We start from the raw sequence: 144,179 nt of genomic DNA on the forward strand, positions 1-144,179 counted from the left end.
AAATCGACCTATTGCCTTCTAAAAGATGCGAGTATAGACTTGCTCTCATATTTGTCTAAGAAATACCAGTGACTATGCTACACCAAGACGAAGGATTTAATCTATATGAACATAAGATTAAGCTAAATTGATGCAAGATTAAGCTAGATATGCAAGATTGAGCTAAATGAATGAATAATAAGCTAGATGAATTCAAGCAATCATGATTAAACTATATATGCAAAAAGCTAAACTAAGATGCAACAATCTCAAAGCACAATATCTTCAATGACTCTAGAGCAAAAACTGCATAATAACAATAAATCTCCAAGGTGTTTTTGAATGAGAGATGAAAGTTGAATTTATAGAGACTCAAAAGAGAGACCAATGGTCAAGATCGATTAACAATGAGCGGTTGAGATTCCTCAAGAGAAAGCACAATTCAAGATAATTGAAATAATTGAGAGATCAGATTAAGTTAACCTTGAGATAGATTCCAATTATAGCTTGATTGAATGCATTCAGATTATAAGTCTGAGTTTGCATTGGAGATAAAAGTAGTTGATTCCATCCACTTGAGATAAAAATAGTCAATTTCATGCACATTTCTTTAATTTGCTCAAGATTTTTATTTAGAAAAAGCCTTTTCAATGCAACTTAACCTCTTTCCTCAACAAAAGCTTTGAGTTTTAATTTTAGAGAAAATGATTAATTCAATTTAATTGTGTTTCTAATTTCTCAAGTTATCTCAATTTTAGAAAAAGAAATATCTTAAGTTCGATTTCTTCTCTCAATTTAATTCTTTTGTTTTGTTTTCAATTTAACTCTTTCTTTTGCAGATTAATTCCTCTTTTTGTGATAAATCTCTTTTTGTAAATTAATTCTTCTTCTTTTTTAAATTAATTCCTTTTTTTTTGTGATTTAAATGGCAAATTATATATTAATTAAACATGCTAGGATATTTAATTAAATAAATATGATAACTGATTAAAATGATTTCCTTGGAATGATTAATAAAAATAAATAAATATTTAATTAATATAGAGTGATTTATTGCCATGTAATATTAATGATTGAAGAATTAATTAATTAGGTGCTCAAGGTTGATTTAATTGTCTTTGGTTAGGACCTTGGTGATGTTGTCGAGAATAGGGGCTCATGGTTTAGGTGACCATTTTTAGGGTATTACATTTACCCCTCTTTGAATTAATGTGCGGGCAACGCGTTGGTCCAAAGAATAGTTAATGTCAAATAGATATCAGTTCTAAACTTGATGGATCACAAACTGATGAAGAGCGAGATGTTTAGCTTGATTTGAAGTGATGAAACTGAACAGATTGATTAAAGAGATATCGATCCTGAACTTGATTGAACAAGAATCGACAAAGAGCGAGATATCGTTCTTGAACTTGATTGATCAAGAAGCAAGCACCGATATAGAACTTGATTGAACTAGATTGAGCGAGAGACACAACCGATTCCAAACTTGATTGAACAAGAATCGACTGAGCAAAGCAATAAAACCAATTCCGAACTTGATTGAACAAGAATCAACTAGCAAGAGAAAATGTCCAGCTTGATTTGATGTGATGAAACTGAACACCGATCTAAAGATTGATTTAGATAAGGACAAAATTTGATATGGCCTTAGAGATTGCTTTATTTGACATCGAAGAATCTCAACTTGATATGACGTGATTTAGTTAAGATGCCCCTAGTAACTCTGTGTGTGAAAAGTGGATAAGTATTTGCAAGTTGTAAAACACAACACTTCAATTAAGTCATTGCATGCATGGTTAGATAGATATAATCATGAATATGAAAACCATAACAAATCGACCTATTTCCTTCTTAAAGATGCGAGTATAGACTTGCTCTTGGATTTGTATAAGCAATACCGGTGACTAGACTACACCAAGATGAAGGATTTAATCTATATGAGCACAAGAATAAGCTAAATGTATGCAATATTAAGCTAGATATGAAAAATTAAGCTAGATGAATGAATATTAAGCTATATGAATTCAAGCAATAATGATTAAACTAAGTATGCAAAGAGCTAAACTAAGATGCAATAATCTCAAAGCACAATATCTTCAATGACTCCAGAGCAAAAACTGCATAATAACAATAAATCTCCAGGGTGTTTTGAATGAGGGATGAAGGCTAAATTTATAGAGATTCAAAAGAGAGACTAACGATCAAGATTGATTAGCAATGAGCGGTTAAGATTCCTCAAGAAAAAGCACAATTCAGGATAATTGAAATAATCGAGAGATCAGATTAAGTTAATCTTGAGATAGATTCCAATTATAGCTTGATTGAATGCATTCAAATTATAAGTCTGAGTTTGCATTGGAGATAAAATTTAGTTGATTCCATGCACTTGAGATAAAAATAGGTGATTCCATGCACTTTCCTTTAATTTGCTCAAGATTTTTTTTTAAAAAAGGGTCTTTTCAATGCAACTAGACCTCTTTCCTCAAAAGCTTTGAGTTTTAATTTTAGAGAAAATGATTAATTCAATTTAATTTCTTTTCTTATTTTTCAGGTCATCTCAATTTTTAAAAAAAAGAAATATCTTAAGTTTGATTTCTTCTCTCAATTTAATTATTTTCTTTTGTTTTCAATTTAACTCTTTCTTTCGCAGATTAATTCCTCTTTTTGTGATAAATCTCTTTTTGTAAAATAATTCCTTTTTTATGATTAAATGGCAAATTTATTTATTAATTAAATATGCTAGGATATTTAATTAAATAAATAGGATAATTGATCAAAATTATTTACTTGGAATGATTTAATTGGTTAAATAAAAATTTAATTAATATAGAGTGATTAACTTGCCATGTAACATTAATGATTGAGAATTAATTAATTAAGTGCTCGAGGTTGATTTAATTGCCTTTGGTTAGGACCTTGGTGATGTTGTCAAGATTAGGGGCACATGGTTTAGGTGACCATTTTTAGGGTACTACATTTGCCCCTTCTTTGAATTAATATGCGAGCAACACATTGGTTCAAAGAATAGTTGATGTCAAATAGAAATCAGTTCTGAACTTGATGGATCACAAACTGATGAAGAGCGAGATGTTCAGCTTGATTTGAAGTGATGAAACTGAATAGATTGATTAAAGTGATACCGATCCTAAACTTGATTGAACTAGGACCGATAAAGAGAGAGATACCGTTCTTGAACTTGATTGATCAAGAAACGAGCATTGATCTAGAACTTGATTGAACTAGATTGAGCGAGAGAAGCATCTAATTCTGAACTTGATTGAATAAGATTTGATTGAGCGAAAGATAAAACCGATTCCAAACTTGATTGAACAAGAACCGATTAGCAAGAGAAAGTGTCAAGATTGATTTTGATGTGATGAAACTGAACATCGATTTAAAGATCGATTCAGATAAGGAAAAAAAATTAATATGCCCCTGGAGATTGCTTTATTTGACATCGAAGAATCTCAACTTGATACGACGTGATTTAGTTAAGATGCCCCTAGTAACAAAGTTTAATTGATTTTCTTTGTTTGAAAATATTTTTTGCTCGACTTTAGATGATGATTTGAAAAAATTTCTCAACTTTTGATGATGATAATCACTGAAAAGGTGTATGAGTATGCCCCCTCGGGAGGAAATTCGAAAGATATCGAGGGTACAACGATTTTAGGCAATTTTTAGTGATGATAATTATTTGAGCACAAAGATTCATGTTGAAGATTAAAAAGAGAATCGGAAATGAATTGAGAATTTTGAGATTTAAAATTGAGTGCAAAATGATTTGAAATTGACTTGAGGATGAAAGTGCTAAGAGGTCAACGTCGTGAAATTTTGACTAGAGAATTGATGTCAAATTTCGATTTCGATCCCGAAAATGGACTTAGGACAGTTGATGTAGCTTAGGGTACAAGTTTTACGTCCATCAAAGCAAGTTTAAAAATTAGGGTTTGGGTTATATAAGGGGTTCAATGTGTCATTTTCAATTCATTGTTACCTCTCAAAGTTAAAATTTGAAAAACCCTCCTGTGAAGAAAAATGACAATTCTGATTCAGGAGCATCGATTCGAGCACCAAAGATGACATAATCGACCACAGAACTACGACCCAGCAATAAGTGATCAATCTTTAGCTTGTGCGTTTCTTAATTTTTTAATTTTTTTGTTGAATTTTTGCATTTTTTATTTCATTCAAAGTTGTTGTCATCGTTTTATCATGTGATTCGTGACCATTTATCGTACGAGTATCTGTCATTTTTTGTTTAGTTGTATGGACATATAGGGTTTGTCATCTGGTGTTATCCCATGAATCATTTGATAGTGTTCTTATAAGACCATTTAGTCATGCTAGAGGATATAGTTTGTCATATGAGAATGTTTACTCATGCGGGGTGTAATATTTGCTTGTATGAGTTTCTGCTTGTCAATGGAAACTCGTATTAAAAAACAAGCATTTTTTAGAATATAAACAACAATTTTTTATTTTGAATGTTGTATATTTGGATTCGTGAGCATGTTTAACATATTTTTAGAGGAAATTTGATCACGTGCTGATAATTTGTATGTTCAATTTTGCAGATTCGGTTGCCGGATATTCAGTTTTAGTGTACATTCTTGTGGACGATGAGGCTTGTTCATGAGTTATCAGATGTAGAGAGAGCTCATATTGGTTGTGTGGATTAGGATACCTATTACAAATGCTTGATATCCGTGTGAATCACGGTATGCTAACTGCTTTAGTCGAGCGTTTTCATTTGGAGCATAACACCTTTCATTTACCAGTTGGAGAGATGACCATCACGTTGGAGGATATATATAGGATTTTGAGGATTTTGTTCACTGGAGACAAGGTTGATTATGATTCTACTCAACGACCAGGTGTTTTGGCATTGAGATGGATATTCCATGACGAGACTATTCTCGAACACGCTATTACGTGGGATGATTTGATGAGCAGATATGGCGCACAGTACCCTCTGGCTTGCATTTTGGCAGGTATGATTGGTTGTTTTGTGATGCATGATAGAGGACAACGTGGATTTCTATGTGGTTGGGGCAGAATGCTTGAGAGGTTGCTGACTCATCCCATGAGATTAGGGTGGGGATCATGTTTACTTGCTCATATGTATCATGAGATGCACGAGATTGTGTATTGGGAGGGGAAGAGCATGGCAGCAAGTGTTTTAGTTTTATAGATATGGGCATGGGAGCACATCCCAGTATGCAGACCTATTGTAGATGATTCGCGGGAGGCGCACTAGCCTATTGTATGTCGTTATTCAGGTTATGTTACTCAGCACCACCTGGGCAAGATTGACTATTGGAGGAGGCAGTTGGATGACTTGATTGTTGTAGTATGGAGACCGTATAGGGGTCTAGAGCTATGGTACGATTGGAGAGCTCAGACGAAGGACATGTTCATGAATCAACCTCTCATTCGTAGATTAGTATCTATCATTGAGCAATTTGTAGTATCTAGGGTGATGAGACAATATGGGAGACCGCAAAGTATATCCCAGGAGTTCACAACCTATGCTCGATATGGGGAGGAGGAGAGACGAGGATGGGCACTGAGACTGTCATATGCGCTGAGCATGCAGGAGTTAGCGGGTTTATAGCCGCAGAGATAGGATTACTTAGAGGATGTAGCAGACACAGGAGCATTGCCCTAGTATAGAGATTGGTTTCAGAGATATCCTTTTCCTCGATTTACAGATTCGGGAGAGCATGCACCTCTTATAGAGGAGGTTGAGGATGATGCACCAGCACAGGCACAGGTACCAGGTCAGGTACAGGGATGAGGGCAGGTACAGGGACATAGAGCAGATGTACCTAGGCGGGCAGGAGGTGATCCTAGTGCTAGTAGCAGCAGGGTACCAACGGGACTTAGACAGCGACGGAGAGGGGAGGGTGGATCCTTAGGACCTGTTGGGGTTGAGGCTAGTAGTGCTAGGGCAGCAAAGGTTGGAGATGAGGAGGAGAGAGTGGCTCCTAGGTAGGTTAGGTAGCAAAGAGATGAGCAGGGAGGTGGAGAGGGAGATGTTGGGAGAGAGCAGGGAGTACCAAATGTAGTACGATCTTTGAGATCGAGGTTGACAGGTTTGCAGTCACAGTTGATAGTGGCGCAGACATAGCTTGCAGAGTGAGACCGACATCTTGCAGAGGTCAGAGCAGAGTGTGATGCTCTTCAGCGAGAGGTTTTGCATCAGACGAGTCAATCAGCCTATTATATCGTAGCTTATAGTGTAGCGGTCCCAGTAGTGCAACAGGTTGTTCTATATTCTCAGTATATGGTTCAATCTGAGGGAGCTATGGCACCCAGACATGACGTCAGTCAGTAGGCAGCACCTCCTCCACCTAGCGATCAGGGAGAGGCAAAGAGCTAGACTTGTTATATCTCCTAGATTTTGTTATATATCTCATTTTTGTAGCCCATACGATTCTTGCTCTGATGAGATTTTGTATATGACAGTTGATATCATTTGTACTCTGAGACACTGAGATTATGATGATATATACAAGCTCTTGATTTGATTTCATTGTATTTGTGTTGATTGATTATGAGATGTCTTTCTATATCATTTATTCTATATGTATGCATATCTTTTCAATATGGATGTATGTAATGCAGATGAATATTAATGTTTTTTTTATATATATCTTTTCTATATGCAAATAAATGATGAAAATGAGTAACTAATAATGCAAACGTTTATTTTTCATGCAATAATATGAATGTAAATAAGTATATAATGAAATGTATGGATCTATGTAAGATGCTCATGTATGCAGATAACATCTCAATACACAAGTACTCGATCGGAGAAATGATGATAAAAAAGATACCACTTAGTTGAGAAATCACAACTGCTTCAGACTCTCATTCAATAGATAAAGAGCTCATTGTTATCATGCCGAAATCACTCAAAATCCATAAAATTTAGAATGAATGCAACCTAAACGTAGTCACTAGATTTGGTATGCTTAATTTTCATCACTGAGTGTTTTACAAATACAACAAGCAAAACAGAGTCCCTTCTTTTTCGTATGCAATATTAATTAGCTTGTCCGCAATGACCCTTTTTTCATTCATATCCTTGGACAAATTACGCATGCATCTGTATTGCACATTAAAGAAATTCCCTCAAAATAGACAAAGAAGTGACTCCAACCTCCTCGTAGCATACAAATAAGGCGAGGCGAGGTATGTGTGGCGATTTCACTTTGATGTGAAGGCACTTATCACAAACACCCAGTTGATTAGATGTTTCTAGATCATCGGATTCATTCCTACAAGCAGAAAACAAAGAAAAGTATTATGCCCCCAATCCTTGCTCCTTTCAGTCAAGATAGACTTCCTCGAGTTACTCAAAGGGAATAATAATCAAAAACCAATTTAAAAAGATAACATGCAAATAAAATTTCAATCATATATCAAATAGTTTAAAGATTGTTTTCAGTAGTCTTGTTTTGCCTGTTTACTCAGTGATAAAACTCTTCAGTAGTTTGGAGACAGGTGATTGACTCAGATTGGATGACCTGATACTACTGACACAAAGATGACTTGGTTGATATTGCTTAGGACATATAAATTGATCAGTCGATTACCCTAAGACTAGGACATTGATCGGTTTCAAGCCATGAGGGTTCCAAAAGAACCAGGATGTCACAAAAGTGACTAAAAGATATGTACAAGTGAAGAAAAAGATGCAGGAAAGCGGGAATGAAAAACGGGAAATGCCAAGTTTGCGTTGATAGATGGAGCGCTTGAGTACAAGAGGTGCCTGTTTACCAGGTTTTCACCTGCTTGGCAAAGATCCTTTCTCTTTTTTTACCAAGGTGCCTATTTACCAGGTTTTCACCAAGGCATTTGATTTTTTATTTTTTTTATTTTTTATTTTTTTTATTTTTTTGAACTTTGTGATTTTTTAGCTATATAGTTTGCTCAAGTAGAGAATACTAAGTGAAGAATTTCTTCAAGTGGATGGTTTTGATCGGTTCGCGAAGTTGTTCTCCTTTTGGTGTTGAGAGTTGATAGGCATTAGAGCCAAAGACTGTAGTAATGATGTAGGGACCCAACTAGTTGGGTTCAAGCTTCCCTTTGTTGTCTCGAAACTATTGATTTTTAGGATTTTCTCTCAAAACAAGGTCACAAGCCTGAAATTCTCTTTGTCGAGCTTTATTGTTATAACATCTAGACATTCTCTTTTGGTAGGCTCTCAAATGATCAAACGCCATTTGTCGTCGTTCATCCAACAACTCAAGTTCTTGCAGTCTAGATATTTTGTAGTCTTCTTCAGTAACAAGACCTTGAAAAGAAACTCTTAAAGAAGATATTTCCACCTCAACAGGCAAGACTGCTTCAGACCCATACACCAAAGAAAAAGGTGTAGCCCCAATAGGTGTTCTGACACTTGTTCTATAAGTCCATAGTGCGGGATTGAGCTGCAGATGCTAATCCTTTCCAGATTTATTTACTGTTTTGTGTAAGATAGTTAGCAATTTTTTGTTAGATGCTTCAGCTTGTCCATTACCTTGAGGGTAGTATATGGATGACCAGTGCTATTTGATTTTGAACTTTTCATAGAGCTCATCTAGATCTTTGTTTTTGAACTGCCCTCCATTGTTAGTCACAATCGAAGAAGGTATCCCATATCTGCAAATGATATAGTTAAGGATGAATAGAGCTACTTGTTTACCGGTTGCTTTGATTAGCGGAACCGCTTCAACCCACTTAGTGAAGTACTCAATGGCAGTTATAATAAACTTGTTTAAATTAGATGATGCAGGATATATTTGGCCAATGAGGTCAAATGCCCATTATTGAAAAGGTCAATGTGTGATGAAAGGTATGAGATCCCTTGCTGGAGCATGTATGAGGTTCCCATGTAGCTGACATTTCTCACAAGTTTTAGCAATTTTTATAGCATCTATCTCCATGTTTGGCTAGTAGTAGCCAACCCTTAGCAGTTTTTGAGCTAAAGTAAGATCGTTTGAATGAGAACCACAAATACCTTCATGGACTTCGGATAATGCACGTTGGGACTCTTCAGTTTCTAGACACCTAAGCAAAGTACTATCCAAACTTCACCTATATAAATCGTTAGCGATGATGACATACCATGAAGCATTTCGAATAAGGTTTATTTTCTCATTATGGGTAAGATTAATAGGAATAATTTGGTCATGCAAGTAAGAGTAAATGTGGCTATAGCGAGATGAATCATGTCCAATAATATAACAGACCATCTGGGACTCATGAGAATCATAAGCAGGATAATGTAACTCTTTCACCAGGAATTCAAAGCGGAACTCGAATTCTTGTAGCTGTGGTATAGACGCCAAGGTAGCCATAGCATCAGCTGCTCTGTTTGCTGATCTGGGAATCTGTTGAAATGATACAAATGTAAAGTATTTCTTGAGATCATCAACCATTCTCTTATAAGGCATCATTTTCTCATCCCGAGTTTGATATATATCATTGATTTGGTTGATAATCAGCTGAGAGTCTTCATAGATGTATAACTCAACAACCTTCCATTCGATAGCCAGTTTGATACCATTTACCAAAGCTTCATATTCTGCAATATTGTTTATGCATGGAAAGATAATTTTGTAAGCCTTTGGGATTGAATATCTTTTGAGGAGTGATAAAAAGTATTCCAGCACCAGAACCATGTTGAGTGAAAGACCCATCAAAGAACATTTTCCATGATCGCCGAGCAAGGTGCATGACGGATTCATCCAGAAATTCTATGTGCAAAGGTTGATTGTCTTCAAGTGGAGCATCAACAAGTTGATCTGCAATGACCTGTCCCTTGATAACTTTGCATTTTATATATTCAATATCAAATTCTGTAAGAACAATGACCCATTTAGCCAATCTTCCTATAAGTGTTGCTTTGCTGAGAAGGTATTTGAGCAGATCAATCTTAGCCACTAGCTTAATAGAATGTGCTAGCATGTAGTTTCTTAATTTTTGTGATGAAAAGACCAATGCCAAACAAAATTTCTCTATGATAGTATAGTTCATCTCATAGGACACCAAGGTCCTGCTGATATAATATATAGCTCTTTCCTTTTTATTCTCATCCTGTTGTGCCAAGAGTGCCCCCCATGATGTATTTGTAGCTAATATGTAGAGAATCAAGGGCTTGCCTTGAATTGGTGGCATCAATATAGGTGGATTAGAAAGATATTCCTTGTTTTGTTTTAGATGTTGTTCACAACCTTCATTCCAGTTGTATTTGACTCCTTTTCGTAATGCCTTTATGAATGGTTGAGCCTTATCTGCTAACTGAGAAATAAAGCATCTTATTGATTGGAGGCATCCTTGTAAAATTCTCAATTGATTGACATTCTTTGGAGGTGGCATTTCCATGATAGCCTTAAATTTTATGGATCCACTTCAATTCCTTTCGTTGAAACAATATATCCTAGGAGCTTACCAGATGTAACCCCAAATGCACATTTCTTGGGATTTAATCTGAGTTTGAATTTTTCCATCCTGTCTAATATTGGACCTAGTTTTGATAGATGTGTTGATCTTTTGGGTACCTGCAAGAAGTTGTGTCCACTTTTTGGCCAAAAAGTGGAAGTTTTTTCCCATTTTTTCAATTTAATCCTGTTTGACCTAAAGATTTGAGGCACCTAAAGAATGAATCTTGAAAAAAAAATTGTACTAGAAAATGTAGTGCTCGAAGTCTACTTTCCAATTATGTAATTTTTTTTAATACCCAGATCTTAAAAATGAAGTTTGAATAGGCATTACTAAAACCTATAGTTTAAAAGTCACTTTTCAGGACCATACCATGGCCATTTACGACAAGCATAATTTGACCTAAATGAAATTATTTTTATAAATCCTTTTGGGAAAAGATCTATAACTTACTCACCTTTGATGAGAATATTTTTTAATAATTTTTTTCTGCATATTTTTTTTTTGTTAATTTTTTATTGGGCATAATCATTGTTTTGAAAAATTCTTGTGTATGGCAAGCATAATTTGACCTAAACTTAACATTTTTTTATTTTTTTTAAACTCTATAGAATTGTCTGTAGTTTGATGCCGAATAATTTTTTCTTCAAAAAACTTAGAGACAAAAAAGTTATCAAAAAACTAAAAAACCATGTTATTTCGCATTTATGGACCTCTTTCATTAGTAATTATTTTTAAAATAAAAATATTGATCCATTTTTTTAAAAATTACATATTTTGAATCTAGACAGTCTAAACTATAATGGGTTTTCATTGTTTCTGAAATTTTGGTGTTCAAATATATTTTTGAAGTCATTATTTTATATGAAGATTGATTTGACCTTCAAGTTGCAGGTCAAACCAGGTCCAAGCCAAAGGGTCGTCTCTCCAAGCCATTTCCCAAGCCAAAATTGAAGCTACAACCGAACCAAAGTTTCAAATTTTTAGAAACGAGATCTCGTTTACGAAACGGGATCCCGTTTCATTTTTTAAAATAATTAAAAACACATTTAGCAAATGGGATCCTGTTTCAAAAACAAAATGGGATCCCATTTCCTTTTTTTTTTTTTTTTTTTTTTTAAATAAACTATATATACATTTATTTTTTCTTTTTTTTTAAATTTTTTTTTAAAAACAAACTATATATACATGAAATATAACATTTAAGTTTAAGTCACATTTCCCTTTGCCTTTTTCCTTTCTTATACTTTAAGTTATATTTCATGTATATATTGGCAGGATGTTTGAGAGTGGTTTCAGATCTCTAGGAGTTATAATACAGGTTCTAGATTTTAAAAGATCTTATAATTGTGACGTAATAGGACCTATAATGTCATAATACAACCTATTATGTCATAATAGGTCCCATTATGACATTATAGGTCCTATTGTGTCATAATAGGTCCTATTGTGACATAATACAACCTATTAAGTCATAATAGGTCCTATTGTGACATAATACGACATATTAAGTCATAATAGGTCCTATTGTGACATAATACGATCTATTAAGTCAGAATAGGTCCTATTGTGACATAATACGACCTATTAAGTCATAATTGGTCCTATTATGTCATACGACCCCTCAAAAGAACCTATTATGACATTATACCTCTTACTAGGATCTATTGTGACTTAAGACCCCTTAGTAGGACCTATTATGTCATAATAGGTCCTATAATGTCATAAGACCCCTTAAGAGGACATGTCATGTCATAATAGGTCCTATTATGTCATAAGACCCCTTAAGAGAGCGTATTATGACATTATACCCCTTAGTAGGATCTATTGAAAGATATTATGTCATAATAGGACTGATTGTGACATAATAGGACCTATGATGACATAATAGGTCATATTATGTCATCATAGATCCTATTATGACATCATAGGTCATATTATGTCATAAAAGCCCTTAAGAGGACCTATTATGACTTTATACCCCTTCGTAGGACTTGTTAAGGGGTATTATGTCATTAAAGGACCTTTTGTGACATAATAGGACCTATAATGTCATAATGTGACTTATTATGTCATAATAGGTCTCATTGTGACATAATAGGACCTATAATGTCATAATGTGACTTATTATGTCATAATAGGTCTCATTGTGACATAATAGGTCCTTTTGAGTCATAATAGGTCCTATTATGTCATAAGACCCCTTAAGGGGACCTATTATGACACTATACCTCTTACTAGGACCCATTATGACATAAGACCCCATAGTAGGACCTATTATGACATAATATAATCGATTATCACATAATAGGACTTATTATGTCATACATGTCCTATAATGTCATAAGACCCCTTAAGAGAACCCGTCATGTCATAATTGGTCCTATTATGTCATAAGACCCCTTAAGAGGACCCATTATAACATTATGCCCCTTAGTAGGACCTGTTAAAGGGTATATGTCATAAAAGGAATAGGATCTATGATGATGTAATAGGTCTTATTATGTCATCGTAGGTCCTATTATGACATCATAAGTCATATTATGTCATAAAACCCCTTAAGAGGACCTATTATGACTTTATACCCCTTACTAGGACATTTGAAGGGGTATTATGTCACAATAGGACCTATTGCGACATAATATGACCTATTATGTCATAATAGGTCTCATTGTGACATAATAGGTCTTTTTGTGTCATAATAGGTCATTTTGTGTCATAATAGGTCCTATTATGTCATAAGACCCCTTAAGAGGACCTATTATGACACTATACCTCTTACTAGGACCTATTATGACATAAGACCCTTGCGTAGGACCTATTATGACATAATAGGATCAATTATCACATAATAGGACCTATTATGTCATATAGGTCCTATAATGTCATAAGACCCCTTAAGAGAACCTGTCATGTCATAATTGGTCCTATTATGTCATAAGACCCCTTAAGAGGACCTATTATGACACTATACCTCTTACTAGGACCTATTATGACATAAGACCCTTGCGTAGGACCTATTATGACATAATAGGATCGATTATCACATAATAGGACGTATTATGTCATATAGGTCCTATAATGTCATAAGACCCCTTAAGAGAACCTGTCATGTCATAATTGGTCCTATTATGTCATAAGACCCCTTAAGAGGACCTATTATAACATTATGCCCCTTAGTAGGACCTGTTAAAGGGTATTATGTCATAAAAAGACCAATAATGACATAATAGGATCTATGTTGATGTAATAGGTCCTATTATGTCATCGTAGGTCCTATTATGACATCATAGGTCATATTATGTCATAAAACCCCTTAAGAAGACCTATTATGACTTTATACGTCTTACTAGGACATGTTAAGGGGTATAATGTCATAATAGGACCTATAATGTCATAATACGACCTATTATGTCATAAGACCCCTTAAGAGGATCTATTATGACATAAGACCCCTTAGTAGGACCTATTATCACACATGTAGAGAAAGATAAGTTGGTTGGAAGAGAGAGATGGTACGTTTAGAGAGAATTGAGGGGTATTATGTCATAACAGGACGTATTGTGACATAATAGGACCTATAATGTCATAATACGATCTATTATATCATAATAGGTCCTGTTGTGACATGATAGGTCTTGTTGTGACATAATAGGTCATGTTATGTCATAATAGGTCCTATTGTGACATAATACGACCTATTATGTCATAATAGGTCCTATTGTGTCATAATAGGTCCTATTATGTCATAAGACCCCTCAAGAAGACCTATTATTGCATTATACCTCTTACTAGGACCTATTATAACATAAGACCCCTTAGTAGGACCTATTATGACATAATAAGATCGATTATCACATAATATGACCTATTATGTCATAATAGGTCCTATTATGTCATAATGGGTCCTATTATGTCATAATTGGACCTATTGTGTCATAATAGGTCCTATTATGTCATAATAGGACCTATTATGTCATAAGACCCCTTAAGAGGACCTATTATGACATTATACCTCTTACTAGGACCTATTATGACATAAGTCGGGCCTTAGTAGAACATATTATGACATAATAGGTCATATAATGTCATAAGACCCCTTAAGAGAACCTGTCATGTCATAATAGGTCCTATTATGTCACAAGACCCCTTAAGAGGACCTATTATGACATTATACCCTTTAGTATGACCCGTTGAAGGGTATTATGTCATAATAAGACTAATAATGACATAATAGGGTCTATGATGATGTAATAGGTCCTATTATGTCATAATAGGTCCTATTATGTCATCATATGTCATATTATGTCATAAAACCCCTTAAGAGGACCTATTATGACTTTATACCCCTTACCAGGACTTGTTAAAGGGTATTATGCCATAACAAGACCTATTGTGACATAATAGAACCTATAATGTCATAATATGACCTATTATGTCTTAATGGGTCCCATTGTGACATAATAGGTTCTATTATGACATAATACAATCTATTATGTCATAATACGACCTATTATGTCATAAGACCCTTTGAGAGGACCTATTATGATATTATAACTCTTACTAGAACCTATTATGACATAAGACCCCTTATTAGGGCTTATTATGACATATGTAGAGAAAGATAAGTTGGTTGGGAGAGAGAGATAGTACTTTTAGAGAGAGTTAAGGGGTATTATGTCATAACAGAACCTATTGTAACATAATAGGACCTATAATGTCATAATACGACCTATAATGTCATAATATGACATATTATGTCATAATAAGTCACATTGTGACATAATAGGTCCTATTGTGACATAATACGACCTATTATGTCATAATAGGTCCTATTATGTCATAATAGGTCCTATTATGTCATAATAGGTCCTGTTATGTCATAATACCTCTTAAGAGGACCTATTATGACATAAGACCCCTTAGTAGGATCTATTATGACATAATAGGTTCGATTATCACATAATAGGTTCGATTATCACATAATAGGACCTATTATGACATAATAGGTCCTATATTGTCATAAGACCCCTTAAGAGGACCTACTATAACATTATACCCCTTAGTAGGACATGTTAAAGGGTATTATGTCATAATAAGACTATAGTGACATAATAAGATTACGATGATGTAATAGGTCCTATTATGACATCATAGGTCATATTATGTCATAAAACCCCTTAAGAGGACCTATTATAACTTTATACCCCTTACTAGGACTTGTTAAGGGGTATTATGTCATAATAGGACCTATAATGTCACAATGCGACCTATTATGCCATAATAGGTCCTATTGTGACATAATAGGTCCCATTGTGACATAATAGGTCCTTAAGAGGACCTATCAAGACATTATACCTCTTACCAAAACCTATTATGACATAAGACCCCTTAGTAGGACCTATTATGACATATGTAGAGAAAGATACGTTGGTTGGGAGAAAGAGATGGTACGTTAAGAGAGAGTTATATATGTATATATAGAGAAATATAGGTAGGTAGGGGGTAAGGAGAGGTGTATAGAGAGAGCAAAGATAAAGAGTAAAGGGTTAAGGATGCGAGAGAGATGTAGAGACATAGTTTTAGATTTTGGGAGAGAGGGGACAAAGTGAGATAGTAAGGGAAAAAAAAGACAAAGAGAAATGTGACTTATATATAAATTTTATATTTCATGTATATATAGTGTGTATTTTAAAAAAAAAAAATTAAAAAAATAATAATAAAAAAAAGGAAACGGGATCCCGTTTCTTAGATCTAGGCTCAAGATCCCGAAGCTAAACGAGATCTCGTTTCAAATTTTATCTCGGGTTCCCGACATGAAACAAGATCCCATTTCATTTCTCATGCGCTCTGTGAGAGTTGCCATTTTTGTCTAAGTGTAAAACTTCCACACTAAGTGGACACAACTTTGTGCACTTACCCTTTTCATGGATTTAACTAGAGTGTCATCAACATAATCCTCCATGTTTTTGTGCATCATATCATGAAAAATTGTTGTTATAGCTCTTTGATAAGTAGCGTGTGCATTCTTTAAACCAAAGGGCATTACATTCCAGTAGAACGTTTCCCATGCACAGAGAAAATGTTGTTTTCTCTTGATCCTCAGATGCAATCTTGATCTGATTGTACCTAGAAAATCCATCCATTAAAGAGTACATTTCATAGCCAACAATCATGTCCATGATCATGTCTATGTTGGGTAGTGGAAAATCATCTTTCAGACAGGCTTTGTTTAAATATCTGAAATCAGTGCAAACACGTATTGACTTGTCAGGTTTAGAAACAGGCACAATATTAGATATCCATTCGGCATAATCAATTGCTCTGATGAATCCAACTTTCAGCAATTTTTCTAGCTCAACCTTAACAAGTAATGCAACATGAGGATGCATTTTTGGAGTTTTTGCTTAACAGGTTTAACTCCAAGAGTGATAGAAAGATGATGCATTATGAGGTTAGGATCCAAACCTGGCATATCAACATATGTCCATGCAAAATTGATCTTCTTTTCTGTGAAGAAATCAACAAATTCTTTTAGTTCTTCGGCTGACAAGGATTGAGCTACATGTATGGTGTGCTGAGCTTCTTCTGTTCCAATGTTTACTGTTCGTGTAGGTTCAATTAGCACTGATGATCGCTCTTAAAAGTGATCAGGCAAAATGTCAAGTATCTCTCCTTCAGGCGCCTCAGAGAGGTTTTCACCGTTAGGTACGTCCTTTATTTTTACTATTTTTTATTCTGATACCACCACAGTGTGGTTTTCACCATCAGAACTCTTATTTTTCTTTTTTTGATTTTTGCGACTAAAATACTTGACATTTGTTGTTGTCATATTCTCACTTTATTCACTGAAGAGTCCATTGGTTCAACTGCATTAAGATAATAGGCTAATGTATAGTCATTGGAAAAGGTAGGTATATTCAAAGGTTGATCTTGGAGAGTACAATCAATAAGCTCAGGATGTACCAGGGATATAGATTTAACAGGTTCAAGGGAATTCATAGTATTATCATCACAACTTCGGACTAACAAGTCGAGTTCTAGAAGACTACCTTGCGTAAGCGTCTCGAGACCAGGAAGAGTTAGAACATGATTATTGAAGTTTACGTTAGTATTTAGGGAACCTAACCCAACAGACTTACCACTAGCACCATCTTTTACTTCGGACTAGACTACATATCGTGGTTTGACAATAACAGGGTCAGCAAACAGAATGTCAAAATTCATGACTGAGTAGTCATAGTTGGGTGTCGAATATGTATTGTCATAAATAGAGCTTATGTCAGAGTGATCAAAGTCATAAGATGAAATTTTTGACTCTTCTTCAAGTGGCTTAGTGAAAGTATGTATAGTATCAATATGTACATATTTGATGTTGCAAGTTCCTTCATGATTTGGTTCAATGATCACTTGTATTTGACATACCTGTTGACATAACCTTGATGTTTTTGTTAGTCTTTGTTGTCTTTTCCATGCAACTTCCTTTGGACTAATGACTGGCCCTTTTCTTGTAGCCTCCAATTCTTCTTTTGTAGTTCCATACCTGATTGGATCTATCTCGTTAGAGGGAGATATAGCAGGTGAAGAATTTTCTTATGTTCTTTCTTCTTTTAGCTGTTGTTCATAGTCTTCTTGTCTTTTTAGTCTGATTTCCTCTATTTGCTTTTGTAGCTTCAAGTGTATTATCTCTTGTGCTTCATCTATGATATCACTAGGTTCCTCAGGAGTTTCTTTAGTAGATGTATCTTAGAGAGGATCTGGACCCCATTCATACTCATTCGAGCCAGTTTCTGACTTATCTATTTGGATTCTACCTGTGTACATGACCAGAATGTTCAGTTGTGCAAACAACTCTTTAATTCCTTCGATCTCTCCTCTCATATCTTATGGGATTTCTACTCCTTGTAGTGTTATTGCTGATACAATTGAAACTTGATTACCACATGCTTCTTCTCTCTTGTTTGCCAATTCTTCTTGTTCATTTTCATACTCTTCCTGAGTTTGCTGAGTATTTACTTCCTATGATGTTGAAGGTGGTATCTTTTTCCTCTACTTAGATTGACGATGAGAAGTATGTTTCTGATCTGATGACTCCTTCAAATGGTATCCAAGTCTAGCTTTATCATTTTTAGACTTAGTTTGTAGTTGAATAGGCTCAACAATACCTTCTTGATGCACTTGAATATCCGATGTGGTGATTCATCTTATAGCCTGGACCATATTGTGCAGGGGAGATTTCACAGTGTTGTACTTCTTTGTTTTCACTATCTTCTTTGAAAAGTCATTTGAGAACAACATCCTCTTCTATTTTATCTACAAGTGAAGCAGAGGATTGTACAAAAATACCATCAAATGACATTTGGAGTTGAAGTTTGTGGCTTCACAGCCTATGATGGCTTTCCAGACTATCTTGGTGATGGAGGAAGAGACATTAATGAAAATACAGGTTCTATCTTGTATCTATCCATGCCAATGTCTATGATTTTCAATTTATTTTCTAGGTCTTTCATCAAAGTTTCTGAACTTTCAGCTGTAGAGGCTGCTCTGTTATAAGGAACAAAGGTATCAATACACTATTTTAATGCACTACAAGTGTAACTTGTATCAGCAGGAATACTGAATTCAACTCCATTATAAGGAAATTTCAAACACTGATGATAGGTAGACGATATTGCTTGTATTTCGTGAATCCATGGCCTGCCCAACAAGATGATGTATGAAAGAGGAAGGTCAAGCACATGAAAAATTACATCTCTCTCCATAGGTCCTACCCTGATCGAAAATAGCACTAGACCTTTAGAGGTTCTTTCTTCTTCATCATAAGCTTTGATTGTTATTTTCTTTGTTGGATCAATGACATCTTTAGAAAATCCCAACTATGTTAGTAGATTGTAGGTACAAATATTCAACCCAACGCCTCCATCTATCAAAACATGTTCGACTTGGTGTTTATGGATCATAGCTTTGATGTGCAATGGCTGGTTATGTGGGTGATTTAGTGAATTGTCACCTTCTTTAGAGAAGGTGATGTAATGAGGCGAAGTCAGGTGACCCACCATAGATTGAAACTGATCTACATCTAAATCTTTCGGGACATTAGTAGTTATCAAAGCTTTGTCCAGGATCTCTTTATGAACAAGAGAGATCTTAAGTAGTTCAAAAATGGAGATTTGAGTAGTAGTTCATTTCAATTGTTTGACAATGCTATAACCAGGAGAGGATGATGAAGTCAGCTGCTTAGATTTAGCCGTGATCATATCTGGTTGTCTGTTTGAAGAAGTCAGTAGGTTTGATGTTTTTTGATCAAGAGTTGAGGAACTATCTCCTTTGAGAGTAACCTTTTTTTGAGCGTGGGTTACATCATTTGCAGTTTGTGTTTTATTTTGTTTATCTTTGATTATGATCACGTTACAATACTTAGATTGGGAAGATGCAATCATGTTGATCATATTGTCATTGTTAGTGTAGGTGTAATTGACTTTGGCACTTCCCTTGCATTTTGAGGAATCACCTTGTCCATAAGCAGGTAAGGGATCTTTAAAATATTTGTGCTCAACATTAGTCATGTGATTTCAAACAACAATTTTGCTAGCATCGATGAGGTATTGAATCTCATGTTTGAGTTTCATGCAGTTGTTTGTTGTATGACCCTTGTTTCGATGGTATTCATAGTATTCATTTTCCCTCCACCATTTGGATTTAACTTCTGGATCATATGGTCTAGAGTTGTTCGGCAATGTTATCAGATCATTTGACAATAAGTTTTAAGAGATGATTCATATGATTCTTCCAAAGGAGTGAAATCATGTTTAGGCTTTGTAAGCCAAGGTTTCTCCTCAAACCACTCTTTTGATTTCTTCAGAGGGTTTTCCACTGCAGTTTCAGCTGCTTTGAGTGCTTGTATGCCGCTAGCCATATTAAATATTGTGGGTTTTGATTTTGTTTTAACTGTGCCTACCACTCCATCATTAACAACGTTTTTGTTATTATCTTTGTCATATTTCTAGTATTTGTTCTTTTCTTTGGAGCTAGAGCCTTGTTGTGTTTCTTTCCAAGGTGATATATCTCCTTTCTTTATAAGCACATCTTCCACTCTGAGGGCAGTATCTACCATTTTGTTAAATGAAGGGTATACTTGCATTTGGATATTGTATTTCAATTCAGGGATCAAGTTATTGACAAAAATGTCCATCTTCTCAGAATCTGGAATAGGCCATGAATATCTAGAGAACATCTTTCTCCAATGTTGAAGAAAAGTGAGAAAAGGTTCTCCTATTTTCTGTTTGGTATTACAAAGCTCGATCATAGTGACTGGATGACGAATGTTATAGGAGTATTGTTGGAGAATTAATTCGACTAATTCCTCAAAAAATTTAATTCCTATAGGTAGGCTCGAAAACCATTCCATAGCTTGTCCTCCTAAACTCCTTAGGAAAAGGCGCATAAGATATGTTTGTTCGTGCAAGAACTCCATATATAAAGCACAAAATTCTCTGACATGGTCTTGAGGATCTGCATTACCATCATATTTGTCAAACTTAGGAATCTCCACTCTTGAAGGAAATGGAGTCATGTAAATATTTTTGGCAAATGGGAATGGACAGATTATGTCTAAAGAATATTGCTTTGATGATTTATCCTTGTTTTTCATTTCTATAATTTCAGTATGTAGTGCTTGTAATTGTTTGTTTACCAACGCTAAGGGTGTTTCTTCCTCTTTGGTGACAAGGGTTTCAATGTTATAATCAGTAGGAAGTTTAGCGCCTTGTTTTGCTAGTTCTAGAAAATAATCCTCTTTTTCTCTAGCCATGATAATCTTCATCATTTTTCGGAAATCTTTATCCTTTTGACAACTATTTATAACAACTTCTATAGGTTCACAAGCTTTAGACTCACTAGATGAGGAATCACTGTCATTAGCATGGGTGTTGATATTGTCATAAGTATCGTGTTTAGTAGCTTGTCTTTCTTGCCTTTCTTCAGACATGATGGAAGATAAAGGTTGATCAAATATTGGTAAATTTGACAATGAAGGCTTATTAAAGACAAGGTCTCCTACGAAGAATGAATTATCTTGTAATGAAAAGGATGATCATTTACCTTTGGTATCTTTCTTGTGAGAACTTCTGGTTTGAATAGGCATTTATAACTGATGTGACCGAGAGCTAGATGTGATGCAGAAGTCAAGATCAAATTAAAGCTAGTTGTTCATTTAATGTAGTGATTGTGAGAAGTAACTAAGATTTAGTTTGATTTCAGGAATGATCTATCCTGTTTAAGACGTGATCTAAGTAACTTAGTTTGATTTGAGAGAAGTGACTAAGACTCAGTCTGGTTTCAGGAACGATCTATCCCGTATAAGACGCAATCTAAGTAACTTAAGTTTGATAAGTAGTTGATTGAACTAGCTGAAAGATGATCGACAAAATCGTGCAGCACAATGACAGGGGTACACTATCAAGATTGTTTATGCTCAGAATTATGATGACCAAATTGTTCGTTGTAGACTGATTTGTTGGCATTCTACACTCTTATGAGAATAGTTGATGTTGTCATTGATGGAAACCAACTGGCAATCATCTGGCAACCCACCGATAGTTACCGACACTGACAATAGACTTCTGCATACACTGGTAGACACTTCACCGGCAACGGCAACAATGCATACCGACACTCAAGCCGACATGGAATAAACTTTTATTTATTGTTTTGTAATGTAATTATCTCTTGTAAAAGTCGACATGGCATATTATAAAAGACTCGTATATGTATGAGATCTTATAGGTCATTTTGATATGAGAGAGAGAGAGAGAGGATAGATGATATTTTGTATAAGGTGATATAGTTGACAGCGAAGGTTTTGGTTATAGACCGAGCTTAAACCGGTACTGAACTTGGCATAGCTGATGCTGATTTGAAGCATACATTGTATTGGATTTTGATAATCCATTTTGTAAGTCAGTGAGACTTCTATTTTGTAGTTGAGCAGTGAGCTCTAGGCTACTAGCCTTCCTGCATGTGTAGGCCCCTCATTGTAAGTAATATTTATTCATTGGCCAATGAGTGAATATTGTGCGTCACAAATCCCACTGAGGTTTTTCCCATACCGGGTTTCCTTGTTGAATATCTTGTGTTATGGCGTGTTCTCTATGTTGTTTCTGTTATTCTTATTTGTTGCATTAATTCTTATTTATCGGTATACTGTTTTGGGATACAAAGTTCTTAATAAGTTTAAATATTCTGTGAACCGGTTAGACACTGATTCACCCCCCCTCTCAGTGTCTTTGGGACTATCATTGATTCTAACATGATTAGGCAATTGGACTGTTTAGATAAGTATGACGATTCTGGAAAAGTGTGTAGACATACAAGTTTCTATACTGACAAAATCGGGAATCCGTATGATAGAGTTTTCAGACCCAAATGATAATTTAACAGTTCCCAGACGATAAATACAGTTTCTCGTATGAGTTGCTGCCTAAACTCGTACGACGATTTAATGACCTCTAGATGACAATTTGATGAGTATGATAATTATTCGTACGCCAATATATTAAAGGCCAAATGATAATTTTCCAGTAACAAAATGACAATTTTGTATACTCGAATGACAATTCTGACAGGGCCAGACGATAAACTGACATGACCAATTAAGACTCATATGACAATAGGTATATAGCCAGATGATAATTCAGTAGAATCGTACGACAATATATTAGATAGAGATGAGATTCTGGCACAGACAGAGTTTTGACGATTGACAGAGACCAGTTTTTTGCTAGGACTGAGTTTTGACGTCTGACAGAAACTAGTATTTGACACGGACAAAGTTTTGATCACTGAGTTGTTGACGTTGTTGATTTGTTTTCTCCAGTTTCAATATTTCAGTTTTAGTTTCAAGGATGAAAACACAGAAAATATGCAAGATGTATAATGACTTCAACACAACATGCTAACCCTACGAAAGTTGGCTTGGAGAAGAAAACCTTTGTTTGTAGACTCAGGTACACACCCAATAGCTAATCAGAATATAGTCATTGAGTCTCACGCAATAGATTCTCAATGCCGTATTAACTGACTCCAAATGCTAATGGGGGCACGAAATGGAAAGTATCTTGGGAGAGTTACTATCTCTCTTGCACAAAGATTATCCCCCTTTCAGAGGTGAATCGAGTAGCCTCTATCTTATAGTTCTTAGTCATAAATTTCGTTCAAAATTACCCCTTGAAGTCACACAAGCATAATTGAGGCCTATAGCCTGACTAGGTACTGAAATAAGTTGTAGTCATGTAAACGTGATTGAGACCACGAGGCCCTACACAATGTTCGATATGAGAGATCTCAAAGAGAAAACTCAAATAATCCCATCCTCTAAGACTTTAATCACCTGAGGCCTATTTATTATAGTGAGTTGGAATGCTCAGGTCCAACTGTACTCACTTGGGTTGTTCTCACAGGGTGATTACTTTTTCCCACAGTGACAGGCCCGCTAAAGGTACACAAATCTCAAATTTAAAAAAAGCTTCAAGGGTCTAGATTTTTGATTGTCTGTGCAGACAAGAGCATACTCTCCTACCTCTTAGATTTTTCTTAAAACATAAATGACAGATTTGTTCATTAACTAGATAGCAATTTAAGTGCATAAAAATGAATTTAAATAATACAAGATGTTCACTTGAATCTCCCCAGGCAACCTGCAAAAACAATGAATCAGTAGTCATATTATTTTTGTGCAACAGGTGTGTTCTTCAACAAGCGATATGCAAAAACTGATTAGGCTGTCAAAATCTCTCAGACAACAGGCCAGGGTTAGCATTAGTATCATCAAAATTCAATAAGAAAAACCCTAAGAATGCAGTCTGTTTTTAATACAAAAATCTAAAATACCGTACGAGTATTCTCACTGTGTCGTACGATAATTCACAATGGACCATACAATACCTGCAATTTGTCATTCGGGCCTCTGTGAAAACTCGTACAGGTTTTTGTAGAAACTGTACAGAAAAAAAAAAAAAAAACCATTTTTTTTTTTTGAATAAAAAAAGTAAGCTAATTTGCGAGGCCAAAAGATGTAGTCTTCGAGCCCCATGGTGGGTGCCAAAAATGTGTGTGTAAAAAGTGGATAAGTATCTGGAAGCTGTAAGACACAACACTTCAATTAAGTCATTGCATGCATGGTTAGACAGATATAATCATGAATATGAAAACCATAATAAACCGACCTATTGCCTTCTAAAAGATGCGAGTATAGACTTGCTCTCAGATTTGTACAAGCAATAACAATGACTAGACTACACCAAGACGAAGGATTTAATCTATATGAACACAAGAATAAGCTAAATGTATGCAAGATTAAGCTAGATATGCAAAATTAAGCTAGATAAATGAATATTAAGCTATATGAATTCAAGCAATAATGATTAAACTAAGTATGCAAAAAGCTAAACTAAGATGCAATAATCTCAAAGCACAATATCTTCAATGACTCCAGAGCAAAAACTGCATAATAACAATAAATCTCCAGGATGTTTTGAATGAGAGATGAAGGCTAAATTTATAGAGATTCAAAAGAGAGACCAACGGTCAAGATTGATTAGCAATGAGCAGTTAAGATTCCTCAAGAAAAAGCACAATTCAGGATAATTGAAATAATTGAGAGATCAAATTAAGTTAATCTTGAGATAGATTCCAATTATAGCTTGATTGAATGCATTCAAATTATAAGTCCGAGTTTTCATTGGAGATAAAATTTAGTTGATTCCATGCACTTGAGATAAAAATAGGTGATTCCATGCACTTTCCTTTAATTTTCTCAAGATTTTTATTTAGAAAAGGGCCTTTTCAATGCAACTAGACCTCTTTCCTCAAAAGCTTTGAGTTTTAATTTTAGAGAAAATGATTAATTCAATTTAATTGTTTTTCTGATTTTCAGGTCATCTCAATTTAAAAAAAAGAAATATCTTAAGTTTGATTTCTTCTCTCGATTTAATTATTTTCTTTTGTTTTCAATTTAACTCTTTCTTTTGTAGATTAATTCCTCTTTTGTGATAAATCTCTTTTTGTAAATTAATTCCTTTTTTTATGATTAAATGGCAAATTTATTTATTAATTAAATATGCTAGGATATTTAATTAAATAAATAGGATAAACGATCAAAATGATTTACTTGAAATGATTTAATTAATTAAATAAATATTTAATTAATATAGAGTGATTAACTTTCCATGTAACATTAATGATTGAGAATTAATTAATTAAGTGCTCAAGGTTGATTTAATTGCCTTTGGTTAGGACCTTGGTGATGTTGTCGAGATTAGGGGCCCATGGTTTAGGTGACCATTTTTAGGGTATTATAGTAACAAGGTTTAGTTGATTTAATTTGATAGAAAACATTTTTGCTTGACTTTAGATGAAGATTTGAAAAAAATTCTCGACTTTGAATAATGATAATCACTGAAAAGATGTCATGAGTATGCCCCCTAAGGGGGAAATCGAAAGATAGCGAGGGTACAACGATTGTAGGCAATTTTGAAAAGATAAAATAGATGTAGTGATGATAATTTGAGCACGAAGATTGATCTTGAATATTTAAAATCAGAATTGATTTGAAATTAGAGTTGAATTAAGCGCAAAATGATTCAAAAATTGATTTGAGGATGAAAGTGCTTAGTGGTCAATGTTGTGAAATTTTGACTGGATAATTGATGTCAGATTTTGATTTCGATCCTAAAAATGGACTCAGGACAGTCGATTTAGTCAAGGGTACAAATTTTATGTCCATCGGAGCAAGTTTGAAAATTAGGGTTTGGGCTATATAAGGGGTTCAATGTGTCATTGTCAATTCATTTTTACCTCTCAAAGTGAAAATTTGAAAAACCTCATGCGAAGAAAAATGACAATTCCGATTCAAGAGCATCGATTCGAGCGCCAGAGACGTCATAATCGACTACAAAACTATGCCCCAATAGTAAGTGATCGATCTTTAGCCTTTGCATTTCTCATTTTATGAATTTTTGTTGAATTTTTGCATTTTTAATTTCATTTGAAGTCGTTTATGTCATTTTATCGTGTGGTTTATTACTATTTGTCGTATGAGTTTTTGTCGCTTTGTATTTCATTGTATGGGCATATTGGGTTTGTCATTTGGTAGTCACCCTTCTTTCGTACGAGAATGTGTTTAAGTGACCATTTAGTCATGTGACATGTTATAAATTTTCGTTTGGGTTTGTTCACTCGTTCGGCTCGTCGTGTTTGCTCATACGAGTTGTTGCTTGTCTGTGGAAACTCGTATGAAAAACAACTAGTTTTTAAGGTTCAAATAGCAATTTTTGATTTTGAATGTTGCATATTTGGATTCTTTAGCATGTTTATCACATTCTTCGCACAAATTTGATCACGTACTCGCGATTTGTATGTTCAATTTTGTAGATTCAGTTGCTAGATATTCAATTTCAGTGTACATACCCGCCGACAATGAGGCTAGTGCGTGATTTATCAGACGCACAAAGAGGTCATATTGGGTTGTGCGGATTCAGATACTTGTTGCAGATACTTGATATTCATGTGAATCATGGTAAGTTGACCACTTTAGTTGAGTATTTTCATTCTGAGCATAACACCTTTCATTTACCGGTTGGAGAGATGACCATCACGCCAGAGGATATATATAGGATTTTGAGGATTTTGTTTGCTGGATATAAGGTGGATTATGATTCTACTCCATGACCGGGTATTTTGGCTCTAAGACAAATATTCCATGACGAGACTATCCTTGATCGCTCTATCACTTGGGATGATTTGATGAGTAGATATGGTGCACAGTACCCTCTGGCTTGTGTGTTGGCTGGTATGATTGGTTGTTTTGTGATGCCTGATAGAGGACAACATGGATTTCTATGTGATTGGGGCAGAATGCCTAAGAGGTTGTTGACTCATCTAGTGACATTAGGGTGGGGATCATGCTTACTTGCTCATATGTACCATGAGATGCATAAGATTGTCTATTGGGAGGGGAAGAGCACGGTTGCAAGTGTCTTAGTTTTGTAGATATGGGCGTGGGAGCATATCCCAGTATGCAGACCTATTGTAGATGATTCGTGGGAGGCGCACCAGCCTATTGTATGTTGTTACTCAGATTATGTTACACAGTCCCACCTAGGAAAGACTGACTATTGGAGGCAGTTGGATGATTTGATTGTTGTAATATGGAGACCGTATAAGGGTCTAGAGCTATGGGATGATTGGAGAGCACAGAGGAAGCATATATTTATGACTCAATCTCTCATTGGCAGATTAGCGTCTATTATTGAGCGATTTGTAGTATCTAGGGTGATGAGATAGTATGGGAGACCACATAGTATATCCCAGGAGTTCACAACTTTTGCTAGATACATGGAGGAGGAGAGACGAGGATGGGCACCAAGACTGTCATATACATTGAGCATGTAGGAGTTAATGGGTGTATAGCCATAGAGATGGGATTATTTAGAGGATGTGCCAGACGTGGGGGTATTACCCCAGTATAGAGATTGGTTTCAGAGACATCCTCTTCCTCGGTTTATAGATCTGGGAGAGCATGCACCTCTTATAGAGGAGATTGAGGAGGATGCACCAGCACAGGCACAGGTACTAGGTCAAGTACAGGGATGAGGGCAGGTACATGGATAGAGAGTGGATGTACCTAGATGGACAAGAGGTGATCCTAGTGCTAGTAGCAGTAGGGTAGCAGTGGGAGGCCGACAACAACAGAGAGGGGAGGGTGGATCCTTAGGAGTTGTTGGGGTTGAGGCTGGAGGTTCTAAGGTAGCATAGGTTGGTGGTGAGGAGGAGAGAGCTGCTCCTAGGAAGGTTATGCAATGGAGGGATGAGCAGAGAAGCGGAGAGGGGGATGTTGGGAGAGAGCAAGCAGTACCAGACGTAGTACGGTCTTTGAGGGAGAGGTTGATAGGTTTGCATTCATAGTTGACAGTGGCACACACGCAACTTGCAAAGAAAGATTGACAACTTGTAGGAGTGAGAGCAGAGCGAGATGCTCTTCAATGAGAGGTTTTGCATCAGACGATCCGTGCAACTTATTACGTTGCAGCTTATAGTGTAGCAGTCCTAGTAGCGCAACAAGTTGTTATGTATTCTTAGTATATGGCTCAATTTGAGGGAGCTAGGGCACCCAGATAGGATATAGGTCAACAAGCACCACCTTCTCCAAGAGATAGACTTCTACTGCTGCATTAAAAGCATTGGCATGTTCTTCATTTATTGACGTAAACTCTCTGTGATGCCACCATAACCAACAAAGGTGTAAAAAGTTGTTTGCAATGCATGGATTTTTAGGATTGTCCTTTGAGAAAACATAATTAAAGTATGGAAGCAGGATCTACCAGCTCCTGAGGGAATCTTGATGAAAAATAACTGTAAAATATTTGGGCAAGATTATATGCAAAAACTCATGCTTCCTGATGGGTTTATGTACAAAAATAAGCACGAATTAAGTGGTAAAGGGGCTTCTAGAAACAAGAGGGACAGAGAGGCAGTGGAAGTGAAAACTTTTGGTGTTGTGTCTGCTCCATCTCAGAATGGGAATGGTGAAGGTGTTGTAAGAGGAGCTGAGAAGGGTGTTGGAAGAAGTGGGGGTGTTTACATTCCCCCATTTAAGCTGGCTCAAATGATGAAAGATGTGGAAGACAAGAGCAGTGTGGAATACCAACGCATGACATGGGATGCCCTTCAGAAGAGTATCAATGGGTTAGTAAACAAGGTAAATGCATCTAACATCAAGAACATCATTCCAAAGTTGTTTGCAGAGAATCTCATCCGTGGGAGGGGTCTATTTTGTATATCTTGTATGAAATCCCAAATGGCATCCCCTGGATTTACAGATGTTTTTGCTGTGTTGGTTATTGTGGTAAATACAAAATTTCCTAAAGTTGGCAATCTTCTTTTGCGAAGAATTATTTTGCAGCTTAAGAGGGCATACAAACGCAATGACAAGCACATGTTGATAGCAGCAGCTAAATTCATAGCTCATTTAGGGAATCAACAAGTTGCACATGAGATCATTGCCTTGGAACTTCTCACCCTTTTACTAGAGAACCCCACAGATGATAGTGTAGAGGTTGCTGTTGGGTTCATGAAAGAATGTGGTTCTTTGTTGCAAGACCTTTCACCCAAAGGTCTCTATGGGATTTTTGAAAGATTTAGAGGTATTCTCCATGAGGGGGAAATTGACAAACGAGTACAGTTTTTAATTGAAGGCCTTTTTGCAATTCGCAAAGCTAAGTTCGAGGGTCATCTAGCTGTGCGTCCAAATCAACTAACACATGAAGTTTTCCTAGAAGATGAACTTGATCAAGAAGTTAATTTGGATGTTTTCAAGCCAGATCCTGATTTCTTAGAGCATGAGGCAACCTATGAAAAATTGAAGAAAGATATCCTTGGAGATGCTTCTTCAGATGAAGCAGAAGGGGAGAATGATTCAGGTGATGATTTAGATGATGATGATGATGATGAAGAAGAAGGTGAGGAAGCACTGAGAATATCGGATGAGACAGAGACAAACTTGGTCAATTTAAGACGTTCAACTTATTTGACAATCATGTCAAGTGTTGATTTTGAGGAAGCTGGTCATAAGCTACTAAAGATCAAGCTTGAACCTGGTCAAGAGAGAACATACCTTCGTTATTATGGTCTTCTTGGGCAAAGATTTTGTATGATCAATAAAATTTATGAGAAGTTTTTTGATTAGTGTTTTGTACAACAGTATTCTATGATACACAGTCTGGAAACAAATAAACTACGTAATGTTGCAAAGTTTTTGGCCCACTTACTTGGCCAGATGCTCTTCCATGGCATTGTCTTGCTTATATACGTCTGATAGAGGAAGATACTACTTCCTCTTTCCGTATTTTTATAAATATTCTCTTGCAAGAGCTAGCAGAGTAGCTTGGTATATTGTTGCTTAATGAAAGGTTGAATGATCCAACAATGCAGGAGTCTTTTGATTCAATTTCTCCAAAGGACAATCCAAAAAATTCATAGTTTGCTATCAATTTCTTTACTTCTATTGGTCTTGGTGGTATCACTGAGAGTTTACGTGAGTATTTGAAGAATATGCCAAGGCTTGTAATGCAGCAGCAAAAGTCTATTCCTAAGTTAGATGAATCTACCTCTAATGACGATTCTTCTAGTTCATCAGGTTTGTCAGATTCTGATACATTAGACTCAGATTCTGAGAGTGAAACTGACAGTGAGAGCAGTAAGGAGTCACCAAGAAAGAAAAATAATTCAAAGCATGACAATGAGTATGAAAAAACAAGAAGAAAGAAAAGGGCGAGGGCATCTGACTTGGAGGATGGAAGTGACAGTGAAAAAATCAGAAGGAAAAAGAAAAGGAATTAAAAATCTTTCTAGTTAGTTATTCAAGGCTCCAGTAGACACCGTTTTCCTGGACTATGACAAACAAAAGAATCACTCCCAAGTGCTTTGGTTTTATAACAGATGATTATAAGATGCTACAATGTTGTCTTATGTATTTTAATAGCCACGAGTTTTAGAGTTCTGTACTTGACAGGTAATGGATAAACAATGTTAGGAGGAGAAAATATTGAAGGCCAAGTGCAGATTGTGATAATACTAGATCAATGAATCTTGTTATTTATTGAGTATTTTTTGTTTTCCATGTTGTGTGATGTACCATAAGCAAACTAGAAATCTAAATTCAATAATATGCTTTGTTCAATGACTATTTTCTTGCCTGTGAAGAAAGACCATGTCAGACAATATCAACGAACAACAAAATAAGGAGACAATTGCTAGATTGTGGTCTAAATTGAAAAGAAAAGGTGATGGAAAATGTTATTGTCCATGCAAAATTTGTAAGGGGTTAAAGACTAGAAGACTTATAATCAAAACAAAGAAGAAACATTGTAGGCTGCATGGTCACATTGAAGGTGGACATGATTATCATCCATTGGTAATTTTTTCATTATATCGTTTTGACAATTTATATACATAATAAATCACGTGATGATGAGATCATGATTACGGTTTATTTATGTTTATCAATTTTATATAGGTCGAGCACCCCGGAACACATGGTATGGATCAACACAACCCTGAGAATATGGTTTTAGAAGTGGATGAACATGGAGGTGTGAATATCGAAGCTCAAGATAATGATCCCATGGAAGATGATGATCATGAGCTAGAAAACACAATTGAAGATGATGGTACAAATACATTAATCCATGACTCATTTAGTACTCGCGCAACTGATCATGATGATGAAGATGACCTTGATGTTGTTCATGATGTCCCTCTACTTGAGTAGATTATAGCCTCAGGTTTACCACTGTACTATTTTGGTGAATATATATAATATAATCAGTTGTTTTTCCTTTGCATATGTGAACTTTTAGTAGTGGGGAAAGAAGGAGGAAACAAAGACTGTTCCAGATTCTCTTCTATCACAGTCGTGCAAATGTTGCATTTGAGGGTAATTTCCTTCCTCGTTTCCTCTCACATCAGGTATGTATCTATTTCATATCTGACTGAAATGCAGAGGTTAATCGTGTATCACTAATTGACTGTGGAAATATTACTCATTAAAAGAAAAAGTAAAATGAATTGAAAAGAATCTTGCTCTGATAGCTATGAACATACTATCATGCCTAACTGCGATTATTTTGTCTTGCATAGCCGTGTAAATTCTGCCTTGAGTAGCCGCTGTATAACTATTGCATGTTCATGATCTTTCTTGTTAAGATAAATTGTAGAGCCTAAATGATTTACTCATTTATTATCAAGTCTTGAACTTAAGGAAGATAAATTTATTCACAGATATAAATCATGACAATATTCTGTTACTTTTCATCGAATACACTGTCTTACCTTATTCATAAGAAAATTGAATACTGCATTCATATCTTGTGCATAGTATGGTTGAGTAGCAACCTCAGCGCATTCACTATAGAATATGATTGCTAGCCCACGAGGGCATAATAGCCTAGTATTGCAGCTATTCTATGTTTATTTATTTTCCACTCATAACTCATAGTTCAACTGAATATGGTTCATCTTGGAATGAATGCACATCGGTTGTAATCAGATTATAACCAGTCTCCATGGTTGCAAGACCTGAAGAAGGATTATTATCATCAATTAGATGCATACTTTTGGGAATATACAAAGACAAAAAATATATTAGAACTGTATTTTTGTTGATTCATAATATGATGTGTTAATTTAGCTAAATAAGGGAACCAATGTTGTATTAGGTTTAATTCCATGATGACAGTTGAAGCTTGTTAGAGATAGGGGATTTGTAGCAGTTGGCTTATAGGGTTATGTCACAATCCCATGAAGGTCCTTGTAAACCGTTAATGTCAGTAGACATGAGACTGTTATGTAACGAATTGGATCAGCTAAACCTAGAAGTTCTGTAACCAATGAATCAACTAACTCAAGTGTATGTTAATTATCTTATGATGGTCATTTATAACCATTATTCTTAGTAGACATTAAGCAGTTCGCTAGATAGTTGGTTAGTAAACCAGTGAGTTAGTTGGCTCAAGTGTATGCTATTTATCATATGATGGTCATTAATAACCATTATTGTTAGTACACATTAAGTAGATGGCTTGTTTAGATGGTTGGTAACTAGTGAGTTTGTTGAGCTCAAGAATTGGATGTACAAGTCGAGCAAGGGAGGTGAACACTAACAACGCATTGGTGCTTACAATGTTAAAACCTTGGCCAAGATGGTGATGCTTTATCTAAGTGATTGTTCGATCACATGAACTAGATACACCTACTAGTCAGATGGTCATAGTAGTTAGGGGTTACCTATAGTGTGTGACTGACTAGTTGCGTGTAGGTTTTGAACACCAAGATCAGATGGCTAGATGTAAAAGAGATCCAATCCTTAGAATGCACCCTCATGAAGGGTTGGGTCTCTTCCAATTGGAAGGGGCATGGGAGACTGGAAAGTCTACGATTTAATGGAGAAGCCCTTGATGATGCTCTCCCTATTCCAAACTATGTCGAGGATTGATACAAAAATTTTCAGTTGGAAAGTTAAATGAATTGTAACCTCTGAACCTTTATCTCTTCCCTAAAAAATGAAACTTTCCATTTAAATTCCTTTCTCATATTGATTAGCTTAATAATATTTGTTCAATGTTTTTTATCATTAAAAGATTACCTTCCTTTTAGATAAATTAGTTAGATTCTTATTATGTTGAAGAACATTTAGTTAGTTTTCTCCTTCAACTGAAGTAGTTATGTTTTATTTTGAAATGCTCAATTTTTTATCTTAATAGTTCTCACAATTTATTTTCTTTAAGTATAGAATTAAAGGAATATTACATATGGTATCAAAGCAACCAAGTTCGACATTGAACCTTAGGCTTTCCACCTATAAACAAAACTATATACATATGCAGGTGCACCATGGTTGAGATAATATGCAAGCGCACTATATACAAAACTATATTTGCAAGTAAATCTTTTATTCAAATCCACAATATGAAACACAAAGTTTTACTGGAAGAACACAAGTAACCTTATCTCCTTTAGATAATATCACAAGCAACTGCCTACAGAAAGATGCAGTAATCCACAAAATATACACAAAGGAAAGATGACTGATTATATTATGTATGTTCGCAAAATTGTACAATAGTAAGCTTGAGGCTATATTCTACTTCTTCTCTAATGATCCTTATTGTTACAAAAGTTCCCTCATTTATATGAGGGTATACATTGTCACCAAGCATCGTGACTTTTCAGCACATGACTATTAATTAGCACTTTTGTTAACAAACTGGAAGATAAACAAGTTTAGCATTCGTATGTGTTCAACGTACTTATCATCTTTATACATTAGAACGTCATTGTTTAGTGTCCTCATGTCGCTTTCTGTCTGGAAATGATTGGATAGAATATGGTTAACACAAAGTGACAATTCTTTGTCCCGATCCAACTCTGCTACTGCTCGATTCTTCTCATCACTGAACACTTGTTTCCACTGTTCCAACGATACTAACTCACCATTACTGTAAAAAGAGGGCACCCTAGGGGTATTCCCATCGTCCAGCCTCTGAAGCTCTTTCCTTAATTGATTTGCCAATTCATCATGGGACTTCAAGTAAGCCTCGACTTCAATTTTCTCACCTGGATTCATCAGACTGTTGTCATTCATCATGCCTTCCAATTGAGACCTGAGCCTTTCATACTCTTTCAAAGCTTTGACTGTTCCAGTGTATGTCTTCCAATAGATTTCTGAAACCTACACCATACTTTTGAATCTATGCTCAATGACCTCGAGAACTAACTTATCCATCTTTTGTTGTTCCTTTTTTACTTGCCGAGATGTCTTTTTGGCCCTGTTCCTCCAATACATAGCGTCTGTCAAGGCATCCATGGCATCTCCGTCAACACTGTATGTCATCCCTGTTTGACTGGTACCTGTATCAATCTGAAGCAATCTTGCTTGCAACCTCTATTTTTCTTCATCGGTTTTCTCATATAGGCTTTTGTATGTAGAATTTTCTCAGAACAGAAATTCTATTTGATCTTGGTTCAGTTTAGCGACATCCAAATTTAGTTTGGCAGTTGTTCTAGGGTCAGTCTTTCCAACCTGCTGCACCATTAAATGTCCAAAAGCTTCTTCTGTATCAACCAATATAGGTCTTTTATCTTTGGGATAGATAGCCCACTGTAGAAGAGCCTTCTGATCTGGATCATATCCTGATCCTCTAAAGAGTTTATCAATCTCTTTTGGCATCATTTGCTTACTTGGGTCCTGTTTCTTGAGGAATCCATCAAACAACAAGGCAGAGTTCATATCCCATCCAGAGTATAATAGCACACCAGCTTCCTAAAGCAACTGTCTTCCCTTCTCATGTGTCATTTCTCTCATCACAAGATCCATCTCCTGTTGTAACTTTTGAAGTTGTTGCTCTTCTTCACTATTTCTCATGTTATTCCTAATTTGAGATCCTTTATGTTGATAGAGGAATGCGGTGAACTCCTTGGAAGCAATGAAGTCACTATCAACAATGAAATCCTCATGCTCCAGGAATATGATGTCAGCCACTTCTCGGACATTCAGTTGTCCTATTGCCAAGTCTATCGGTGTATCCTCTACATAACCAGGGGGTAATCCTCTCGAGGAGTGAATGGAATGATGCCAGATGTGGAAGCATGAGACATATGAGCCAAAGGCTCTGTATTCCTAATAGTATCAATGTAATCCCTAAAAACATGAGGCGGGACTCCCTCAAGTATTTCCAATTCATGCTCCATAAGTTTGTTGGCCAGCTCCAAGGGGTCTTCAATCTTTTGTAGCACGTTCTCATCCATTTTCCTTCTAAAAAGCTTCCATTTATAAGCCTGCATTGCTTTCTCAAACTTTATTCGCTTCACTCTGGCCTCTTCTCTGCCAATGTTCTTAATGAGGTCATCCAGTAGGTAGGATTTATGCTCTCCAGCCTTCAGCTTTTGTGATGACTGGGCTATCCTTATGTATCCTTCATGATCAAAATTGGGTCTTGGATCCCCCATAGCCATGCCATAATAATCCAATTTTGTCTGCAGCAGGCCATAACTCTTTGAACTTTTCACAATAAAATATGAAAATACTAACAACCCAGGTACAATTGATTGTTTCCCATGGCTTGTCAGATGTTCTGTACTCACTATTGACAGTTGCCTCACAATTTCCAGACAAGCCACTCTGTTAGGGACTGTAAGTGGTAATAAGTATGGTCTCCCTTTGAACCCGTATACCCTGACTTGTGTGCAGTCTGAAAAACAATACCAATCTCCCCAATTGTGTTCAATTGAGGGATCTTCAGCAAAATCTTTTGGTCTTAGGAATATTTGAACCTCTGGTGCAAGGGCATGATCGCACGGGCATCCCAATAGTCTATATAATGGCTTGACAAAGAACTCCTCAAAATTCCAATATTGATTATTCACATACCTCTGGTGCCATGAAGAAACCCATAGTTGCACTGGTTTTCTCATCCCATCATTGTCATATGTCCTGACACATAACTCTTCTGGCCATAACCCTTCATCTTGGCCCACATACAATAGCATATGCATAAGTAAGGAATAATGCTTGAAATGAACATTGATGACATCCCCCTTTAACTTTTCTAACCCATGATTCAAAACCTCAACCAAATAAGAAAAAAAATCAAAGAAGCGGGGGTCCTTATACTACAAATCAGCACAAATGACCATGGCTGCAATATCCATCAAAGGATGGGCTTTTATCCCTAGCACTTGGGAAAAATAGTAATAGGTATACTTGAAATATGGATGGAAAGAGTTGACATCATAGGGAGCTTTGTCATCCTGACCTAGTGGCACTAAGGACCCTACATTCCTAGGTCTATGTATAGGGAGTCTCCATGTTTTGTAAATGTGCTCTAGGTTAAAATATTCACTTGTTAACTTCTTGAGGTCAATCAATTCTTCAAATCCCCAATCCAACTTGAACACGGTGTCAATAATGTCCTTTGTGATTGCAAGAATTGGCTCACCCATGTAGTTATATATGGTCCTGGTTTTAGGGTCATAATTGTTTGCCAATGCCTTCATGAGCTCCACATTCATGAATACATTAGCCACAACTAACCTTCCTAAGTTCAATCGCCATAAATTGTTGATAGGTTGAGGGGCAAATCTTTTGTTGTACCCATATATGAATAATTAATACCCTCTCAATTTTGTCCATATATCTCCAAGATCCTCGAACCGGTCCTCCAAGCCTTCCTCATCAGCTCTAATAGATTCTTGGACCTCAAACTGGATGATGGCCACTGGTCAATCAGGTCCTAGGCCAAAGAACGTCCTTCCCTTTTCTGTCTTTTAGGTTTTTCTTTTGCAGCGATAGGTTCTTTTCCCTTTCCGGTCTTATTAGTTTTAGATGATGATTCCATTTGAATTTTAAAAAAGAGGTCTGTGTGCAAACATCTTACTTGGAATTACTAAGCTTTATCTATGAATCCGCCCAATTCCTTCTTTCAGTTCGTCGCCTATGAATTCCTTAATGTTGTGTCCTTTGATGTTGATCCACTACTTTGGCATATTTAATCAGTTAGTAATGGCAGTTTGGACAACGGTCACTCGGGCACACGTTTGAATTTAATGGTGATGTGACCTTCCCTGGGATTTGTTTTTGATTTTCGTGGCAATCAATAATCATTTCGATGAGGATATGTCTTTCGATCATTTGTTTCTTTAGTCCATCGATCTCTTTGTTTCTATTGACAATACTTTTGTTTTGAATATTACTTCGATCAAGTATTTTTTCCCTTCATCGAAATACTATATTCGGTCAGTATGGCTGTCTCCTCATCAAAACATATCTGATATCCATCAGGTCTTATGTCGAAGGAACCTTGGGCTTCGGCATTCTCCTTTATTTTTCCATCGAAATACTTCTTTCATCGATATCACTATGCCCCGTCGATGAATGAGTCTATTATCTCATCGAAGCTTTTCTTTATTTTCCCTTATCATTCTTCACCGATAAAGTTACATCGACAAAACCACTCATATCGAGAACATGCCTTTTAACCTCCTCGAAACCTATATCCTCATCGATATCTTTTAGCGATGTAGCTTCCTTTTGTCCGATCGATATTATTCTTTCAATGAAAACGCTCCTTTCAGTGGGTCCTTTTTATGTTGCACCGATAGTATTATTTCCTCGAAAACTTTTCCCGTCGATGAAGACCCTCTCTGCTTTCTTCGATATCTTTTGTTAATGAAGTTATTATCTTTGATGAGTCCTTTCTGGAATTCATCGACGTTTCCTTCCTTCGATGGCTCTTTTATATCGATGAGACATCGTTGGGTCTCATCAATACCTTTTGAATTCGGATCAATATTATTCTTTCGATGAAAACGCTCCTTTCGGTGGGTCCTTTTTATGTTGCACCAATAGTATTATTTCCTCGAGAACTTTTCCCGTCGATGAAGACCCTCTCTGCTTTCTTTGATATCTTTCGTCGATGAAGATATTATCTTCGGTGAGTCCTTTCTGGAATTCACCGGCGTTTCCTTCTTTCGATGGCTCTTTTATATCGATGAGACATCGCTGGGTCTCATCGATACCTTTTGAATTCAGATCGATATTATTCTTTCGATGAAAACGCTCCTTTCAGTGGATCCTTTTTGTGTTGCACTGATAGTATTATTTCCTCAAGAACTTTTCCCGTCGATGAAGACCCTCTTTGCTTTCTTCGATATCTTTTGTTAATGAAGTTATTATCTTCGGTGAGTCCTTTCTGGAATTCATCGTCATTTCCTTCCTTCAATGGCTCTTTTATATCGATGAGACATCACTGGGTCTAATCGATAATAAATTTTTTTTTGATAAAACTTATCATCATCGGAATTACGACGAATACCAAGCTTTCGACTGATGATGTAATCAGCGGACATGGCATCGTCAATAGAGTCCATTGGATTGTCGTATTTCTGACGGGCATGGTATCGTCAACCAATCCAATGCCGAGTTTTCGACGGTTGATTTTGTCGGCACTTCGACGAAAATTCGTCGCAAATCCGACAAACGATCGTCAGAAATCAGCTCTGAATGTACTAGTGATCTTTGTGTAACTGCAGAAGTTCAATACGATATTGTTGTTGATACGAAGTAAGCTTATTGTTGATATTCAAATACCTTCCTGGAAAGACTTTTATTTTCTTGGTTAAGTCCATCATTGAGACCTCATTAATGAAAGGAATTTTTATCTCATGGGGAAACAATGTACGGAGGAGATATGATGTTGTAAGAGATGTACATGCAGTATATTTTGGCAAGAGTGTTTGAAGTATATAGGATGAGCAACTTGCTTCCATATTTTTTAACTCATATTCATTTTGCAAGATTTGAGACAACACTTCTTCATCACCTTAGATTTGCATAATAGGGATTCTATCAATCATCATGAGGGTATACAAAAAGTTCACTTCTTCCTCATATTCTTCTCCTAGTTTGGGCCAAATAAGCTGATCTAATTGTCCATGTCGTTGGGCTGGAGAATACAATATAAGTTTCTTGGTACTATCTCCATTAGAGATAGTCATATCCTCTGACCTACATCCTATATAGTTTTGGCTAGTGGCCAACCAAGGCATCCCTAAGATTATTGGATATCCTCCCAGAGTAGCTATAGGAGATAAGACCATTTAGTCAGCAGGGTACTCCTAGGAGTCCAAAGTAACAACAAGATCTTCTATAATACCATATGGTTTAACAATAGAGATATCACCCAATTGAAGGACAATAGGTGTAGGTCTTATATTGGTGATTTTGAGATGTTGTATATCCTTACTCATGACTGTAGACAACTAAAATTGTCATGTCTAATTAAATAAATATTTTTATTTATTTAATTATTTTAGCCTAATTCATCTATTAATTAAATAAATCTTTATTTATTTAATTAATTCATTTATCCTCTTCTAGCCTTATTTCTCATTTAAATAAATACATTTATTTATTTAAATTATCCTTTTCCTAAATTAAATAAATATCTTATTTATTTAATTGATCTCACTCCTTCTATTAATTAAATAAATCTTTATTTATTTAATTAATTCATTAACCTTTTCTACCCATGACACATGTCATTCATCTCTTAATTCATACACTATCTACCCCTTTCATTATTTTATTATTTCTTTTACCTACCCTCTAATCATAGCCGACCCCCTTTTACACCTCTCAATCTTATCCCTCCATTTCATATAGTGTCTTCTATATAAGGAGATACTTCCTTCATTATCAAACCCTAATCAATCATCCTAAGGACCTGATTATTTGATCAATTGACTACTTGGCATATGCGATCCTACTTGCAACCACATTCCGTTCTTTGTTGAGCTCTTGTGCACATAAAATCTGAGAGAAAATATATCAAGCAAGATCAATGGAGATAGGAAGAATGGAGATCCAAACCCTATTGGACATGTGATGGTATAATCTTTGTGATTTCATTTGATTTGCATTATCTTAGGTAATCTCCATATGTTATGGTGGATCTTTGTTGTTGTTAGGCTAGGGTTTTGTGGTTGAATTCATTTAGTCTTTCAATATCATTATTATTGTTATCCATTTTCACCATAAACAATGACATTAATAGAAATTCCTAGATCAATGAGTGCATTTTGAATTATAATCCCATTAATAGTCACCACTACCACTAGACTACCAGGATCAGAATATTTAGGCACAATTACCTTGCCTAGCATTATATCTACTGGCCAACCCATTATGTGGATTGTTGTTGGATATTTCTTTTTCCCGCTCAGTTTCTTGAGACATGCATCCCTTATTTCCTTTCTATAGATAGGTACATCCTTAATGGCTTGGAATAAGGGTATCTTGATACACACACGTTCTAGTTGATCTAAAAAGTCAAAAGTTGGTTCTATCTTAGGCTCTGTAGTTACCAAACTTTGTGGAAATGGTGGTAGTGGATCTTTTCCTTGGATTGGTTTGGGAGTCCTTGACTGATTTTCTTGAAGAGGGGGATCATTTGAAGTCAAATTGGTATTTGTCTTCTCTCCATCTTCCACAGGAAGCTCGATAATAACAAGAGGGTAGGTGCTGGCAAGGTTTTTCTTGAGTGCAGGTGTATGTTAGTTATGCTTACAAAATATGTAGGATATTGAATATAATATTTGGAATAGGACTATTGTTGTTGTGGCTTGTTATTGGGATTGGGTGCAGGTTGAGCTGGTAATTGAGTATCTTTGGTGCATTGGTATTTGGATTTACAGGGGGCATAATAGCTAGTTGGTTAGGTGGTTCTGGTGGCTATAGTAACCCATTGAATGATTGGACCATTGCTAGCCTCCTCTCCATTTTGGTGGTTGTTGCTAGTTTCTTAATGGTGGTTGCCAATTTCCTGGTGGTGTTTGCCACTGAGGTGGAGGATTAGGATTTTGATAATTTCGCCAAAGATTTTGTTGGTAATTCCATGGTTGTAGTCCATAATTACCAAAATTTGGAGGGTAGGAGGATTTCCATTGATTGTTAGATGCATAATAATTTGAATAAAGACCATTGAAAGATAGAGGATTTGGAGGCATACCTTGTCTCGGAGCCCATGGAATCCTTTGTATAGTGTAGAAGATATGTCCTTCATCATCTTTGATTGGCCTAAATTCTAGTTACACTTGTTTTCTTTCTATACTGGCTACCCTCTTACATTTGCAATATATTTTCTTCTATCTACAATGGGGGCGAAACTCAACCAACATTGCCTCTGAATCATCATGTTTCTATCAGCAAATGCACACTCCAATGAGAAATTGTAGGTGATTGAAGGTATTGTCATTGATGGCAACCTTGCAATCCTATGATACAGGCACCGACACTGGCAGACTCAACATCGACACACAAATCACCGACACCAAAAAGGAAGATTACCGACACCATGGCCGATAGGAATTTTGTTTAAATGTATTTTGTATTTAATTGTAAAATCTTTTGTAAGCCGACTTGGCAGATTGTAACATGACTCATATATGTACGAGATCATTGTAGATCATTTAGAGATGTAGAATATGAAAGGATTAATGCAGACCTAATATGCGAATTGTAAGGCAGATATTGGATAAGGGTTTATGTATGTAGCAGAGCTTAAACTGGTACTGAATCTAGCATAGTAGATGCTAATCTGAAGCAGGACAAGACATTGGATTTGTATAATCCATTTTGTAAGTTAGTGTGACTTCTTTTTGTAATTGAGCAGTGATCTCTAGGCACTTGGGCTTCCTGCATGTGTAGGCCCCTATTGTAAGCAGTAATATTCTCTTATTGGCCAGTAAGCGAATATTGTGGGTCACAAATCCCACCAAGGTTTTTCCCACACCGGGTTTCCTCGTTAAAAATACTGTGTTATGGTGTGTCTCTTATGTTGTGGTTATTGCTCTTATTTACTGCATTATTTTTGGTTTACCGGTACACAGTTTTGATATGCTTTTCATGCTATAAGTTAAGAAAATAATTATACTGGTCAGATACTGATTCACCCCCCCCTCTCAGTATCTTTTGGAATCCTAACAGTTTCTTCTTGGCTTGAAATGTATCCAATTGCGTAAGCATGTTTTTGATGATGTCCTATTTAAAATCCTTTCTAAATGTATTATTTTCATCCTTGAAACTCCATAGGTTGTCTTGTTTATGCCAAGTGTGTAACCTCTAGCCTTTTTTAGAGCATCTCTAGAATAATTTTAACAAGGATGCCTTATATCATTCTAATCAGCTTGGGTAATATCTCATCCTCCCACAAGGTTCAATGCATCCATACAATCATCATTAATCCCCTTTAAGAAGATCAACTTCTAAGATTCTTCACTCAATGCATTATACTTAGATTTATTGAAGCTGAACAAGAATCTTTCAACATAGTCTTCTAATCTCTCATCTTCCCTCTGTGACATCCTGAAATATCATCTCCATACATATCACTACTGTAGCATCATAAATTGTACACCCTTAATTGGTTGGTACAATTCCACGCTTAGGTTAGCACCCACCTTAGTGTGTTTGCATCTTGCATCTCAATTTCCATTTAAGAATTTAATTAATTAATTTAATTAAATGTAATGTCTTCTTTCATCACTCTACACATCATAAAATTGGGCCCTCTACCCTTAGTGTGCCCCTTTTTATTTTACTCTCCCAATTAATCATTTCATCAAATACCCTAATTATGTCTTATTTCGACCTTCAAGGCCCGATTTCACATATTTAGACATCTCAAATTTCCACATACTCCTAGAATTTTCTTTAAAATCACAATCTTACTTTCCCAAAAATTTGATGAAAAGTTGGTTGAACCGTGTGTTCGGATCATGTGGGTACCCGCATGGTCGCGACTTTTTCTCCTTGAATTTTAGGAGCATATTTTGGCAGTATTTTAATATTCAAATACAAGAGATTGGCAAAATATTATTTCTAAGTTGACCTATGACTCAAAACAAAGTTAGGGTCTCCTACATAAAGCCTTCCTTTCCTCACTTGAAGGATCTAAGATCTAGTGATTGAAGGACCCTCTTGTGAAGTGAAAGTGTAGGCTATATGCAATCTAGAACAACAAATCAAGCATTCACCAAGTCTACTGAAATAATTTCAACATGCCTTAGGAGCTTTGAAGACATTGAAGAATAATAGGAGATCACCGACTGATGATTGGCTTGTACCTCTCCTTTATGATTTGGTATGGTTTCGTGTTATTTTCATGTGTTTGTATGAGCTTCATAACATTTAATTTTAAGATTTACATTCATTCTTTAGATTCATTATTGCACTTGTGATTTGAAGCATTTACATTTACATTTACACTCATTTAGGGTTTACTCTCCAAAGCATAGGGTAGAACTCTAGATTTACTTTCTTGTTCATTTAGGATCTTGCATAGACACAAGATTCTTGCAAACACATTTTTAGTACATTATCGGCTATTTGTGGAGGTGGAAATCACCAAAACAAGGGGTTTGACTAAGGCAAAACCTTATATAGCCACCTAGACACCCTTTTTCACGTTGCAGGTGCAGGTACAAGAATTAGGTAGACACACAAATTTTGGGACCAACGGAAGACACATGTACATACATAGCTTTAGAAGCAGATCCTAGTTTCCAGGGACTAGGGCATGTCATCCCAGTCCAGGACTAGGGCATGGTGCCCTAGTCCCCTTCATTTTTTAGTTTCTATGGGTAGTTCATCAGATCAGACCTTCAGGACCTGATTTCCAGAACCATAACAACTTGCAGTATCTGGGACCAAGGCACCCAACACCCTAGTCCTGCATAGTCAGCTTCAAATTTCAGTAATACGTACACATCAAAATTCCCCTCCCTACTCCATACTCAACTTCTCAGTTTTAGTTCTGTTAGTTTCTGTATTTTCAGTTTATACTTGCTTCCTTGTTCATCTCCTAGCATAGTTGATCATTGCATCATATTCTGCACATCTCCTCTTCATTACAACAAAGGAATAGAAACCCTAAGAGATATTCCTTGACCCCCTCTCTCTCTTACAAGAAGTGGTCAAAGTGAAATATCTCCCTAGGCTCTTTCGTATTCCAATGTGTATATGAGAGGGGGATTGGGTCTTAGCTACTTTGTTCCATTTTTATTGTCCACAACTACCTCTACAATGGTCTTTATACTTCTCAAGGAATTTCTCCTTCATTACATCCCAACTAGTTATGGTATCGATACCTAGACTCATTAACCATCTCAAAGAAAATTTCTTTAATATGGAAGGAAATGACTTAAGCTTATGAGCATCAATAGTGTAGTCATAGATTCTACATAGGATATCAAACTCAAACAAGAAGGTGTCTGGGTCTTTTGTAACCAAATCATAGATTTTGGAAAAGATAGAAGTTGTAATATTCTTAAGGTTAGGAAGTTGGTTTTGGTTAGGAATAGGAAACTCAAAAGTGGGTTGATCATTATTGTTAGCTTGGGTAGTGATATTTTCTTAATAGACAATGATAGGCAGAGGATTTTCAAGGGGTTTCTCAACTCGTGGTACTTGAGGAGGTGGTTCAAATTGTCCCAAATCTTATAAAATGTCAACAAAAGGATTTATTTCATATGCATCAAAAGGGTCAAGTTCTTGGTCAACTGAGTGATTTTTAGGATTAGGTTCGTGAGGAAGGAATCTCCCATAAAAATCCCTTCTCCTTCTTCTATGCGTACAATTTTTAACTCAATTCCAGTGTGCCTACCCAAAATTAATATGGTGATATAGCTTATTCCTATCTATTCCTTCAGCTTGTGAAAACAAAGGTTTTACTTCTATGAAAATGCAACAAAATTCTCTAACTCCCCACAAACTCTTAACTTGACACCATCCCCAACAACGATGCTGAAAATGTAGGACTTCAAATAATGAGTAGATAACTGGGCATACCACCTCAACTTAGAGACCAAATTTCTTCACTAAGTAGTCATCAATCCGATTACTAAAGCTCATTTATCAATCAAACCAGGGACGTAAAGCTTGAAATGGGACAACACTGTTTGAGCACTAAGAGTTTCTCAAACTATTCCATCCTAATCCTAGTGAGAGGAGATTTTGAAGAAAATAACAAGAAAGGAAATAACAAAAAGCAAATCAAACTAATAAACATAAACTACCTCCTATTAAGTAAGTGTTGCGAAAACATGTCTTAGAATAATAAAACTCTAACCAGTAGAAGAATCTATTCTATTTTTTCTTATCTATATGAAAAATCATAGAATAGAGTTTCCATTCCTATAGAAATAGTAAATTATTTAAAGCTATACTACAAACAAAATTAGAAACAACTAAAAATTGAAAATGGAATCCTCACCAAGTGGGCCCCTGGTGCAGGAGCACCTAGTTTTGAGTGCAATTTCTTCATTTTTGTGTGTTTGTTCATAGTTTGGTTTGGGATGGTGAATAAGAGTCTTCTATTAGGTCCTCATATGTTTTTTAAATGCTTTGGTAGGTTGAATGTCCATAGGACAATGCATTTGCTCAATTTTGGCTTGTAAGTCCTTGTAAGCCTAAAATGGCATAATCTTGCATTTTGATGTAAAATGTCTTGAATAGCCTTGTTTGGCATTGGGAAATGTTAAATTAGTGGTTTTTAGTCATCCTAGAGGGTTTGGAGAAGGAAACAAAGCATGTAAAGCAAAAATGTACTTTTTGGCAAAAGTTGTCAAAATTGCTTGACAACTTTTTGCAACTTTGAGCAACTTTTTGCATTTTTGAGCAAAGGGTTGGTTAGGGAAAAAATGATATATAAATTCCCTGAGCATGAATGCAATAAGGTTGGTGAACGACTGGAGCTGATTGGAATACAAATTGGAGACCATTTTTGAGTTTTTACCTTGTGTTTTCTAAGAATTAAAGCAACAGTTTGTACTTAATGGATTGATTGCTTTGCTATTATTTTCTTATTTATTTGTACATGTTTTTTTAGTTCCCAGGAAGAATCTTGATTAGTTTTTGTGCAGGTTTTAATTGAGTTGTTAATTTTGTAAGCTCTCGGCCTGAGTAGGGGTTTGAGAGGCCCAAACATGGTTCCAACTTGAAGTCCTTTGAGTTCTTCTCAATAACCCTTGGGAATCAAGCCATGGAACCTTTTTATAGTTTATATAGTCTTTATTTTCCTTTGGAGGTCATTGAAAGGCCAATGAGAATCATTTCCTAGGCGAGCTCAATCATAGCCCGATTAGGAAATGAGTGAAATTATGCAAGTGCTTGCAGGGATGAGAAGGGTTGGATGTGCAGAGTGTTTGGCATGATTAAGTGGGGTGTGGTAGAGCATATGTGTGAGTTTTGAGGGGTGGCAGATCAAGGAACACACCAAGCCCTTGGAAAAAGACCAAAATAAGCCTAAAACCACCTAAAACAAGCATTTCTCGAGTTCCGTACCTATATGGTCAGACTGAGATCTCTCATTTCACAAATTGGAAATTAATTCCAAAAGGGTAATCAGATCACCAAAGAGTTTGTGTGGGTCTTTGGGGAAATTGTGAGAAAATCCACAAAAACCGGTTAGGTAGGTCTAATTGGGGCTCTAGGTCTACTAGGCCTAGAAAATAGGGAAAGGAAGGAGCAATGGGGAAATGAATCAAACCCATACTCAAAACTAGTTGATTACCCTTGGAAAACATTATGAACACTTACTACAACCTCTGCAAGCATTTGTTAGGAGTTTGAGAGTGTAAGGTTGGATTTACCTTGTGAATCTCAACCATGTCTGATCAACCAGTGAGCACATCTTGATTGGGAGCACTCCTAGAGAGTTGAGGTGTCTAAATTCATTAGTAGACTAGATGAACAGTGAACATATCCCACTAGGACACCACTTTACTTCCTTTTGACAAAGGATAGAATCTCTTTGAGTACACCTCCCCATTAGCGCCCTTAGATGATTCTTCCTAGCATTTAACTTGAAACTTGAATACTATGCATTCATAATTCACTCATACAGATAACAGAGATAAAAAAATTGTAAGGAAAGAACAATGCGGAAAAATGCTTCCCTAATGTCAATTTGTAGGGGAAACAAGACTAGTGTGTTTTAAAACTTTACAAAATACTAAGATTAGCATATACGAAATAGAGACAATGTCAGAATTCAAACACACACATAGATAAACACCATGAATTTACGTGGGAAACCCTTTCGGGAAAAAATCCACCACCGACAACAAGAGCACTTTATTCTCAGCAAAGAATCTTTACAATAAAGTCTGTTATCACAACATAGATGTTCACTCTAATCACTTTGGCTACACACCATAGTATACAACTTATAATCAGAACAACCACCTTGTTCGAGTTTCCTCTTGGCTTCATATACATTTCCATGTCGACCGTTCAATTGTCAGTTTGCACCAATCAATTAGACATCTAACTGTCTGCGTCGGTCTATATTTGTGAGAAAACAACTATCCCACATGCATCTAGGAATCGAACCGGTTTGTATTCGAATACACTGGCCTAGACGAGTCAACTCCATCGAGTATCAACGCAACTTCAAAACTACATCTCCAATGGCTGATGAAAGACTCGATCGCTGAAGGTGATTCCATCGGGTCATCGACAAGATGAACTATCCTCAATCCCGATCGTCCGATCTGCTCGATCTCTCTTCATATGCTCCACCACGTGGCACCCTCTGATTTGCTTCGAGGTCCCTGCCCTACCACCTCAACATGGCCTTACTAACCACTCAGAATGAAGATTTTCTTTGTCGGGTCCCACCTTGGTCACCAAGTCACATTGGATAAATCTCGTGCATCTTTCCATGGTGGTATAGCGACAATCGTCCAATCATTCTGGACTTGCTCACCCGTTAAACTATCTGAGTTGCTCTTTATACCAGGCCCCACCATGGTCGCCAAGTCGTAGGAAATAACATATGTGCATATTTCCATAGCAGTAAAACAATGACTATTGGATCAAGATCTAAACTGCACGCCTTTTATCCTTTCGTCCATCCGATAACCGATGCTATCCTAATGACCAAAAAATTACTTCGTCGGGTATCGACATAACACGGAACAAGTCTACCCGATAGCCGATAGCGCTTCGATGACCCAAGGAGGATTCATCGGGTATCGTCATAGCATCGAACAAGTCTATCCGATAGCCGATAGCACTCCCGACGACCGAAGACGACTTCGTTGGGTCATTGGGATGACTTCAAACCTGCTACTCCAAGCTCCGATATGTCGAATTCATCAGGAAAAGTTATATCGATAGAGTTCACAGATTTCCTTCACATTGTTTCATCAGCCAGAGTTAACTCGATCAGTATGAACAAGGGTCAAGTGAATTAGAGGCACATCTCCAACAAAAATCATATTCTTTATTTTCAATACTTAGTTCAACAAAAATGTTGGCAACAAGGAAACAAGCTGAGAGGGGAGGGGTGAATCGGTTTGCTCACAAATTCTACACAACTCAAACTTAAATTCACAATTGATTCAACTCAAACTTAAATTCACAATTTATTATTAACAATGAAAGCATAAACCATCACCACATCAATAACACATATAACACCAAGATTTTTGACGTGGAAAACTTGATTAAGGGAAAAACCACGGTGGGAACCTACCCACAATGAGATAATACCCTGTTAGGAGTAAATGAAGTGTTACAATGGGGAATGCACATGCATTTAGAAACACTGCCTAGAGCTCACTGCTCATCAAATCACAAAACAAGAAGGGTTACAACCCCGAGGAAGACTCACTGTCTTACTGTTGACTCTTAATTTTGCCTTAAATGCTAACAACCTTATGGGAAATTTAGTGATGGGGGACCTTATGCGTGAAATTCATTGAATGTCCTTCAGGTTTGAGAAGTCGGCTCTTCATACAATTGGGGGGAGAAAAGGGGAAGAATAAAACTTAAAACAAACGATCTACACTACTTAGGCGATACACCATAATATTTTGGAAAACCATTAGCAACATATAAAACCCAGATACATGCGGCTTTAAAGCTCATTCAATAATCTACATGCTTAGAACCATTTGAGAGAGTAATTCAACAAAACTCATTCAACATAAAATGACATTCACCAATCATCCAATAGATAACAAGTCTCAAAACATAGTTTAATCCATGGAGTCTCACAATAAATATCATAGAAGTTATCGAATTTGAAAACATCACAGAAGTCAGTATATTAAGCTTCAAATAAAACAATCACAAAGGCCATAGGTACAATCTAACATGTTTATCATTCACCAAATTTAATTAACAGAAAGGCCTCTTTAATGAGTCAAAGTCTAAAAAATCTCTCTAAAGTCTAAACCCCCTAAAAGCAGGAAAAATAAAGCATATATAGAGTCCCCGACTCTTAACCAACAGTACACAACATCAACAACATCCTAGCAACCGCTTCTGATAGGAAACTCACAATGTGGCACTCCATGACATGTTACCCAATGAAACGACCTTCAAAGTTGTTATCCCAACCACATCATGGCGACCCCTGCACCTACCCAACAAGAAAATCACGATGCAAACTGCATTTTGGTTCACGAACCACCAAGGTAGACATGCAGCGACTCGAGGGAGACCCGAAGTCAAGCGTGAAAAGAGAGCCAGATCGTGCAATGAGGGGACACCAAGTGTCACCACCTTTACACGATGGATGGTGGGGCCGAGAAGCATACACCAAGAAAAAGACTTGAGCCACGCGACAGCTCTGTGTTCTCTCAACTTTGAGTCAGAAAGTGAGCGACTTAGGAAAACATCGAGACACCACTTGGCATGCATGCTGACGAATGGGAAAATGAGCCAAAAATCAAAAGAAGTCACTGCCACTTGACCAAAATGCCACCTTCGAGAAATCCCAAAATAATATTAAAATTTCCTAGTGACTAAATTGGGAATTCTGCCTGGGAATGCTAGAAGCCAAAATTGTTGGTTCGGAGACCAGACTTCATGCCAAAATGGGGAAAAGCAGATCGAAGACCTGTTGCAATGGAAACAATTCATCCTCAGAGGGTAGCACCTGTGCTTCCAGATTCTGGTAGTGTTGGTCTAAACAGATTACTTCATTAAATGGCAAGTTCATTGGTTCATCATGGACCATTTTCAAGAGTGTGTAGAGTTGGGCTAGGGTATGTAAGAGACACTCAACTTCCTCCACTGAAATAGGATTGCTCAGGTGCTGCAAGAAGGTCCGATCTTGTTGTAATTGCTCTATTTGGCTCATCACTTGTTCAATCCATATGGTGCAAGGCACCTAACACTCCAAGCATGCAAATTTTTTTTCTTCTAAGTTTTGTGTGTTGTCTTTTATGGCGTAATAATGGACCAACCATTTGGGACTCAGTAGAGCCATGGTTGAGTTGTCCAAGTTTTTGATTGTGTCATTTGTGTTCAGGATGCTATCAACCTAGGAAGTTGTAATGCTAAGGTTGATCACAGGATTAGTACTCTGGATCATTGTCAACATGTAATAGGGGTCTATTGTTTTGAGTTTAGGACTTCTAGGATTCTTGAGGGCCTTCAGGAGCCTTGGAATGCACTAGAATGAAAATTTGCATCTCAGGTGTCAAAAAGATGTAAAAGTTGTTGAGCAACATTTTGCAAAAGTTGCATTTTTGGATGATTGGCATTGCAAAGTTGGTTAAAAAAGCTAAACCATCAGCATATAAGCCAAAATATACTTCATTGTATGGGTTGGAGAATCTGGAATGCAAGAAAAAGTTTGTGTTTTCAAGTAATCTTGGGTTTTCACCATTTTTGACAGTTTTTCCTTATTTTCATTGCTTTGTACAGTCCAGTATGGACTTGTCAGAGAAATATAATTGCCGGGCATGAGTGATTGTTGAGTGTACTTTCCAGCAAGGTAGATTAGTAAGTTTGTTTGTGTTTGGTTGCAGAGATCTCATTCATTCTCTGAAATTAGTTGTAAAACCCTTTCAAGGTAGGGTTGAAATAAAGTGGAATTATAGGTTAGGGTTTGTACATATGATTAGAGTAGGTTTTTTTTTTTCTTGTAGGCCTTTGTGGAGGAGCAACCATGAAGCCCTAGGCTCACTGCTAGGAGTTGGTGAGTTAGGACAACAGAAGATGTGCAATTTTTGAGCACATGTGGATTGATGGAAGAGGAATGGACCCATGGTTATAAATGCTTCTGAGTTCCCTTGAAGAATCCCTAATTAAATTTTGGCAGGTGTTTTGACTGGTGAAGGGCTTTAAGGCCATCTTTCCAAGTCACCCACGTAGGCTTAAACCCTTGAAAATAGTGCAGTATTGGAAACCCCATGTGTACGGATAACCCAGATGCAATTTTCCAATATTGTCTGAAAATTTGAAAAGGGTACTCAAATATACAATTTTTTGTGGCCTTGTGTGGAAATTTTTTAAACGAATCCTTGAAAACTGCCATCGGAGGGCTAATTGAATTAGGCCTATTTGAGCCTGGTGGAGTCAAAGAGAGGCTAGGAAACCTTAACGATGGGTTTGAAGATGCCCAAATACCTTAAAGATCTCAAAGACATAATTTAAATACATTTAGAACACAAAGAACCAAATAGTGTATTGTGATCCTTTGCAGGGGTGGTTGGAGCCTGAGAAGTGGTGTTGGGGATTGATGTGAAAGCCTTAACAGGAGGTGTTGATTGACTAAGATTAGTGGCTATACCTTAGAGGAAATACAAAATGGATCAGACCTTGGAGGTCTAGATAGAAAAACCCCTACCAAGTGCCATTGGATGGGCTTGAGGATTTAGAGGGTTGAGTAGGCAAGTAAACCAAGAAGTTGATTGGAACAAGCTCCAAGACTCTCTGCATCAGAGTGGTATCAGAGCCATTCTTTGAAAGATTTGGTGTATATCAAATTGTGAAGAATCAGAAGCAAGTTCAATGCCTCCAAAGGCAATGACTCTAGAAGCCATCCAACAAATGGTGGCAGAAATGATAGAAGGATGCAGAAGGAAGTAAAGGAACCGTAGATGTTAAGAAGGAGAAGGGGAAGGTTAAGACAAAATGGGGAGATGAGACAGATGAAGAAGTGGAAGATGGAGGAACAAGAAATAGTAGCAATGCCTCAAGACCAAAAGCTATTCTTGGATGCAGTCAAATCCATCTTCAAGGATAATTTGGATGGATTACCCACTTATGGAGGAAATATCAATGGAGAAGAGTTGATAGATTGGATAGAGGCCCTAAATAATCACTTTGAGTATAAGGAGGTAGAAGAGGAGAAAAGAGTAAATGTGGCCAAATCAAGATTGAGAGGATCAACATTAGTTTGGTGGAATATGATGCAAGAAGAAAGGGTACAAGAAGGTAAGAAGAAGATAACTTCATGGGAGCGTATGAAGATAAGGCTTAAGGCTCAACTCCTACTAGGGGATTATGAAGTTCAAATCCACAAGAGACTGCAAAATCTGAAATAAAGGGAACTATATGTCAATGCATACACTGAGGAATTCCAAAAACTCTGTTTGAGGGCTAGGAAGCATGAGAAATGAAGTGGAGAAATTGGCCAGGTACATGAATGGCCTTAGACAAAACATACAAGATGAGATAAGTATCCTCACACTAGACACTATTCACAAGTGTTTTATGTTGGCATTAAGGGCATAGGAGAAGATAAAGAGGAGAAGTACGAAAAATTAGAAACATAGAGGTGGTAATAACTTCAAAGGTAGAGGAACCTTTGGTAGAGGGCACAATACATCAAGAAATGAAGAGTATCAAAGCAAAGAAGGTAGTGGCGATTCACAAAGAGGAACATTTAGAGGATCCTTTAGAGGAAGAAGCAATTTTAGGGGCAAGTTTGGAAGCTCAAGAAGAGGAAATACAGTCTTCACTAGTAGGTGCTATCACTGCAATCAAGTTGGACATACCATGAGTAGGTGCCTGGGGAAAGCCTCAAGTTCAACAAGCTCATACATGGGTGAAAGAAGGACTCAATTGGTGCAAGAGGAGGACACTCAAAGTGAGACCTCTCCAATCAGCAAGGCAGGGCCAGTGACAGATGGGAAAAACTTAATGATGAGGAAAACAATGCTCAAAATACCCCAAGCTCAAGAGCCATCACAAAGGGAAAGTTTGTTTAGGACCACTTGTAAGTCACATGGGAAAATTTATAAGGTGATTGTCGATTTAGGTTCCACAGAGAATATCATCTCAGTAGAAATGGTGGATAAACTCAAACTAAAAAGGTTACCTCATCTCACTCCCTACAAGGTATCATGGCTCAACCGGGGTCAACATGTCTTAGTTGATGAACAAGCATGGGTGGAATTTGAAATTGGTGAGTATAAAGACAAACTACTATGTGACATATTGCCTATGGATGCTTGTCATTTTATGTTGGGCCATCCATGGCAATATGATGTGAGAGCCAATCATGATGGAGAAAAGAACAACTATCTCATCACCAAGAATGACAAGAGATATCAGATGGATCCATTACCTGATCCAAAAGAGGAAAATCAAATAGGATCAAGTGTGATGTTGATGAGAGGTAAATAGTTTCTCAAAGTATTAAGGCAAGAAGGTCATCAGGGCCATGCTATAGTGTTGAAGCCTAAAGATGAAGCTAAAGCAAATCCAATGAGTGAAGTGCCTCAAGAAGTGCAAGGTTTACTAAAATAATATGAAGAAGTTGTAGGAGATGATATGCCTGATTCTTTTCCTCCAATGAGAGATGTGAATCATCAAATAGACTTGATACCAGGGGCAAATATGCCTAACAAAGCGGCTTATAAAATGACACCTAGTCAAAATGAAGAGATCGCCAAACAAGTGCAAGAACTCTTGGACAAGGGGTTCATTAAAAAGAGCTTGACTCCATGTGATGTTCCTACTGTATTAGTGCCTAAAAAAAGGAGGAAAATGGAGGATGTGCACTGACTCAAGAGCAATCAATAAGATTGCTATAAGGTACTGGTTTCCCATGCCAAGGATTGAGGACCTATTGGACAATCTAGGTGGAGCAAGCTACTTCACAAAGGTGGACTTGAAGTCTGGTTATCATCAGATAAGAATTAGACTTGGTGATGAATGGAAGACAAACTTTAGAACTAATGCAGGCCTATATGAGTGGTTGGTGATTCCATTTGGTCTCACCAATGCACCTAGTACCTTCCAAAGGCTCATGAATGAAGTCTTAGTTGAGTTTATTGGTAGATTTGTTATTGTGTATCTTGATGAAATTTTGATCTTTAGCAGGTCCAAGGAGGAACACCTTAAGCATGTGGAGATGGTCTTGAAGAAGTTGAAGGAGGCTCAACTCAAAATCAACCTTGAAAAATGTGAGTTCTTGAAAACAGAGCTAGTTTACCTTGGTTTTGTTATTTCTCAAGGATGTTTAAAGATTGATCCAAGTAAGGTAGAAGCAATACTTAATTGGCCTACACCTATAGGAATAAGTGATGTTAGAAGTTTTCCTAGAATGGAATCTTTTTATTGGAAGTTTGTGAGAAACTTTAGCCATGTTTGTGCTCCTATACTCGACACCATCAAATGAGGGGTTAAATGTCATTTTAAGTGGACAGAGGAAGCCAATAAGGGATTTCAATTGTCAAAGGATAAGATAGCAGAGCTGCCAACCCTTAGATTGCTTGATTTCAATCAGTTGTTTACAATAGAATGTGATGCTAGCCAAAGGGCAATAGGGGTAGTTTTAAGCCAAGAGGGTCATCCCATACCCTTCTTCTCAAAGAAGTTAAATGAAGCTAAGCAAAGGTACTCCACATATGAATTGGATTTGTATGCAATAGTACAAGCATTGAAGAAGTGGCATCATTACTTGCTTCCCAAAGAATCTATAGTTTTCACTAACAACCATGCCCTTAATTTCCTCAATGGGCAAGAGAAGTTGAACCAGAGACACCTAAAGTGGGTTGAATACCTACAATCCTACACCTTCACTATTAAGCACAAAAAGGGCACATCAAACAAGGTAGCTGATGCACTAAGTAGGAGAGTCATGATTATGCAGGAGATACAATTGCAAAGCGTGGGTTTGAGTGAGTTAAAGGACCTCTACAAGGATGATAAGGATTTTGCAGAGATATATAGTGTTTGTTCTGATTTCTCTAACACCTCTCATGTCTTATTCAGAATATATGATACAAGAGGGTTTTATATTCAAAGGACATCTTCTTTGCATACCCCAATGTTCTATGAGATAAAACATTATTCAAGAAAAGCATCAAGGAGGCCTAGGAGGTCATTTTGGCATAGATAAGAGTTTGGAGAAGGTGGGTAGGTTTTAATATTGGCCAAAGTTGCAATCAGAAGTGAGAAGGTTTGTAGAGCAATGTACAATTTTCCAAAGAGCAAAAGGATCATCAAGTAATGCAGGACTATATCAACCCTTGGTCATACCTCAAAGGCCTTGGGAATGTTTGAGCATGGATTTTGTGTTAGGCTTGCCAAGAACTCCAAGGGGATTTAATAGTGTGTATGTGGTGGTAGATAGGTTTAGAAAAATGACACATTTCATACCTTGTAGGCCTCTTCTTCAAAGAGATAGTCAGAATTCATGGTCTTCCAATTAGCATTGTTAGTGACAGAGATGTGAAGTTCCTAAGCCACTTTTGGAGGACACTTTGGAGAAAGTTGGGCACCAAGTTATCCTTTTCATCTACCTATCATCCTCAATCAGATGGTCAGATAGAGGTAGTCAACAGATCATTGGGTAACTTGATAAGATGTCTTACAAAATAACATGGGCAAACTTGGGATTTAGTACTCGGTCAGGCAGAATATGCATACAATGACTTAGTGAACCGAAGCACAGGTAAAAGTCCCTTTGAGATAGTGTATGGATTTCATCCTAGGGGCATATTATAGCTCAGAGATCTTAGTTCTGTGAAACCTAAGAGTGCACAAGGTGAGAAATTTGCATAAGGTATTAAAGAAGTGCATGATAAGGTAAGGCGGTCCTTACAACAAAAATCTAAGCAGTATAAGGTGCATGCTGATAAAACAAGAAGTAATGTGCAATTTAAAGTTGGAGACTTAGTGTTAGCATACCTAAGGAAGGATAGACTTCCAAAAGGGAAGCCTACCAAGCTAATGATGAAGAAGATTGGACCTCTCAAGGTGGTGTACACATATGGACAAAATGCATATAAAGTTGAACTCCCTCCTACCTTGGGTATTTATCCCATCTTTAACGTATGTGATCTCTATCCATACAAGGGAGAGTGGTGCAGGAGCACCTAGGTCTCATTTTCATCTCAGGTTTGATAGCAATTTTGGTTTTTATTAGTTTTAAGTTGGAAAGTTGTCTAAGATGTTTTTGAAGTTGTTCTAGGTTGTTTGGATGAGTTTTGAACTCATTGTGTGGTTTTGGTTTCTTGTTTTCATCATTTTGCTCAAAGTTGCCAGTTTGGAGTTGCCTGGCAAAATGATGGAAAAGTGAGTTTTTAGTGTGGTTTTTATTTTGGAAGTGCTTAGACATGTCTTATGCTTGGTTTGTAGGTGTGAGTAGTGCTCTTAGTTGATTGTAGGTCTTTGAGATCAACCTTGCATCTTCTAGGCACCAAAAGTTGTCATTTAGTCATCAAAATGTCAAATTTAAGTGCTCTTGGACATGTACCAGTTTGTACAGGAGGCTTACCAACTGAGAGAGGTATTTAATCTCTTGTTTGAACTATTGTAAGGGTTGTTCATTCTAAATTATTAGGCATTTTGAGAATTTGCACTAAAAGTTCCTTGTTTTTCACTATGTTTTGACTCCAAGTGAGCAGCAGTCCGTACGCCTGCTATACTTGTCCATGCTGTTTTGGCATTTTCATGTTCTCTCATGTTTACTAAAGATTTTCCCTTGGTGGCATTTAATTTCATCAAGTTTTGAATTTTGTGCAAAAATATTTGGTTTTGACAGTTTCACTGCCTTGTCTAGGAAATTGGCAAGGATGCTTGACCAACTTGGATTCTTGAGGCCCTAAATGCTCATGGCTTCCCAAGAACCAGTTGGTCAACTTGTAAGATATGTACATACTTGTTTTGATTTCAAAAGTGCAGGTGTAGGGAGTTTTTTAGCCATGGAGCCCTAGGCAAGTGTGCCATTTGGCTAGGGTCTTGAAGTAGTTTGATGCTTTGCTCTTCCATAGCAAATACATTTATCAGATGGACAGACTTACTTTGATGTTTAAGGTTGTATGTCAAGGAAAAGAGGCTTTCTAAGCCATAATGAGGATGATTGCATTTTTAGTTTGTGAAAATGATGTAAAAAACAGTGAGTCACTGTTTTAGAGTTGATTTTCTATTCACTTGCTTACTCTCCACCACATGTTGGGGTTTGTTAAGCCTTGTACCTCCTTCTAATTGCTTGCAAACAAGAACAAGGAGTGATTTTTGGTATTTTCCATGGGTTGGAAAGTTTCCAAGATCAATTGATGATCTTTGAGGCAAAATTGTAATGCCTAGTTGGCTGCCACAGTCAACTATGACCGATTTTTACATTTTTGTTGAAGTTGTACATGAAATTCTCCTCTCCAAGTGGCAGGTATGAAGGACATCAAGCATAAAAAGGCAGAGCATTGCTAAGAAAGCACAAAAAATATCTTCAAATAAGAGTTTTGACAATGTAAAGTGCAGGTCCAAAGTGAAAAATAGTGAAAAGAGAAAAGTGCAGTCATAAATGACTTGACAGTGAACAAATCTTTGTTTGTAATTGCCTAATGGCTTTTGTGCAGGGCTAATGTGATATTTGTGTGTCTTTAATGATGGAAATTTTCTCATGTTTTGAAATTTAATTGCTACATGTTCTCATTTTTTGAAATGTAATTGCTTTTCATACTAAAGATGTGCTTGTAGACAACAATAATGGGAAAGTTGTCAACGTTGCATATGCCTTATGAGCAACTTTTGTAAATCTTATTTCCTAACCTTTGGAAGGTGTAAAACCTGCCTTTTCATGGCCTATTTAGCAAGTAACATGGTAGAACCAAGTTTTTATGGTCCATATTGAAGGTCTCCAACTTGTTAGTCATTATTTGCCACCAAAACCCTTGCAAACCCTCTTTCTTGCACCCATTTTTGGGACAGTCATGGAGAAGGCTTAAGGGACCCTAAAACTCAAAAAATATTCAAGAACTCCCAAAAGGGTATCCATATATGTGATTCTTTTAGTCAGGAAGTCCATCGTTGGAGCAGGATGAGCACAAAACCCCAAAAGGAGGGCTAATTCCTTGTAGCCCATTTTAGGCCTCAAAATTGGTTTTTTGTCAAATCGGGTACACAAATGGAGGATGTAAAGCATAAAGTTCATCAATACCAGTTGAAACAAGTTGTCCTTACATGCATCTAACACTTTTTGGTAGGAAAGACTCCAAAACTTAGTTTGCAGCGCTTGTGAAGGCTTCTACACTCCAAAACATAGAAGACCAAAAGACACCCAAGGAAACAAAACTTGACTCAAGCTTGTAATTCACTAAAAGGAGACCTTGTGTAGTTAGAGAGCAGGTCAAGGACAGAGTAATGAATACCAATTGGGTGATTAAGGAGTTAGATTACCAAACCAAAGAGATTATGGAGTTGAAGCCCTTAAGCAACCAAGAAGTTTTGTCTTAGGGAGGTGGAACAAGGAGAGTTGCTAGGTTGTCTATAAACCTTTTGGCACTCTGATTTCAGTAACAAAACCTTGAAACTAGCAAGGACATATCATCTAGCAAACACCGAAACCTATTGTGCAATTCCCTTGCATCTACTCCCTATCATAGTGGTATCAGAGCACAATTACACTTGGGATGAAGTAGCAATTTGGCAACCATGGTGACAAATGCAGAATTAACAATGAAAGTGGAAGACCAGGAAGAAGAAAATAGGTTACTCAGAGTGAAGCTAGACCTCCTAGAGTAGAAGTTGGGTGAAGTAGAAGTGAAGGCAGATGAAGCCAACAATAAGATAGAGGGAACATAAGGTAGGTGTAAGCTATTAGCTATAGAGGATGAAACCCCTATACCAGACCCTGTGATAGAGAATGAACCCTTTTTGAAAGCCTTGAAGGCTATGAGTGGGAGAACACTAGAAGGAGTCCCACTATTCAGTGGTAAAATGGACCCAGAAGTGGTCATGGAGTGGATTGAGGGGCTTGAGAACCATTTTGAATGTGATGGTGTGACAGAGGCCCAAAAAGTGAAGGTGGCTAAATCTAGGTTGAGAGGAGCCGCCTTAACATGGTGGAAGTTCATCCAGGACGAACGTGAGAAAGAGGGAAAAAATCCCATAGCAACTTGGAAGGGAATGTTGTCCAAAATCAGAGAGACTTACATTCCAGAGGACTATGAAATACAGCTTCATAGGAAAAGGCAAAACCTTAGGCAAAAAGAGTTAGATGTCAATACCTACACCGAGGAGTTTTAGAAGCTATGCCTTAGGTCAAAGATCCAAGAGGATGAAAATGTCAAGGTTGCTAGGTATCTCAATGGCTTGAGATGGAACATACAGGAAGAGTTAAGTTTGGTGTGCCCTACAATAGTCCATAAGTGCTATCAACTTGCACTCAAGGTAGAGGAAAGGAGTAGGAAGAAGCAAGAGCAACATAACAGAGGTAGAGGAAGAGGCATAGATGGTCAAGGCCATAGAGGCAGTTTTGGGGGAAGACACATAGATCAAATGTCCCAAGGAGAATCTAAGCTTATAGAGCAAAGAGGGGATTCTCAGAGCAAGCCCAATTATAGGGGTAGGGGATCAAGCAACCCATGAAGGGGTAGATCTAGTGGCCCAGGTAGAGGGTCTTACTTCTCCACAATGAAATGCTATAACTGTCAGAAATTGGGTCATCCTGCTTATAGGTGTCCAGAAAAGCCTAGTTCTTCCCATGGAGGTGAAAAGAGAGTGAACTATGTTCAGGAGGAAGAAAGTAGTACAAGAACTCCAGCAATGCACCTAGCACCCGAAGATGGTGAGAGTCTAATGATGAGGAGAGTATTGATGCAAGAACCTCACAAGTGTGAAGTGTCTCAGAGAAGAGCATTGTTCAGGATATAGTGAAAAATCTTGGGCAAGGTATGTAAGGTGGTTATAGATTCAGGTTCCATAGATAACATTATCTCAGAGGAGGCAGTTAGCAAATTGAGCCTACCTAGAATGAAGCACAGGGAACCCTACAAGGTAACCTGGTTAAACAAGGGGCAACATGTCCTAGTTAATGAACAAGCATGGGTAGACTTCAACATAGGTGAATACAAGGATAGGATACTATGTGACATCCTTCCTATGGATGCTTGCCATCTACTATTGGGTAGACCTTGGCAATTTGACATAAGGGCACACCATGATGGTGAAAAAAAACACATATTCCTTTCAAAAGAATGGCATTGTCTACAAAATTCAATCCCTTAGAGAAGAGATAGAGAACAACAAACCACAGGCACCTAAAGTGTTATTAGTCAATGAAAAAGAGTTCATCCAAACCATGAAAGAGGGAGATGGGATTGTTTATGCACTTGTAGTGAAACCTAAGGAGGAGAAGAAAGAAAAACAAGTTGAGATCCCACAAGAAGTGCAACAAATTCTTGATAACTTTAAGGGCATCATCAGTGATGGACAACCAGCAATATTACCCCCTCCCAAAGCCATTAGTCATCAAATTGACTTTATACCAGGAGCTTCTTTGCCAAACAAAGCAGCATATAAGATGACTCCTGAACAAAACAAAGAGGTAGCTAGACAGATTCAAGAGTTATTGGATCAAGGAATAATAAGAAAGATTATAAGTCCTTGTGCCGTACCCACTGTGTTAGCACCTAAGAAAGGGGGAACATGGAGACTATGTACAGACTCCAGAGCCATTAACAAAATCACAATAAGGTACAGATTCCCTATTCCCAGGATAAAAGATTTGATGGATTGTTTAGGGGGTGCAAGGTATTTCACAAAAATAGACTTAAAGAGTGGTTACCTTCAGATAAGAATAAAAGAGGGTGATGAGTGGAAAATTTCTTTCAAAACAAATGAGGGTCTTTATGAATGGTTGGTTATGCCTTTTGGACTCTCTAATGCTCCCAGTACCTTTATGAGGTTAATGAATGAAGCATTGCAGGATTTTCTGAGTAAGTTTGTGGTAGTCTACTTAGATGATATTCTCATTTTTAGTAAGACTAAAGAGGAGCATTTGAAACACTTAGCTATTGTTTTGCAAAGATTATCTGATGAGTAGTTAACCATAAATCTTGAGAAATGTGATTTTATGTAGCAAGAGCTAGTCTATCTTGGTTTTGTTGTGTCCAGTGGAGATCTTAAGATGGATCAATCTAAAGTTGCAGCCATAACAAGTTGGCCAACCCCACAATCAACCAGTGAAGTTAGGAGTTTTCATGGTCTAGCCCAATTTTACAGAAAGTTTATTAGAGGGTTCAGTGAGATTTGTGCACCCATGTTAGATACAATAAAGGGTGGTCATAAGGTCAAGTTTCAATGGACAAAAGCAGCCAATAAGGGGTTTGAGTTACTCAAAACTAGAGTTGCTACACAGCCAGTGTTAATCCTTCCTAGCTTTGATAAGCTCTTTACTATAGAATGTGATGCCAGTCATCTTGCAGGAGGTGCAGTCTTGAGTTAGGATAACAAACCAATTGCTTTCTTTAGTGAAAAATTGAATGATGCAAAGAAAAAGTATTCATCTTATGATTTAGAGTTATATGCATTGGTGTAGGCACTCAGGAAGTGGAGGCATTACTTGCTTCTTAAAGAGTTTGTTGTGTATACAAACAACCAGGTAGTCAGTTTCTTGAATTCTCAGGATAAACTCAACCATAGGCATGTGAAATGGGTAGAATACCTACAAGCATATACCTTTACTCTTAAGCACAAGAAAGGCCAATGTAACAAAGTGGTTGATGCTTTAAGTAGGAGATTGTTGACTATTCAGGAGATCCAAGTTAAGAGTATTGGTATTGATTGCTTTCAAGATTTGTATCCTAATGATGATGATTTTGCTGCTGCTTATAAAGTTTGTCTTGCTTTTGAGAATCATTTCCATAGTGAGTATGCTGACTATACATTGCAGAATGGTTTGTTATTCAGGGGAGGATAGCTATGTGTTCCTAAAGGTTCCATGAGAGAGAACCTTATCCAAGAGAAACACAATGGGTGTTTGAGTGGCCATTTTGGTCTCAACAAGACCTTAGAGTTGGTTCAACGCTTCTATTACCGGCCTAAGATGCAAAGAGATGTCCGGAGGTACATTGAATAGTGTATGGTATGTCAGAAGGCCAAAGGTAATAGCACTAATGCTGGTTTATATCAGCCACTTCCCATTCCTTCTAGGCCATGGGAGTGCATCAGCATGGATTTTGTTGTAGGTTTACCAAAGACAAAAGTAGGGTATGACAGTATCTTTGTGGTTGTTGACAGATTTATTAAAATGGCTCACTTTATACCTTGCAAAACTACTAATGATGCTAGTCATATTGCTTTCCTTTTCTTTAAAGAAGTTGTCAGAATACATGGTTTGCCATCTAGCATTGTATGAGATAGAGATGTTAAGTTTTTGGGTCATTTTTGGAAGACTTTGTGGAAGAAATTGGGTACTAACTTGTCTTTTGGCTTAGCTTACCATCCATAGATAGATGTCCAAACAAAAGTGGTGAATAGAACATTGGGTAATCTACTCAGATGTCTCACCAAGGAGTGTGGCCAAAGCTGGGATCAACTCATCCCACAAGCAGAGTTTGCCTATAATGACAGTGTAAACAGATCCACTGGTAAGAGTCCATTTCAGATTGTTTATGGTATGCATCCAAGAGGTGTTTTTGAGTTACATGATGTGACTAACTTGCAACATGTTAGTGGGACAACAGAGGATATGGCACAATCTCTAAAGAGATACATGAACAGGTTAAGCAGTCTTTGCAAGACACCACAACAAGAGTCAAGGAAAGGGTGGATGCTTTCAAGAGGGATGTCCAATTCTCAGTTGGAGATTTTGTGATGGTGCATCTCAACAAGTCTAGATTGCAAAAGGGAGTTCCTACCAAGTTACAGATGAGAAGAATTGGACCTTGTAGGATTTTGGCTAAGTATGGCCCAAATGCTTATAAGATTGATTTACCTGCTGATGTTTCCTTGTCTCCTATCTTTAATGTTGTAGATTTGGTACCTTTCAAGGGGCAGCCTCCAGAAGAGACTCAGAGAGCTTCAGACATTTCACATTCCCTTTCTGATCTATCTCTCCCCTCTTCTTCTTCTCCCATTCCTCAACAGGTACTTGATTCCAGAATCATCAAGAAGACTAGAAAACATGACTACCTTGAACATTTGATCAAGTAGAAAGATCAACTAGCTTCTGAAGCCACTTAGATACTTGAAAGTGACTTCCGCAAGGCTGGTATTCCTCTCTCTTTTCTGCCCAAAAGGAGTCACATGACTTCTTTGTCACTAGGGGAGTATGGTGCAGTAGCACCTAGGTCTCATTTTCATCTCAGGTTTGATAGTAATTTTGGTTTTTATTAGTTTTAAGTTGTAAAGTTGTCTAAGATGTTTTTGAAGTTGTTCTAGGTTGTTTGGATGAGTTTTGAACTCATTGTGTGGTTTTGGTTTCTTGTTTTCATCTTTTTGCTCAAAGTTGCCAGTTTGGAGTTGCCCGACAAAATGATGGAAAAGTGAGTTTTTAGTGTGGTTTTTGTTTTGAAAGTGCTTAGACATGTCTTATGCTTGGTTTGTAGGTGTGAGTAGTGCTCTTAGTTGATTGTAGGTCTTTGAGATCAACCTTGCATTTTTTAGGCACCAAAAGTTGTCATTTAGGCATCAAAATGTCAAATTTAAGTGCTCTTGGACATGTACCAGTTTGTACAGGAGGCTAACCAACTGGGAGAGGTATTTAATCTCCTTTTTGAACTATTTTAAGGGTTGTTCATTCGAAATTATTAGGCATTTTGAGAATTTGCTCTAAAAGTTCCTTGTTTTTCACTATGTTCTGACTCCAAGTGAGCAGCAGTCTGTACGCCTGCAGTACTTGTCCATATTGTTTTGGCATTTTCATGTTCTCTCATGTTTCCTAAAGCTTTTCCCTTGGTGGCATTTAATTTCATCAAGTTTTGAATTTTGTGCAAAAATATTTGGTTTTGACAGTTTCACTGCCTTGTCTAGGAAATTGGCAAGGATGCTTGACCAACTTGGCTTCTTGAGGCCCTAAATGCTCATGGCTTCCCAAGAACTAGTTGTTCAACTTGTAAGATATGTACATACTTGTTTTGATTTCAAAAGTGCAGGTGTAGGGAGTTTGGTGGCCATGGAGCCCTAGGCAAGTGTGCCATTTGGCTAGGGTCTTGAAGTAGTTTGATGCTTTGCTCTTCCATAGCAAATACATTTATCAGATGGACAGACTTGCTTTGATGTTTAAGGTTGTATGTCAAGGAAAAGAGGCTTTCTAAGCCATAATGAGGATGATTGCATTTTCAGTTTGTGAAAATGATGTAAAAAACAGTGAGTCACTGTTTTAGAGTTGATTTTCTATTCACTTGCTTACTCTCCACCACATGTTGGGGTTTGTTAAGCCTTGTACCTCCTTCTAATTGCTTTCAAACAAGAACAAGGAGTGATTTTTGGTATTGTCCATGGGTTGGAAAGTTTCCAAGATCAATTGATGATCTTTGAGGCAAAATTGTAATGCCTAGTTGGCTGCCACAGTCAACTATGACCGATTTTTACATTTTTGTTGAAGTTGTACATGAAATTCTCCTCTCCAAGTGGTAGGTATGAAGGAAATCACGCATAAAAAGGTAGAGAATTTCTAAGAAAGCACAAAACAGATCTTCAAATAAGAGTTTTGACAATGTAAAGTGCAGGTCCAAAGTGAAAAACAGTGAAAAGAGAAAAGTGCAGTCATAAATGACTTGACAGTGAACAAATCTTTGTTTGTAATTGCCTAATGGTTTTTGTGCAGGGCTAATGTGATATTTGTGTGTCTTTAATGATGGACATGTTCTCATGTTTTGAAATGTAATTTCTTTTCATACTAAAGATGTGCTTGTAGACAACAATAATGGGAAAGTTGTCAACGTTGCATATGCCTTATGAGCAACTTTTGTAAATCTTATTTCCTAACCTTTGGAAGGTGTAAAACCTGTCTTTTCATGGCCTATTTAGCAAGTAACATGGTAGAACCAAGTTTTTATGGTCCATATTGAAGGTCTCCAACTTGTTAGTCATTATTTTCCACCAAAACCCTTGCAAACCCTCTTTCTTGCACCCATTTTTGGGACAATCCTGGAGAAGGCTTAAGGGACCCTAAAACTCAATAAATATTCAAGAACTCCCAAAAGGGTATCCATATATGTGATGATTTTAGTTAGGAAGTCCATCGTTGGAGCAGGGTGAGCACAAAACCCCAAAAGGAGGGCTAATTCCTTGTAGCCCATTTTAGGCCTCAAAATTGGTTTTTTGTCAAATCGGGTACACAAATGGAGGATGTAAAGCATAAAGTTCATCAATACCAGTTGAAACAAGTTGTCCTTACATTCATCTAACACTTTTTGGTAGGAAAGACTCCAAAACTTAGTTTGCAGCACGTTTTGGTCTTCTACACTCCAAAACGTAGAAGACCAAAAGACACCCAAGGAAACAAAACTTGACTCAAGCTTGTAATTCACTAAAAGGAGACCTTGTGTAGTTAGAGAGCAGGATAGGGATAGAGGAATGAATGCCAATTAGGTGAGTAAGGAGTTAGATTACCAAACCAGAGAGATTATGGACTTGAAGCCCTTAAGCAACCAAGAAGTTTTGTCTTAGGGAGGTAGAACAAGGAGAGTTGCTAGGTTGTCTATAAACCTTTTGGCACTCTGATTTCAGTAACAAAACCTTGAAACTAGAAAGGACCTATCATATAGCAAACACCAAAACCTATTGAGCAATTCCCTTGCATCTACTCCTTATCAGAGAGTCACCAACAAATTAGTTGGACATATCATCACAGGTTAATGAGGATTGGGTGAAGGATTTTCCACCTAGCCAACTGGTCAAGTTGGAAAGTATCTTGGACACCAAGGTAGTAAAGAAGAAAAGGAAAAGAGTTTACAAGCATTATATTGTGAAATGTGAAGGGTTACCTGATTCAGATGTTATGTGGATATCAGAATCAGATATACTTCAGCATGGAGTGGAGATTGCAGACCTCTTAACTCAAGGGACTTGAGTTCTTTATCCTAGGGAGTATGGTGTAGGGAAACTAACACTCCAAGCATGAAATTTTGTTTTATTCTAAGTTTTGTATGTTGTATTTTATGGTTTAATAATGTACCAACCATTTTGGACTCAGTAGAGCCATGGTTGAGTTGTCCAAGTTTTTGATTGTGTCATTTGTATTCAGGATGCTATCAACCTAGGAAGTTTTAATGCTAAGGTTGATCACAGGAGTAGTACTTTGGATCATTGTCAACATTTAATAGGGGTTATTTTTTTGTTTTTAGGAATTATAGGATGCTTGAGGGCCTTCAGAAGCCTTGGAATGCACTAGAATAAAAAGTTGCATCTAAGGTGTCAAAAAGATGTAAAAGTTGTTGAGCAACATTTTCCAAATTTTTGCAAAAGTTGCATTTTTTGATGATTGGCATTGCAAATTTGGTTCAACCAAATAAAAAATTAGAATATAAGCCAAAATATACTTCATTTTATGGGTTAGAGAATCTAGAATGCAAGAACAAGTTTGTGTTTTCAAGTAATGTTGATTTTTCACCGTTTTTGACAGTTTTTCCTTATTTTCATTGCTTTGTACGGTCCCGTATGGACTTGTCAGAGAAATATAATTGCAGGGCATGAGTGATTGTTGAGTGTACTTTCCAACAAGGTAGATTAGTAAGTTTTTTTGTGTTTGGTTGCAAAGATCTCATTCATTATTTGAAATTAGTTGTAAAACCCTTTCAAGGTAGGGTTTAAGAGCGAAATGGCTCTAACCTGACCATGCATTGATGGAACCTATTAAAATAAAGTGGAATTATAGGTTAGGGTCTGTACATATGATTAGAGTAGGTTTTTTTTGTCTTGTAGGCCTTTGTGGAGGAGCAACCATGAAGCCCTAGGCTCACCGCTAGGAGTTGGTGAGTTAGGACAACAAAAGATGTGCAAATTCTGAACACATGTGGATTAATGGAAGAGGAATGGAACCATGGTTGGAAATACCTCTGAGTTCCCTTAAAGAATCCCTAATTAAATTTGGCAGGTGTTTTGACTATTGAAGGGTTTTAAGGCCATCTTTCCAAGTCACTCGGGTAGGCTTAAACCCTTGAAAATAGTGCAGTATTGGAAACTCCATGTGTACGGATAACCCAGATGCAATTTTCCAATATTGTCTGAAAATTTGAAAAGGGTACTTAAATATAAAAAATTTTTGTGGCCATGTGTGGAAATTTTTAAAACTAAGCCCTAAAAACCGCCAAGGGAGGGCTAATTGAATTAGGCCTATTTGGGCTCGGTGGAGTCAAAGAGAGGCTAGGAAACCTTAAAAATGGGTTTGAAGATGCCCAAATACCTTAAAGACCTCAAAGACATAATGAAAATGCATTTAGAACACAAAGAACCAAATAGTATATTGTGATCCTTTGCACGGGTGGTTGGAGCTTGAGAAGTGGTGTTGGGGATTAAGGTGAAAGCCTCAACAGGAGGTGTTGATTGACTAAGATCAGTGGCTATACCTTGGAGGAAAGAGAAAATGTATCAGACCTTGGAGCTCTAGATAGAAAAACCCCTACCAAGTGCCATTGGATGGGCTTGAGAAGTTAGAGGGTTGAGTAGGCAAGTAAACCAAGAAGGTGATTGGAACAAGCTCCAAGACTCTCTGCATCACCCTAGCAGAAAGCCATCTGTGGTAAAAGGAGAAGGAAGACCCAGGAAAACAAACCTCTCTATGCACTGCTTGATATCTAGAAGCAAAATCTTCAAAGGCTCAAGCGCTGATGACACATGCATGATTACCCTGTGTTAGTTAATGAAAAATTTAGTCTTCCTGATTAATTGCTTGTGGTTTGTAATTCCCTTTTCTCTCAATTCTTCATCTGTAGCGGCATATAGCAACTGAATTAAGATCTAGGCTATGAGGCGCTTAGGACGAATAAAAAGCATAGAGTTGTTAATGAGAGCACCTGCTACGACACAGGGAGATTGCGCTTCTCCTAGGAAACTCAATACGAGTTGTAGAAAAGGGAAATACTGCTTAATTCTCTCCCAATGAGAAACATACAATTCTAGTTAAATTCAAGAGAAATCTTGAATAACCTCCAGAGGGGGAGGAAGGTTTGATAACTGTGAGACTTCCTCATCTTTTGCTCTTATCTCGTCTTGCAGCTCCCTACACTTGTCTTGTTCATGGACCACCTGACTTTCTAGAGCGAGGATCTTGGCATTTCCATCTTGTAAATCTTGTTGAAGTCATGACATGTGATCCCGTTCTTGCTGCAATAAATCCTCCACATCTAGGAATTTATTTTCAGCTTGCTCCACCCTACTCTATTTTTCACACACATATGTTTCAAACCTTGCTCTTTCCTCCTAAAGCGTGACCTGTGTATCACTCAGCTGCCGAGCATATTTTTCTTTTAGGCGGATCTCCTCACATAGCTGTGAATGAATTTGGGTAGCATCTTTTGAAGCTGTTGTATTTCTTTCTCCTTCAAAGCCACATTCCTTGTTGCCTCTTGTCCTTTCAATTGAGAACTCACATTGTTGAGGGTGGATTGCAACTTTTCTTTTTTCGGAGTTGGCCTGGGTTAACAATCCCTACAAGCGGTTGATTTTAGGATTTCTAGCTTTGTCTTCCTTTCTCTATTGGTCCAAGGATTCTCAGAGGCACACATTCTCTACTTGCATTTTCTCCAGATGATGACTCTTTTTGATGAAATCTAAAGACACGACCTTTGAAGTTTCTTCCATCATTTCTACCTTTTCAGATACCGTAGCATTCAAGAGATTGACCCCGACAACATGCAAGGTGTAATCATTGGGTCTCATTTGAGCCTTCGGCTTATCGACCTTTGGGAACATGGTCGCAAAGAAGAGACTATCCTTTTCCTCGCTGAATTGCATCTGTACATGCAGATGGGGTTGGCTTGGCACCATCTTTCTCCTTTCTCTTACCGGTCCTACCAATACACGTAGTCTTGGAATAGGTAAATTGTTGTTGATAAGCATCCGGGTTTACAATAGCTTGGCCTACAAGCGCTGCACTAGGAGGGATTGCAAAGGACAATTGGTAAATAGGGCCACCAAAAGAGATCTAAATGGGATGTGCAAGCGTGGTTGGAGAAAACAACGGGATGAAAGGAGAGGCTCCTGAAGAAAATGGATTAGCGGATGCTGCTGCGACATTTGGGGGAGGAGTGGACTCTCTAAAACCAAGCCTACGCGAGATAGTTACTGCATCAGGCATTTGTGGGGAAAATGATGCAGGAAAAAAATTGGGGGCAGGGAGAAAAATAGAGACCTGCAATAATGCAACTTGAGGGTCGACCGACGCCCCGACGGGTGCTAATGTGAGGGTAGTGGGGATTTGGGCAGGCATAGATGCAACCTAGGACACTACATAAGATACAGATTGAGCAGAGAGAAAGGGAAAAGAAGGGCCTACCTGAGCCATAGATGTCACCGGTCGTTGAGAGACTGAAGGAACCTCAGGGACCCAAGAAGATGAACCCTTCTTGGCAGAACCTAGATATTGCTTTTTACTGGAAGAGAAATCAGGCGCCTGCTTCTTAGCCGATCTTTTGGCAGTTTGGGAATGGGGTCTCCGGATTGAACTAGTGAGAGGAAGAGGAATACTAGACTTAGTCTCTTTCTATTCTACATTTATAACTTCTACCTCCTGCTATTTGGCCACATCAAGGGATGAGTTGCCACATGGGGACTCATCGCCCGTCTCTTCATCTAATTTTTTGTGCTATCACCATTCGGTCTCAAAATGCTCATCAAAAGGAGCGTTCTTGATGTTAGCCCTAGGATGATTCACTTCTTAAGAGTAGATCCATAAATCGTCCCTTTTTCTTAGGCCATGAATCCAAACTCATGGCTTCTAGCATGCTTCGGGGAATGGGCTTCGTTGGATTGTACTTTTGTATGATAGAGAAAAAATTCAACCACGAGGGACGTTTCAAAATAGGAAAATCACTGGGACCCACATATAGATTTGGGTCATTCACTGGCGGGTTGGTGCATCCTTCCCATGAACTCTGCGGTTCATGCTTAACTGCATTTTGTCTCTTAAACAGGTACCCATTTAGGTCATAACTCCACACATCATCAATTACTACCAAGCCAAGTTGCACTAGCTTGGAGGTCAGGATATTTTCAGTAATGCTCCTTCGTACGAGAGTAATGGGGCCAATAGCCTTGTGGTCCTCTGTTATGGAGGTATCATGTTTTCCTACCCCTATAGCTCTGTCAATCTCCACCAACTACCAAAAAATTTCAAGGGCAAGGGTTCTCTCTGTGACATCGGTAGGTAGGCGGAAGGGTTCTTCAGAGAAGCCATGCACCCAGATAAAGGAAAAGTCACTACCCAAAAACCTGTCACAAGAGGGGCACTCATTGTACATCCAATTCATTTGTATCTGGGAAAAGTGAGCAAGAGGCTCTTTGGGGATCAAACTAATATCCTAAAGGATGAGATTCAAGAAATAGTCTGAAAACTGGTAGGCATCATAAGAAGCTAGCAGGATGGGCATCTAGGCCGACACAGGCATTTTGTTTACTGACTCATTATAAGTAGCCAATCACATGAATTGGCTGAAAAAAAGCATCATTCTGGTGCAGGAAAAGGTGAACTAGGAATGAGGCAAACCTGAACCGCCAAAAATGTTGAAATTAAGCTAATTGCTTCACCATTTCTTTGGCTATTAAGATAGAGAAGTCAAAATAAAATGGCCCTTTCTACTTCTGGCATTTGAATAGGAAACTCATCATAGGAGCAGTGATCTCCCGGTGGTCGAGGAGATATCTTTGAGGTCATCATGCCTGAAATCATTGTAGGACAAAGAGAATCTTGGAGACCCAGCTGTTGAACTCTGATTCAGTGCACCGTGACAAAATGAGATGATATCTCTTCTAGTGTCCCAATATTCCTCCATGGAACTCTCACCGAACACCTTCGTGCTGTCAAATATGGGACAACACATCATATCCCTAATAACCTCTGGGGTTATAACTACTCTCAGAAGAGAGCCCTGAATTGAAGAAAAACCAAGCTCAAACCTATTGGCGCACACAACAATGAACTCTGGATAGTACGAAACCATGGGAACCACGAACTGAGGAGCACCACTATTCTAGAATTTGACTACCATAGATTGTGGCTCGTTCTTGTGATTTACCATCTTACTACAAGCGACCTCTCTGAGGTTCTTTGACTTTGTGGGAAGTTTGGGCTCAATGACATTCTCTAAAGAATCTATCACCACCGTCGGGTTGGGGGTGGCCGACTTTGATTTAGCTTTGGTTCTTTGATATTCCGGCTTCGGGGGCACGACATGAGAGGAATACGAGAGCTCCCCAAATAAATCTACCCAGATTTTTCCTTGGAAAGAACCTGAGGAGGTTGCTTCCATCTCCATCTTATGCAAGAAAGCTTCTCTTTCTGACACCTCTGAAGATTTTCGGTACTTGGGGGTGTAAAATAAACAATATGATATGCACTTTTGGAGATCTTCTTCCTTAAATGCGTCACATGCCTAGATTTGGGCAAAATAAGGCATTTATTGACAAGTGCCTGTCCGCACATATGCCATTTTATTTTTTAAGTTGCAATTAATTCTAACAAAGGATAATCGCCGCCATTTGTGTTTCCTGAGAAGACTTCTATTCAGTCCGCCTTTACTTTGAGCCACTTGAGGTGATCTGTTTGTCCAGACAAATCTCCCCATTAAAGAGAGTATCCATAGCCAATGAGGTTCGCATGAGTTATAACAGACCTATGGGTATTCTGACTTAGATGCGATGTACCTATATATACACGTGGTATTTGAGGAAACCACTTCTCTTTTCAAGGTACAGGACAAGGCGTATGCTAAAATGAATAATATGATATGCACTTTTGGATACCTTCTTCATTAAATGCGTTGCATGCCTAGATTTGCATGAAAGAAGGTATTTAACGACAAGAGCTTGTCTGCACGTATGCCACTTCATTTTCCAAGTTGCAATTAATTCTAAAAAAAGATAAGCCCCACCATTTGTGTTTCCTGAGAAGATGCCTGTTCAGTCTGCCATTACTTCGGGCCACTTGCGGCGATCTATTTATTCGAACAAATATCCCCATTAAGGAGATTATCTATAGCCAGCGAGGCTCACACGAGTTATAATAGATGTATGGGTATTCTAACTTAGACACGATGTACCTATATATACGCGTGGAGTTTGAGGATACCACTTCTCTTTTTAAGGTACAGGACAGGGCGTATGCAACCTTCGAGCTAGACTTCGTCTACTTGTGTGAGTTTATGAGAAAAGAGAGTTGCGTCAAAAAATCAGGAGCACTGGCTTTCCACTTCACTCATTACCTGGAGCTGAAAATCCACTATAAATATGTCTATTCAGACATTCTTTTGCACAGTTTCTAGCTCAACGACGAAGTTTCTTGAAAAATAGGTACTCCCGTCAGGCTTACCAGTAGTAAGGCTCAAGTCACTTTTTTAGGAAATATCTTAGACCAAAGGTTACGGGGGATGACACGACACAAAATCCTCTAATAATTGATGCCATCAAATGGGTGTTTGAGGAGGATTTCATTGACAATATGGATAGATACCGTGTCAACATGGATATCTACTCACGTTTTGTGGCTTCATAACTGGATGTCGGGATGACTAGTTATCTAACCTTAGATCTAGCTAAAGCGCTCTTCCCTCTTGAGTATCTAGGTGGTCTGGAGGATGTTGTGGCGTACTACGTTCTTTTTAGAGGTTTACCTCTAGCCTCAGATCTGCAACGTTTCATCACACTCGGTGAGGAGGTGACCTAGTATCCTCTTATAGACAGCCTGAAGACCATGTTGTTGTCATCTCATCACTTCCGAGCAGAGCTTTGTGCGAAGTTCATTTGATAGTGCCTATTCCAATTGGCACCAAGTGGTATAGTGAATTCAAAGACTACATCTTCTTGCAGATCTTGATGCTGCATGTTCTCCCTAACCTGGTGCTTTTGTTGATATTTCAGGAGCTCAATGACGACTCTAGCCACGAGCGGTCAGAGGGAGATGATGCTGAAGATGAAGATGATGACTCTAAATTTCAGATGGATGAGGAGGATGATGAAGACGATCACTGATATATTGCCACCTTGTTTCAAAAGTTTGTCTCTTTATTTCTCAAATATAGGTCGCAGGCCTTCTGCATATATTGCACCAAGATACTTATAATATAATTATTTCCTTTTGCTTTCTCAAGGTGTATCTCGTGGTTCACTTTTTCTCTTTGGGAATGCATGAAGAAACATAATCAAATAAATAAGGCACACTAAAATACATTATCTAAATTATTTTACATTAGGAAATTTGGTTCTAGTGAAAAGGTTTAAGATGAAACCCATTGATAGGGATTCCGAGAGATTCCCCCTGCATATTCTTGAGATCAAAAGCATTAAAACCCTTGCAATTCGTAATGCAAAAGGGTCCCTCCCATAAACCATCAAATTTAGCATGTTGACCGAGCTTGGCTGCCCTCTCATTATACTTCAAATCAAGGTTGCCTTGTTTGAGTCTCGAGTCAGAACTTTTCTTATTATCAAACCACCTCTTGACGGTTTGCTGGTGGTTTTGAAGGGATGAAAATGCCACTTCCGTTGATTCCTCTTGCTCCATAAGCTATTCTAATCTCACCTCCATGGGACCATTTTCAACCACCTTGATAGATTTGAGTAACTGTAAGGCGGGGATCTCCAAAGACACGGGGAATAAGACATCCTTGCCGTAGACCAACTTGTATGGGGAGTTCTTTAGAATCTACTTGGGCATGATCTGGTCTGCCCATAACACACTTCTCAAGTGGTGATGCCACTCCCTTTTGTGCTCAAAGCCCATCCTTTACTGAGTCTTATGAGATTCTTGTTAGTGGATTCAACTAGGCCATTTCCATGTGGATAGTAGTTTGAGGAGGTCTTCTGGTAGATACCTCGACTGAGAGAAAACTGGGTGACTCGTGAGCCTTTGAATGCTCACGCATTGTCCGATATTATGGTCTTTAGCAGACCATACCGACACACTAAATCTTCCAGAAATGATAATATCTCTGCCTCTAATGAATTCTTTAGGGGGACAACTTTAAACCATCTAGTGAAGTAGTCAGTAGCAGTTAGGATCAACTTGTGTCCGACTGAGCTTGGAGGGTTGATCATTCCTATTAAATCGAGACCCCATTAAGAAAAGGGTTCTTCCACCATTATGGGTCTAAGCGACATTGCCGCCTTTCTGCACCTACCACTATAGTACTGACATTATTTGCATTCTCTTACCAGAGTATGCACATCTTTAAACATATAGGGCCAGAAGTACCCAGCATGGGTGATCTTAATGATTGTGGTTTGAATTGAATAGTGGCCTCCTGATAATCCATAATGGAATTCATGTAGAATATTACTAGCTTGGCCTTGGTCCATGCAATAGAGTAGGATTCCGTCGAAATTTCTCTTAAAAAGCACTCCTTCCACTAGGTGGAAGCTGTTGTTCTACATAATGTAGAGTCTATTCTTTTCGGGATGGAGGCCTGTAGGGAAAATTCTAGTCTTCATAAAATGTTTCCGATTCTCCATCCAGCATGCTTCTGTTGGTTTGAAGGTGACCATTACAACCTCCTCTGTAGTAGTGTCGCCCTCTTGAGGGTCAGACTCTTGGGCTATATATTCACACAAGCCTTTTCCACGGATTACCTTGGTTGGTCTGACATCAATGTCATATTCTAGGATTTTGGTAATCCAATTCACTCTCTTCTCTGTAATGTCGCCTTCCATAATATATTCCCTGACTGAAGGGTGGGTGACATATACATTAGTCTTATTATAGGAAATAAAATGCTTGAAATTTTTTAGGCCCTTAAGCTTGCTTTTCAACAAAATTGTATTTAGCCTCATATTCTTTCAGATTTTTGGAATGGAAAGCTATGGGATGATCACCTCTTTTGTCTACATCTTTCTGGGTTAGAACCATGACAATGCTATAATTGCTAGAGAAAACATACATTATAAAATCCTTGGACATATCAGGGTTGGAGAGTATGGGAGATGGCATATTTTATCCACTTGAATGCCTCTTTATCTTCAAGAGTCTATTTAAAATGCATTTCCCTTTTAAGCATTAGAGTGATGGGCCTCACCATCCCAACAAAGTCCGAGATAAAGAGGCTAACAAAGTTAACTTTACCTAGGAAGGACTGAACGCCCTTCTTGTCGACAGAAAGATGAAGCCCCTTTATTGCCTTCACTCAATCTGGATCAATGGAGACTCCTTCTTTTGACACTATGTGCCCCAGTAATTTCCCTTGCAGGACCCCAAAGATGCATTTCTTTGGGTTTAATGAGATGCCAAATTCCAAACACTTCTGGAACACTAGCTTGAGATTATTGAAGTGATCTTCTTTATTCTTTGAAAGCATGGTCAAGTCATCCAAGTAGATGAGGATGATTTTTTTAATGAGTTCCTTGAAATCCAAATCTATAGCTCTCTAAAAAGTGGCGCCGATATTTAACAACCCAAATGACATTTTTTGATAAGCAAATATTCCCCATTTGGTTGTGAAGGTTGTCTTATGTTGATCTTTTGGCTTTACTAATATCTAGTTATAACTTGAGAATCCATCCAACATAAAAAACATCTTTGACCTTGCTACAGTGCTTAACAATAGTTCCATGGGTGGCAAAGGGTAATGGTCTTTTAGAGAGGCTTGGTTCAAGTCCCAGAAGTCTACATAGAGTCAGATATCCCCATTCTTCTTTTTGACTAGCACCAAATTTGATACCCATGTACTATGCTTGATGGGGTAGACAATCTTTGATTCTATCAATTTATTCAATTCCTAAGCCATAAGAAACTCAGTCTTTGGATTAATAAGTCTCTGCTTCTGTTGAACTGGCTTGACCCCATCAACGAGCTCAATGGTGTGCTGAATGATTCTAGAATTGTATCCTTTGAAATCCTCATATGATCATAGTAGCATGCTCACATATTCATCACAATATCAAGCCAATCTCTCTCAGTCTTTTGAGGGAACTTCCTTTTTGACCTTAAGTATTCTCCCATTCCCTCCTATCATTTTAGCGTAGTCACCTTTATTGCCTGTGAGTTTTTGCTTGTCATTTTTGGCATCACCATGGTCAAACTCTCCTGATTTTTGAATGAACAGAGAAATTTTCTCATCACTCTCAAAAATTTGCTAGTGGATGTCATTGTCTGGAAAATCTGGTCGAACGATCACACAGACTGCCTAGGGATTGGTGAGCAAGTCAACAATAGGGTTGAATTGCGACCCAATAGTAGCCATCCAATTAGTGGATGCATTTGTCTTTCGAGGAACCCTCTAGATGTTGAAAGCATCAAAGGTTTTGATCAGATCCCATGTCCTATGATAGTAGGATCTCATACAGACATTCTTGGCACTAGAGATTCCCCGGACCTGGTGTACGATCAGCTCACAATCACCCAAAACTTTCAACTGCTTTATGCCCATCCTTTCTGCCAAACTTAGGCCTTGGATTAGACCTTCATATTCTGCTTCATTGTTGGAGCAAGCAAATTGTAGGTGGAAAGACCTTAGGATCTGTTCACCCGAAGGTGAAGTAAGGAAAATCCCAGTGCCTGAACCTACCTTGCATCTTGCACCATCAAAGTGTAAGGTTCAGAGCGCAGAAGACAACTCTTTTTTGGTTAGCAGATCCTTAGTTTTGGGATGACTTGATCCTCATCAAAAATATAGTAGGTACCAAGACTAGTGGCATGATAGTTGGAATATGTATCAGAATTTATGAATTCATTGAGAAAAAATTTCTACTCTAGTGTAATATCCCCAGTCACCTCTTCATTTTCAAGAAGCTCTACCATTTTTCTCTCTTCATTAGAGATGGAGATATGAGTTGGCTCAAAGTTGAGCATAGCCTGATCCGTTACGTGCTCGGTGTGTAGGGGTTTTGAAATAATTTTGAGCTTAACACCATGTTGGGTTTGAAGGATGAGGTGAGACCAGTCTAAAGATAAGTAACCTCCTATTTTGGCAGTGAAGTCTCGAGAAAGGTAGAGGCCAAAAACATGCGGTATGTCAATAACTACTACTTCTTGAGACATGTTGACACTAGGACACACAAACAATGTCAGCGAAAGGCTTTTAATAAGACCCACAGTTTGAACCTTATTTCCATCTAGTTGCATAACACCCCTATTTAAAGGCTCATATTTAATATTGAAAACCTCAACAATTTCCTTAGGCATGATGGTGGTGTTGGCATTAGAATCTATCATAGAATTGTGTAAAAGTTTATTTCTTACTATGAGGGTCAAATAGAAAGGATTTGGTTAGGCTTACCTTCCACTTGGGATTTAGGAGGTACAACCTCATTTGTGAACACTGTCGATGAGCATGGTTGTTCTACGGGGGGCTGAAATATTTCTTCACTGGCTCACGAAGAACAAGCAACATTCCTGCCAGCAGGTTTCTCCACCTCTGATAGAGATTCTTTCAACTGATTCTTCTGCTTTGGGATACTAAGGAGATCCCATAAGGAGACATTGGTCGGGGCTTTCTTTAGCTGCTCCACCACATCCAACACTGATGGTATTGATGTCCTTGCCTCTCGTGGCTTATAGAGGAGAAATTCCTTTCTCGGATATGTGGTAGCAACTATGGGTTGTTAAGGACGTTTATCTAAGATGAATCTCCCATGCATGCCTACATTCTCTCCCATGAAACATCTTTTTGACTGAAGGTTCTAATTCGACTGCACTTGAGGATCCCCCGAGCTTGATGTGGCTATGCCATTTGTGAGCACGACGTCTTTGTCCTCCATCCAAGAGAATAATGCATGGTCTGAAGCTATCTTCATTTCCTACCCTATTGACATACCTTGCATCTATGCAATGAGAGACACATCGTTCATGCCAGGCGATGCATAAACCGAATCATCCGAAGCCACACCTAGGCTCCGCTGATCTACAGTTTTTTGTTGCAAATTGCCTTTCAGGAAATTTCTTGGGGAGTGGGTGTTGTTACATGGAAAACACCAAGAATTGCTATATTGGGAAATGGAACTATTTGGCCATTTTGCTGACTTGAGGAAGTTCAGTTATTCACATATTGGTTTTGCTAATATGCGGGTCTATTCCCTTGGAAATTTTGTTGGAAAGGAGGTCTAGCAGATGGGATTTGGGACCTTTTCAAATTAACGATTTCATCTGAGAAAGATCCCAACAAAATTTTCATATCCTTGACCTCTACAACTAGAGATAAGGGGCAAGGCAGATTTGCTTGTTGGGATCCGAGGTACACATACATATATTGGGGTGCAGATATGCTAGGCACAACTTGCTCAGGGACTTGATTTGATAACTCAGGAAAAACTAGCATGAGTGGTCGTGGCACAAGCTTTCCAACATTGATTAGATTGTTTTCTGCTCGGACTGCCATATCAAATGCATCCGAGAGATTATTGCCTTAGAGAGATTGGATCATCACAGATATATCTGAATTGAAGGTTTTCAGATAAAAAAAAATGCCATATCCGCAAGTGGATGAGAGGACAACGATATTCTTTGCTAGGTCCTCTAAAATCTCATATTGAATTTTGTCACCGCTTCTTGAGGGGCTCTTTTTATGGTAATCAATTGTTGTATTAGGGACGATCTATCAACCTTGTTGGAAAATCTCTCAAAGAAGCAGTCACCTAGCTGGTCGCAATCGGCTATAGAGTTTGGGCCGAGAGATCTATACCAATCTAAAGATTTCCCTTTGAATGAAGCCACGAGCAATCTTAGAGCTACATTTTGATCTATGGATGATGTAGACATCAACCACATCTTGTAGGTGTTCCCCATGCGTCTTGAGACATTCTCTAGTGAATTTAGGGACAACTTTTACGCGAAAGTGGGAATCAGCCCCCATACTGCAGGTGGAACAAGAGGAATGAGAGGGCTCCCACTATTCCAAGTCATAAAGTTTCTAGGAGGAATCTGAGCTATTATTATGGGAACAACTACACGGAAAATAGGTGGATTATTGGAAGAAGTAGCTGCAAGCGAATGGATGCTTACTAGGGGTGGGAGAAGCAAACTGAGATTTAAAGTTGTTTGGCTCCTGGTAACAGGTCTATGGCTCATAAAATTGCTTAGAATTGTTTAAAATTATGATCCCATTGGTTGTACCAGAAAAAGAACTATTGACTCTTAATTTTGCCTTAAACGCTAACAACCTTATTGGAAATTCAGTGATGGAGGACCTTTTGCGCGAAACTCACTGAATGACCTCCGAGTTTGAGAAGCCGACTCTTCATACAATTGGGGGGAGAAAAGGGGAAGAAGAAATTTTAAAACAAATGATCTACACTACTTAGGCGATACGCCAGAATATTTTGTAAAAGCATTAACAACATATAAAACCCAAATACATTTGGCTTTAAAGCTCATTCAACAATCTACATGCTTAGAACCATTTGAGAGAGTAATTCAACAAAATTTATTCAACATAAAATGACATTCACCATTCATCCAACAGATAACAAGTCTCAAAATACAGTTTAATCCGTGGTCTCACAACAAATATCATAAGAAGTTATTAAATTTGAAAACAACATAGAAGTCAATATATTAAGCTTCAAATAAAACAATCTCAAATGCCATAGGCACAATCTGACATGTCTATCATTCACCAAATTTAATTAACATAAAGGCCTCTTTAATGAGCCAAAGTCTAAAAATATCTCTAAAGTCTGAACCCCCTAAAAGCAGGAAAAAAAAGCATATATAGAGCCCCCAACTCTTAACCAACAATACACAACATCAGCAACATCCTAGCAACCGTTTCTAATAGGAAACTCCTAGTGTGGCACTCCATGAGACGCTACCCAGCGAAATGGCCTTCAAAGTTGTTATTCCAAGTGCATCATGGCGACCCTTGCACCTACCCAATAAGAAAAATCATGATGCAAACCACATTTTGGTTCACGAACCAATATGGAAGACACACGGCGATTCGGGGGAGACCTAAAGTCAAGCGCGAAAAGAGTGTCGGATTGTGCAACGCGGGGACACCAAGTGTCACCACCTTTACATGATGGATGGTGGGGCCGAGAAGCATACACCATGAAAAATACTTGAGCCACGTGGGAACTCCATGTTCTCTCAACTTTGAGCGATAAAAGTGAACAACTCAAGACAACACTGAGACACCACTTGGCATGCATGCTGACGAATGAGAAAATGGGCCAAAAATCAAAAGAAATCACTACCACTTGACAAAAATGCCGCAAACGAGCAACCCCAAAATAATATTAACACTTACAAAAACATTTGGATTACATTTAGAGGATCATGAATTGATGAAGTAGCATCTCCACATGCTTGGATACAGTTCTAGTTAAGCACAACCTGATCTACTCTACTACACACTTCAGAAAGATCAAAACACTTGCTCACACACTTACTCGATTATACACATGTAGATACATCTCAAAAATGAATATTACATATATTTATACAAATCATCAACCTATATTTCAAGGTCGGCTCAATCCTCAACACAAATAACAAGAATATAACCTCACACACTACAACAACACATGCAGACCAAAACAATGTCGGCTAAGACATAGTCTAGACCTAAATCAACACCGCACACAAGAAGAAATTCCAAGAATTACGCCTCAAACATCCGCAACACGTTACAATCACCATGAATGTCACATAACACAAGTAACACCACCAGATCAAGAAAATAATCAATAATGCACACAACGATCAATACAAACCATCAAAATGAATAGAACATGATCTATAAACATCCACATTCAACATGAATCACCACAGAAACAACCACAACAACACCACTTACTAGAATCACCATCATCAATATACTGAACCTCACGAACACATGCTGAACTGACTCTCAAATTGAAAGATTCATTTGCGAACCTCCAAATTATGAACCATATGAATTGAGGACACATATGAACATCCCAAACACTCTACCAATTCCACAAACAAAGATATTGCAATTTCAGTGCAATGTGGAGCAAAAACTAGAAAATTGAATAACATGAACAACTGAATAACCAACCTTAATATCGGACCTCATAACTCGATCAAATCACCATACGGACTAGTGAATATTTAGCTGAATCAACTATAGATACTTATAAAAAACCCATTAAACCACAACAACTCATTTGCAACATACTGATCAAACCAACTCATTTAATCTAACTACAACGTTGGAATACACAGAATAATATGTTGACATCAATGACAAAACATTATTCCAACAAATTTCTCAGCAATATACAACAATATCCCCCTTTGGAATTTATGGCAACATATGAATGTGAAAAAAAATCAATACAAAGAAAGAAATCAACAACCAATAATCTCCCCATAACTCACAATAATCTCCCCCTAAGATTAGTTCATGATATAGCAGTTTTTCACATGCTTCTCTCCCCCTTAGACATCAATGCAAAAGACACATACAACAAAAATATTGATTCTCTCTCTCTCTCTCTCTCTCTCTCTCTCTCTCTCCCTTAGAAACAACTCTCTCTGAAAACTAACAATTTTGAACATCTAAAACACACCACTGACTACTCCCCCTGAGTAGCAGCCTCACTCATCAATCTAGATCATAAGATATCTCTTTGAAGTTCCCCGGATTGATGCAACTCAATGCATCTTAGTTCTCATCAGGAGGGGCAATCCCCCCTAGCTTCTCTCTGAGATAGTTAAATATATCTTTAGGCAAAGGCTTCATGAAGATTTCTTGAATCGGTTCCTTTGTAGATACATACTCCAATTGAACTTCCTTCTTATTCACCTTATCTCTCTCAAGATATGAACTTGTTTGATATATGTTTGGTCTTTGAATGCAACACCAGTTTCTTTGAAATATTAATAACACTTGGATTATCTTAGTATATAGAAGTAGGCTCATAAAAATAACTCCGATATCCTTCAACATCTACTTCATCCAATTACATGAGTACAATTGCTAGCAACACCAATATATTCAACTTCTGCAATAGACAAAGATATAGCATTCTACTTCTTACTCATCCATGAAACCAATCTCTTACCCAAGAAAAATGCACCATCACTACTGCTCTTTTTGTCATCAACATCACCCTCCCAATCGGCATCAGTAAAAGCACTCAAAGTAAAATCATCATCTCTAGGATACCACAAACCAAAATCAGTTGTCCCTTTCAAATATCTGAAAATTCTCTTTACATCAATAACATGAGATTCCTTAAGATCAGCTTGAAATCTAGCAACAAGAAAAACAACATTCATAATATCTGGTCTAGTCTGAGTCAAATACAACAAACCACCAATCATAGATCTATATCTAGCCTGATTTGATTTTGAAGAATCATCATCTTTTGTCAACTTACATCCAATCACCATAGGTGTACCAACAGGCTTTGCATCATCTAAACCAAACTTCTTCAACAATTCCTTCACATACTTAGATTGAGATATAAAAATACCTTTATCCAACTGGGTAATTTACAATCACAAAAAGAATTTCATCTCACCTATCATAGACATATCAAAATCATTCTGCATATCATCAACAAACTTCTTGCATAAAACATCATTTCCACCAAAAATAATATCATCAACAAAGACTTCAACAATTAAGATATTATTATTATAAATCTTGAAGTATAGATCACTCTCAATAGTACCTTTATTGAATTCAAGCTTCATGAAATACTTATCCAATCTGGCATACCAAGCTCTTGGAGCTTTCTTCAATCCATACAATGCTTTCTTCAACCTAGAAACCATATCTTTCTGATTTTTCAATTGAAAATGATCTGGTTGCTCAATGTAGACTTCTTCTTCCAACTCCCCATTATGAAAGGCTGACTTGACATCCATATGATACACTTTAAAATATTTGTAAGCAACATAAGCAAGAAATAATCTAGCAGCTTCAATTCTAGCTACCAGAGCAAAAGTCTCCTCAAAATCAATACCTTCCATCTGAGTATAACCTTTACAAATAAGTCTTTCTTTATTCCTAACAACTTCATCTTTTTCATCCAACTTATTCAAAAACACCCATTTAGTTCCAACTACATTCTTATCCTTAGGTCTGGGAACAAGAATCCATGTGTTATTCTTTTCAATCTGATTCAACTCTTCTTCCATAGCTTTAACCCAATTTTCATCTTTACATGCTTCAACAACATCTTTAAGTTTAATCTTAGAAATCAAGAAACACTCTTTAGTAACTCTTTTCCTAGTCATCACACCTCTATTATTATCACCTATTATCTAATTCTCTGAATGATTTAACCTTACATACTTGGGAGTCTTAGGATTTTCATGATTCTCGGACTCTTGAACTCTTTCTTCTGCACTTGCTTCTCCTTCATTCTCAGGATTTTCTGGAGCAATCTGAACTTGATTATGGGTCTTCACTTGCTTTCCTTTATCTGCATTGACAATTTGATCATCTGAATCATATTTGGAGCATCTGGGCTGATACTCATTTCCTTCATCAACTTTCACATTAGCACTCTCAAAAATCTTCCTCAATCTCTTATTATAACATCGATAGGCCTTGCTCTTAGTAGAATAACCAAGAAAGATTCCTTCATCACATCTAGCATCAAACTTCTCTAGATGTTCATCTCTTCTGATATCACATTTACTTCCAAAAATTCTGAAATATCTAACTGTAGCAACATGATCAAACCATAACTCATAAGGACGCTTACCGGTATCACCTTTGATATACACCTAGTTGAAAGTGTATACAACAATACTCACAACTTCTCTCCAATAGATATACAAAACATTTCCTTCAATCATCATCATTCTACCAGCTTCCTGAATTTTTCCGTTCTTCCTTTCCACAACTCCATTCTACTGAGGGGTCTGTAGAGAAGATAACTATCTCTTCACCTCATGCTCCTCACAAAAAGAATTGAACTCACTAGAAGTAAATTCACCACCTTTGTGAGATCTCAGACACTTCAGCTTCTGTCCAGTCTCAGTCTCAACCATAGCTTTGAAAATCTTGAACTTCTCCAATGCTTCAATCTCCTCCCTCAAGAAGGTAACCCACATCATCCTTGAATAGTTATCAATCAACAACATGAAATACCTGTCACCATGCAAGCTTATTACTCTAGAGGGACCACACAAATCAATATGCACAAGATCCAATATCCGATTAGAAGTATACTATTTTCTTTTGAAACAAACTCTTGTCTACTTCCCTAATTGAAATTCCTTACATACCGGATTAAAGGGATTTATCAACTTAGGCAGATCTCTTACAACTTGAGTGGAACTTATCATAACCATGCAATCATAATTTACATGACACTTCCTTCTATGCCATAACCAAATTTCATCAACCTGAACAATCAAACAACTTTTACCACAAGCATTCAAGTGAAAAATATTACCTTTAGTCTTTGTACCTGATGGAATCTCAGTTCCAGAGCTATTCAAGATCTTACATTTTCTATTCTTGAATTGCAAGTCATATCCCTTATCAACCATATGTCCAACACTCAAAAGATTATGTTTTAGTCCTTCAATATACAAGACATCATCAATGCTATTCTTACCATCAAGAGAAATATAACCTCTACCACAAATTATACTAGCTTTGTCATCTCCAAATCCTACTACACCACCATCATACTTTTCCATACTCACAAAATTACTCTTATCACCTATCATATGATGGGAGAAACCACTATCAATAAACCATTCATCTTTCTCTTCAACTTTAGCAGCCAAATATTTCTCCTCAATAATGCAGCTAGTAGAATCAACAGTCACCAGATCATCTTCCTTGATAGCAATAAACACCCACTCATCTCTTGAATTTCCCTTATCAGACTCATCACCTGTCACACCTTCATCATAATCAAAATAACACGTCTTCTGATATTTAGGCTTATATGGATTAAATGCCTTCTTAGAAACTCTTTCCGGACACCTTGAGAAAAAATGTACTATTTTATTGCATGAAAAACATTTAAGAGGAAACTTCCCTTCATAATTACCGACACCTTTAGGCAATCTTCTAGCAATCATGACTTCAAGCTCTTCAAGCTCTCTTTATTCTTCTTCAAACTCTCTCATCTCCTTCTCATATCTGGATACCCTTGTAGAACATTCTCCTAGATCATATTTCTGCTTCCTGGATATAGTAGCTTTAAATGCAGATTCAGATTTAGAAAGAGATTTACCAAACTCGCTCAACTTAAAAGCAACAAGCTTTCCAATTAGCATGTCTCTAGTCACATCTATCATCGTCTGGATCTCCTCAATAGCAACAACTTTGTGCTTGTAAGCAGGAGGCAAGGATCTCACCACATTAGCTACAATCTCAAATTCTTCCAATGCTCCACCGACACATCTGATGTTCAACACAAGCTCATTCACTTTCTGCATAAAGGAGGTAATGTTCTCATCTTCGCCCATCTTCAACATGTCATACTTTCCTTTCAAGCTCTAAAACTTAGCAACTTTCACATGACTATTGTAGACACCTAAAAATGGTCAACGCTTGCGGAATCGTACTTTAACATTGGCGCATTGCCTTATTTTAGGTTTTTCCATCGCATTAACATTTCTCCAATGATTCACACTTGGTCTTTATCATTTGCGAGCATCGAGTCATTCTTCTGCATTCTTGGGAAGTGATGACCCTTGAACTCTTTCTCATATCAACATCTAAGTAGGACCTCACGGTCTAAATCGTGCTTGCGCAACTACATTTGTTTGGTATCTTGGTGGGCTTAAGGTCTCAATCACGCTTGCATGACACCAAGGAGTAACGCTTAACAAAAATACTTACTAAACACTTTGTATTTAGAGGCCAAAAATCCTTCTAGTTGCTTGAGAAGGACAAGTTCAAATACTTGGAAGAGATACTAAGTTCGCCATGGGGACTGATGCTTGGCTGCCCTGAGAAGTGAGTGCCGTGGAGGGGAGCCCGTGGGGTCAAGCATCTATGTATTCTCCTTGAATCCCATAACAAGTCTACCTCTCAAGTATCTAATGTCCTTGCCTACCATAAGAAATGTGTGAATGAGCATGATTGTCTTGAGTCTAGGTTAAAATATCTTGTCTTCTTTGCTTGTCAAAAGTTGATTTGTGTCTCATTCCAAAAACAAGACAAATTGATTCAAAACAAGGTTAAACACAAGAACATTTCATCCAACAAAGTTCAAAACACCTTCAAACATGGTTGTCAAACATTTTTCAAAATCTTGTCTCAACATTCATGTCACTTAGATTTAGGTGCATCTTAGGTTTGCATTTTGCAAAGTCATTGTCAAGTACCAAGGTTAGGTTTCATCTAGATCATACTCCTTTGCATATCAATAAGGGTCATCCTTTTGCATGTGTCCTCTTGCATTAGAGTAATACCATTGTCATACATTCATATTTGCATACCCTAGGTCTCTTTATTAAGTTTAGGTCATTATCATATCATATTAGGGTTATTTGCATAGTAATTGTCCCTTTGCATATAGTGTCAAAACTAGGTTTTGTCATACTTGAGTAATCCAAATCTTTGATAAACCCTAAGTCATTGTTAGGAAGTCTAGACCTTATCAAACCTTTTCTCTTTTTGTCATCAATGTCATTTGGTCAAACCTAGCATTGGCAATATGTCATAATTCATGACATAGAAGGTGTCATAACCTTCTTCTTTCCACTCAATTGTGCCATTTTTGAAATCAATTGCCTCTAATATCAATTTCATGCTAATCTTGTCTTTTCTCCAATTTATCTATAAATTGGATGATTTTCTTCAATCAAGGCCCCTGATCCCCAACTAATCACTTTGTCGAATCAATCACGCTTTGAGTACTCTTGCGCTAATTGTCAATCTTGCTTTCACATTAGGTTTATGCACTTGAAGGTGAGATCCACAAACAAAAGCTATTTGAAGAAGAAAGAAGGACAATGGAGCCACATGAAGGAGATATTCAGATCTGCATTTGGTTTGCTTACCTTTTAATCTTGAATGTTTTGCTTTCATGTCTTTATTGGATGTAATTAGGATTGATCATTGCATTTGAGCTTTTGTGATTGAGCTATGACTAATATTGAATAGCTTGTGATGATTTCCGATTTCCTATGCTACATTAATTGGTGAACTCGACGTGAACTAACCCCCTAATCATGCTTTTGAGTGCTTTTGTAGGTCAAAAACCCAAGAAACAGGGTAGTGCAGTGTTTTCTGGAAACTTCTGTGCCTGTGTCAAGAATTCTGCGCCTGTATGGTGGAATGGTCAAAAATCCATGACTAGAGCATCATCTACTACGTGGTATGGTGGAATGGTAGAGAAAACCCTTCAAAAAATGCATTATGCCAGGCAAAATGCATTAATCCCACATTGGCTGGCATGGGAAAATTTATGTATTTAAAAGCAAAGGCCCACATAACCATAGTGTCAAAGCCTTGAAGGCTTTTGACACAAGTGCAATCTTGACACCTGGATGGACCCCAAGCATGTGTGCGCGAATCCCGAGGTGAGGAGGCTAGCCGGTGACCAGTGGACCCCATGCGTGTGCATGGTTCCCGAAGCAAATTTTGCAGAGAAATGGCGGGTTAACTGGTGAGCAGGTTCGCAGCAGATGAACGATGTGCGTTGTTTCACGAAGCGAAGATGCACGCCAGTTACCCATCACGAAGCAACGAAATGTTAAAGATCATGTAGGTTCGTTGAAGATCTATGGCTGGCGTTGTTTCGCAAAGCGAAGATGCACGCCAGTTACCCTTCGCGAAATGGCGAAAGGTGATGTGGTAGGTCCGAGTGCCAATCCGGCTGGTGGGTCCGAGTGAGGTGGTGATGACGTGGCATACAAGTGGCTTTCCACAAGGCGGTGATGTGGCAGACACGTGGCTGATAGATGAGGTGTCGTCCCGAGTGGCGAAAGGTGGATTCATGAGCTAATTGTAGGTCGCCACGTTGCAAGATGCAGGGCCAAAAATCAGGCAAAAATCAAAATTAAATATATAGTGCAGACTAGAGTGTAAAAATGAAAAATTTAAATGATGGTCTGCATTCAAAGTTTAATTCGCTCAGAGGGTATTTTTTTCCCGAAGTAGGAAGTAGCATATACCATTGGAAAGCTCTTGAGATGAGGAATCCATTTATTAAGTTTTTTTCAACAAACATAGGATATTTTGAGAGCAGTTTCCATGGGAAGAAAATGAGACATTCTTGCAGTTGAGGAAAGAGGACACTTGGCATGTGGTGATGCATTCTGGTCTTTTCCCTCTCCTTTATATTCCCATTTCTTCTCAATTGTAATGGTTCCAGAATTTTGGAGGAAGTGCTCCAGATTTTCATGGTTTCCAATTCTGAGTTTTCTTCAAGATTGTATAGGGCAATGTCTATTTTCAAGTAACAGAGTTTTAATTCTTGTTGTAGGTGTTATTTGTTGTAGGTTCTTATGTATGTAAGGCATGCATAAATTCACACAAAATTGTCTTTGAGATATATATTTCTTTGTTTCAAATTAAATCCTCAAGGAGGCTGAAATTTGTCATCTCGAGGAGATTGTTGTGATTGTTTGCAGGGATTCTTCAAGGAAGAATTTAAATTCTATAATTAATCATGAATGATGGAGTATATTTTCAAGATCTGATGATTTCGTGAATGAGCTTAGTAATGCATTTATGCAAGGCATTAATGTATGAATATTTAATGATGAAAATGGATTTGCAGTAGAAGTTTTCATTTATAGTTTGATGTATGAATCTGTTGCCCTTGGATAAGGCACTGGTCTTTCAATTCTGGGGATTCTCAGAGATCTTAAATAAAAAAAATCAGAATATCTTTCTTTGTTTTCTGTTTTGTGGAAATATTCCACTATCTCATGCTTCAACTTAGTTGAGATGTCAATGTAGATCCAGCCCATCTGCAGCAACCTCCTAGTTGTTAAGCCTTGTGAGATCTATCTGCTTTATTGATGTTGTCATATGTGGGTAAATGAGTCTAATTCAGTGCATCAAAGGGTGTCCCCCCTAGGTCTAGTAGAACCTAAAGTGCAGGAGGATCAATTAGGGTCCTATGTTATGTTGTCCAAGTCCTGATGTGTTTCATAGGTTGAAATTGGCCATTTCATAGAAGGATTGCAGGTGAACTTGGGTTAACTAGATTTGGTGAACAACAAAAATGATGACTCTACTAGGGAAGTGTTGTAATAACTCATGTTGAATCGAATCCCAAAGTTGTGCTTATCCAATTTGAGGAAAGAGTCATAAAAGTCTTGTAAATCTGAAAGTATTTTCAAATATGTTGTTATCTGCCTGGTAGTGCTGTGTGAAGTTAGGAATGTCTTCTTTTTGTCATAAGAGTCAATCCCTATCCAAGTGTTGAAAATATGCTACCCTTTTACCTTTGTGTAAGTCCAGATCTATTCATGTTCTATAAGTGATTTCATAAATTCTCACAGCAATGAGTGGCGACTTTGAAAGATCTTTGCACCAGTGTGCATTATTGTAAGAAAAAAATTAAAAAGATTTGGTGAAATTGCAACAAAGATTTAGTAGATGCTTGGAGTGTTAAGATTGAAGGTCCCAGTCAAGGAGAAATAAGAAGAGCAACAACATAATTATTTTACAAGGTATTTCTCAAATTTTTTATGAGACAATTCATGTTCCTTATGAGGTGAAAAAGTCACCATAGAAAGGGAAAGAAGTTTGTAGTTTACATGCTTCCTATTTGAAAAGTTTCAGTTAAAGCATGGGTGAAGTATTTTGAATAATAGGGAAGATAGACTCTAGCTGCATTAAAATTTTATTGGTTGAAAATAGTGAATGTATTCAAGCAAGGTTGCAGCTAGTAATGGATTGTTGTAGAAATTTCTCCATTAAAGGTTATGTGCCATTTTGTTTTGTTGGCATACCTGGTTACCCGAATCAGATTCCAAGTGACATTAGGAAGCATTTACCATTGTTTAATGGGGACCAATTACAATCAGCAAGAATGCATGTGCAAAACTTTGTTAATTTAATGAATGACTATGATATTTGTCGTGAGGATATTTGCATGAAGTTGTTTGTGCAAAGCTTCAAAGGGGATGCCAGGATTTGGTTCTCGTTTTTGCAGGAAGCTTCTATTCCCTCATGGGAAGAATTAGTTGCATCTTTTCTTAAGCAATTTGCTGAGAGAATAAACTTTAATGATGCACTAAGGAAGTTGATGGAGATTAGAGTTGAGGAAGGTGAGTTAGTGCCAGCCTTCAATGTCAAATTTTCCAAAGCACTGGCTAAGATCCCATAAGGGTATAAACTAAATGACGAAGTGTCTTTAGTGATTTATTTGGATGCCTTTGGAAGTAAGATGAGTTACAGGTTGAGGGATAAAGAGCCAAAGACATTACATTAGGCATTTGTGGCAACCATGGACATAGAGAAAAATTTAAAATATGGCACATAAAAGACTTGTATCTGTCAGTGTCTACTGTCATAGTGTTTATAATGCTGCAACTAAGTGTGAAGTGAGAAGTAATGTTCAGAGTTTTGGTGTTCATACTTGTGCTGGCAATCACGATAATTTAATTCCCTATGAAAATCAAAGTTATTTGGTGCAAACAATGGTTGATACTCACTTAGATATTGATAATGTCATTTGTGTTGAAGATGAAGTAAGAGTATTTTCAGATTTCACTTCTTCTAATCATGTGGATGATATTTCTAATGTGAAAGTTGTGCACAAAGTTAATTCAGAAAATTGTAATGGTACACATGATTGCAATGAAAATATAACACACATTGATGAACAAATTTTTAAAGAATGCCACATTGAACAACAAAGTGCAATGCAATTCCAAAAGATTGCAGAACTTAGGAAAGCTCTTGAAGTTGTGGACAAGAAGGTTCAAATGTTGGAGAGCCTTAGAGTTATTAATGAAGACCTTCTGCAATATGGTGAAGGGGATTCTTCAGAAAAGGACTGTGAACTGAATGCTTATACATTTGATGAACAACATGCTGATCTAACATATGGTTTTATGACATAAAATTTAAGTGAACATGCTGGATATTCATCAGATGAAGTAAATGGCAGTGATATTCATCTTTATTGTTTGACTGATGACGAGTGTTCTATTGGTGTAAAAGATCAATTGTGGCAAGATAAGTATGACTATCTTGATTTTCAGAATGATGGTCATAGGATGAAATTTTGTGGTTATGAAACATGGAATGTTGAGGATAGTTCCAGCCTAGTTTCAATTTCTTCTTTGTTTGATGAAGATGATTATGATGATAGGGTGGATGGTATCTTAAGCAAATTTTCTAATGTTTTATTTGATGTTGATATAGATATGGACCAACCACTTCACTGTCATAATGTTCATAAGGGGATTCTTCATTTGGTTTCTAACCCTTTGTATGAAGAAATAATTGATCAGCCAGATGTTGTAAATCATGAACCAGTCCATGATACTGATACCGTTCCATGCAATAGTGACATGTGTTAGGATGAAGATGATTGTAATGGGTTGCTTGCTAGTGTGTTTGGACCCCATTTTGAATTTTTTCATGCGAAGATGAGGGAATGTGCAAAGTTTACTTCAAATTATATGCTTGAGCTAGAGGTATGTTCATTTTTTCAAGAGTGGGATATTGAAGATGCTGATTTATTGCACTTAGTAGATGATGAAAAGAATGGATATTTTTCAATAGTTGATCATGAAACTAAGGTTCAAAATTAGGTTCATGATGAGTATGCATATAATGCTGATTGGAAAAGCATGCTGAAAGATGTGTGTCACTATAGAAGCATTTCTCTGATGATCAGTGTTTGCTTCAGATTGTTTAGATTATTAAGTGATGAGAATCGGATTTTTGATAAGGGAAAGAGTTGGTTTCAACTTTGGTGGCTGGAAGCCATTTTATAAATAAGTTGTATTTTTGTACAGTTGCTTTGCTTTGCTTCAGTTGTGTGGTTTTCAATAAAGTGCCCTGCTGTTTGGGTGGAATAAGGACCCTTTGTTTTTGAGAAGAGATGAGAAGTATTCCATTTTTTTTGGTGGTCTAATCTATGATAGATTCTGGATTCTTGTGTTGATCTTGCAATCAACCATCCCCAGTCAGAGCAGCTGTTGGGGCTCATTAAATTTAAGTCAAGTTTTGAGGCCCATTTCAAAATTTTGCTCTGCATTTTTCAGAAAGGCACCTAATCTCGGTTTGAGTGGCCTAGTTTGAAGAAGTATAAAATGGAGCCAGTTGATTGTCAAAGGGTAAGGACTGGGAAATGTGTCCTACACCTTTCATTTGGCCTATGAAATGTTTTGCAACTTTCAATTTTCAGTTTGGATTAGTTTATCAGGTACCCATTTCAAAGGGGTGAGCTGAAAGTGCATGTTAGGTGCAAATGCAGATTTTATTGAGTAGCCTACTTTGAGCTCCTATAAATTTTGCCCTGTTGATCGTCATGGTGAAATTCAAAGTGCACTAAATTCTATGCATAAAAGTGAGTCCACATGCAAAATTTCAAGTCCCTGTGAATCCATTTGCTCAGTTTGGTAAGCTCAATCCATTTGCAGTTTGTACTGTTTGCATAAGTCCTTGTTTCAGGAGCTAGTCAAAGCCTCGCTTTGCACATTTGTAAAAGATGCCCCGGTGAATGTCATGTAAGAATGTTTTTTCTGGGCCATTTTTGGTATAAAAGAAAAGCTATGCTTCAAATTTCAAGCTCCTGCCTATCCATTTGATCAGTTTTCAAAAGGGTTTCTTGAGCCACCTTATTCAGTGTTCCATATTTTCATTGCTACATCAGTTAAAGTGGCTATTTTCATGAGCGCACTATTTGTACCCTATCAACATCCTGGTCGAACTGAGTATTCTAAGTTTTGATCTGTACTTCTATGCCTCAAATTTGAGGGTCTACGAACATCGTTTGATATTTTTAAGAAAGGCATCATGAGTTCCCTGTGCATTGACTTTATCAGGTTCGCAGTGCTGACAAAGTCAGTTGGTCATCTTTGACCATTAATATTTCTTCACTCGGGATTCATCTTGAGAAATGGTTTGGTAGAGTTAATGTTTGTATATCAGAGTACACGCCTATTAGTTTGCAAGGTCCAGAAAGGTGTTTTGACCAATTTGAAAATTACATCTTTGCGATTAAATGTGAAAATGTGGCGTAAGCGCCTGAAAGTTGCAAAACTCCGTTTAATGATCAGAAAATGGTGCCGATCGATTCCAAAGGCATGTTCAAGGTTCCTGAGGTGTTTTCAATGGTTAGTTGCATGAAAACAATTTTTGTTTTAGCCGGACCCACTTTGGGGCCCGACCTGACTTGTAGCTTCATGCATCTTTTTAGGCAAAGTTTTAATTGTTATTTTAAATCATGTGTTTTATGATTTAAGAGATATAGAAGGAGTTAGATAATGTTATAAGAGCAATATGGACATTAATGGTACATTGAAGTAGATGCCTGGCTATTTAATAGTTGAAAGGGCGTAAAACCAATGTTTTTGAATTTTGATAGCATTCTCCCAGGCAAATGGTTGGAAAATGTTAAAATGGCTCAAACCTTCAAAGTAAATGCAATTGGGAGGTGTAAAATCAATACCACGTAACCCTTGGAAGTGTCTTCATTGCTGTTCATGGTGTTTAAAAGGGGATTAAATAAATTTCAGCTAATGCAATTGGCATGTGCCAGCTCCCTCTTCACCATAATGGGGAAGGCTTAAGTTGAAACTCTCAAGCAAATGTAATTTAGCAGATTCACCAGCATTTCCTCCCTGCTGTGGTTTTTAGAAGGCATTTTATATTTCTTAAAACAAATGCAATCTACAGTCTTTGCCAGCTCCTCCCCTGCATTGGAAACAAAGGGCAGTGTAAGGCTTCATAAACTTTCAAGTAATTGCAATTTGGCAGGTGTATCGCTAGAGACTCCCATTTGGCGTGGCATGTAAAAGTGCAAGAGAAACTTTAAAGCTATTCGTTGGCTGGTGTAAAGCTAAAACCCCCCCTCTCCATGTGAAATTCTAGATCTGTAGTGTGGCAATAAAGGGGGCCAATAAACTTTTAGCAAATGCAAATGGCATGTTAAATGCCAGCCATAAACTCTCCTCCCCTATGTGAAAAATGTTGAAAAGGCTGAAGGAAACTTTCAAATGAATTAAAACCTTTGGCAGGTTTAGAGCCAACATTCTCCTCTCATGCATGGCATTGAAAAAGGACAATAGAAATTGTAAAGCAAATGCAGTTGGAAGGTGTGGAGTGAATCCACGACCAGAGCATCATCTGCTGTGTGGTATGTTGGAATGGCAAAGAAAACCCTTCAAAAAATGCACTTTGCCAGGCAAAATGCATTAATCCCACATTGGCTAGGTGTGGGAAAATTTATGTATTTAAAAGCAAAGGCCCACATAACCATAGTGTCAAAGCCTTGAAGGCTTTTGACACAAGTGCAAGCTTGACGCCCGGATGGACCCCACGCGCGTGTTCGCAAATCCTGAGGCGAGGAGGCTAGCCGACGACTAGTGGACCCCATGCGTGTGCACGGTTCTAGAGGCAAATTTTGCAAAGAAATGGTGAGTTAGCTGGTGAGCAGGTTTGTAGCAGATCAATGATGTGCACTGTTTCGTGAAGCAAAAGTGCACACCAGTTACCCATTGTGAAGCAGCAAAATGTTAAAGATCGTGCAGGTTCATTGAAGATCTATGGTTGGCGCTATTTCATGAAGAGAAGATGCATGCCAGTTACCCTTCATGAAATGGCGAAAGGTGATGTGGCAGGTCGGAGTGGCAATCCGACTGGCGGGTCCGAGTGTTTTGGTGACGACGTGACAGACAGGTGGCGATCCACGAGGTGGTGACATGGCAAACACGTGGCTGACATATGAGGTGTCATCCCAGGTGGAAAAAGGTGGATTTAAGAGCAAATCGTAGGTCACCATGTGGCAGGACGTAGGGCCAAAAATCAGGCAAAAATCAAAATTAAATATATAGTGCAGACTATAGTGTAAAAATGAAAAATTTAAATGATGGTCTGCATTCAAAGTTTAATTTGCTCAGAGGGTATTTTTTTCCCGAAATAGAAAGTATCATATACCGTTGGAAAGATCTGAAGATGACGAATCCATTTGTGAAGTTTGGTTCAACAAACATATGATATTTTGAGAGCAGTTTACACAGGAAGAAAAGGAGATTTATTGTAATTGGGGAAAGAGGACACTTGGCATGTGGTGATGCATTCTGGTCTTTTCCCTCTCCTTTATATTTGCATTTATTATCAATTGTAATCGTTCCATAATTTTGGAGGAAGTGCTCCAGATTTTCATGGTTTCCAATTCTGAGTTTTCTTCAAGATTGTACAGGGCAATGTCTGTTTTCAAGTAACGGAGTTTTAATTCTTGCTGTAGGTGTTATTTGTTGCAAGTTCTTATGTATGTAAGGCATGCATAAATTCACACAAATTTGTCTTTGAGATATATATTTCTTTGTTTCAAATTAAATTGTCAAGGAGGCTGAAATTTGTCATCTCGAGGAGATTGTTGTGATTATTTGCAGGGATTCTTCAAGGAAGAATTTAAATTCTATAATTTATCATGGATGATGGAGTATATTTTCAAGATCTGATGATTTTGTGAATGAGCTTAGTAATGCATTTATACAAGGCATTAATGTATGAATATTTAATGATGAAAATGGATTTGCAGTAGAAGTTTTCATTTACAGTTTGATGTATGACTCTGTTGCCCTTGGATAAGGCACCAGTCTTGCAATTCTGGGGATTCTCAGAGATCTTAAATAAAAAAAATCAGAATATCTTTCTTTGTTTTCTATTATGTGGAAATGTTACACTTATCTCATGCTTCAACTTAGTTGAGATGTCAATGTAGATCTAGCCCATCTACAGTAACCTCCTAGTTGTTAAGCTTTGTGAGATCTATCTGCTTTATTGATGTTGTCATATGTGGGTAAATGAGTCTGATTCAGTGCATCAAAGGGTATCCCCCCCTAGGTCTAGTAGAACCTGAAGTGCAGGAGGATCAATTAGGGTCCTATGTTATGTTGTCCAAGTCCTAATGTGTTTCATAGGTTGAAATTGGCCATTTCATAGAAGGATTGCAGGTGAACTTGGGTTAACCAGATTTGGTGAACAATAGGCTCAATTGATGAGGATGCAACAGTTCTTGATGCTTCAATTTATTTCCAAATCAACCAACCAACATACATTCATTGGTGTTTGGGGTCTTTAAAGATATCTCCCAAATGACCACAACTTTATCCAATTGTTTTTCAAACTGAACTGACCGTTGGAGAATCACAACTTACAAAAAGTGCAAAATTGTCATGACAACAAATTGACAATATGACAACTTTTGCATAATTCGACCAATTTAGACTCTAGAATATTATAGTCCCCCAAAATAATTACATTTGATTCTAAAAAATGAAAAATGACTCAAATAGACTTGTTGTCACTTGATCCCTCAATTAAATCCATTGTGACCCTTATTAACTCAATTTTCTCTACTAGACCCTAGATGACAATTTGACCCAGACCCTAGATGACAATTTGACCCAAACATGGACAAACTTGTCACACTTGTAGGACATTGAATTAGAAAAAGGACCCATAAGGTCTTATTAATTCCTTCTAGGCTAATATAAAATCATCTTATTCTTGGTTCATGTCTTCATAGGTAGGTGCTCCTACACCATACTCCCCAGGTGAAATTTGTCTCAAGTTCTCTTAGAGACCAACTGCTGCAAATCACCACCCTGCTTTTTGATATCTTCCTCCAATAGCCAGGTAGCTTCTGAGTCAGGAAGGCCCTACCATTTAACTAAGTGCTCAAAATAGGTCTTGTGCCTTGTTTTATTGGCTTCCCTACTATCCAAAATGCACTCCATCTTAGGTGGCTCCTTAGGTAGTAAGTGCTTTATCCATTCTTCACTTTCCTGAATAGATTCACCTGCACATTCTCCTGTAGTAGGACTCCTATACAATTTTAGATCAGACACATTGAATATAGGTGAAATAGAAATATCATCAAGGAGTTCAATTTTGTAAGCATTAGGACCATATTTAGCCAAAATTTTACAAGGTTCAATTCTTCTCATCATCAACTTGCTATGGCTTCCCTTGGGAAACTTGTCCTTGCTAAGATGAACCATGACCATGTCACCCACTTGGAACTGCACATCTCTCCTTCTCTGATCCACTCTTACTTTTACCTTTTGACTGTTTTGTTGTAAGGTATCTCTAACTTGTTGGTGCACCTCTTTCATAGCCTCTGCAAATTCATTAGCATGTCCACTCCTCTTGTCCAACCCCTGGACATATCTCAATTCAAACAATCCTCTTGGATGACTACCATACACAATCTAAAAAGGACTCAGACCTATACTTCTGTTTGTTGAATCATTATAGGCATACTCTGCCTAAGGTATCACCACATCCCAACTACTGCAATGATCCTTTGTTAAACACCTAAGAAGATTTCCCAATGACCTATTCACAACTTCAGTTTGGTCATCAGTTTGAGGGTGATAGGTTGAGCTAAAAGACAAATTTGTGCCTAATCTTTTCCACAAGGTTCTCAAAAAATGCCCTACAAACTTACTGTCCTGATCAAATACAATACTCAAAGGCAACCCATGGATTCTAACAATCTCTCTAAAAAACAATCCTGCAATATAGCTAGCATCATTTGTGGTTTTACAAGGAATAAAGTGAGCCATCTTGTTGAATCTGTCTACCACAACAAACACACTATCATGACCTGTCTTTGTCTTGGGTAATCCCATCACAAAATCCATACTCAAACTTTCCCATGGTCTACTTGGTATAGGCAAAGGTTGGTACAAACTTGCATTGGTTGCGACCCCCTTTGCTCTCTAACACATAATACAACTCTCTACAAACTTTCTGATATCAATCTGCATCTTAGCCCAAAAGTAAAACCTCCTAACTAGGTCCAAAGTCTTATTTAGCCCAAAGTGACCTCCTAAACCATCACTATTTTTCTCCTTTACTACATTATCCCTCATTGAACATCTAGGGATACATAATTGACATCCCTTGAACAAAAGACCACCCTGCAAGGTGTAGTCAGAAAATTCTCCATGAAAAGCATTTGCAAACTCACTGCATACCTTATACATTTCCTTAAAATCTTGGTCCTCTTCATACAATCCTTTGAGTGCTTCAACGCCCATACTTTGCAACTGCACTTCTTGCACTGTCAACACCCTCCTACTTAGAGCATCTGCAACCTTATTGGCTACCCCTTTCTTGTGCTTGATGATGAAGGTGTATTCTTGAAGACTTTCAACCCATTTCATATGCCTATGACTGAGCTTCTCTTGTCCATTCAAAAAACTAAGAGCATGATTGCCAATATACATAATAAACTCCTTAGGAAGCAAGTAATGCCTCCACTTTTCAGAGCTTGTACCATAGCATACAACTCTAAATCATATGAGGAATACTTCCTCTTTGCTTCATTTATTTTTTTACTAAAAAAGGCCACCGGTCTCCCCTCTTGGCTCAATACTGCTCCTATAGCCAAACCACTTGCATCACATTCAATGGTGAAGACCTTACTGAAATGAGGCAATACTAGGACTGGGTAATTGGCAACTTTTTGTTTCAAACACTCAAAACTCTTATCTTCTTCTTTGGTCCACACAAACTTCACCTTACCACCACCCTTGATGGTTTCTAACATAGGTGCACAAATATCACTGTAATTTCTAATGAATTTCCTATAAAATGTTGCCAAACCATGAAAACTTCTTACCTGTCTGGTTGTCTTAGGTGCAGGCTAGTTCAGAATAGCCTCTACCTTGGAAGAATCCATCTTCAAGTCACCCTTAGAGATGACAAAGCCTAAGTACAACAACTCCTTCTTCATGAAGTCACACTTTTCTAAATTTAACATCAACTTTTGCTCCTCCAGCCGCTTCAAAACTATCTCCAAGTGTTTCAAGTGCTCCTCCTTTCTCTTACTGCACCAATATGTCATCAAGGTAGACTACCACAAATTTCCCTATAAACTCTGCAACACTTCATTCATTAGTCTCATAAAGGTGCTAGGGGCTTTTGAAAGGCCAAAAGGCATCACAAGCCACTCATACAACCCTTCATTGGTTTTAAACATAGTCTTCCATGCATCCCCCTCTCTTATCCTTATCTGATGGTACCCACTCTTGAGGTCAATTTTAGAGAAAAAGGTGGCTCCCCCTAAATAATCCATTAGGTCCTCTATCCTTGGAATAGGAAACCTATATCTGATGGTTATCCTATTGATAGCCCTAGAATCAATACAAAGCCTCCATTTCCCATCCTTCTTTGGGGCTAAAATAGTAGGTACTGCACACGGGCTAAGGCTCTTTCTCACCAACCCTTTATCTAGGAGCTCTTGTATTTGCCTAGCTATCTCTTCATTCTTCTATGGGGTCATTTTATATGCTGCTTTGTTAGGAAGTACTACTCTCGATATGAGGTTAATCTGATGACTAATATCTCAGATAGGTGGCAAGGAATCAGGTATATCTTCCGCAACCACTCCTTTGTACCAGTCTAGCAGTTCCCTCACCGCCTTAGGTCCTATCTCACTCACACCCTTCTTCCTATCTTCCTTGGGCTTCACAATCAAAGAAAAACCTACTCCACCTTCCTCCTTTAGTGTATCAAGGAATTATTTTTCCCCTACCATCATTACACTAGATCCTACATGTTGTGGATCTCCTTCTACCACTAATTGTATCCTAAAGGTCACACCATCCTTTTGGAAAGAGTAAGCATTCTTTTCTCCATCATGATGAGCCTTTCTATCAATCTACCATGGTCTGCCAAGCAAAAGATGGCAAGCATCCATTGGAAGTATGTCACACAAAAGTTTATCCTTATACCCTCCAATACTGAACTCTACCCATGCTTATTCATTGATGAGTATGTGTTGCCCTTTGTTCAACCAACTGACCCTATATGGACAACTATGGGGTATTCTCTCTAAGTTCAACTTGTTTATTGCTTCCAAAGATACAATGTTATCAATAGACCCTGAATCTATGACAACTTTAAAAACCTTACCTTGAATCTTGTAGTTGAATCTAAACAAAGCCTTTCTTTGGGGTGGCTCAGTCTTCACTGGTTCCTTGATCAGTGTCCTCTTGATCATCAGGTTCTCTCCCATCTCTGATGTCAAATTCACTTCAGGAGATGTCACACTCCTTGCATCTTCTTGAGTCAAAGTGGTTCTCCTCTCACCACCATGAGATGTTGAGGCCTTCTCTGGACACTTGTAAGCTGGGTGCCCCATCTAATTGCAGTTATAGAATCTCATACTGGAGAACTTGGATCCTCTCCCCGATCCATTTGTCCCACCTCTTCCATTAGGTCTTCTCCCACAGTAGGATCCTCTGCTACTTGAGTCCCCAAATTCCTCTCCTTGGCTAGAATCACCACTAGACCTTTGGTTAGGACTTCTTATTCAAAAACTGCCTCTACCTCTGAAACTTCTCCCTCCTTTACCTCTATTACCCTGCTAATTTCTTTTTATTTTCTCTCCTTCCCTTAGGGCCAATTGAAAACACTTGTTCATTATCTCTGGTGCCAAGATACTAATCTCATCTTGGATGTTCATCCTTAGGCTATTCAAGTACCTGACCACTTTCTATGGCTCTTCTTCTTGTCTCTTTGATTTGAGACCGAGTTTATGAAACTCCTCTGTATATGAATTAACATCAAGGTCTCTTTTTCTAACATTCTACATTTTTTTGTACATCTGCACTTCATAGTCAATGGGCATGAATTGTGCCTTGACTTTAGCCTTCATCCTTTCCCAGGAGGTTATCATACTTTTTCCCTCCTTAACTCTCTCCCCTTGTACATAGTTCCACCATGTTAGACCATACCCCTTCAACCTTTCTTTTTCCTACTTAACCCCCTTATCTTCAAGGATTTCTTTGTACTCAAAATGACTGGTCAATGCTTCAATCCAGTCTATCACCTCTTTTGCTTCCATACTTACACTATATAAAGGCAACCCATCAATAGTGTCCCTATTGAATAATGTCAAGGCATCTATAAATACCCTTTGATCTGCAGGTATCTCCTCTACCTACTTAGAGGATTCACCATCTTCTTTATCCCCTTCTTCATTAGTTTCACTTCCATCTTCCTTATCCTTAGTCTTTTTCAATTCTTCAAGCTTGGACTCAAGCATCTCTTCAATCAAATTCTTCACCGCATCTTGTGACAAACTCTTAGGAGGCATTCTATCGACCCCTATTTCAATCTCTTCCTCTGACATACACTAAGACCACACCACCCAAGTGATCTTCAAACTCCTTCTTTGATACCAATATGATGAGGAGGCAACAGTTCTTGATGCTTCAATTTCTTTCCAAATCAACCAACCAACATACATCCTTCGATATTTGGGGCCTTTAAAGATCTCCCAAACAAACACAACTTCCTTTAATTGTTTTTTCAAACTGAACTGACTGTTGGAGAATCACAACTTACAAAAAGTGCAAAATTATCTTGACAACAAATTGACAATATGACAACTTTTGCATAATTTGACCAACTTAGACTCTAGACTATCATAATCCCCTATAATGATTACATTTGATTGTAAAACATCAAAAATGAATCAAATATACTTTTGGTCACTTGATCCCTCAATTTAGACCATTGTGACCCTTATTGACTCAATTTTCTCTACCAGACCCTAGATGACAATTTGACCCAAACATAGACAAACTTTTCACACTCCTAGGACATTGAATTACAAAAAGGACCCATAAGGTCTTATTACATTCCTTCTAGGCTAATAGAAAATCATCGTATTCTTGGTTCATGTCTTCATAGGTAGGTGCTCCTGCACCATCAATGCTCAACACAAATAACATGAATATAACCTCACACGCTACAACAACACATGCAGACCAAAACAATATCGGCTAAGACATAGTTTGGATCTAAATCAACACTACACATAAGAATAACCTCCAAAAATTATACCTCGAACATCCACAACACGCTACAATCACCATGAATGTCACATAACACAAAGAACACCACTGAAACAGGAAAATGATCAACAATGCACACAACAATCAATGCAGACCATCAAAATAGATAAAACACAATCTAGAAACATCCACAAGCAATGTGAATCACCATAGAAACAACCACAATAACACCACTTACTAGAATCACCATCATCAATATACTAAACCTCAAGAACACACGCTAAAATGACTGTGAAACTAAAAGATTCACTTGGGAACCTCCAAATCATGAACCATCTAAATTGAGGACACATATGAACGTCCCAAACACTATGCCAAATTTGCAAAGAAAGATACTGCAATTCTGGAGCAATGCGGAGCATAAACTAGAACAGTGAACAACATGAACAACTAAACAACCAACCTCAATACCAAAACTCATAACTTGATCAAATCACCATTTGGACCACTAAAAATTTAGCTGAATCAACTAGAGATACTTATCACAAAACCCACTAAACTGCATCAGCTCATTTGCAACATACTGACCAAACCAACTCATTTAATTTGACTACAACACTGAAATACACAGAAGAATATGTTGACATCAATGACAAAACATTATTCCAGCAAACTTCTCAGCAATATCCAAAAAAAACCAACAAAATTACATATTTTGTCAACTGGCCTTCTTAAGAATAGGCTTGGTGAATTTATAAGAGAGAAAATCTATTATTAACTAACTACCACAATCACTCCACTCCTTAAAATCAGAAGGATGACTTTTATTGAAAGCATAAAAACTAGGAAGAAAAAGGTTGAAGCAGAGTAGGAGTCTGCTCATGACAATTAATCTTCATTATATTCTCCTCCTATATCTACTCTACTAGTGGACATTGTGAGTAAATGAAAGGATAATTGTTCTCTAATTGAATCAAAGAGTGCTCAATTGCCATAATAGCTAGCTAGCTATTTGTAACTATTTTAACTCCTTCTAGGTCTACTGTATTTGATCTCTTCAAGGATCTATTGCGACTTGGCAACTATGTTTAATGCTTCCTGAACAACCTGAGACATCATCAATAGTTGCATTCAAGGGTTAATGTGAAAATATCCTTATTTATTCAAAATCAGTTAAAACATAACATTTATCATATTTCATAATAAAAAACACATTCATTTAGCATTCATGGAATTCACTCAAAAAGGCTTCCAGACATCAAATGATTGCTTAAATTTATAGTTTAAAACAGATGTAAGTCATATAATTCCATGTCTTTTAAAAATATAAATGAGTCTCAAATAGCCTAAAAGGTCTAAATAAAAGATAAAAAATGGAGCTCATTACATCTGATGTTCCAACGTCTCCTGCTGCTCAATGTACATGTTGTGGTTAGTAAGCACTCCATTGTCAACTAGGACCTGTAAATCAAAACTTCTTGTAGCTTCAACCAAGCATCAAAGTTCTTTTCCTATGTTTCTAGATCCTATGAGAGAAGGTCTAGTATTTTGTCAACTTTAGACTTTTCAAATTCTAGATTAGTAATCAGTGTGACTATAGAGCTTTGGAGATGTGTTTCCTAACTTAGCATTCTATCCATCCATTAACCAACTATCCTACTTCGTGAAGTGACCCATTATGCTTTCTTTATCACTTGTTCATCAATCGATGAAGCAACAGGCTCAATTATTTCTGAAGACTTTATTATTTTTGTTAGCACCATAGTGAGTTGTTCCACTTGTGCCTTAAATTCGCCTTTCTTGATCTTTTTTTCATTATATCTTGCCACAAGTGTATCCAAATATGATTGAGCATCTTCTATAGTACCTTCATGATTTTAATTTCCGAGTTCAATCTTATTGATGACATGATATATATACTGAATTTTATCAATGTCTGTGTCTAGAGGAGGCATCGTGATCTCGACATACTTGTTCTTGGACTTATCCACCTTGACTTGAGAAAGAGTCTTGGCCTTCTTTTTAGTTTTAGGCTTTATTGGAACCAACTGGCTAAAGTTGAAGTCATCTAGGGAGATGACTTGTTTCTTCCTCTTAGGAGTGTCTGAGATGACCCAAGGTGGTAAGGAAGAATCATCTTCAGCCACTGCAACCATTGTTTGGGATGGAGTTTCATGTCCTTGTATGACAATGGTTACAATAGGTGGAGTGGAAGTCACAACAATAGGTGAAACCTCTAAAGCGGAAGTATTTGGATTATGTGTCATCTCTGACATGAACTTGTCAAATTCATCAAGCATAGTGGTAGACACTTCAAAAACATTTGGGAAGCAAAAAAACACATTTTCAATGTTGTCCTGTGGAGTATCTAAGGCTGACTCACTGGTGGTAGAAGATGGAGTAGTATGGACAACCACTCTAGTTGCTATTGGAGTACATGAAATGGTAGAAGAAAAAGGTACATACTTAGAAGTAGAAACCAATGTGGGTATAGTAGCTGGAACAAGATTTGTTACCCGTCGAAAAGATCCTTGTGTATCCTCATGCTGAGGAGCTTTAGGAGTTCCTATCAATCATTTTTTATCATATTCTTCTTCTTGTTCCTCACCTAGTATTTCTTCCTTAGGTTGTTCTTCATCAATAGGTTCATCTTCTAATTCTCCTTCTTCTGATTCTTTTTAGTGTTGAGCAACTTGAGTAAAAGACTCACCTTGATCTTTTCCTTTATTCTTTCCCATGGTAAATTTTTATTTACGAGCCCTTCGCAGAGAAGTAGTGTCTTGTATATTCTTAGTTCTAAGCTTCAATTTATTACCAATAGGTCCAGCTGTATCATTCTCTTACCCAATATTGAATGGATTCAATTTAATTCCTTTACGTGACAACCTAATATTGGTGTTTGTGAGGATACTCCAGAATCTGGCTCTTATGGAAGTCACTTCCTCCTAGGACCATTAAATGAGTGACAATGGTGTTTATGAAATCCTTTAATCCACATACATTGCTTCCAAAATATTTGCATAATCCTTCATTCCTTCAAGGATATCTGCAAGATTAAGATTTTAAATTTTCTCTATAGTAAGATGATAGAAGCCAAGTCTTTTGATATCTTCTTTAGTTCTACAATCTATCTAGATATCCTCTATGCGATGCACATGAGTGTATCTCTTCAACTTATTCTTTATTCTCCTATAATCAAAATATTTCTTGGCTTTGAATAATCTCATTGTGACTCTTCTCATTTCTTCATTCATTGACTTGGCTTTGTATCTAGAAGAAATAGAATGTATCCCAAAGGTCAAGGTGAATTTGAAACAAGTCTTGTGAGAACTTGATTGCCATTCATGAACCACAACCATGTGTCAAGATAACTCCATGAGGATGATTTTATCAAAAGGGTACCTCAGAAGCATGAAGGGTTGATCATTAAAACATCCTACCTTGAGGTAGGTGAAAGTAGGAAACTGTAGGAACATACATTCATACTGGTTGACCACATCCCATGCCTCATTTGATACACTTCTTTTGAAGGTCTTTGTCAAGCATACATATATAATGATAGAAGAAAGCGTAATTGACGCTCCTAAAATGATGCAAGCTATTCTTCAGAACTAGTTGAAAGTACTATTCATGGACTGGAACCTGTCTTCTTTCTCCCTTTGTGGATAAACATAGAAAATGCCTCATTGATGTTGCAACATAGACCAATTATGAATTCATATAAAACTTTAGAGTGGTGGGTACCTTGGTGAGCTGATCACATAGTGCATCACTTATTTATTTGCCCCAGTAAATTTTATCTTTGTTTAGCCTAATGACATGAATGTATAGATACATCCACTCATGTTATGTATCAAAGATAAGACAACCCTTTACTCTGCTAAGAAGAGTAACCAAATTATTAAAATCCTCAATGAAATCACTGCGATGAAAGTTCTCAAGCCATCTAGAAATGGTAGGTCTTGGAGTCTTCCATCAATTATCATTCATATTTCTTCAACACTTGTTTGAGAGTTTTTTCATAATAGGCTTCAGATGTCTGCAAGTGTATATCAACATATCTATCAATGTTCAAATATTAGAAGATAGCGTCAAAGATATATCCATCCAACCTGATGATCTCTTTACCATCTACACCTTTGACACTTCTCTAATGATCAAAATGGTTGGCCACTGTAAGCACAAACTCAAGATTTTGTGCAGACATAGGAAAAGCTAAAACCTAGTGAATGCCATTGTTATTGGTAGACTCCATCTTATAGTATTGAGGTGGCTCTTTGGCCCTTTTGAGAAAATTCTCCAAGTCCACATGACCTATTTTAGTATCTTTGATTTTGTCAATCATAGATGATACTAAAGAAGGTTGAAAAATAGGATGTGGATCTTGCTTTTTTGCAGTGTCCCTCCTAGACTAAAATTTTGATTTATGCATCGATAGACATATATGGATTCTTATGTGATTTTTTGATTCAAGTTTATGATTCTATTTCTGTCTCAGATGATATTGATGATGCTAGATAACTTATGTGGGAATATTCTATTTGATGACTTATGTGGATGTTTGATATACCTTAGAATATATTGATGATGGACCTATATTTGATGGTTTATATGTGCTCATTATTTATGATGGATCATATTTCTTTTGGGATTTTGATGAAATATGATTACACTATCCCTACTCTATGGTTGATAACTAAGTTGATTCTTCGATGATTCTAATTGTCTTCTAGTGTCGTCATGATTAGAGACGATGCCATACCACTCATTGTGAGCACAATATGATGTTGGGATTCTCTATCACTTGCCTGATCATTTATGATGTATATATGTTGTATTGTGTTTAGTGGTGGATGCAGGATTGTAGGTATCAGACATCGAATCCACTTGGTCTTACAGGTCTAAGTGTGTCTTTATCCCAATGGAAAGTTGTTGGAGAAGGCATGTTGTTCCCTCTTCATACTCTAGGCTTAAGTTGTCTACCTTGTCAGTTTGTGTCGTGGTGCAAGTCGGTGGTTAGAATTGTCTTGTGGTTGTTAGGACCCTTATTGTGTGGTCTTGTGAGCATGGTTCTTTGATTAAATTAAGATTGATTTTATTGTATAGGTTATTAAGTGGTTAGATTAAGGTATTAACATTATTTGATAATTTATTATTTATTATTTATTTTTTGTATATTGGTTGGTATTATTTATTTATTGGGTTCTAATGTTTTTTTTAAGGAAATCGCTGGTAAACTTTTTAACGTGACCGGCGATGCTGGCATGACACGCCCTCCAGCTCCACGTGAAACTCTTTTGACGCAGAGCTATGAACCGGTGAGGCCACAATCGGGGGACCTCATCCCCACACTTCACTTGTTCAAACCAACGAGCACAATGGCCCAGTGAAGACACAAGGCATGTAAGCACAATGACCCAATAGGGGTTTGAACCTTGGTGGCCGCTTCACCAACGCAGTGTTTTAACCGTGACACTACATGTCCGAAGACAATTCTAATGTTTATTTTATTTTATTCTATTTATTTAATTTAATTGGTTTGATGATTTATTGTTTAATTGATTCTTTATTATCTATTTATTATTTAATTATGATTTATGATTTATTTAATTTAATTTAATTATTGTTAATTAATTAATTAATTAATTATTGTGGAAGTTTATTTATGTAGTTTTATTTGATTTATTATTTATCCCCTGGATATTATATTTATTACCTACCTTATTATCCTATTAGGTTTGATATATTATTAATTTACTGGTGTTTATAATACTATTATTATTAAATATATATTAACCTTTGTTATTATATGATTATTGGATATATTATATAACCTACCTACCTTTTTACCCTATTGGTTGAGTTGTGGGAGGTAAGTAAATACTATTATTAAATATTACTTGTCTCGATATTGTGTATGGTAGGTATATTATATAGTTTTTTAGAATATTTTGATTGGTTGATGACTTTATATAGTTTTGAATTAATTGTTTATTTATTGAGCTTTCTGTGAATGTTGCTGGGTTAGCTTTCGAGAGATTTTTGGCTTGCATTTGGAGATTTGATTTCATCGGAGCTTGGATTTGAATATTAATTGCTTGGATTTTCTCTATCTTAAATTTTCTTGCCATTAATCTGTTTTCCAAGTTGGAGCTTCAACTTTATTCTGCATATTGGTTTCCAGAAAAGCTCTGTATTCACGGTGTCTTCTCAAAGATTGATTTTAGGGATTGTTGGGGATTGGATATTGATATTATGTTGTTTTTATTTGAATGGGCAAGAGATTTTTGGTGATTTCCTTGTACAAGTGTTATGGGATAGATTTATGTGACTGTAATGTTGTATGTTGCTCTATGCTTGCTTGCACTGTGTTTGATGGTATGGATTTTCCTTCTTTTTGGTTTTATGGGAACCATGTTATCCTTTGTTTGGTGTAGTCAGTCATCATTGAATCCTATTTTATGTTTTGGAGTTGTATTCTGAGTTTTGGGCAAGTCTGAGTAAGTTTGTGTAAAGGAGGTGTTCAGAAATGGTGTTGTTTTCGATCACAAGATATAATAGTTTGTATTTGAGAATTGATTTGGATTTATCTTTTCTTCCCACACCTTCTTTAAGTGTTATCTATTCATTTTGTGAGCCCAAGAGAAATTCTAGGTAGTTTCATCAATCGATTTGTTTACTTCTCTAATTTTTGCTCTCTAGTCTCTATGCACTAATGTTTAGCATATATGCACTGATTTTTGGAATGGATGCACTAGGGAATGTACCCTATGCACCAATCTATCTCCCAAATGTGCCATTTTGTTCTTTTGATGCGTTGATCTACTTAGAATTATCAATTTTGTTAGTTTTGCTCATTGTGAATGCTTTTTTTGGATTTTGTGCTTTTACTAGAGGCTCTGTGTGATTGTTTTGGATTCTTAGAGAAGTCATTTGATGTTGTATTTCTCATTTCATTGTTGATTTTTTCTCCGATAAGATGGATAGTGCCTTATCATTGAGGGTATTGCTTATGTTGATTTTCTCTAGCAAGAGGAAAAATGCTTTAGTGCTGAGGAATGGTTATGAGAGCTCCAGTGGGATGATTATGCCTCACTATTATGGGTTGGTATTTATTTGTATTATATTTTGATATCATATATTTTCCTTAGTCCATTGTTGTTTTAATTTGGTGGAGGCTCTTGCCTGCATATGGGAGTATGATTCATAATATGTTTTAGTTTGTAATAGTGATGTTGTGATTGTGTTTTTGTCTTTTGAGAGCCTTCATGATGTTTTTGTGATGTTCTTTGTGGTTTATGTATCACCCTAAGGCCCTGGTCCATGATTAGGGGGGGTGGAATCTTGCATGTGTGGACAGGGGTCATGAGCAATAGATCGTTAGGGTCTATACCAACCAAGGAACCACATGAAGATTTTTCCTTTGTAATTGCAAGTGGTAACTTAAATAAATTGATTAGTGGTTTGGGTAATTAGGATTCACTTAATTAAGATAACAAATTTGAGTTTGTGCCCCAATGAAGAGTCTTAGGGAGGTTGTTTTGGGACCTAATATTGGGAATATCATTGGTGTGGTGAACCGATTTCCCTTGTTTGGCTCCAAGGTTGAGATAGATTCCAAATGAGGATATCATGTGATGACACTCTTCCCTACATGCGTCCATTATCTTTATTATTTGATTGCTGAGTATGCCTCTTGGAGTTTATTGCTTTTGTGTCAACCTCGTGATGTGTTTTGGTTATTGTATTCTTGATTGTTGTCTTGTGGATGTCATGTTGTGTCCCTTGGTTGTTAGGTATCAGCCTAGATCTTGAGTCTGAGTTGGAACCCCATGTCATCTCCTATCACCAGGGGTAGTTCCTATTTGGTCCCACATGGTCGGGTGGTTTGATGCCTTCTTCCATTGGGATGTTCTTCATTATATGCTTTCGTGCGTGGATATGGATTCTATGATTCTTCATTATGCCGATAGTTATGGAGTTGATTTCTATGTATTTGAAATAGTAAATTGTATCATGATGATATTGTAAATGCAAAGAGATTATGTACTATCATACCTTGCATTACTAGGCATTAGGACATGATGATGTAGAGACTATGTTCTTGTAATGGAATAAGATGTTGTATCCATCATATGATTCATGTTGTAGGAATGTTCATTATGAATGAATAAAATTTGAAATGGATAGCTATGTGTATCCTCATTGTAGAAAATGATGTTATGAGATAATCTTGTTATAAGAAATTTTATTTGGGAAGTAAACTAGTACTTGATGTATAGATTTTGCATATGGTCACGTATATGTTTATCTTGAAGAGACATGATGTGATTCCTAGGGAAATGATCTAGTCTTATTGTAGAAGATGGCTAGTTAGATCTATATTAAAAGAATGGAATAATTTATGTTATGGTGAGAACTAAAAGGATAGTGAAACATGTTTGAATATGCATATGATGTTAGTGATTGTCATGGTTAATAAAAAATTAATTGCCTCGAAAATGATTGTATTATGTGCATATGATATGTTAGATGGAGATGTGTTTATGAGTTAAAGTTGTTTAAGTAGTGATGTTGAGATACCCTAGGGAATGAATGAATAGATGAAAGTATGAAATAAGAGGTAGTTTCTATGGCTTTATATGTTTCTATGAATATGGTTGTGTTCATGATATTCGATGCATTCATGTAAATGTTGATCTATGATCTCAAGTAATGATAGTTATTTATGTTGCATTTGTAGTTTATTTTTAAATTTCTCTATGTGTTAGTTAGTTTAGTTATTTTCTCTAGGGTATTTTGGTAGGCATCACATCAGGTATCAGAGCCCATGTTCATACATTGGGTACTCTGGTTTCACATGAACCCATTGTGCATATTAGCAATAGTATGGGGTAGCCTGACAGTTTATCCCTACTTGTTATTTTCTTGCTTTTGTTGTGCTAGCTTTTAGCTCATAAGTTTCTTTTGCATCTTGGTTAGAAAAGATTCCTTCTATAGGTAGAGGTTGTTGTCATGGTGGTCGTATAGGTACTCAACGATATCCTTGTACTATGGTTTCTGAAGAGTCACACGATGAGGAGAAGCAACGGGAGAAACAAGTTGGTAATGTAATTCCATAGTTGGTTATTGTGCTTCAGGATCTTGTTGGTCACTTAGGACCGAGACAGGAGGAGAATTAATATGAGGAGTCTCTCCATTCAGTTCATTAGGAGAGAGCAGTCATGTTCGCCTCATAGGATAATAAATGTTGTTGTGGATCAAGAGGTAGCAACAACTAGTCATATGAGAGATATCTTGAGATCCCGTCCCCTACTTTCATTGGTTCTGACAGTGGCTTGGACGTGGAGATTTGGTTATTGGATTTGGGTAGGTGTTTTGATATGCATCTATATAGAAATAACACCAAGGCTAGGTGTGCGATTATGCATCTTCAGGATTTTTATTTTACTTGGTGGCATACAAAGGAGAAGAAGCTTTGTTTGGACATTGTGATAGTCTCTTGGGAGTTGTTCCTCGAGTGTTTCTGTGCTCATTTCTTGTCAGACCTTTGGAGGCAGTGTAGGGCTGATGAGTTCAAAGATTTGAGGTAGTGGAACATGATAGTTGATCAGTATGAGCGTAAGTTATTTGAAATTAAGCAGTATGCTGGGATAGCAAAGGATGATGTAATGCTTGTGCAAATTTTGTTTAGAGGTCTTAATGACTGTATCAGTGGCAGTGTTTGGGTTTTTGAGCCCAAGTCCATGGAGAAGGAACGTCTAGTGAAGGATAATCTATCTTTGGCATTGGGAGGCACACCAGGAGTGCAGACTATTAGTGCTCTGGCCTCAGGATCAGTTGTGAGAGGTTTTTAGGCACATGTTTCATGTCATGCTAGGAGTCATCCTTTGACTTTCAAGAGTAGATAGCGGTCTTGGAAGAAGTTTATGTGGAGTCAGGGTTTTTCTCATGGTGCTAGATCACAGCCAGATAGAGATCATAGTAGGCAGCGTGATAGACATTCATATCCTTCCCAGCTAGCTCAGAGTTCTCAGTAGCAACCTAGTAGAGGTAGTGTTCAGTAGTCCGATGCACCTTAAATTACCCAAGGATTTAGTAGAGTTTCTTCACTTGTGGACAACAGGGTCACTTTGCATCTCATTACCCTTGGAGATCCATACAAATTTCTGTTCAGAGGCCAGCTATTTTTGAGCCTACAGTAGGTGATGTAGGGACACCCCATTGTCTATTTGTGGCGGTTTATAACTATCAAGATGAGCACAAGGCTACAATTGTTGAGACTACAGGTGAGATGGGTGGTATCTCTTTATCAAATAAATTATTTCATTTCTCCTTCAGTAGTAGAGCGATGCGGGCTTGCTGTGGTAAAGCAAGGTGATAGGTGGCAGCTTGACCTGGCTACGAGGTCCAAGGTGATAGTTGATTCCTTTGTGCATGGTTGTGTGTTATATTTGGGAGTTTGTACCACCTTAATGGATCTTTGTGTTCTCTCTTTGGGTTCCTATGGTGTTGTGCTAGACATGGATTGGATTGAGGCTCATCAGGCTAGATCAATTTCCATGGCAAGAGGGTGCAGTGTCTAGATGATAGTGGAAATAACATGGAGATAGTGGGTATTTAGCAATCCATTTCTCTTCGCATGATTTCTGCTATGCAGTTGAAGCGATGTGCATGATAGGGTTGTAAACTATTTGCAATGAGGGTGAATGAATTGGATGAGGGAGAGAATCGTGATGATCTGTTTTGTCATCATCCCATCCTTGAGTAGTTTTCATATTGCCAAATCATGAAATTGATTTTTTGGATAGATTTGATTCTAGGTGCAAAGCCTATATCTAAGGCTCCTTATCAGATCACTACTCAGGAGTTGAGTGAGTTGAGATTGCAGTTGGAGGAGTTATTGGCTAAGGGATTCATTTACCCCATTGTCTCTCCTGTTAGCAATGGTTAGGAAGGAAGACCAAGAGGGGGGGGTGTGAATCAGTCGTCACTGGAATAACTTAAACACAAAACACAGATATGATAAACTGTAGTAATAAGACAAATAAGCAAATTGAAAGCACAACACACAATACCAGAATTTTGATGTGGAAAAACTAGTTAAGGGAAAAACCATGGTGGGAACCTACCCACAGTAAGATGATACTCTGTAGTAGTATGTAAAAATATTACAATGGGGAATGTAAATGCATTCAGGCACACTACCTAAAGATCACTGCTCAAATGATAATTGCCTGAAAGACTACAACCCTCAGGGAAGTCTCACTGACTTACAATAAGATTCATATTACAATCCGGAAGAAATGAACTGAAAGAATAACATCTCCAAATGCCTGATTACAGTTCTGGTTAAGCACAAATTTCTGCTCTGCAACACCAATCTCTCCTCAAGCTCAACACCAAAGGATAAATCACTTGTTCACACATAAACCTCTTTCTAATAATGAAAACTTCACATCAACACCTAAATTACATGAATATAACACCTATATATACAAATCATCAACCTTGATAACAAGATCGGCTAAACCCTTAACCCTCAATTACAAAATTACATCACACGATACACAGATTGACCACCAGACCAATATAATGGTTTAGATAGCATAACATGGTCCTAAAAAAAATTCCCAAATGCACAACGCCACTAGAAATCATGCCAAGATCAATCGCAACATGCTACACCACCAAGAAAACCATATAGCATGAAAATCATCACTGGTTCATAGAAACCATCAAAATCTTACACAATGATCAATGGGGATCATTAAAATAAATAGGGAATGACTAGGAAACACCAACAAATATGGTAGAATCATCAGGAACAATTGCACCAACACCACTTATCAAATCTTCATCGGTCAACGACTGAAATCTTAAGAACACAACCAATCGGCGATTTCCATGAAGAAAGATAACTTGCGGATCACCAAATCATGATCACACCAAAATATATTAGAGGACATACTGAGCTCTGCAAAACAGTGATAAAAAAAACAAAACAACAAACCAGATCATAAGATCTTCCAAATCTGCAATTACCAGAGCAATACACAGGAATATGTTGACATCAATGACAACAACATATCCTAGCAGCAACAATGACGAACAATATCCAACATCTCCATGGGGTGCACCTATGTTGTTTGTGAAGAAGAAGGATGGATCTCTTAGGTTGTGTATTGATTACATACAACTTAATAAGGTGAGGGTGAAGAACTGATATCCTTTATCAAGAATTAATGACTTGTTTGATTAGATTAAGGATGCAAAGGTCTTATCTAGATAGACCTTAAGTCTAGGTGTCACCAATTGAGGATTCATGAGTCGAATATTCATCGTACAACATTCTGCACTAGATATGGACATTACGAGTTTATAGTGGTGCCTTTTGGTCTCACTAATGCCCCATCAGTTTTCATGAGCTTGATGAATGGAGTTTTTTAGGTGGTATCTCGATAGGTTTGTGCTTGTATTTTTTGGCCAGAACAATGAAGGAAAACTAAGAGGGGGGGTGAATCAGTTTTCTACCGAATCTACTAACTCAGCCACAAATAAAAATCTGATAAACTGTAGCAACAACAAAGATAAGTAGATAGATAACACAACACACAACACCAATATTTTGACATGGAAAAACTAGTCAAGGGACAAACCACAGTGGGAGCCTATCCACAATAAGATGATACTCTGTAGTAGTATGTGTAAATATTACAATGGGGAATGCACCAACATTTAGACACACTTCCTAAAGCTTACAACTCAAGATACAATAACCCAAAAGGCTACAACCCTTAGGGAAGGTTCACTATCTTACAAGGAAGTCTCACTGACTTACAAAATGATCAAACAACAATCCAGAATCAAAGGAAATGCAATAACAACATTTGATAATGCCTAATGATAGTTCCGGTTAAGCTTATATGTCTGCTCTGCAACACAAATCTCTGCTCAATACACCACATTGAAAGATGAGTCCTTTGTTTGCACATACATCACTCTCTGATAATGTAGTAACAACCTTGAAATACTAAATTACATGACTATACCATCTATTTATACAAATCATCAACCTTGATAACAAGGTTGGCTAAACCCTCAACTCATAATTACAAAGTTACATCACATGATACAAAGATCAACCACCATACCAATATAATGATATAGATGATATAACATGGTCCTAAACCAAATCTCCAAATGCTCATCACCACCAAAAATCATGCCAAGATCAACTGCAACACGCTACACCACCAAGAAAACTGCATAACACAAAGAACATCACCGGTTCAACAAAATCACCAAGAATTCTCACAATGGTCAATGCAGATAATCAACATAAATAGGACTCAATTAGGAAAGACTATCAAGCACGTTAGAATTGTTGGAAATATGAAGGAATTGATTATGCGTTGCATTGATGTTTTGTCATTGATGTCAACACTAGCTATTATGATTGGTTACCGACAGACAAATTTTGGTTATCGGTAGAAGAACTAGTGTTACCGGTAGAAGGGACTATTAGTTGGATACTATCGACATTTTTGGATCAATGGAATATGTATGGTTTGATGTTTCTGGAGTATGTTTTGGTCAGTTGGTATTGACTTGATGATCAAATGCTATCATACACTCTAGTAAGCCTATACCGGTAAGGGTTAAAGGTTTTACCGGTAGAGCGTTTACTGAGAATATTTGACATGATACATAAGTGGTGTTGGTGCGGCTTCTAGATGGAATTCAGGATGCAGAAGGTGATCCTTGATCGTGCCTCGACTGATTGGAGATATTTCTTTGACATGCTGGACCCAAATTAGGTCCGGAACCTATCTAGGTTATGGACCGGTATCATGTAACGTGTTCTCTACACGTTACCAGGATGATTTATGGATTGGTTAATATTGTTTTGATCTAAAGCTGACATGGCATATCATTTTAATATGGATGTATGTAATGATCTTACTGTAATATCTTTTAGGTGGCTGACCTAATTGGTTTAGGCCTTAGGGTTTGTATAAATTAATGTAAGATCTCATTGTAGATCATGATCGTGGTCATGGAATGAAAAATCATATGCGAAGGAGATTTGGTCGATCATAGGTGATCAAATTGGGTTAATGTAAGAGGTCAAAGGCCTCTGGTATTGAGCTTAATTGAGACTGTAATCAGGCATGGTAGATGCTATCACTGGAAGTTCATTCTTTTGGATTGTTGTCCAATTATATTGAGGTGGTTATAACCTATATGTAGTCAGTGAGACTCCTTTGTAATGAGCAGTACGCTCTAGGCAGTGTGCCTTCCTGCATGTGCAGGCCCCTTATTGTACCACATACTTTCTGCTGAAGTATTATCTGACTATGGGTAGGAAATATCATAGTTTTTCCTTTTACCTGGTTTTCCACGTACAAATCACGGTGTTATGTGTTATGGTTGCATTGTGTTAATTCTCTATTTTATTCTTAAGTTTTATTGCTTACCGGTATCTATTTTTTCTATTCCGGTATTCAATGTTTATGTTATCCATTTAAAGGTTATAAAGTGGTTTAATTAATATAATCTATTGACAATTGATTCACCTCCCCCCCCCCCACCCCTCTTAGTTGTCCACCGGTTATTCTAACAATTGGTATCAAAGCTTTGGTCCTCTTTTGTAGAAGCTTAACCGCTTGAGGTAGATCCTATGGCAACTAATACTTCAAATCCATTGGCAACTATTTTCAAAAGAGAAATCCCTAAGCTTGATGAAACAAACTATGGGATATGGAAAATTTGAATGGAGACTCATCTTAGATGTATTGGCAAGGATATTTGGGAGATCACTGAGAAATGATATAGACCTTATGATCTGACATCTGACAATCCTACTCGTATAGACTCGGACAAAAATATTGAAAATGATTGCAAAGCTAGAGAAGCCCTCCTGTGTGCACTCACTGATCAAAAAATCATGGGATTGACTGATAAATCATCTACAAAGGTTATGTGGGATAAATTGCAAACTCTGAATGAAGGTGACCCTACTGTCAAAATTGCTAAACTTGATGGTTACCGGGTAAGATATGAGAGCTTGAAGATGGAAGATAATGAAAGAATTGCTATAATTATGAAAAGAGTAAATGAGATTGTCATGGAAATTCAATGTTGTGGAGGATCTCTGAGTGAATATGAAATAGTTTCTAAAGTTTTGAGAGCCCTACCACCGACTTACAAGATGAAGGCTACTGCAATTAATGAATTGAGAACAATGGCAAACACTTCAGTTAACAAAGACATTGTGATTGGGAAATTATGTGCTTTTGAGCTTGAAGAATTTGGATCCTCTAGAGCTACAAAGTCTGAACCTGCTTTTCATGCATCATCATCTACCGACAAAAGTGATTGGAAAGCCTATATGCAAAAGAATTGGAAGATATGAGGGAAGAGGATGAAGAATTTGAGCAAATTGAAGCGTTATTTTCTAGAAGAGTACCTAAAGGACCGACATGAAGTAAGTATGAAGGAAAAACACCTTTTAAATGTTTTGCATGTAATAAGATTGGTCATTTTGCATCTAGATGTCCTGAAAGGAATGCAAGATTTGAAGAAAGAGTTAAGAAATCATTTAAGCCTAATCAGAACAAATATATATTCAAGAAAAACAAACTATTCTACATAGTGGATGAGGAAGGAGTAAGTGATGACTTAGAGGATGAACTGACATGAGACTCTGCTAGTGGATCCGACAATGGAAAGGAATGGGTGTTCTATGCTTTAAAGGACGATGAACCAAAATCGGCTATCAAGAATGAAGAAAAGGCCCTGGAAGCAAAAGTTGAAGACAAGGATGAATGGGTAATTGATAGTAGATGCTCACATCATATGAATGGAGATTAAAAAAAAATTCTATCCCTGCAAGAATACAATGGCAGCCAAGTCAGATTTGGGGATGACAAAGCATGTATGATCAAAGGTAGAGGTATTATTTCTCTGGATGGCAAGCATACTACTGATAATGTCTATTATGTAGAAGGTTTAAAGCATAATATTTTAAGTGTTGGTCAATTGGTGGATACGGGATTCCAACTTTAGTTCAAAGATAGAAAATGCAAAATCATTATAGATGTTGGTTTGGAGATTGCAACTGGTACTCAGACTGGAGGTAATATCTTTCACTTGAACACTGGTAATAAGACATGTTTGCTTTCTCATATTGATGAGAGTTGGTTATGGCATAAGAGGTTGTGTCATGTTAATTTTGATTGTATTGTTAGGATCAGTTCAACAAAGGCAGTTAGAGATATACCTAAGATTATAAAGCCTCATAATCCAGTATGTAAGGAATGTCAACTGGGAAAGCAAGTTAGAACTTATTTTAAGAGAATACATGATAAATCTAATGATGTTCTTGATTTGATTCATATTGACTTATGTGGTCTAGCAAGGACCAGAAGCTTTCAAGGTGATAGGTACTTCATGCTAATAATTGATGATTATTCTAGAATGATGTCAGTGACTTTTCTAAGGGAGAAATCTTAAGCTTTTGAGAAATTCAAGATCTTGAAAGCAAAGGTGGAAACAAAAACTGGAATGAAAATCAAATGTTTGAGATCAGATCAAGGCAGTGAGTTCACATCTCATGAATTTAACAATTTTTGTGAAATAAATGGAATTAGGAGATAATTATCTACACCCCGGACTCCTCAGTAGAATGGAGTAGTGGAAAGGAAGAATATAACCATTTTGGATGGAGCAAGAACCATGATGATGGAAGCCAAATTGCCTCACATCTACTAGAGAGAACTAGTGAGTACAACAGTCTACACATTCAATAGAGTTCATATCAAAGGTGAAACCAGTAAGACTCCTTATGAATTATGGTTTGGACATACACCTACTGTTAAATATTTTAGATTTTTTGGAAGTAAATGTTATATCAAAAGGGATGATTCAATTGGTAAGTTTGATCCTAGATGCGATGAAGGTATATTTCTTGGATATTCAATTCAGAGTAAAGCATATAGATGTTATAACAAAAGATTGTAGAGAATTGTGGAGAGCACAAATGTGAAAGTGGATGAGAAATACAAAGATCAATCTATATCATATGACAGAGAACCGACAGTGGAAATGATCATAACTAAATCGACAATGCCTCAATTGGTACAAGAGACTGAGATAGTTACACCGGTACAATCAGAAAGTTCAACTGTGACTGATGATTAGAACAGTGAACCTGAAGTTCAGAAGACACCAAGGTATGCAAGATTAAATCATTCTGAAGATCAAATCATTGGAGATAGGAACAAGGGAGTTATGACAAGAAGAAGACTGACAAATGAAGAGGTATTTCTTATTTCTCAAATTGAACCGACATCTGTTATTGAATCTTGTAAAGATAAACATTGGTTAAAGGCTATGGAAGATGAATTAGATCAGATAGAGAAGAATAAGACTTGGACTTTAGTTCCCTAGCCTAAAAATAAGAATGTTATTGGAACTAAATGGGTTTTTAAAAATAAACTAAATGAGGATGGTCAAGTTGTAAGAAACAAGGCTAGACTGGTTTGTAAAGGATATTCTCAAATGGAAGGAATTGATTATGGTGAGAAATTTGCACCAATAGCTAAAATTGAAGTTGTTAGACTATTTCTTGCCTATGCAACATACAAGAACTATAAGGTCTATCAAATGGATGTTAAATGTGCATTTTTGAATGGTGAACTAGAGGAAGAAGTATACATTGAGAATCCTGATGGATTTTTACTAACAAATGACAAAGATATAGTTTGCAGGTTAAGGAAAGCATTATATGGATTGAAACAAGCTCCTAGAGCTTGGTATGCAAGGTTGGATAAATATCTTTTCAAGCTTGGTTTTACTAAAGGCAGTGCTGATGGTTATTTATATTAAAAGATCACTGGTGATGATATTCTAATTATTGAAGTATTTGTTGATGATATCATTTTTGGAGGTGAAGATAAATTGTGCATGGAATTCCCTAATAATATGAAGAATGAATTTGAAATGTCTATGATTGGTGAGATAAGATTTTTCTTAGGTTTGCAGATTAATCAAACTGACAAAGGCATTTTTATCTGTCAAACTAAGTATCTAAGGGAATTGTTGAAGAAGTTTGGTATGGATAATTCAAAACCGGTAAGTACTCCTATGGTGACAAGTGAGAAATTATTTATCAAAGACACATCTGCACTGGTAAATTCGACAAGGTATAAGTCTATGATTGGTGGCTTGTTATATCTAACTCAGACTAGACCAAATATTATGAATGCAGTAAGTATTGTTTCAAGATATCAAATTAATCCTAAAGAAAATCATGAATGTGCAGTAAAGAGGATATTCCAGTATTTGCAAGGAACAATAGAATATGGCTTATGGTATTTTAGAGATGATGATTTCACTTTATGTGCATATATAGATTCAGATTGGCCAGGAGATATTGATGACATGAAGAGCACTTTTGGTGGAGCTTTCTTTCTTGGAAAGAAATTGGTTTCATGGATCAAAAAAAAACATTCATGCATTTCTTTATCTACTGCAGAAGCTGAATATGTTGCAGCAACAAATAATTGCACTTAAGTCTTGTGGATGAAGCAAATATTGAAGGATATCAAGGTAAATTGCAGTGAACCAATAGTTATCTATTGTGATAACTTTGTAGATATTGACATATCTAAGAATTTGGTATTTCACTCTAAGACTAAGCGCATTTCAATAAAATATAACTTTTTGAAGGAAAAGGTGGAAGAAAAGGAAGTCAAATTGGTTTATGTGAACACTAAAGAGCAGATTGCATATATATTCACTAAACCACTGTATAAGGAATCATTTGAATATTTGAGAGATAGGTTAGGGGTATCCACCCCTCCGATAGAAACTTAACTGATGGAGTAGAGAATCAGTTTGGTATGCATCATCAACTTTATCCTTTGCTCCAGATTGATGTAGTGGTGCTACTACTCAGGGGGAGTAGTCAGCTTTGAGATTCATAGGATTTTGATATCTATGTCATATCTTTGGCATTGATGTTAAAGGGAGAGAGTTATATGTAAAAAATAATGTCATAATATGTCATATGGGAGAGAGATTCAGATCAGTTTCAGATTGGACTGCACTCCTCAGGGGGAGTTGGATTTTTTAGTTTTTCATTGTTATATCTTCTATGAGAAATGTTTGGCATTTCTTGGCACTTAGATGTTTTCTTTTTCACATCTAGTGTTGCCATCAATACCAAAGGGGGAGATTGTTGGAAATATGAAGGAATTGATTATGCGTTGCATTGATTTTTTGTCATTGATGTCAACACTAGTTGTTATCATTGGTTACCGATAGATAGCTTTTGGTTATTGAGAGAAGAACTAGTGTTACCGACAGAAGGGACTATCAGTTGGATACTATTGACATGTTTGGATAAATGGAATATGTTTGGTTTGATGTTTCTGAAGTATGTTTTGGTCAGTTGGTATTGAATTGATGATCCAATGCTATCATACACTCTAGTAAACCTATACCAGTAAGGGTTTAAGGTTTTGCCAACAGAGCTTTTACTAGGAATCTTTGACAGGATGCATAAGTGGTGTTGGTGCAGCTTCTAGATGGAATTCCAGATGTAGAAGGTGATCCTTGATTGTGCCTTGATTGATTGGAGATATCTCTTTGGTGTGGTGGATCCAAATTAGGTTCGGTACCTATCTAGGTTATGGACCGATATCATGTAACGTGTTCTCTACACATTACCAGGATGATTTATGGATTGGTTAATGATGTTTTGGTCTAAAGCCGACATTGCATATCATTGCAATATGAATGTATGTAATGATCTTTTTTTAATATCTTTTAAGTGGCCGACCTAATTGATTTAGGCCTTAGGGTATGTATAAATTGATGTAAGATCTCATTGTAGATCATGGTCATGGTCATGGAATGAAAAATCATATGCGAAGGAGATTTGGGCGATCATAGGTGATCGAATTGGGTTTATGTAAGAGGTCAAAGGCCTCTGGTATTGATCTTAACCAGGATTGTAATTAGGCATGGTAGTTACTATCACTGGTAGTTCATTCTTCTAGATTGTTGTCCAATTATATTGAGGTGGTTATAACCTCTCTATAGTCAGTGAGACTCCTTTGTAATGAGCAGTATGCTCTAGGTAGTGTGCCTTCCTGCATGTGCATGCCCCTTATTGTACCACATACTTTCTACAGAAGTATTATCTAACTGTTGGTAGGCTTCCCACCGTGGTTTTTCTCTTTACCGGGTTTTCAACGTACAAATCATGGTGTTATGTGGTATGGTTGCATTGTGTTAATTCTCTGTTTCATTCTTAAGTTATATTGCTTACTAGTATCTGTTTCTACTATTCCGGTATTCAATGTTTATGTGCTTCGGTTAAAGGTTATAAAGTGGTTTGATTAATATAATCTATTGACATTTGATTCACCTCCCCCCTCTCAGTTGTCCACCAGTTATTCTAACAAGAATGATTAGTAACAACTGTACCGACACCACTTATCAAATCTTCATCAATCAACATCTAAACCTCAAGGACACAACAACTGTCACAAAGAAAGATAACTTGCAGAGTACCAAATCATGAACCCACTAAAATGATGATACATAAGATCATACCAAACAATCTCCCAAAATCTTAGCTCAAGATCCGATCACACCAGAATATATAAGAGGAAATACTGAACTCTGCAAAGCACTGATTAGAAAAATAAACTACAAACCGGAACATCTGATATAATCAATTAAGCTTTCTGAATCACCAAAAACCAATACAAAAGAATATAATGATACTATAAATAATCCATACACCAAACCATGATTCTAATAAACCAATCTGAAATCATCAGAGTAGGAATATGTTGACATCAATGAATACACCATATCCTAACAGCATCAATGTCCAACAATCTCCCCCTTTGGCATTGATGGCAACATATGAATGTGAAAAACAATCAATGCAAAGAAGGAAAACATCTCCAGCAAAATTCCCCTAAGATCAAGCAGATAAAACCATTTTTTCACATGCTTCTCTCCCACTTTGATAACATTGCCAAAGATCTCAAAATAGAAAACTAGACTCTCCCTCTTAGACACACTGCTTACTCCAGTAAAGTAGCAACACCAACTCATCAATCTGGACAAAGAGATAAGACTGTGAGGTCCACCGGATTGATGCAACTCAATGTATCTGGTTCTCATCAAGAGGGGTAGATACCCCTAACTTATCTCTTCAATAGACTAATGTATACGCAGGCAAAGGCTTAGTAAAAATATCAACAATTTGTTCCTTTGTAGATACATATTCTAGCTTCACTTCCTCTTTATTGACTTTTTCCTTCAAGAAATGATACTTGATTAACACATGTTTAGTCTTTGAATGTTGCATGGGGTTGTTTGACATATTAATAGCACTGGAATTATCACAATATATGACAGTAGGCTCATCATAGATAACTCTGATATCCTTCAACATTTCCTTCATCCAAACTACTTGAGTGTCATTGCTAGCAGTAGCAATGTACTCAACTTCAGCAGTAGATAAGGACACTAAATCTTGTTTCTTACTCACCCAAGAAACCAATTTCTTACCCAAAAAGAAGGCACCACCGAAGGCACTCTTCCAGTCATCAACATCACCAGCCCAATCAACATTAGTGTAAGCACATAACATGAAATCATCATTCCTAGGATACCACAAACCATAATCCATAGTCCCTTTCAAGTATCTGAATATCTTCTTTACAATAGTGACATGACTCTCATTTGGATCAAATTAATATCTATTAGCCATGCACACTACATGCATAATGTCTGGTCTATTTTGAGTAAGATACAATAGTCCACCAACCATATATTTGTATGAAGACTGATTAGCTTTCAGAGATTCATCATTTTTAGACAATTTGCAGCCAGTCACCATAGGAGTTCCAACCAGTTTGGAGTCATCTAATCCAAAATTCTTTAACAATTCCTTCACATACTTAGTTTGAGGTAAATATACCTTTTCGAGTCTATGAAATCTACAAACCTAAGAAAATTTTCATCTCTCCTATCATAGACATCTCAAATTCTTTCTGCATATCACCGACAAACTTCATACTTAAGTTATCATCTCCTCTAAAGATAATGTCATTAACAAAAACTTCAACAATTAAGATGTTATCATTCTCAATCTTGAAATATAGATTACTATCAACGTATTCTTGATTAAATCCCAATTTCATAAAATACTTATCCAATCTATCATACCAGGCTCTAGGGGCTTGTTTCAATCCATAAAGAGCTTTCTTCAGTTTGCATACCATGTCTCCATCATTTGATAATGAAAATCCATCCGGTTGCTCAATGTAGACTTCTTCCTCAAGATCACCATTTAGAAAAGATGACTTGACATCCATCTGATATACCTTGAAATCTTTATAGGCAGCATAGGCAAGCAACAATGTAACAACTTCAAGTTTGGCTATCGGGGCAAATGTCTCCTCATAATCATTTCCTTCCTTCTGTGAATATCCTTTGCATACCAGTCTTGCTTTATTTATGACAACTTCACCGACTTCATTTAATTTGTTCCTAAATACCCATTTAGTACCAATCACATTCTTGTCTTTAGGTCTAGGCACAAGCTCCCATGTGTCGTTATTTTCAATTTGATCTAATTCTTCTTTCATAGCTCTTATCTAATTTTCATCTTTGCAAGCTTCCACAACATCTTTAGGTTTAATTTCAAAATAAAACATACCTCTTTAGCAACTAGCCTTCTTCTAGCCATCACACCTTTATTTTTATCACCAATAATCTGATTTTTAGAATAATTCAATCTTACATACCTCGGGGTCTTCTGGTTATTCTCACTTTCAAGTTCCTACACCTCTCCACTAGCAGCAACAACATCCGGATTAACAATCTCTACTAGATCATTCTACTTTAATTCTTAAGTCTGAATAGGTGTTAGAACAATATGCTGACCATCATCATAACCACATGCTCTGATTTCTTTTCCATGGTTCTCATCAACCTTCACATTCACACTTTCCACTATCTTTCTTAGTCTTTTATTGTAGCACCGATAGGTTTTGCTCTTTGTTGAATATCCCAAGAAAATTCCTTCATCACTTCTTGTATCAAACTTTCCTATATCCTCATCTCTCTTGATATAACACTTGCTACCAAAAATTCTGAAATATCTCACAATAGGAACATGACCAAACCATAGCTCATAAGGAGTCTTACTGGTGTCACCTTTTACATGAACTCGGTTGATTATGTAAATAGTATTGCTAACAAATTCTCTCTAATAGATCGTCAGAATATTCCCTTCAATCAACATAGTCCTTGCAACATCCAAGACATTCATGTTCTTCCTTTCAACAACTCCATTCTACTATGGGGTTCTGGGAGCATATAATTGTCTTCTAATCCCATGCTTCTCACAGAATGAATCAAACTCACCAGAACAAAATTATCCTCCTCTATCAGATCTCAGACATTTCACCTTCAATCCAATCTTAGTCTCAACTTTTGCTTTCAATATCTTGAATTTATCTAATGCTTCTTATTTCTCCTTCAAAAAAGATAACCCACATCATTCTAGAATAATCATCAATTAGCAACATAAAATGTCTGTCACCCTGCACACTTATAATATTTGTAGGTCCACATAGGTCAGTATGCACAAGATCTAGCAATCCATCAGATGTATACTACTTACTCTTGAAAGAAATTCTTGTTTGCTTACCCATTTGACATTCCTTACATACTGGATTAGCAGGCTTAACAATTTTAGGTAGATCTCTAACAGCTTGTTTATAACCGATCTTAATCATTGAATCAAAATTAACATGACACATTCTTCTGCCATAACCAACTCTCATCAATCTGATAAATCAAGCAACTTTTCTCACTAGCATTCAAATGAAAGATATTACCTTCAGTCTTAGTTCTAGATGCAATCTCTATACTAGAGGCATCTAGGATCTTGCATTTACCATTATTGAATTGTAAATCATAACCTTTTTCTACCATCTGTCCAACACTCAAAAGATTATGCTTCAAACCTTCAACATACAAGACATCATTAGTGTTATGCTTACCACCAAATGAAATAGAGCCTCTACCATAGATCACACAGGCTTTGTCATCTCCAAATCTTACTATTCCACCATCATATCTTTCCATATTCACAAATTTTCTTTTATCACCGTTCATATGATGTGAACAACAATTGTCAATCACCCATTCATATTTCTCTTCAAATTTAGCATTCAAATATTTCTCCTCAATAGTGCAACTTGTGGAATCAACATGTATCGGTCCATCTTCTTTGACAACAATAAGAACAACTTCATCTCCTTCTTATTCTTCATCCATTACACCTTCATCAATAGCATAATAACAATTCTTAGAATTCTTATGCTTCCGGTTAGGCATGTAAGGCTTATCATACTTCTCATGCTTCTCATATCTATCATTTCTATCATGCTTATCAAATTTATCACACCTATCATATTTAGACATTCTTTATGGACACCTAGAAGCAAAATGTCCCATCTTATTGCAAGAGAAACTTTTCAAAGGCAATTTTCCATCATACTTACCAACTCCCTTAGGAAATCTTCGCACAATAAATGCTTCAAGCTCTTCCAATTCTCTTTCTTGCTCTTCCATCTCTCTTCTCTCTCTTTCATATCTGGATATTCTACATTCTTCAGGGTCATACTTCTGATTTCCAGATACAGATGCTCTAAATACCATCTTAGACTTTCCATGTGATTCACCAAATGCAACAATCTTCCCAACCAACATATCTCTTATCATAGTAGTCACACTCTGGATCTCATCAATAACATCTACCTTATGTTTGTAAGAAGGAGGCAATGATCTCAACACCTTATCAACAAATTCATCTTCTTAAAGGGTTCCATTGACACATATGATACCTAGGACAAGTTCATTCACCTTAGCCATAAAGGAATTTATATTCTCATCTTCTCCCATCTTCAGCATCCCATACTTCCTTTTCAAAATTTGCAACTTAGAAAATTTGAACAGTTTATCTCCATCATACAAGGTCTCAAGATTCTCCCAAATCTCATGTGCAATCTGAAGTCCCATCACATTAGTCATCTCTAAATCAGTCAAGGTGCTCAATAATGCTTCCTTTGCTCTAATGTTATTTTCAGCTTCCTTGATCTCATAAGGAGTAATCGGTCCATTCTGGGGAACATAATAGGCATTCTTAGTAATCTTCCAGTAATCTTCTCCAAGACATCTCAAGTGCACCTCCATCCGAATCTTCCATATAGCATAGTTACTTCCATCAAATCTCAGACTTTCCTTCTTAAAGATAACACTTCCACTTCCAGTTGCCATCTTGGATCACCTCAAGCGATTAAGCTTCTTCAGAAGGATCTAGCATTGATACCAATTGTTGGCAACAATAATGAACGAAAACTGAAAGGGGAGGGGGGGTGAATCAATTTTATACTGGATCTACTAACTCAACCGCAAATATAAATATGATAAACTGCAACAATAACAAAGATAAGCAAATAAATAGCACAACACAACACCAAGATTTTGACGTGGAAAACCCAATCAAGGGAAAAACCATGGTGGGAACCTACCCACAATAAGATGATACTCTGCAATAGTATGTGTAAATTACAATGAGGAATAGACTAGCATTCAGGCACACTGCCTAGTGCTTACAACTCAATATACAATAACCCAAAAGGCTACAACCCTCAAGGAAGGTTCACTACGATACAAGGAAGTCTCATTGACTTACAAAATGATTGGACAACAATCTAGAATCAAATGAACTGCAATAACAACATTTGCTAATGCTCAATGACAGTTCTGGTTAAGCTCATATGTCTTCTTTACAACACCAATCTCTTCTTAATACACCACACTGAAAGATGAATCCTTTGTTCACACATACATCACTCTCTGATAATGCAAACACAATCTTGAAATACTAAATTACATGACTATACCACCTATTTATACAAATCATCAACCTTGATAACAAGGCTGGCTAAACCAATCACAGCAAGAAGAGGCTAGCAACATGGAGGGCGGTCGGATCCAGTATTCAAATCTGAGCGGGAGTTCTAGATCAGCATCAGGACAACATGCGTAAGATGACACAGAGATTCCTGTAGATGGGGGGGGTTCAGATGGAAAGGACCCTGATGATCCCGTGGTTTTGGGGGACCTAGGGGGAGGACCAACACCATGTGAAGAGCGGTTAATAGATGAGAGCGGGAAAGGGCAGGCTCAAACTTCAGATGACAACTCGGTAGGAGCCCAAGGACAGTAAGCAATTTGTGTCTCAGAGAACATAGTGGAAGGAAAAGATCACCTGGAAAAGGTTCATTCATCAACGGACCCGAAGGGGGGACCTAATGGATAGACATGTAAGTGGTCCTCGCTGTTTGGGGTTAAGACTAAAGGTAAGTCCTCATTGCCTCCTGTTAAAAACTCCTTGAATGTGTCTCAAGGCAAGTTTTCTATCGTTGTTCCAGACCAAATCATAGATCAAAACATTGCCAGAATGGAAAACACTTTGATTGGTAATTTTTTTGGGTCAAGACCTAATATAGAAATAGTTCATAGATTTGTCAAAAGAAAGTGGAACCTGAAAGGTTAGGTTGATGTGGTAGCAATGAATAGAGGCTGTCTATCTTTCTCTTTTTCCTGTGATGAGGATAGAAGAAACATTCTTTGTAGTGGATCTTGGACAATAGGTAAATACATTATGTACATCCAGAAGTGGTACCCTAATGTAGCGAAAGGAAATAATTTTTTGGTCCAAGTCCCGATGTGGGTCAAACTACCTGGGCTCCCAATGGAATTCTAGGAGGAAGACGTTTTTGCAGGTATTGCCAATTCCTTTAGGGAGCTCATCACTATTGACCAGGTCACGACATCCAGAAGAAGACTGATTTACGCTAGGATCTGTGTTGGAGTTAGACCCGACATGAACATGCCAGAGGAAATAGAGATAGAATCGAAACTGGGGAAGTGGAAGAAAAATATTGTTTATGAAACAATCCCCTTCGCTTGTTTCCATTGTAAAAAGGTTGGACACTGGGCTAAAAAATGTCCAAATATGGAGGATAAACCCTTTCCCCAAACTAAGGTCTGGAAAAATGTAGACAAGCCACTAAAAGCCTTGGAATCCAACGATCTTAATCAGGAGAATCAGTCTCAGATAGGACGGGTGGAGGAAGAAATTACCAGTGAAGTGGGTAATGAACTAAAGATTCAGATGCTGGAGAAAAATGTTGAGGACTCAGAGTACAAAGAAAAAGACAACACTCAGCAAGAAGAACCGAAAGAGGACAAGAAAGAGCTAGTCCCAGATAAAGTGAAAAAAAACCCCTCAGACAAAGAGGAAGGAGATAACTTTAACCTTGTTCCAGAATCTCAAGATCAAGATAAAGAAATAGATTGGTTCCAAGAGGCCCAACCTGATACCATTCTGGGCCAAGGGCTATCAGAAATCTCTCTAACCACCCCAGCAAAGGGAAAGCTAGCGTTTTTGAAAGAACAAGATCCAAAATGGGGAGATGAAGAAGACATAAAAAAGACACTGGGGAAGAATGAAACAAAGCAGGAGGATGAAGAAGTAGTAGAGGATAAAAGAAGGAACAAGCAAAAAAAAAAGAATAACAACAACCCAATTAATAGTACGATGACTAGAAACACCAGAAGCAGGCTTGGTGATGTGGGAGCACAATATACTTCTCCAGGAAGACACTCAAATGCCAAGAAAAGATCTTTGGAAACAAGCAAGAACTTAGTAGATGGCACCCAAAGAACCATCTTTGAGGTAGGTATTTCTAAAAATCCATGAAAATCATCTCCTGGAACATTAGGAGACTTAATAGTCCCCACAAGCATAATTTAGTTAAAAATATGATTAGAGATAAAAACCCTGATATTTTTTTGATTCAAGAAACTAAGATGGTTAAAGATAAAGTTGAAAGTTTGAATATGTTCAAAAACGGTGGAGTCAGTGGAGGTAGTTCAAAAGGTGCATCGGGAGGAATTGTTACCTTCTGGAACAAAAACAATGTAGAAGGAGAGGTGTTGATTCAGGACAAAAATCTGGCTTGTATAAGATTTAAGCACATTAAGAATTGTACAACTTGGGTTCTAACTAACATTTACGCCCCTAACACAAAGACTAGTAGAAGTGAGATGTGGAGATATCTAACTGGGCTGAGAAGTAGGTTTGCTGAGGACAGTTGGATAATTATGGGAGATTTCAATACTCCCTTGAAGGAAAATGAGAAAAAGGGAGGGAGCCAAGCTAATCTGGACAACAGACTGGACTTGATGGACTTCATAAACAATAATGCAATTCATGATCTGGAGTTGCAAGGAGTCAAATACACTTGGACCAATAGAAGAAGTGGTGAGAATCTGATCAAGGTTAGACTCAATAGAGCTCTTCTTTCCTTAGATTGGTATAATCTTCATGAATGTTCTTTATCCTCTCACATAAGGGCTAGATCAGATCATTATCCCATAACCTTCACAACTGAAGTAAAGAACAGAAGGAGACATTTCCCTTATAGATTTGAAAAAATGTGGACTAGACACCCAGATCTGGAAAGTAAGATTAAGGAATGGTGGCAAGTCAGTATTGAAGGGAATGCCATGTACAAAGTGGTCAAAAAGCTAAGAATGTTAAAGATAATGTTAAGAAGTGGAATAAGGATTGCTTTGGGAACATCTTTACCTCAAAAGCTACAACCCTCTTAGAGCTCAAGAAAATCCAAGATGAGATACAGATCAATGGTTACACTAATATGTCTAGAAACACTGAAGATGCTATTCTTATGAGATATCATGATATAATAGCTAAAGAGGAAACCTACTGGAAACAAAGATCGAGAAATGTCTGGTTAAAGGAGGGGGACAGGATCACTAAATACTTCCATATGTCCACCTTAAGACATAAGGCCATGAATAGAATTGTTCAGATTAAAGTAAATGGCAGATGTGTTGTTGATGATGACTCCATGAGCAAGGTTGCTATGGATTTTTTCTCTAACTTACTTGCTAAGGATCAGAATTTAGAAATACAGGCACAAAGGGAACTTTTGGATAGCATACCTACCATTTTGGGGGAGGAACAGAACGATCACCTGTCGACTATCCCTTCCCATGAAGAAATTTTGATAGCTATCAAATCCTTTAAAGGCAACAAAGCCCCAAGTCCGGATGGCTTTCCCATGTTTTTCTTCCAAATGTACTGGCATATTATAGGAGATGATGTCACCAGAGCAGTGAAAGAGTTTTTTGGTGCTAGAAAACTGTTAAAAGAAGTTAATGGTACTTTTATTGCTCTCATTCCCAAAAAGATGGGGGCAGACTCTATGGATCTTTTAAGACCTATAAGTCTATGCAACTCTCTCTATAAGATTATCTCTAAGGTCCTAACCTCTAGAATTTTGAAGCTGCTGCCCTCCATCATCTCACCTCAGCAAAGCGGTTTTATCCCGGGAAGACAAATTTTATATTCTATCATCTTTGTTCATGAAAATATCCACTCACTGGCATTCTCTAAAAAATAAGGTTTTTTTTGAAATTGGATCTCTCTAAAGCCTACGATAGAGTGGATTGGGATTTTATGGTGGACGTTCTCTCTGCTTTTGGCTTTAGTCCTAGAAGTGTCAGCCTTATCAGAAAACTTGTTTCTTTGACTTCTTTCTCTTTTTTAATGAATGGCTCCCCCTCTCCTTTCTTTAAAGCCTCAAGAGGTCTCAGGCAGGGGGATCCTCTATCTCCAGTGATCTTCATCATCATGGTGGAATGCTTGGGGAGATGTATTGGTAAGCTGGTTGAGAAAAGGGAGTTTTGTGGTTTGAATCCTTCTTCGACAGATCAAATATGCTCTCATCAACAGTTTGTTGATGATTCTATAATAATGGGAAAAACCACTGTTAAGGACTCTAGAAGACTAAAAAAGGCTTTGGGAAACTATGAAGAGGTCACTGGTTAGCTAATTAATTGGTCTAAAAGCTTTGTTTATTTTATCAATACTCCGGAGAGAAGGAGGATTAAAATTAGTAACATTCTGGGAGGCCAAATTGGTAGTCTGCCTGCTTCTTACTTGGGGCTCCCCTTAGGCCTTGATCCTCCAGACACCTTTTGGGGAGCCTTGGTGGATAAATTCCACAAAAAGCTATCTGGATGGAAGGGAGCTCTCCTTAGTCAAGCAGGTAAGGTCCAACTACTTAAATCCACTCTACAAAGTATCCCCCTCTATGCCATTAGTCTATTCAGGATTCCAACTAAGTATGCTGAGGCCATTGAAAAGATTCAAAGATCCTTCTTATGGACAGGGGTGGAAGAGAAGAAGAGAATGAACTTAATTGCATGGGAGAAGGTCTGTAAGCCTAAGAATAAAGGAGGTCTTGGCCTTAGAAGAACAAGAGACATAAATGATCACCTCATGGCCAAGCAGATTTGGAGAGGATATAGAAATCAAGGAGAGTGGAAAAAAATATGGGACAACAAATACAAAAGCCAATGCCCGAATCTTCAAAGTTTCCTCAAAGCAGAGATCATCCCAATTGGTTCCAATATTTGGAAAAATGTCTCTAGGACTAGAGACTTAATTATCAAAGGTACAAAGTGGAAGTTGGGGAAAGGGAATCTTATTCAGTTTTGGGAGGACCCTTGGCTTCTAGATTCCCCTTTGAATGGAAACCCTGAGTGGAACAAATATCAGAACCAATGCAAGGAAAGATTTGGGAACCAAGGTTGAGGATTACTGGAAAGATGGACAGTGGAAAGACTTATCTCAAGTGGATCAGTCTTTAGGTAGTTTGAACAAAGTTATGAACTCTATGGTGAGGATTGAAGAAGAAGACCAAATAATTTGGAAACTCACAGCTAGTGGTACTTTTTCAGTGACTTCTCTATATCATCAACAGTTCAAGAACATGGAAAGTCCTTGTTGGGCCAAAGCTTGGGTGAAAGGCCTCATCCCCAAAATAAATATTTTCTTTTGGATAGCCCTTCAAGACAAAATTCTCACTATTGAGAATATCAGAAAAAGAGGTATCAACATGCCTAGTTTCTGTATTCTCTGCAAGCAGAATGAGGAGACTATAAATCATATGCTCTTCCATTGTCCCTTCTCTGCTGCTGTTTGGGGAAGCTGTTTGGATCAATTCAATATTAGTTGGAGCTTCCCTAATTCGATTCAGGAAATTTTCAAGTCTTGGCATCACCCTTCAAAAAACAAAACCACAACCTTATTATGGAAAATTGCTTTACCCCACATGTGTTGGGGTCTTTGGAAAGAGAAAAATGATAGAATTTTCAGGGAAAAGACTACTAAGGCTAAAATTGTGTTTGAAAAAATAAGAAGAAGCATAGTGGAAAATCTGAATATCATAGGTGGTTTGGATAATCCTCACACTAAGGAGGATCAATGTATCTATAAAAAGTGGAGACTAAAGGCTCAAGAGAGTGTTCAGAGCAACCCTAGAGAGGGAGTGAGATGGATCAGCCCACCCGGAGGATGGATGAAAATCAATTTTGACGAGGCCTCTAAGCGTAACCCGGGGGTTGCTGGATGTGGAGTGGTCCTAAGGGATGAATGGGGAATATATAAAATCATTAAATGTATTCCCATAGGAAATCAAACCAATCATGTAGCCAAAGCCATGGCGGCCTATCATGGGATGATCCTTGCCAAGGAAGCCAAATGCACTAAAGTTTGGTGTGAAGGAGACTCCTTAAACATTATCAACTATTTAAAAATGAAATTCCCACTGTCTTGGTCTATTAGTAATGCTATTAAAGCTACTAGGAAAATTAGAGAAGAGTTTGACATGTGTGTTTTTACACATGTTTATAGCAAGGCCAACTCTTGTGCTGACTAGGCTACCAACCTGGCCTGCCAATCGGGAGACATCATTACTAATTATGGTGAAATGAAGATTGCAAGTGAAATGAAATCCTTTCTCAATCAAGACCGAAGCTATACAAGGCAACGTGGTACTTTTAATCATTATTTCTAATGACCTTCCCACCTTTTTTGATGCAGGGCTCATTTGAAGATAATGAACTTTTAAATAGGTGTCTTATCATAATTACTTGGCACGGATTCTGGGTGCTCTTATAGAATAACCATAGAAACCAGAGGGGAAGTGATCAAATCGAGAGAAGGCATTGCAAGGAAGGTGCTGGAAAAATGGGAGGTAACAAGAAGAGATTTGAACCTGCTTCCTGCTCGGACTGGAGAAAGAATGAAGAAGTCTGGGATATCCTCTAGCAGGGAGGAATGAATGTTTTCATGGAACGACTAAGTGGGAAAGACCCCATAATTACTTCTTACTTCATCAAGAACTGGAAAAATGGAAAAATTCTGATTGGTTCACAGATGATGAATGTCGACGAAGAGGTTATTGCCGAGGCCACGTGGATGTCTACTAAGGGTATGAAATTTTACAGGGACAGAGGAATATCTGATAAAGCTGCAGACAAGTTTCCAGTTACGGATGGAGAGAGGTGAAAGATGATCAAAATTGACAATTCCTACCACTCCCCAAAGAGAATTTGTAGGCCTTGGAGGTTTGTTCTTTTCGCTTCTATTGAGTACATTACCTTAGACGGTAGGTTTACCAGGGCCTACAGGCATCACTTCGTTCTTCTTAATCATTTTCATCATGGAGAAAGGGTTAGCCTGCCCTATTACCTTGCATGTTCTATGGATCATACTATAAAGGAAATCTAGAAGGATCCTAAAGGTGATCATGCCCTCCACCAGGGGCTTATGGTCTTGGTTTATAAAATGCTAAAGGGGAAGTGCATTGAAAAGCCTATCAAAGGTAAAAATGCTAGAGATGAAACTACAGAAAGTAAGGATAGTGGTTTTAATTTTGACTCAGATACCGAGGGAGAGTCGGAGGAAACTAGAAAGAAAGGGAGGATTAGGGCCAATAAGAGGAGGATTATTGTGGACTCTGATAGGTCAGACTCTGCAACTGAATCCCTTGAGGAAAAATCTGCTAAAAAAGGAAAGGGAAAACCACTGGAAAGAAGGCTCAGAAAAAGAACATTAAAAAGGGGAGAAATTCCGACTTCAATCACGTTCAGGTTGAATTGGAAGAGGAGGCTGAAGAAAACAAGGTGGTTGATAGTCAGGATAAAGAAGGGGAGGGTAACCCGGTGATGGATAATTTGGAGACCGTGAATACCACAAATCTGCATAAGGAGGAAAAAGGGGATAAAAGTGACAATGGTGACAAAGACACTGTTAAGGCCTTCTGTGAGACCATCGCTACTATGGTGAAGGATGTTAACAGTTTGAAAACTAATACATAGGCCATTGCAAGAATTACAGTTGGTGACAAGCCCTTGGAGGAACATGTTAAAGAACTGGTGGCCGTTCTGCATAATGCGCAAGCTATTGAATGTATGGTTGGAAAAATTATGGCAACAGAGAAAAAGGTCAACGAGATGGGAGATCCTAAGGAAATGGAAAACAAAATTTTTGATTTCAGCACTAGAATTTACAAGATGGAGCTCAATGTAAAGAAGATTGCCGACCAAAATTTCCAAATCCTCAAATCCTCGGTGGACAACATGAACATCCTTATTAATAGGTTTGAGAATGATGCAAAAAAGGATGGTGATAAAGAGCAGTCGAACAAGAAAGGGCATGAAAGGAGGACCAGAGCTAACACAAAGAAAAAAGGCGACATCGAAGGTCGTGAGCTAGAGGATCTGAAGACCTCAGCGAACAACATGAAACAAATGGTTGTTCACGCTGAGGAAATTATGAATAGTATTTAGTTTCTGTTGCTGTCCCTGGTTAGGTCTCTTTGCTGTCTTTTTGCTTTCCTTTTGCTGTCTGTTCCGAGATACTTTATTATGTAATACTATGTTAAGTTGATCCCTTTCGGTGGGTTCATGTTGTTTTTTGAAGTGACCAGACACTTTTTTTAGCAGTTCTTTCTCCTGGTTTGTACAAGGTTCGGGTACCTTTCAAATACCTGCTTTTACTTAATCAAAACACGGTTGGCTAAAACCTCAACTCATAATTACAAAGTTACATCACACAATAAAAAGATTGACCACCAAACCAATATAATGATATACATGATATAACATGGTACTAAACCAAATCTCCAAACACTCACCACCGAAAATCACGCCAAGATCAACTGAAACATGGTACACCACCAGGAAAACCGCATAACATGAAGAACATCACCGATTTAGAAAAACAACCAGGAACTCACACAATGATCAATTCAGATCATAAAAACAAATAGTAGTTAATTAGGAAACACCAACAAGCACGTTGGAATCATCAGTAACAACTATACCAACACCACTTATCAAATCTTCATCGATCAACATCTGAACCTTAAGAACGCAACAACTGTCATGAAGAAAGATAACTTATAGAGCACCAAATCACAAACCTATTGAAATGAAGATACACAAGATCATCCTAAACAATCTCCCAGAATATCAGCTCAAGGTTTGATCACACTGAAATATACCAGAGGAAATATTGAACTTTGCAAAGCATTGATAAAAAAAACAAACTGCAAATCAGATAATCAATTAAGCTTTCTAGATCACCAAAACCAATACAAAAGAATATAATGATACTAGAAATACTCCATAAACCAAACCATGATTCCAATAAACCAATCTGCAATCACTGGAGTAGGAATATGTTGACATCAATGACAACAACATATCATAGCAGCAATAATGTCCAACAATATTCTTGGATGATATATTGGTTTATTCATGATCAATGGAGGAGCATGAGGAGCACATGAGGGAGGTTTTTTAGTGTCTTCCCGAGAATCAGTTGTATGCCAATTTGGAAAAGTGCGAGTTCTTCCAGATAGAGGCTAGATATCTTGGCCATGTCATATCATGAGATGGTATTGCAGTGGATCCCTCTAAGATCTAGGCTAGTGTGGATTGGCCAACACCCACTAATGCGGGAAAGGTTCATAGCTTTGTGGGTCTTGTAGGCTATTATCATAGATTTGTTCAGGATTTATCGAGGATTGCTCATCCTATCATTTCTCTTCAGAGGAAAGGGAAGAATTTTGTGTGGTTAGATTAGTGTGAGATATATTTTTGGATCCTCAAGGAGTATTTGAAAATTGCACCTATTATATTAGTGCTAGATCCTTTGGGTGATTTTATGGTGTGCATGGATGCCTCTTTGGAGGGTCTTGGAGAATTTTTGACGTAAGATGGTAGAGTGATAGCATATGAGTCACGCAAGCTCAAATATCATGAGTTGAATTACCTAACTCACCATTTAGAGTTAGTCATAGTGGTGCATGGCTTGGTTAGATGCATACATTTCCTTCTTGGGCATTGGTTTGAGTTGCACAACAATCATCACACTTTGAAATACATTTTCATGTAGCCAAACTTGAATGCTAGGCAACGGTGTTGGATGGAGTTCTTGTGTGAGTATGATTTTGAGGTGAGATACATTCAGGGCAAGGAGAACATGGTAGAAGATGCTTTGAGCCACAGGATGCATGATGTTTCAGTGATGACTCTCAGTGTAGATTTGAGGAGAAGGATTCTTAGTGCCCTCCCTTTAGATGGTTGGTACCAGGAGGTCAGGGCAAACATTTCTTCAGGGATATCTTTGGATGGCAGAAATGTAGGATACTCTTTGGAGTCTGATGGTCTACTTTGACATTTGGGATGTATATATGTTCCACCTTCAAATGGTCTTTGAGCATTGGTCTTATCAGAGGCCCATCGTGCACCTTACTTGACATATCTAGGTGTCAAGAAGATGCACACAAATTAGTGACAACTGTATCATTGGGTAGGCATGAGGATAGGTATAGTGGATTTTTTGTCATGTTTCTTAGAGTGTCAGCGTATGAAGGTAGAGCACCAACATCCAATAGGTTTATTGTAGTCAAACATGGTTCTAGATTGGAAATAGGAAATTATATCTATGGATTTATAGTTGGATTGACTATGTCTTCACATTGATATGATGCTCATGGTCACCGTCGATAGGCTGACCAAGGTGACACACTTCTCTCTGATCAGATCTTCCTACGCAACAACAACAGTGGCTCATGTTTTCATGGAGGAGATAGTGAGGTTGCATGTTATTCCTTGACGGATTATATCAAATTGTGATCTAGTGTCCACTTCAACATTGTGGACTTCCCTTCAACATGATATAGGAGCTCAGGTGAACTTTAGTTCAACATATCATCTTGAGTCAGAGGGCCGAACTGAGAGGGTTAATCAGGTATTGGAAGATATGTTGCAGATGTGTGTCATGGATCAATAGTCTAGATGGGAGGATTATATTTATTTGGTGGAGTTTGCTTATAATAATGGCTATCATAGTTCGATTGGTATGTCCCCTTTTCAGACATTGTATGGTCAACTGTATTAGATACCCTTGAGTTGGGATTGTTTGGAGTACAAAGTGCTTCTTGTTTTAGAGATGTTGAAGGATATGGAGCGACACGTGGCATGTATTAGAGAGCATTTGATAGAAGCACATGACAGGCAAAAGAAATATGCAGATACTCATTGTGTGGATAGGTAGTTTTTCAGTAGGAGACAAGGTGTTTTTGACAGTACATCCACAAAAGAGATATCCATTATGGAAAAGGCTCTAAGTTGGCACCTTGATTTGTTGGACCATTTGAGATTTAAGAGAGGATTGGTCCTATAGCATATCGCCTTGCCTTGCCAGCTAGCTTGTCTCATATCTTAGCAACTCATATTTTGAGTAGCCCATCTACTTAGCAAGAATCAAACCAAGTAGTACTGGTTGGGATTCTACCATGTTATTAGTTCCTGTATACATCTAAAAATGGTTTGAAGATAATTGATTAAATAAGCAATTATTTAATTAATCCCTCCTCCCCAATTTAATTGAATTCACTAAGCAATTTGATTAAATCTCTCATTCATCTACTTATTAATAAATCTAAGGATTTATTTAATAGGTTCATTTCATTTCACTCCTTTAATTAATTAATTCCCCCCATCAAAATCATTTCTTCTAATCCCCTAATTAATTAAAACAAATCAAATCATGAATTGTTGAGATTAATTATCCTTTTCCTATTATTTGAATTTTTAAATTCAAATTCTCCTAACTTCTACCACTCCTAAACCTAACCATTCCTAAATCTAACCCATTCTACCTACCACCTTGTCCCCTTTCATCCAACATCTTCTATAACCTTTGTGACACTTGTCACTAAGTGTTCCCTTTAATCCAACCCCCTTTGCCAACCTCCTCCAATTTAACCATTGATATCTTCAAATCAATCTCAACCGTTGATTCATGCCAACTCACCCCTAGCCTTGGAAAATCCTATAAATAGACCTCATTTTGGAGCTCAAAGGGTCCCAATTTCATATGATTTTTGCATATCATTTGATCCCATCTCATTCGTAGCTTAAGCATTGTTACTATAGGCATCTAGCTTCTAGTTTATCATTTTTTGGCAATGTTATCATGCTCATTTTAGCTTAATTGCATCTTCATTCTAGTTCATTTTCTAGATCAATCATGAATTCATATAGCTTAATCATGCTATTCTTTCTAGATCATGCATTTTCAGCATTTCAAATCCTCCATCTAAGTGTAGTCAAGTCACTAGAATTTGCATACTAAGATCTGAGAGCAAAATTCATACTCACATTTACTAGGAGGCAATAAGTCGATTAGCTATGGTTTTACTTTTCATTGTTTCAATTTACTAACCATTGCTTATAATGATTTATTGAGTGCATTGTGTTTGCAGTTACAGGTACAATTCACAGAGGATTTATAAGCTTTCAATTCACCTTGATAATTTCTAATACACACTCATGCCCCTAAAGCACTTGGGTTTCATCGTGAGGAGCCATCAAAATTAATCTTTACAAAATCAGATTGAGGAGGTTGTCAGGCAACACATGATCGGTCAATTTTGTTTTGATCGCTGGATGATGAAACATTACTACTGGGAATGAAAATCATTTTCCATTTCTTTATTATATTTGTTGCCCATGAAGTGAATAAAGAACTTGAATTGCTATGCCTTTGCACATATGCATTTACTAATTCTGAAATGGAGTTTTCTAAGCCCTCAAGGACTTTCTCAATAGGAGATGTAATTTTCCTAAAAATTATTTTGTTCCTCTCCCACCAAACTGACCACAAGATAGTAGATGGGATAATCTATGAAATACAAGAGAAGAGAGAGGATTTGTATATTAATGGCCATGACTGGAACAAGTCCCAGATTGACCTTGGTAAAGGCATTGAGTATTCCAGTTTATTCATAATGAAAAACTAGCATTTATTAGCAAATGAGCACTTAAGGAACAAATGATCAACATTTTTACTTTCTTGGCCACACAAAACACAAGAGAAGGGTTGTGTAATTTGTAGCTTAGCAAGTTTATCACTTGTTAAAATCTTTTTTTGGAGGGCCAACCATGAAAAACATCCTTCTTTTGGCATGACTGCATTATTCCAACATAAGAAGTATGCTCTTTGATGTTGGTGTTGATTCCCAATATGTTGAAGTTCTTTATATCCATTTTTGAAAGAGTAGGTACCATCTCTGGATGGGGCCCAAATGACTTTGTCCTCCTTGTTTGATAAGATAACTATTCTTTGAGATAATAATTGTTGCACAATTTTGCTTAGACTGTCATCATCAATAAATTTTGAGAAGTCTTTCCAAATCACTTTCCCTAATTGAAGCTCAATTGAAGTTACACAATCTATTAACTTATCCCCCCATTAATGAGTGAGGATCAGGATAATTGGTAGCAATTCTTGCAGTTGAGCTAGAGGCATATACCCATTCGATGAATCCTTCCATAAATGAATTGACTCGCCATTATGGACTTGCCAAGAATTACTACTTCTCAAGATGCCATCATAAAATTCCACATAACTGAGCCTTCCAGATGATTAGAAATTTTAAGGATTCTAAGAGGGTTATATGAGTCCAGATATTTGGTTTGCATGATTTGACACCATTTAGTAACTATTTTCCAAACCAATTTCCCTCCAAAAGATTTATTACACTTGGCCAAATCATGAAGCCCTACCCCTCCTTCCTTCTTCTCATTAGCCATGTTGGTAAGAGAGACTAAAGGAATCATCTTATCTTGTGACATATTACCCTTCCAAAGGAAATTTCTTATAATCTTCTCAATCTAATTGATAATAAATTTAAGAGCTTTCTACACAGATATGTAATAATTAGGTATGGCAGTTAAAACAATTTTTATGGGAAGAATGCATCCTGAAAGAGAGAGCCACCTGACTTTCCAAGCCAAGATTATAGACTTTATTCTCCCAATGACATTTTCCCAATAAGATGCTTTATTTCTCATAATGCAAGGTACATGAAGGGTATCTATGGGGTACGATCCGCACTCCCGAAATCAATGAATGTGGGATTTGGGATACTAAGTTGGTTCTTATTGTAAGTTTTGAGGGATCTTGATCCAACGACGGATTCTCAGAGCAAGCCACTTAAGGCTTTAGTTAAGCTTATCGGTGCAGGGAAGGCCCCCACATACGTTGAATTCACTCAACACTCTAACCGCCTGACCAGTATGTTTATATAGCAGCTCGAAAAACCTGCTCAAGAGTACGCTAGGAGAGATGATATGCCCAATGCATCCCAATTTGAAGTACCTATGTGGGGTGATAAAATCCCCAGTCAAAGATACCTCTCACTACTAAAAATAAAAATTGAGTGTTGTTAACACTTTTGTCAACACAAATATGTAATAATTAGGTATGGCAGTTAAAACAATTTTATGGGAAGAATGCGTCCTGAAAGAGAGAGCCACCTGACTTTCCAAGCCAAGATTCTAGACTTTATTCTCCCAATGATATTTTTCCAATAAGATTCTTTATTTGGGCCCATGAAGAAAGGTATGCCTAAGTATGAGCAAGGAAGCTCTTCTATCTTAAATCCTAGAATTTTTGTGATCTTTCTCCTAACAATAGATTTTGTATTAAAGATGTAAATATTTGATTTTTGAGCATTTCTCTTTTGACCTGATATTGATGTATATGTTTGAATAGTTTGCTTGATTTGATTGGCCTGTGAAATGCTTGCCTTGCCATATAAGAGAGTATCATTTGCAAATAATGTGTGACTTACTGAGATATTTGTCCTTGTAATATAGATACCTTGCCAAACACCACTGTCATTATTAGTCTTGATTAATTTGTAGAATTATTTTTCCATGATAATAAAGAGAAAATGAGATAAAGGATCTCCTTTTCTAACCCCTTGAGTAGTTGAAAAGAACCCTGTTGGCAACCCATTAATGATGACTAAAAAAGATGCTCCTGAGACGCATGATTTGATCCATTTACACCATTTTTCAGAGAACCCAAACTTATGCAATACTTTAGAAATTAAATTCCAATCAACGTTATCATAAGCTTTCATCCTGTCAAGTTTAACAATTAATGAATAAATTTGAGATGCATGGATTGAATGGAGAACTTCATGAGCTACTAGAGCCCCTTCACCTATCTCTCTACTAGGGACAAATCCTCCTTGTTCTGGAATAAGATGTTGAAGTCTCAAATAGATAGCCTTTGTGAGGATTTTATAAATTGTGTTACATCATGAAATAGGTCTAAATTCTGCAAAAGTCTTTAAAACCGAGGTTCTTCTTCTTGATTCTTCAAGTGTAGCCAATAGATCAAAACCTACCACATCCCAACACTTTTGAAAAAAGAGGGTTGTGAATCCATTTGGGCCAGGAGCTTTGTTTGGGGCTAGAGAAAAAACCACTTTATGAACTTCTTGTAAAGTGAATGGATTCATGAGATTATCATTATCTTGATGAGTAATAGAGTGAGGAATGGCATCAAGGAGTTCAAATTCATTTGTAATTGTGTGCTCAAATTTGCAAAAGGTGGGGTTAACAGGGTTTTGAAAAATTTGACACCTTCATCTTGGATATCTTGAGCTTTTGAATGTATTTTTCCTAAGACAACATCATTGATTGAAAAGATACAAGCAGCTATAGACAACTGAAAAATGTTTCATTAATCATACACTAATTATTTGTCTAATTAATTTAGTAATTCTTTAATTTTTTAACTAAGATAATTATTCTTCTAAACTGACTCAATCATCACATTCAGTATTTCTAATTATCGATTTTTTATTCTTTAATTAATTAATCAGTCAACCCTATCTCAGATATTAATTAAATATTATTTATTTAATTAATCATGAATTATTCCTTAGTTAAATAATAATAATTTAATTAACCTCATTTCTAATGTTTAAATAATTTTATTTAAATTATTTAAATTAATTAACTTATTCCTCCAATTCCCCAAATTTGAATTTCACCTCATTTCATCTAATTCTAAATCATCAAATTAACATTTCACCAAATTCTAATTTCAATAAATTTCAATAAATCTCATGTGCATTTCATCATTTGAAAATCAAAATTCAAATCCAAATAAGAATAAAATTGAATTTCAATTCAATCTCCTACAACACATGTTGAAAATCATAACTTATTTATCAAATTAGTTAACTCAGTTAA

At 37.2% G+C, this 144,179-nt stretch overlaps 1 pseudogene; it reads left to right on the plus strand.

Moving 5' to 3' along the window:
* The first annotated feature begins 5,541 nt into the window (after window positions 1-5,541).
* LOC131875146 (uncharacterized) lies at window positions 5,542-73,690 on the plus strand (annotated as a pseudogene).
* Window positions 73,691-144,179: the final 70,489 nt, after the last annotated feature.

Source organism: Cryptomeria japonica, chromosome 4, assembly GCF_030272615.1.
Source record: "Cryptomeria japonica chromosome 4, Sugi_1.0, whole genome shotgun sequence".
NCBI lineage: Eukaryota > Viridiplantae > Streptophyta > Pinopsida > Cupressales > Cupressaceae > Cryptomeria > Cryptomeria japonica.